At 43.3% G+C, this 144,179-nt stretch overlaps 1 protein-coding gene across 1 annotated transcript; it reads left to right on the top strand.

Moving 5' to 3' along the window:
- Positions 1-48,787: 48,787 nt before the first annotated feature.
- Positions 48,788-135,411, top strand: LOC130295251 (ETS translocation variant 3-like). Its single transcript, XM_056545816.1, has 5 exons — positions 48,788-49,587; positions 81,395-81,455; positions 103,898-104,135; positions 110,694-110,809; positions 134,048-135,411. The coding sequence occupies exons 2-5, from the start codon at positions 81,410-81,412 to the stop codon at positions 135,208-135,210; spliced, it is 1,563 nt and encodes a 520-aa protein (XP_056401791.1). The 5' UTR covers positions 48,788-49,587; positions 81,395-81,409; the 3' UTR covers positions 135,211-135,411.
- Positions 135,412-144,179: the final 8,768 nt, after the last annotated feature.

Below are 144,179 nucleotides of genomic sequence, written 5' to 3'. Positions count from 1 at the left end.
GGGAGGGACTGCTGCTGATTGGCTGTAATGTGTCTGCTGACTCTGACTCACAGGGTCAAAGTTTACTGCAATTTAAAAGTATAGGGGGCGGATCGTACTTAACATATGTTCGCCCGGCGATGCGAACGCGAACATGCTAAATTCACCGGGAACTGTTCAAATTTAAAAGTAGTCACTTGGGCACTGGAAAAGTTGTCAAAATGTGGGATACAACTCTTGGGTCATTGTCAAGTCAGTCCAGTAGTGTGGTGGAGTCGGATTGGTTTGTTGGGTTTGCACTCCACTTATACAGAAAAGGATATGTATCAGGAGCATGGTGTAGGAACCCTCTTGCAGTGTGTATCCATGTTGATTTTCCTTCCAGTTTTACTGAAACCAGAGTCGTCAGTAGAACCTGATAAGGACCTTCAAATCCAGGTTCCAGCGGCCCCCCTCATGAGTCTTTTCACGAGCACAAATTCTCTGGGCTGTAGATTGTGATTTTCTGGTTCAGTATCTGGATCTGGAAAGGAAGAATAAAACTACAACATGTGTTACTTTCAGCTCATTAGGGTAATAACACATTTTACCAAACTATCATTTCCGGCACGGAGGATACTGTGGGTAGTAACATCCTAGCTTAGGGACCCCCAAAAAGTGTCTCATATGGGGTTAGACTGTTGGCTGTTGAGGTGTGTTTCTAACAGAGTACAGGACTATGGGCAGCATTTCTGGCCATGGAAGGGACAGTTCTTTACTGGCTTTTAGGATTTTGCTCTTTAGGGTGCCATTTACTTGTTCAACTTTCCCACTGCTCTGGGGATGATATGGAGTATGGAGTCCGAGGTCTGTACCCACCATCTTCCAAAGTTCTCTTGTAATATCCGGAATGAAAGCCGGACTTGGTCGCTTTCAATTACTTCGGGGACTCCAAATCTGCATACCAGTCCTGTTAGTAGTTTCTTCACAGTAGTCTTTGCTGTAATATTAGTTACTGGGTAGGCTTCTGGCCATCCTGACTAAATGTCCACTGCTATTAGCATGTACTCAAACTTTTCAATTTTAGGCAATTGCATGTGGTCAATCTAGTTCCTCTGAAATGGGTAGCAAGGTTTGGCCAAGTGCTTCCTCAGAGTAACTTCTGTTCTTTCAGGGTTACAGGTGTTGGCGGTGTCCCATCCCTTAACATATTGTTCAACTGGTGTTGTTATTCCTGGTGCAAGGTAGATTTTGTTGATAGAAGTGGCCATTTGGTTTTTTCCTCTGTGGGTGACTCCATGAGCCCATTGAGTCACTCCGGGGTAAAGGACTTGGTGAGGACAAATCTTGTTTGCTTTTCTTCATAGTCCGTCTGATTCACTGAGTTCAGCTCCCATTTTCTCTTTCCCTTGTTCAAGGCTTGAGTCTGTAACTGTTTCAGTGTCTTGAGTTCAAGGTTTTCCTTTTCCTCTTCTGGTTCTTCTGATCCTTTCAAATAACAACAAAAAACGTGGTCTCAAAAGGCTGGAGGTGCTCAACCCCAAATGCGGTTGTGCATTTATACTGGGGGAGCAGATCCTGCCCTTGTAGTCCATTGCTAGGTGCGATCCCCAGCATAAAAATGCATACAATGGAGGATGCCTGCAACGGACTATAAGTGCCACAATAGAATCCTACACCAGATAAATGGTGTGGATGTGTAACAATTAGAATAATACAATACAGGAATATGGGTGCACTACTGTGGTAGATGTATACAATGACATTGGCTAATCCCTCAACACTGATGTTAAAATTGAGACATTCGCCAGTGTATCCTTATATTAAGGACATACCAGAGCCCGCACACCAACGTCAAGGTTTCTCAGATGGCACGGGACGTAACGCTAACCTACCTGTGCGTGAAAAGCAAAAACCAGGGGCCAGTGGGCAATTACAGCAGCACTAGGCCGACATGCAGCCTGCTCCCAGTTCCCTCCAGCATGACTGAGCACACATACAATGGGAGGAGGGAGAGAGGCTACAAGCCCCACCCAAGTTGGCTGATATAGGTGCATGGCCTCACAGGTGCCACCCTAATGCTGCCTGGAAAATGTTCAAGGTGCATTAACATATGGAGTTTACACACCTCCACGTATAAATTTTCAAACAACAACAAAAAACGTGGTCTCAAAAGGCTGGGGGTGCTCAACCCCAAATGTGGTTGTGCATTTATACTGGGGGAGCAGATCCTGCCCTTGTAGTCCGTTGCTAGGTGCGATCCCCAGCATAAAAATGCATACAATGGAGGATGCCTGCAACGGACTACAAGTGCCACAATAGAATCCTACACCAGATAAATGGTGTGGATGTGTAACAATTAGAATAATACAATACAGGAATATGGGTGCACTACTGTGGTAGATGTATACAATGACATTGGCTAATCCCTCAACACTGATGTTAAAATTGAGACATTCGCCAGTGTATCCTTATATTAAGGACATACCAGAGCCTGCACACCAACGTCAAGGTTTCTCAGATGGCACGGGACGTAACGCTAACCTACCTGTGCGTGAAAAGCAAAAACCAGGGGCCAGTGGGCAATTACAGCAGCACTAGGCCGACATGCAGCCTGCTCCCAGTTCCCTCCAGCATGACTGAGCACACATACAATGGGAGGAGGGAGAGAGGCTACAAGCCCCACCCAAGTTGGCTGATATAGGTGCATGGCCTCAGAGGTGCCACCCTAATGTTGCCTGGAAAATGTTCAAGGTGCATTAACATATGGAGTTTACACACCTCCACGTATAAATTTTCAAACAACAACAAAAAACTTGGTCTCAAAAGGCTGGAGGTGCTCAACCCCAAATGCGGTTGTCCATATATACTGGGGGAGCAGATCCTGCCTTTGTAGTCCGTTGCTAGGTGCGATCCCCAGCATAAAAATGCATACAATGGAGGATGCCTGCAACGGACTACAAGTGCCACAATAGAATCCTACACCAGATAAATGGTGTGGATCCTTTCTTCTGTTTTCTTGTCACTATGTATATCCCTGATTCCTCCCGAGCAATGGGTAGTATTGCAGAAAAATTTATACCAGCGCTCAAAGGATTATATCTGGGTAAATTGGTGATCCCCTCATAAATAAGCTGTTTAATTACTTACTCCACAGTGGGGGGATGTTGACTTAACCACATACCCCCCTCCACGTTGATGTATATGGATGCACCTGGTCCACGTGTCTGGATCTTTTGCCGCTGGTCAGCCACCGCTTCCATGGGTCCCTTAGTGGATCGGACCGGACAAAACCACCAAGGAAATACACGGGAGGTATTCCTATATTGATATTTTATTGCAACGCGTTTCCAAGGTATCGACTAATGCCACCTCCTTCTTCAGGCATATTATACATAATAATATATTATCTTTTTATATCTTACCTCCGGTCCCGCCTGTAGCGTCCTCCGGGCGGCATCGCGCAGCATGTGACGGACTTCAGGTCGGCGTCCGATCACATGATGATATTTTATTAATATCAGAATATGAATTATTATATCTTTTAAAATCGTTTTCTTCCTTAAGATTTTTACTTGGAAAGCAATCTGTTTGAGTATATCCTTTGATCCGTTCTCCCGCACCCTTAATTAAAGGTTGAGGATATCCCTTTTGTTGAAAACGAGATTGTAAAATCTGTAGCTGACTATTAAAATCAGCATCGGACGAACAATTCCGTCTGATTCTTTTCATCTGTCCATAGGGTATATTGTTTTTCCAGCTCCTCTTATGACAACTATTATAATCTAGATCGCTGTTTGCATCCACCTCCTTGAAATGGGTGGTGGTATGCACACAGCCCTCCCTGACAACAATTTCGAGGTCCAAAAAGTAATTTATGTGTTACCAGGGTTCCAGCTGCGGGGTTTCTCTGGTTCCGGAATCTGGTTCATCTTGTGTTCCATTGCCGGCAGGAAGTGACGACGTGTGGAACGCAAAGCTCATCATGTGATCGGACGCCGACTGGAAGTCCGTCACATGCTGTGCGATGCCGCCCGGAGGACGCTACAGGCGGGATCGGAGGTAAGATATAAAAAGATAATATATTATTATGTATAATATGCCTAAAGAAGGAGGTGGCATTAGCCGATACCTCGGAAACACGTCGCAATAAAATATCAATATAGGAATACCTCCCGTGTATTTCCTTGGTGGTTTCGTCTGGTTCGATCCACTAAGGGACCCGTGGTAGCGGTGGCTGACCAGCGGCAAAAGATCCAGACACGTGGACCAGGTGTATCCATATACATCAACGTGGAGGGGGTTATGTGGTTAAGTCAGCATCCCCCCACTGTGGGGTAAGTTATTAAACAGTTTATTTATGAATGGATCACCAATTTACCCAGATATAATCCTTTGAGCGCTGGTATATATTTTTCTTTTATCCCTTCATGCATCTTGACGGATTTACCTATGGTTCTTCTGGAATATACTAGCGATCTCTGACTCTATGAGCGGATACCCTTAGGGTGGAGGAAGAATATCCTTTGATATTAATTCGAGTAGAATACAGACATGGCGCACATCTACAATCTTGTATAATGATCTGATTGCTTCTCAGCACAATATCAAAAACTAACAGGTTGTTAGTATACATTTTTTATCAAAAAGTACACGCCCACTCGCCACGTCAAGGCCACCTATTCCGAGTGGGTCCCTAACGTCCCTAGCATAAAATGGCGTAGCACCGGGCGGCGACCACCACCGCCGCGACACAGGCGCCCACGGGGGGGGGAGCGACCCACTGGCAGAGCGGCCCCAATGCCTCTCAAACCAGTCTATGGGCCGCACCCGCCCGCAGACACAGCGCCACGGCAGCAACGGACGCCGCCCCGCACCACACCAGTGTGAACAAGGTGTAATGGCTCACTTACCTTGCTCTCCCAGTCAGACTGGGAGGCTGCTAGGAGTGAAATGGCCCTAGTGTGGCTTACTACCACCTATATAGGTTTGGGCTGAGGGGGTGGGGAAGAGTGCAGCACATGTTCAAAAAAAAAAAAAAGGAAGGAAGGATAGAAATCACAATATGAATTCGAGTAGAATACAGACATGGCGCACATCTACAATCTTGTATAATGATCTGATTGCTTCTCAGCACAATATCAAAAACTAACAGGTTGTTAGTATACATTTTTGATCAAAAAGTACAAGCCCACTCGCCACGTCAAGGCCACCTATTCAGAGTGGGTCCCTAACGTCCCTAGCATAAAATGGCGTAGCACCGGGCGGCGACCACCACCGCTGCGACACAGGCGCCCACGGGGGGGGGAGCGACCCACTGGCAGAGCGGCCCCAATGCCTCTCAAACCAGTCTATGGGCCGCACCCGCCCGCAGACACAGCACCACGGCAGCAACGGACGCCGCCCCGCACCACACCAGTGTGAACAAGGTGTAATGGCTCACTTACCTTGCTCTCCCAGTCAGACTGGGAGGCTGCTAGTAGTGAAATGGCCCTAGTGTGGCTAATTACCACCTATTAGTGTTGAGCTGCATAGGCCATATTCGAATTCGCGAATATTCGCGAATATATGAACGAATATTCGTCATATTCGCGAATATTCGCATATTCGCAATGTCCTCGTTTTATTTTCGCATATGCGAATATTCGCGTATGCGAAAATTAACTTATGCGAAAATTTGCATATGCAAAAATTAACATAAGCTAAAATGCGCATATGCGAAAATTATCATATGCAAATTTGCGCATATACGAAAATTCGCGCACCAGTCTCACACAGTAGTATTAGAGCCTTCTTACACCACATAAGCTGGAAGCAGAGAGGGATGATCACTGTGATGTGTACTGTGAAAAAAAAAGAAAAAAAAGAAAAAAAATGAATATTCGTAATTACGAATATATAGCGCTATATTCGCGAATATTCGCGAATTCGCGAATATGCGATATTCGCGAATAAAATTCGAATTGCGAATATTCGCGAGCAACACTACCACCTATATAGGTTTGGGCTGAGGGGGTGGGGAAGAGTGCAGCACATGTTCAAACCATAGACTGGTTTGAGAGGCATTGGGGACGCTCTGCCAGTGGGTCGCTCTCCCCCCGTGGGCATCTGTGTCGCGGCGGTGGTGGTCGCCGCCCGGTGCTACGCCATTTTATGCTAGGGACGTTAGGGACCCACTCTGAATAGGTGGCCTTGACGTGGTGATTGGGCTTGTACTTTTTGATCAAAAATGTATACTAACAACCTGTTAGTTTTTGATATTGTGCTGAGAAGCAACCAGATCATTATACAAGATTGTAGATGTGCGCTATGTCTGTATTCTACTCGAATTCATATTGTGATTTCTATCCTTTCTTTTATTTTTTTTATTTTTTTGAACATGTGCTGCACTCTTCCCCACCCCCTCAGCCCAAACCTATATAGGTGGTTATTAGCCACACTAGGGCCATTTCACTCCTAGCAGCCTCCCAGTCTGACTGGGAGAGCAAGGTAAGTGAGCCTTTACACCTTGTTCACACTGGTGTGGTGCAGGGCGGCGTCTGTTGCTGCCGTGGCGCTGTGTCTGCGGGCGGGTGCGGCCCATAGACTGGTTTGAGAGGCATTGGGGCCGCTCTGCCAGTGGGTCGCTCTCCCCCCCGTGGGCATCTGTGTCGCGGCGGTGGTGGTGCTACGCCATTTTATGCTAGGGACGTTAGGGACCCACTCTGAATAGGTGGCCTTGACGTGGCGAGTGGGCTTGTACTTTTTGATCAAAAATGTATACTAACAACCTGTTAGTTTTTGTGCTGAGAAGCAATCAGATCATTATACAAGATTGTAGATGTGCGCTATGTCTGTATTCTACTCGAATTCATCCTTTGATATTATTGAAGTTTACGTGGCTCCTGAGGTGTTAGTGGTGATCCCCATATTTGGTGGTCATCACGTACACCGGGTGAGTACACATCTGTTGATATTGTTTTTTGTTTTGGTTCTCTTTGGCTATTGGCAGCAGCGCTCCCTGATTTTTTCTATCTTCTATTCTTTGATTGCCTGGTCTGCCAAGAAATTCCCTTTGGCTTCTTCAGAGTCCAATCTTCCATGCGCTTTGACTTTGATGATTGCCACTTGTTCAGGCAATTTTTAAACTTCAATCAGGGTCCTGACAGTTTCAAAGTTCTTTGTAGGGGTTCCATTTGCAGTCATGTACCCCCTAAGGGCCCATTTTAATCCGAAGTCCAGCGCCACTCCATGCCCATAGGCAGAGTCCATGTAGATGTTGGCGGTTTGTCCTTCCGAGATGTGGCTGGCTTCAGTTAGGGCTACAAGTTCCACCTCTTGTGCTGAAACACTGGAAGGGAGTAGTCATGCTTGAATGGGCTAACCACTAAGTATCCTGTGTGGAAGTTGCCACTTTCATCAGCATATCTGGACCCGTTTGTGTAGAGAGTAAAGGTTTTATTCTCCATTGGTAGATGTGATGTCTCCATTTCCATAACCTCTAAACAATTGTGCTTAGGGTCACCGAGGTCTCCATCATTTTGTCCAATTTGTTTTTCTTCATCATCCCCCCTCGAGAGAGGAAGCAGGGGAAGGATTCAGGATTGGGCATCGTTGAAGAGTGATTTTATCCAGAAGAAGAAAGAAAGTGAGAGCACTGAAGCCTCATTTGTCTATGTAGAGATTGTGGATTTATTTGGCATTGAGTCAAAATAACTTTCAGATCATATGAAGCGAGAATAATGATAGAATATCTAAATATGATGTCCAAAGTCTTGTCCAAAAGGTCTTTAGCAGCTATCACAGTTCAAAGTTAGGTGGGTGCAGTTTGTGCAACAGGATCTAGTCTGCATGAGTAGTATCCTAAAGGTCTCAACTTGTCTCCATGTTTTTGTGCAAGGGCTCCAGAGGCATGGCCCTTTGTTTCAGAGACAAACAGATAAAACGGTAGTTCATAGTTCCGGATATCAAGTGCAGGATTGGACACAATAATGTCTTTTAGGCGGTTCAAACACTGTATGGCTTCCCATGAAAGTGGTTGCTTCTGAGTCCTAGCTGAAATGGCATCATACAGAGGTTGTGTCACGTGCTGCGCTCCGGCCGTGAACAGAGTGTCCCGGGGTCCCCGTCTGTTGGCGGGGCTGGGATTTGCATCGCGGGACGCGCCCGCATGCGAATCCCAGCCCATCACTTACCCCGCTCTGCTGCCACTGTAACGCAGCTCCGCCGCGCTCGTCCCTGTCTCAAAGGGCGCGCGCGGCGGCGGAGCTTTGAAATTTAAAGGGCCAGTGCGCCCATAATTAGTCTTGCACCTGAACACCACATTATAAGTTCCTGCACCTCCCACACCCCCCTGCCGGATCTTCAGTGCCTATTGCCTGAGAGAAAGCCTATTGCCTGTTTGCCATACCCATGTTCCCAGACCTTCCCGCTATGTTTTTTGGCTACGAACCTTTGCCGCCTGCCTTGACCATCTGCTATGTTGACTACGCCTCTGCCTCATCCTCCTGTACCTCACCTTGCCCAGTTACCTGTGTGGTCGAGCCATATTGGGGGTAGCGACCTGGGTGTCGCCTGATGCAGCAAGCCCATCCTGCCTTGCGGTGGGCTCTGGTGAAGACCAGCGGCACCTTAGACTCCGCTCCCCGATACGGTCCGAGTCATCAGTCACACAGGTAGAGGATCCACATCCTGTTCCAGACCGCCCCCATCCAGGTGCGTGACAGTAAGATCCGGCCATGGATCCAACTGGGGTTCCTCTGCCTGATTCGGATCTTGCATCTGTCGTGGCGCTCCAGTCCCAGCAGTTGGCCCAGCAGGCACAGCAGCTTAACCAGCTATCAGCATGATGCAGCAGCTGCTATCTGCCCAGCAGAACCCACCAGAGCCACAGCCTCCTCCTGCTCCAATACAGCCTCCCGCTGCTGCAGCTCCATTTGTCGCTTCCTGAGAAGTTTGAGGGGGATCCCAAGTCCTGTCGGGTTTCGTGACACAGTGCTCCATGCACATAGAACTCATGGCGGACCAGTTCTCCACAGAACGAGCAAAGGTGGCCTTCGTCATCAGTCTCCTGTCTTGTAGGGCCTTGGCGTGGGCTACTCCACTATGGGATCGCAGTGATGCCATCACTACTAACCTCCAGGCATTCCTGATGGAATTTCGCACAGTCTTTGAAGAACCTGCCCGAGATTCCTCCGTTGAGATGGTTTTACTGAGTCTCTCCCAGGGCAACTCCACTGTGGGTGAATATGCCATCCGGTTCCAGACCCTGGCCTCGGAGTTGTCTTGGAATAACAAAGCTCTCTGCGCTACTTTCAAGAGAGGATTATCTAGCCAAATAAAGGATGTCCTCGCTGCCCGGGAATTGCCATCTAATCTGAATGAACTGATAAAATTGGCATCCCCGATTGATACAAAATGAGGAACAATGTCAAGAAACAGAATCTGCATGACCTTGGCGCTTTCCTCGCTTAGCATCTGTCTTCCAGCAACCATCGCAACCTTCTACTTTGCCTCCCGCAGTGGAGGCTATGCAGGTGGATCGGTCTCACCTGACTCCGCAGGAAAGAACTCGCCGACGAGCTGAGAATCTGTGTGTCTACTGCGCCAGTGCCGATCATTTCCTCAAAGATTGTCCTGTATGTCCACAGCCACAGGGAAACGCTCGCACCTAGGGTTTGTGGGAGAGGCCTCTCTAGGTGTGAATTCCTCCTCTCCACGCCTAAATATGACGGTTCAGCTTCATCTTCCTTCTAAAGTGAACCTCTCAGTTTTGGCCTTCCTGGTCTCTGGCTCCGCTGGTAACTTCATTGATGCCTCTCTAGTGCACAAGTATCTCCTGCCAGTTTTACCCCTCCTGAAACCGCTGTTCATCTCCACAGTCAATGGAGAAAAACTGGACTGTACCGTGTTATACCGCACAGAACCCCTGTTGATGCAGGTCGGAGTCTAACACAGAGATAACTTGTCCTTCTACGTACTCTTACACTTTACTTCCCCTCTCTTGCTAGGTCTACTTTGGTTGCAGCTCCATGCCCCACACCTGGATTGAAATAAAAAGAATGGAAAAGTGCTCCACTGTGAAGGACAATAAGTAGAAGGAGGTGAGCCCCTATCAATGGAGAAACTCACCAGATGGTGTTGTGCTATAGAGGCACAACACTCTAGCAGGCACTTAATCCTTTCGGAAGGTTGTGATGGAGACTCCGCATGGACATCCACCTAGGAGTGCAGCTTTTCCCGCCCTCGGCTAGGCATAGGGAACGTGAAATGAAGATTGTGCACTTTTCTGGTACACAGGTGATAGGGATATTTCAGCGCTGTCCACAACCAGGGTAAATAGTTTAAAAGTATTTATTTTTTACATGTAACGTGTTTCAAGGATGCTCCATCCTCTTCCTCAGACATGTATAAGACTAAAAGTACGGCAATATATACAGCTGATCACATGATCAGTGATGACATCATAGTACATTTGCATAAAATTAACATAAAGTTTACATAAAAGAGACATAGAAAAAACACAGAAAAGAAACATTTGTGATAAGTAAATTAATTATTTCCAAGCCACCAGTACATGGCTAAAAATACAAATAAATAAAAGATAAAAAATATAAAACATCCCCCATAAGAGTATATATATTCTCTTATATTTAACATGTTTTTTCGATTGTTTCATTAAGCCCTCTCGGCCATAACGTGTTAAGTGTGAAAATCCAAAAGGATTCTCTATTCACTAATTTTCTAAAGCGGTCAGATTGGAGGAAATACTTTCTAAAATGGAAAGTTTTATACAAGTAGGATCACTATTATGCATAGTCATAATGTGCCTAGAGATGCTGTGTAGAACAAAATTCTTTTTAATATTGTGTCTATGTTTGTTCATACGGGAGCGAGCTGATTGAACAGTATGACCCACGTACTGTAGACCACATTTGCAAGTAAGGAGATATATAATGTACATGGATGAACAATCTAATTTTTCTTTCAAGTTGAAGGTTTCCCCCGTTGCGAAAGACACGACCGAACCGCACAGAGCAATTGCAATCCATCCGCAACACATACATCGCCCACGACCGCATCGAAAGGTACCGCCAGTTGTGAATTCAGTTATACATTGTTTTTTTTTATTTATATCCTTCATCTTGCTTGGGGCTAAATGAGTACGTAGAGTTTTTGCTCTTCTAAAGGTTAGAAGGGGATGTTTTGGAAGTAAAGGATTTAAAATTGGGTCTTTCATAATTATGGGCCAATATTTGTTCATGATAATTCTTATTTGTTTGGTACTATTATTATAAGTGGTGATAAAGTTAAATTTTGGTGTATTTTTATCTTTTTTATTTTTACCATTCTAATTAATTAATTCTGCTGATTGTAATTCACCAGCTTTTTGATATGCATTGTTTAGGATTTTTTTCGGGTATTTTTTCTCCCTAAAACGATTGTATAAGATTTTTGATTGCTCTCTGTAATCCTCTGAAGAGGTGCAATTTTTCTTTATTCTTCTGTATTGCCCATATGGGATGTTAGTCAGCCACTTTGGGAAATGGCAACTGTCAAATCCCAAAAAGCTGTTGACATCCACTAATTTAAAGTGCGTTTTAGTGCATATTTTCTGGTGCATATCTTAAAAAATTTCTAAATCTAAGAAAACACTGGAAGAGGACGAAAAATTCATAGTAAAAGTAAGACCCCAATCATTATTGTTTAAGAATTCTACAAACATTTGTGCTTCTGTATATGTACCCTTCCATAAGATGAATAAGTCATCAATGAATTTCTTAAAATATAAGATGTTACCATTTAGAAACCAAGGGGACTGTGCTATGGGCACACTTTCAAATACACCCATATATAAATTTGCATAACTGGGTGCAAATCGTGTGCCCATCGCACAGACCCTCGTTTGACGGTATACCACACCATTAAAGGAAAAAATATTGTGATTCAATATAAATATAATTGAATCTAATAAAAATTGAGCTTGCATGTCTCCCATTAATTTATCATTCTCCAGAAAATATTTTATTGCATCTAGGCCTTTCGCCTCTAAAATAATAGAGTATAAAGCACTCACATCAAGAGTCAGAAATGCATAGTCGCCCTCAATAGATAAAGATGATTATTCCTTGATTAATTGTGTGGAATCCTTCAAATAACTTGGCAAATTTAAAACATACGACTGTAAAAACAGGTCTACATAATGAGATAAGTGGCAAGTGATGGCATTCATACCCGATATTATGGGTGGACCAGGAGTTTTTTTTATATTTTTATGTACCTTTGGTAGATAATAGAATATAGGTATGGAATAATGTTGCACTTGCAGGAAGGTCTTTTCTTTTTTTATTTAATATACCATTTTGGTTTGCCTTTTGAATTGGAATATTATAATCATTAAAAATTTCCAAAGAGGGGTCTGATGGTAGAATTGTATAATAATCACTATCAGATAAAATACGTATAGCCTCCTCAATAAAATCCTCCCTGTTTATGATAACTGTTCCTCCCCCTTTATCAGCTGGTCTAATTATTATTTGGTCATTTTCTTTTAGATTTTTTAGAACAATTTTTTCTTTTTTGTAAGATTATTTTCTATATGGGAGGTTCGATTATTAACATTAATCTTTCGGAATTCATCGCTTACCATCGCATAAAATGTATCAATAAAATTACCATGTGAACTTAAAGGATAAAAAGAAGATTTAGGTTTTACTTCAACGTGTCTAAAGTTATCAACAAGAGGTGGTTCATTGACCTGTATTTCCCACATTTTTTGGGATTTACTGTCCTGAATATAAAAAGGTCTAGCCAGGGTAAGTTTCCTTGTGTATTCATTTAGATCAAGAAATAGTTGAAATGGATCAGGGTGGGACGTAGGGCAAAAGGAAAGACCCTTTGCTAAAAGAGATATTATATTTTCCTTGAGAATGTAATCCGACAGATTAAAAAGTTTAACTGAATGATTAGTAGTTATATGTGCAGTTTTTTTCTTTCTCCCCCCCCCCCCCCCCCCCCACCGCATCCTCGTTTGTGATTTTTCTTTTTCCTTTTTTGGGATGATATTATGTGTAAATTCTCTAAGGGGAAATATTGTGTAATTTTTGTGACCCTTGGACTGGGAATGGGAGTGACTAGTAACACAGTGTCCACATTCACAGGTCGGGAGACTAAAAAACTATCAGTATCAGTGATATCAGAAGAGTTGGTCACTGAATGTGCAGTGTTTAGAGGTTTATCACTATCAAATGTAGAGAGTGCAGAGGTGTCATGGATTGTGCAAATAGATAAATCTAGAGCTTGACATTTCTCCACTATTGGGGTCGGAGTGTCAAAATTTCTTACATTTTCATGAGAGGCTAAACCTCCTATTTCTTTATTCAAAGGGTGATTGTTTTTGTGATTACAACAGTAGGTGCCCATATACTGCCCATAGGGCACGTTTTTAGTCCACTTGGGATAATGAGAACTACTGTATTCCAAAAGACTATTAACGTCTACCTTTTTGAAAAAGGTGCCTTTGTTGTGCTATGATTGGCACTCCCTCTGTTTCATTTAACTCCACAGTATCTAAAAAAAGTTTCCAAATAAAAAATAATTATTCCTGTGATAGTTCGTTTGCTATCTATCTACTTACTTGCTCGTGTGGGCTGCAAGTGCAACATTATTCTCTACCTACATTCTATTATCTACCAAAGGTACATAAAAATATTTTTAAAAAAACTCCTGGTCGCCCCATAATATTGGGTATGAATGCCATCACTTGCCACTTATCTCATTATGTAGACCTGTTTTTACAGTCGTATGTTTTAAATTTGCCAAGTTACTTGAAGGATTCCACACAATTAATCAAGGAATTATCATCTTTATCTATTGAGGGCGACTATGCATTTCTGACTCTTGATGTGAGTGCTTTATACTCTATTATTTTAGAGGCGAAAGGCCTAGATGCAATAAAATATTTTCTGGAGAATGATAAATTAATGGGAGACATGCAAGCTCAATTTTTATTAGATTCAATTACATTTATATTGAATCACAATATTTTTTCCTTTAATGGTGTGGTATACCGTCAAACGAGGGTCTGTGCGATGGGCACACGATTTGCACCCAGTTATGCAAATTTATATATGGGTGTATTTGAAAGTGTGTCCATCGCACAGTCCCCTTGGTTTCTAAATGGTAATATTTTATATTTTAAGAAATTCATTGATGACTTATTCATCTTATGGAAGGGTACATATACAGAAGCACAAATGTTTGTAGAATTTTTAAACAATAATGATTGGGGTCTTACTTTTACTATGAATTTTTCGTCCTCTTCCAGTGTTTTCTTAGATTTAGAAATTTTTAAAGATATGTACCAGAAAATATGCACTAAAACGCACTTTAAATTAGTGGACGTCAACAGCTTTTTGGGATTTGACAGTTGCCATTTCCCAAAGTGGCTGACTAACATCCCATATGGGCAATACAAAGAATAAAGAAAAATTGCACCTCTTCAGAGGATTACAGAGAGCAATCAAAAATCTTATACAATCATCTTAGGGAGAAAAAATACCTGAAAAAAAATCCTAAACAATGCCTATCAAAAAGCTGGTGAATTACAACAAACAGAATTTATTAATTATAATGGTAAAAATAAAAAAGATAAAAATACACCAAAATTTAACTTTATCACCACTTATAATAATAGTACCAAACAAATAAGAATTATCATGAACAAATATTGGCCCATAATTATGAAAGACCCAATTTTAAATCCTTTACTTCCAAAACATCCCCTTCTAACCTTTAGAAGAGCAAAAACACTACGTAATCATTTAGCCCCAAGCAAGATGAAGGATATAAATAAAAAAAAAACAATGTATAACTGAATTCACAACTGGCGGTACCTTTCGTGGGCGATGTATGTGTTGCGGATGGATTGCGATTGCTCTGTGCGGTTCGGTAGTGTCTTTCGCAACGGGGGAAACCTTCAACTTGAAAGAAAAATTAGATTGTTCATCCATGTACATTATATATCTCCTTACTTGCAAATGTGGTCTACAGTACGTAGGTCGTACTGTTCAATCAGCTCGCTCCCGTATGAACAAACATAGACACAATATTAACCCCTTAAGGACCAGGCCATTGGACCAGAGCATTTTTTGCAAATCTGACCACTGTCACTTTAAACATTAATAACTCTGGAATGCTTTTAGTTATCATTCTGATTCCGAGATTGTTTTTTCGTGACATATTCTACTTTAACTTAGTGGTAAAATTTTATGGTAACTTGCATCCTTTCTTGGTGAAAAATCCCCAAATTTGATGAAAAAAATGAAAATTTAGCATTTTTCTAACTTTGAAGCTCTCTGCTTGTAAGGAAAATGGATATTCAAAATAAAATGTTTTTTTGGGTTCACATATACAATATGTCTACTTTATGTTTGCATCATAACATTTATGAGTTTTTACTTTTGGAAGACACCAGAGGGCTTCAAAGTTCAGCAGCAATTTTGAAATTTTTCACAAAATTTTCAAACTCACTATTTTTCAGGGAACAGTTCAGTTTTGAAGTGGATTTGAAGGGTCTTCATATTTGAAATACTCCATAAAAGACCCCATTATAAAAACTACACCTCCCAAAGTATTCAAAATGACATTCAGAAAGTGTATCAACCCTTTAGGTGTTTCACAGGAATAGCAGCAAAGTGAAGGAGAAAATTCAAAATCTTCATTTTTTACACTCGCATGTTCTTGTAGACCCAATTTTTGAATTTTTGCAAGGGGAAAAAAAGAGAAAATTTTTACTTGTATTTGTAACCCAATTTCTCTCGACTAAGCACATACTTCATATGTCTATGTTAATTGTTCAGTGGGCGCAGTAGAGGGCTCAGAAGGGAAGGAGCAACAAATGGTTTTTGGGGGGCATGTCACATTTAGGAAGCCCCTATGGTGCCAGGACAGCAAAAAAAAAACCACATGGCATATCATTTTGGAAACTAGACCCCTCAGGGAACGCAACAAGCGGTAAAGTGAACCTTAATACCCCACAGGTGATTCATGACTTTTGCATATGTAAAAAAAATAAATACATTTACATTTTTAAAAAGGGTAATAGCAGAAAATACCCCCCAAAATTTGAAGCCCAATTTCTCCCGATTCAGAAAACACCCCATATGGGGGGGTGAAAATTGCTCTGCTGGCGCACTACAGGTCTCAGAAGAGAAGGAGTCACATTTGGCTTTTTGAAAGCAAATTTTGCTCTGGGGGCATGCCGCATTTAGAAAGCCCCTATGGTGCCAGAACAGCAAAAAAAAAAAACACATGGCATACCATTTTGGAAACTAGACCCATCGGGGAACGTAACAAGGGGTAATGTGAACCTTAATACCCTACAGGTGTTTCACGACTTTTGCATATGTCAAAACATTTTTTTTTTTTACCTAAAATGCTTGGTTTCCCAAAATGTTACATTTTTAAAAAGGGTAATAGCAGAAAATACCCCCCAAAATTTGAAGCCCAATTTCTCCCGATTCAGAAAACACCCCATATGGGGTGAAAAGTGCTCTGCTGGCGCACTACAGGTCTCAGAAGAGAAGAAGTCACATTTGGCTTTTTGAAAGCAAATTTTGCTCTGGGGGGCATGCCGCCTTTAGGAAGCCCCTATGGTGCCAGAAATAAAAAAAAAGCACAAACGGATGCACTCCGTAGTGTAACACCAAAGGTGAGTTGGTAACGCTAAGTGTGAATTGCGCTTACCACATGAAGTTGTACTCCAACCAAGTACAACAATGGAACAGGGTGTATCATCAAAGGGTCTCTGCAGCTTTGTCCCGCTGAAATAGAATCACAATAAAAACAATCAATCTCCAGGTAGCAGAGCGGGATCAATGGAAGCGCTGAGACCAGATAAGAAGTTAAAAGGATTTATTTCCCATAATGCAACGCGTTTCACGGTCACCCGCTTCCTCAGGCATGTTGGGTTTAGCAGATTACAAGGTATATATAGGGAAAAGGGGTTAACCCCTTCAAGGAGGAAAATTAAATTAACCCCTTGAGGGGTCAAGCCCTTTAAGCCCTTCACAACAAGATAGAAGCACATAATAACATCACAACAAAGTACCCAATAAAACCAATACAATACAATTAAAAGAATATTAAAAATATTATAGTAATATATAAATAAAAAAAATAAAAAAATAAAAATTCTTCTCTTTCTTTTTTTTTTTTTTTTTTCTCTTTTCCTTTTCCTCCATTGTTCCCATTTTTTTCTCCTTTATTTATTTATTTATTTTTTCCTCTTTCCTCTTTTTTCTCTTCGATGTTTTAACGGGCATTTTCCAGTGTCTCATTAAGACCATCTGGAAATAAAGTAACCAAAGAAAAAATCCAGAAGGATTCCCTATTATTTAATCGCTGTATACGATTATGACTAAAAACTGGAATAGTTTCTAGTATAGTCAGCTTTAAAACATCAATGCATCTATCATGTTTAAGAAGTAAGTGGCGTGAGACACTATGTAGAACAAAAACATTTTTAATGTTAGATCTATGTTTGTTCATACGTGACCGCACCGTGTGTACGGTGCGGCCAACGTATTAAAGCCCACAAGAGCAAGTAAGTAGATAGATAGCAAACGAACTATCACAGGAATAATGATTTTTTATTTGGAAACTTTTTTTAGATACTGTGGAGTTAAATGAAACAGAGGGAGTGCCAATCATAGCACAACAAAGGCACCTTGGTCGCCCACAAGGAAAAGTGCCCGGGGCTTTGGAGCCAACAGAATGGTTTTGTTGAAGAGATTCAGATTTGAACCTACTAGGAGCCACCAAATTTCTCAGGTTCGGGGACCGACGAAACGTAATACCTGGTTGGGATGGCAAACATTTTTTTAAAATAGAGTCATCCAATAGGATAGACCAATTTTTTCTTAATATTCGGCGAATATCACCTGCTCCACAATTATAATCTGTAATAAAATTATGTTTATAGGACTCCTTAGGTGCTGTCTGAATAAATTCTTTTTTTCTTTTTCTCACAAGTGTTTCCTGTGATATATCCTTCACCCTATTGAATGCATTGGTTAGGATGGAGGGGGGGATAGCCTTTGGATAGAAAACGTTCACGAAGAATGCCTGACTGTTTAAAAAAATCTTGTTTATTGGTGCAGTTTTTGCGTATACGCAAATACTGCCCATAGGGCACATTTTTAATCCACTTGGGATAATGAGAACTACTGTATTCCAAAAGACTATTAACGTCTACCTTTTTGAAAAAGGTTTCTGTTATAATCTTATTATTGATATCTTTTTTAATCAACAAATCTAAGAATTCTATCTCATTATTAGAAAAATGTAGGGTAAATCATTGGGGTTTTTCTTTTACCCTACATTTTTCTAATAATGAGATAGAATTCTTAGATTTGTTGATTAAAAAAGATATCAATAATAAGATTATAACAGAAACCTTTTTCAAAAAGGTAGACGTTAATAGTCTTTTGGAATACAGTAGTTCTCATTATCCCAAGTGGACTAAAAACATGCCCTATGGGCAATATTTGCGTATACGCAAAAACTGCACCAATAAACAAGATTTTTTTAAACAGTCAGGCATTCTTCGTGAACGTTTTCTATCCAAAGGCTATCCCCCCTCCATCCTAACCGATGCATTCAATAGGGTGAAGGATATATCACAGGAAACACTTGTGAGAAAAAGAAAAAAAGAATTTATTCAGACAGCAACTAAGGAGTCCTATAAATATAATTTTATTACAGATTATAATTGTGGAGCAGGTGATATTCGCCGAATATTAAGAAAAAATTGGTCTATCCTATTGGATGACTCTATTTAAAAAAAATTTTGCCATCCCAACCAGGTATTACGTTTCGTCGGTCCCCGAACCTGAGAAATTTGGTGGCTCCTAGTAGGTTCAAATCTGAATCTCTTCAACAAAACCATTCTGTTGGCTCCAAAGCCCCGGGCACTTTTCCTTGTGGGCGACCAAGGTGCCTTTGTTGTGCTATGATTGGCACTCCCTCTGTTTCATTTAACTCCACAGTATCTAAAAAAAGTTTCCAAATAAAAAATCATTATTCCTGTGATAGTTCGTTTGCTATCTATCTACTTACTTGCTCGTGTGGGCTTCAATACGTTGGCCGCACCGTACAGACGGTGCGGTCACGTATGAACAAACATAGATCCAACATTAAAAATGGTTTTGTTCTACATAGTGTCTCACGCCACTTACTTCTTAAACATGATAGATGCATTGATGTTTTAAAGCTGACTATACTAGAAACTATTCCAGTTTTTAGTCATAATCGTATACAGCGATTAAATAATAGGGAATCCTTCTAGATTTTTTCTTTGGTTACTTTATTTCCAGATGGTCTTAATGAGACACTGGAAAATGCCCGTTAAAACATCGAAGAGAAAAAAGAGGAAAGAGGAAAAAATAAATAAATAAATAAAGAAGAAAAAAATGGGAACAATGGAGGAAGGGAAAAAGGAAAAGGAAAAGAGAAAAAAAAAAAAAAAAGAAAAAGAAGAGGAAAAATTTTTTTTTTATTTTATTTTTTTTTTTTTTTATTTATATAGTACTATAATATTTTTAATATTCTTTTAATTGTATTGTATTGGTTTTATTGGGTACTTTGTTGTGATGTTATTATGTGCTTCTATCTTGTTGTGAAGGGCTTAAAGGGCTTGACCCCTCAAGGGGTTAATTTAATTTTCCTCCTTGAAGGGGTTAACCCCTTTTCCCTATATATACCTTGTAATCTGCTAAACCCAGCATGCCTGAGGAAGCGGGTGACCGTGAAACGCGTTGCATTATGGGAAATAAATCCTTTTAACTTCTTATCTGGTCTCAGCGCTTCCATTGATCCCGCTCTGCTACCTGGAGATTGCCTATGGTGCCAGGACAGCAAAAAAAACACATGGCATACCATTTCGGAAACTAGACCCCTCGGGGAACGTAACAAGGGGTAAAGTGAACCTTAATACCCCACAGGTGTTTCATGACTTTTGTATATGTAAAAAAAAAAATTTTTTTTACCTAAAATGCTTGTTTTCCCAAAAATTTTTCATTTTTAAAAAGGGTAATAGCAGAAAATACCCCCCAAAATTTGTAACACAATTTCTCCCGAGTACGGCGATACCCCATATGTGACCCTAAACTGTTGCCTTGAAATACGACAGGGCTCCAAAGTGAAAGCGCCATGCGCCTTTGAGGCCTAAATTAGGGATTTGCATAGGGGTGGACATAGGGGTATTCTACGCCAGTGATTCCCAAACAGGGTGCCTCCAGCTGTTGTAAAACTCCCAGCATGCCTGGACAGTCAGTGGCTGTCTGGTAATACTGGGAGTAGTTGTTTTGCAACAGCTGGAGGCTCCGTTTTGGAAACAATGGCGTACCAGACGTTTTAAATTTTTATTGGAAGGGGAGGGGGGCTGTGTAGGGGTATGTGTATATGTAGTGTTTTTTACTTTTTATTTTTTGTTAGTGTAGTGTTTTTAGGGTACAGTCGCAGCTCAAACTTGCAGCCGGATACTTACTGTTTTCCTCCGCCCATGTGAGTGTACCCTGTACGTTCACATTGGGGGGGGGGGGGGACATCCAGCTGTTGCAAAACTACAACTCCCAGCATGTATGGTCTATCAGTGCATGCTGGGAGTTGTAGTTTTGCAACCGCTGGAGGCTCTGTTTTGCAAACAGTGGCGTACCAGACGTTTTTCATTTTTATTGGGGAGGAGGGCTGTGTAGGGGTATGTGCATATGTAGTGTTTTTTACTTTTTATTTTATTGTGTGTTAGTGTAGTGTTTTTAGGGTATAGTCGCATGGGCGGGGGTTCACAGTAGTTTCTCGCTGGCAGTTTGAGCTGCGGCAGAAAATTTGCCGCAGCTCAAACTTGCAGCCGGATACTTGCAGCCTGTACGTTCACATTGGGGGGGGAGAGGGACATCCAGCTGTTGCAAAACTACAACTCCCAGCATGTACGGTCTATCAGTGCATGCTGGGAGTTGTAGTTTTGCAACAGCTGGAGGCACACTGGTTGTGAAACACTGAGTTTGGTAACAAACTCAGTGTTTTTCAACCAGTGTGCCTTCAGCTGTTGCAAAAGCTACAACCCCCAGCATGTACGGACAGCGGAAGGGCATGCTGGGTCTTGTAGTTATGCAACAGCCGGAGGCATACTACTTTGGCTGGGGATGCTGGGGATTGTAGTTATGCAACAGCTGGAGACACACTGGTTTGCTACTTAACTCAGTGTGCCTTCAGCTGTTGCAAAACTACAACTCTCAGCAGTCACCGACAGCCAATGGGCATGCTGGGAGTTGTAGTTATGCAACCACCAGATGCACCACTACAACTCCCAGCATGCACTTTAGCTGATTGTGCAAGCTGGGAGTTGTAGTTATACAACAGCTGAAGGTACACTTTTCCATCGAAAAATGTGCCTCCAGCTGTTGCAAAACTACAAGTCCCAGCATGCCCATAAGGGAATGCTGGGAGTTGTGGTGGTCTGCCTCCTGCTGTTGCATAACTACAGCTCTCAGCATGCCCTTTTTGCATGCTGGGAGCTGCTGCTAAGCAACAGCAGGAGGCTGTCACTCACCTCCTGCTGCTGCTCCACGCCGTCGCCGCCGCGCAGGTCAGTCCCTCGCCGCCGCCGTCGCTCCTGGGGCCCCGATCCCAACAGGGATGCTGGGGATTGGGGTCCCCAGCACCCGGGGTCTTCTGCCCGCACCCGCTCACGTCCTCCGGAAGAGGGGCGGAGCTAGTTGCGGAAGTGACACCCGCAGCAGGCGCCCTGATTGGTCGGCCGGGAAACCGGCCGACGAATCAGGGCGATTGTGAGGTGGCACCAGTGCCACCTCACCCCTGCTGGCAATGGCTGTTCGGGGCCGTCTCTGACGGCCCCGATCAGCCAGTAATTCCGGGTCACCGGGTCACTGGAGACCCAATTGACCCGGAATCTGCCGCAGATCGCTGGACTGAATTGTCCAGTGATCTGCGGCCATCGCCGACATGGGGGGACATAATGACCCCCCTGGGCGATATGCTGAGATGCCTGCTGTACGATTTCAGCAGGCATCCGGCACTGGCTCGGCTCCAGCTAGTGGCTGGGGACGGAAATGCGCAGGGCGTATTCATACACCCTGTGTCCTTAAGGACTTGGAAACGGGGGCGTATGGATACGCCCTGTGTCATTAAGGGGTTAAAAAGAATTTTGTTCTACACAGCATCTCTAGGCACATTATGACTATGCATAATAGTGATCCTACTTGTATAAAACTTTCCATTTTAGAAAGTATTTCCTCTGACCAATCTGACCGCTTTAGAAAATTAGTGAATAGAGAATCCTTTTGGATTTTCACACTTAACACGTTATGGCCGAGAGGGCTTAATGAAACAATCGAAAAAACATGTTAAATATAAGAGAATATATATACTCTTATGGGGGATGTTTTATATTTTTTTATCTTTTATTTATTTGTATTTTTAGCCATGTACTGGTGGCTTGGAAATAATTAATTTACTTATCACAAATGTTTCTTGTCTCTTTTATGTAAACTTTATGTTAATTTTATGCAAATGTACTAAGATGTCATCACTGATCATGTGATCAGCTGTATATATTGCCGTACTTTTAGTCTTATACATGTCTGAGGAAGAGGATGGAGCGTCCTTGAAACACGTTACATGTAAAAAATAAATACTTTTAAACTATTTCCCCTGGTTGTGGACAGCGCTGAAATATCCCTATCACCTGTGCACCAGAAAAGTGCACAATCTTCATTCCACACCTGGATTGGAAAACTGGAGAAGCCCTACGCTGGGGTCCGCACTGCAACAATCATTGCATTCATGTACGGGTGACCAAGGTGGAACCATCATCTCGTCCACTGCCCGGTTTGCCTTCCTTTCTCCTGGATTATGCAGATGTCTTCAGTGAAAAACAAGCCGAAGTATTACCTCCACATCGCCCCTACGATTGTCTCATAGACCTGCTGCCCAGCACCACACCTCCCAGGGGCAGAATCTACCCGTTATCTGTTCCCGAAACTCAGGCCATGTCTAATTATATCCAGGAAAATTCACAGCAGGGATTCATCATTAAATCCTACTCCCCTGCCGGAGGTGGTTTCTTCTTCATAGAAAATTACGACCTTGCATCGACTACCGTGGCCTGAATAAAATCACTGTAAAGAACCGCTATCCACTTCCTTTGATCACAGAGTTGTTTGACCGTCTGCGAGGGGACAAAATCGTTTCTAAGTTGGATCTTCGTAGGGCCTATAATTTGATCCGTATACGAGAAGGGGATGAATGGAAGACTGCATTTAATACTCGTGATGGACATTTTGAGTATCTGCTGATGCCATTTGGACTCTGTAATGCTCCGGCTGTCTTCCAGGAGTTTGTCAATGACATTTTTCGTGATCTCCTATACTCCTGTATTGTTGTCTACTTAGATGACATTCTCATCTACTCGCCCGACCTCCATACTCATCGTTCTCACCTCCGCCAAGTCTTACAGCGCCTCCGAGACAATAATCTCTAAGCAAAACTAGAAAAGTGTACTTTTGAGAAGACCAGCCTTCCGTTTCTGGGGTATATTGTCACCTGTCAAGGTCTGCAAATGGATCCTAACAAATTATCTGCAGTACTGGATTGGCCTCGACCATCTGGCTTGAAAGCAATTCAGCGCTTCCTCGGCTTTGCCAATTACTATCGGCAATTTATTCTGCACTATTCCACCTTAGTCGCCCCCATCGTCTCTCTTACAAAAAAGACTGCTAATCCGAAGGTCTGGACTCCAGAGGCTGAAGAGGCCTTTAAACAGTTAAAATCTGCCTTCACCATTCCATTTATTTTGGAAGTGGACGCTTCTTCTGTCGGTGCAGGTGCTATTTTGACACAAAAATCATCCAAAGGAAAAACTGTAACCTGCGGCTTCTCTAAAACCTTCCCAACTGCGGAGAGAAACTATACAATAGGAGATCGTGAGCTCTTGGCTATTAAGATGGCTTTGGAAGAATGGCGCCATCTCTTGGAGGGCTCTGTACATCCCCTTACAATTTAGACTGACCACAAGAACTTGCTATATCTCATCGCCTCGACAGGCCCGTTGGTCACTGTTTTGTTCAGATTTGACTTTTTTAGCAGAGAAGAATCGTTGTGCTGACGGCTATCTAGATCCTCTGAAGTACTAGATCAAGAGTCACATCCTCAGCATATTATACCTCCCAATCGTCTCATTACTGCAGCTCTAGCAACTCTTCAGCACCTGCCTCCTGGGAAGACCTACGTTACACCCCGCTTAAGACTCCGAATCTTGAAATGGGGTCATTCCTCTCTTTTGGTCGGCCATGCCGGTATACGTAAGTCCTTGCAACTCATCTCCCGACACTATTGGTGGCCAACTCTGAGAAAAGATGTTGTTAACTTCGTCCGCTTTTGTTCGGTCTGTGCCCAGACAAGACCCCCCGTGCCAAGCCTGCTGGTCTACTACAACCTTTTCCAGTTCCTGAGTTGCCCTGGACCAACATAGCAATGGACTTCATCACCGACCTTCCATCTTCCAGCAGCAACATGGTCCTCTGGGTTGTGGTTGACCGGTTTTCTAAAATGGCCCATTTTGTGCCCTTGCCAGGTTTGCCATCTGCACCTCAGCTTGTCAAGCTATTCTTCACTCACATCTTCCGTCTCCATGGATTACCAACCCATATTGTCTCCGACCGGGGGGGTCCAATTCATCTCCAAGTTCTGGAGGGCCCTCTGTTCCCGTCTCCAAGTAAAATTGGACTTCTCCTCGGCTTACCACCCTCAATCCATTGGTCAAGTCGAAAGGGTGAATCAGGTCCTGGGGGACTATCTTCACCATTTTGCCTCCGCCCGTCAAGACGACTGGACCGATTTACTACCCTGGGCCGAATTTTCTTATAACCATAGGAATTCTGAATACACTGGAACTTCCCCCTTCTTTGAGGTCTTCGGACTTCATCCTCGTCCACCTCTTCCCTTGTCTTCCTCCGGAGTACCTATGGCTGACAAACTGGTTCGGAATTTCGCCTCCACCTGGCAGAAGACTCGTCACTCCCTTCTTCTTGCTACGAATCGTATGAAGTCGCAAGCGGACAGAAAAAGACGTCCTCCTCCCGAGTTCTCTCCTGGGGACAAGGTGTGGTTGTCCTCCAAGTACATCCGTTTTAAGGTACCCTCTTATAAGCTAGGTCCACGTTTTCTGGGTCCCTATAAAGTAAAAAAAACAACTTAAACCCGTGGCTTATTCCCTCCATCTGCCCGCCTCTCTCCAGATCCCGAATTTCTTCCACGTCTCCCTATTGAAACCTGTCATTCACAATCGTTTTTCTCAAAAAGACCTCACACCTTCATCCATCTCTGGTACCTCTGATGTCTTTGCTGTAAAGGAAATTCTTGGCTCCAAGCTGGTCAGAGGGAAGCACTACTTCCTTGTGGATTGGGAAGGATTCGGTCCTGAGGAGAGGTCTTGGGAGCCTCAAGACAATATTCTGGACCAAGATCTTCTTAAAAGTTTTCTGAGCCCTAAGAAGAGAGGGAGACCAAAAGGGGGGGTACTGTCACGCGCTGCACTCCGGCCGCAAGCCCTGGCCGTGAGCACAGTGTCCAGGGGTCCCTGTCTGTAAGCGGGGCTGGGATTCGCATCGCGGGACGCGCCCGCATGCGAATCCCAGACCATCACTTACCCCGCTCTGCTGCCACTGTAACGCAGCTCCGCCGCGATCGTCCCCGTCTCCTAGGGCATGCGCGCGGCAGAGCTCTGAAATTTAAAGGGCCAGTGCGCCCATAATTAGTCTTGCACCTGAACACCACATTATAAGTTCCTGCACCTCCCACACCCCCCTTTCTTCTTTCTCTTCAGTGCCCATTGCCTGAGAAAGCGTACCCTATTGCCTGTTTGCCATACCCGTGTACCCAGACCTTCCCGCTACGTTTTTTGACTACGAACCTCTGCCGCCTGCCTTGACCATCTGCTACGTTGAATATGCCTCTGCCTCATCCTCCTGTACCTCGCCTTGTCCAGTTACCTGTGTGGTCGAGCCGTATTGGGGGTAGTGACCTGGGTGTCACCTGCTGCAGCAAGCACATCCTGCCTTGCAGCGGGCTCTGGTGAAGACCAGCGGCACCTTAGACTCCGCTCCCCGATACGGTCCGAGTAATCAGCCACACAGGTAGAAGATCCACATCCTGTTCCAGACCGCCCCCATCCAGGTGCGTGACAGGTTGTATCAGTGCTGAGGCATCCGGAATCCATTGTCAGCAGTAATCATACCATGAAAGGCTTGTAGTTGCTTGTCAGTTGTAGGTACAGGAATCTCTTGTATGGCTTGCTTCCTGTCTTCTGTGAAGTGTTTAGCACCTTGATAGATACAATGTCCTAGGAAGACAACTTTTTGTTGTGCCCACTGGATTTTTCCAGGGGACACCTTGCAGTTGATTGAAGAAAGAAAGATAGCAAATCAACCGAAGTGGTGGCACACTCATCTTGCGATGTGGCACAGAGTAGAAGGTCATCCACATATTGAAGTAAAGTCACATTAAGGATGGGCACATAACCATGGATGCAGACATGTGGATAAGGCTTGAGAAAAGTGATTGAGGGAGTTTTGAGCTCCCTGTGGCAAGCGTGTCCAGGTGTATTGTCCTCCTTGGTGAGTAAAGGCAAAGAGGTATTGGTAGTCTGGATGCAAAGGAACGCTGAAGAAAGCATTGGCTAAGTCCAGATCAGTAAAAACTTGTCCACACTTGTCTCCTTGTCCACAATAGCAAAGATATCAAGGCTAGCAGAAAATATAGGTCAGAAGGTGTCTCCAGTTCTGATAGAGACTAGATTGTATAAACCCTTCCATATTGATAAATAGGTTTGCTGGATTTGCTTTATTCTTCTGTAGAAAGGCATTGGCTGTTCCTCTGGGTCAGGGAGTTAGGTTAGGAGATTATTTACTTGCACTGAGGTAAACGGAACATATTTATGAAGAGTTTCTGAAAGAGGTTTGTTACACTGAGCGCTCCGGGCACCCTGCTTGCCTCGGTGCGCTTACAGCGTGTGTCCCCAGGCAGCGCTCCGGTCACGCGGTCTCCGCGGGCGCGTCCCCACTCTATAGGGCGCGTCCCCGCTCTATATGGCGTGCGAGTGCCGGGACACCAGTGATTGGTGCCTGGTCCAAAGTGGTTTATTTAGGGTTAAAGGTTTCTGCTTTGATTTAATTAGGCTTGCACCTGTGCACTGCCTATAAGTACCATCTCCTTCCACAGCCTCCTGCCGGATCTTTGTTGCATTGTGCCTGAGTGAAAGCGTTCCTTGTTCCTGTGTTACCCTGCCTGTTGCCGAACCCGTTGCTACTGACTACCGCCTGTGAACCGTTGCTGCCTGCCCTGACCATTTTCTACGTCTGACTTCTCCTGTGCCTGATCCTCTTGTACTTTGCCTTATCTCACAGCCAAGAGAGGTTGAGTCGGTACTGGGTGGAATGACCTGGGGGTTACCTGCCACAGCAAGACCATCCCGCTTTTCGGCGGGCTCTGGTGAAAACCAGTAACCCCTTAGACTCCGTTCCCCTGGTACGGCCCACTTCATCACCTCTCTGGCACAGCGGATCCACCACCAGCTATTGCTACCTCCTGCCAGTCTGGATCCTGACAAGGTTTTTCAGACCCTTTAATACCACCATAGGTAAGTGGTATTGACATAGTTTGACAAAAGTTCAGTTGGCGTGGATCTGGGTAATCCATGTTGTAGGTTATCTGAAACATCACGTGGCATTGGGTGTTTACCTAAGAGGTTAGGTTTCTTGAACAAGTTGACAGCATCCACCAGAGCTTGGACTGTTTCGTATGTTTTAGAGATAAGCCTGATTTCTTGCAATGTTGGTATTGGCTTGTGATGTTTAATACTGGACACTATTGCATTGGCACAGATATTAGGAGGAAATCCAAAGAGTCCAGAACTGATGGGTGGAATGGCCAGGGAGGAAATTTTCTTCTCTCCAGCTAGATCAAGAATGTGGTCCATTGTGGACTGAAGCTGCCTTATGCAGGCATCATGTTGGGCAGAGGAATATCTGGGACCAACAACATGTATTATCATGTTGCAGGGCAATGTCCCAGAAACTGTAATGGCCAGTTGGAAGGTTGAAATGGGCCCTTGTTGTAGTACCAACAGATCAGAGTCATGCTGTATACTATTTCCCGCTGCCTGCACTAAGGCAGCAGCAGCAAGGCCATCATTATGCTGAAGATATGAATTTGCAGGGTTAACTATAGCTTGCACTCGCTGGGTTTCCATGGATCCCATTCCAATCCGGAGTAGGGTTTTATTCCAGATTCCGGTTGAAAAGATTCAGACACCGTATCTACTATGTTGGTTTGGTACATGTTACTGTTAGGAGGCTCAAGAAATTGCACCACAGTCGGTGTGAATGTATCAACAAGTGAAAGTAGTAGGTTTTCTAGGGACTGATGATGATCATCATCATCATTGGTAGGAGAGTTAAACTGTTCCTGGAGTTCATCTCGGTCTGGATGACTGTCTTCACGGGGTACAGAGGTCTGACTTCTTGGTGATGGACAGCAACTATCAGCAGAATGAAATACAGAGCTTTCCGGTGAGGGCTGATCCGGTGATGTGTAGGTTTGACTTGGGGATAGGCCAGTGATCTCGTCATTATGTACAAAGTAACCCCCATGCTGAGTCCTTCTTGGAAAGAGATCAAGATCTTCAGCACTAGAGGAAGTTCCATCTGGAAACCTTCCAGCAATGGCCAAGTTCTGTTTGGATATACTGGATGAGGGTTCATTACATGAAGTAAGTAGATTGGGTGAACCGAGATGGCTGACAGCACAGGAAATGGATTTTGCCACACTTCCTGGGCCTCCAAAATGGCTGCCAGTGGATGGAGCTGACATGTGAGATTGTGGGGCAGGGACATTTTGGGTAGGGACTATTTTGAGAGTACATGGAGGATCAGTTAAGGGCCGGGCTTGGCTACAAGAAACACAGTTCTCAGCTGAGGGCAGGTTTTGCTGGCCACAATGGGGACACACCCAACAGTTAGATTCACAGCCTTTATATGGAGGTGGCAGGTCTTTATCTTTGTAATACAAGTATATAGTTCTTATATTCTCTTTCTTATCTCTACATTCCATCTTAATATATTTTTCTTTTGTTATGGAACATGATGTACGATACCAAGCTTGGGCAGCAGCCAACAAATTATTATGCTCCAATATTCGCCAAACTGCTTAATGGCGTCAGCCCATAAGTCTGGGTGCAATCTGCCCCTCTTATGAATGCCACATAAGTTTCTTTATTTCTTCAAGATGCTTCTTCCCTTCCCTGTGCATGACTAATGCACGTGCCTCTAAATATCCAGGGAAAGAAGCAGTCTGACTTTTGAACAAAGATGGCAAAGTGTTCATCTTTATCTCCAAAAGTCTATCAAATGCAAAAACTTAACAATTTCAAAGCTCTTTTAAAGTCTCAGGTAGAGAGAGGGTTACAAATTACCCTATTAACAAAAACTCACAGTGGATTGGCCAAACAATTGATCCTAAACACCAAACAGAAAGGGGGTGTCGGAGTGACAACCACAGTGTGTATGATGCTACTATAATCTGCTACTCTTATGCATCATTCAATAGCTACGGGAGCAGCTAACCCTTGCTCCAATACTATATGAAGCTATTAGTAATGCCGTCCTCTAATCCAGAAAAAGTTACTGGCCAATACTATCTTCTGAAGCTATCAGCTTATCTGACATCCAGAAAAGTTATCGTGCCCATGTACCCCAAAAGATGTGATTAGAGAACCTAGAACTCAAAAATCTACGTCACTTTGCTTCCTTGACCCAAATCCACTAGATAAAAAAAAATCAAAAATTAAATTAAATCCGAAGGAAAAAAAAAACTGGATTTTTTAACCCCTTAAGGACTGAGGGTTTTTCGGTTTTTACACTTTAGTTTTTTCCTCCTCACCTTTTAAAAATCATAACCCTTTCAATTTTGCACCTAAAAATCCATATGATGGCTTATTTTTTGCACCACCAATTCTACTTTGAAGTGACATCAGTAATTTTACCCCAAAATCGACAGCGAAACGGTAAAAAAAAATCATTGTGCGACAAAATTGAAGAAAAAACCCATGCAGTACTATGCAGTAAATTTTTCAGTAAAAATGACACCTGATCTTTATTCTGTAGGTCCATAAGATTAAAATGATACCCTACTTATATCGTTTGATTTTGTCGTACTTCTGGAAAAAATCCTAACTACATGCACGGAAATTTATACGTTTAAAATTGTCATCTTCTGACCCCTATAACTTTTTTATTTTTCTGTGTATGGGGCAGTATGAGGGCTCATTTTTTGCGACGTGGTCTGACGTTTTAGCGGTACCATTTTTGTATTGATCGGACTTTTTGATCCTTTTTATTCATTTTTTCATGATTTAAAAAGCGACCAAAAATACGTTATTTTGGAATTTGGAATTTTTTTGCGCGTACACCATTGACCATGCGGTTTAATTAATGATATATTTTTATAGTTCGGACATTTACGCATGCGGCGATACCACATATGTTTATATTTATTTTTATTTACATGGTGTTTTTTTATGGGAAAAGGGGGGTGATTTGAACTTTTATTAAGGAAAGGGTTAAATCACATTTATTAACTATTTTTTTACACTTTTTTTTTTGCAGTGTTATAGCTCCCATAGGGACCTATAGCACTGCACACACTGATTGACAGCACTGTTCACTGCAAAGCCATAGCTTTGCAGTGATCAGTGTTATCGGCGGTCGATTGCTCAAGCCTGCATCTCAAGCTTGGAGCAATCAATCGCCGAAGGGACACGCCGGAGGCAGGTAAGAGGATCTCCACTCATGTCCCAGCTGATCGGGACACCGCATTTTCACTAAGGTGGTCCCGATCAGCCCCACTGAGCAGCCGGGCAGCTTTCACTTTCGTTTTAGACGTGACGTTCAACTTTGACCGCCGCGTCTAAAGGGTTAATAGTGCAAGGCACCGCGATCGCTGCCACGCGCTATTAGCCCCGGAGTCCCAGCTTCAGATACATGCCAGGACCGACCCGATATGACGCGGGGTCACCACGTGACCCCGCATTATATCGCGGGAGTTGGCCAAGGATGTATATATACGTCCTTGGTCGTTAAAGAGTTAAAGACTCAAAAATCCCAAAGAGTCTTTCTCACAGTTAAAGGGGTATTCCAGGCAAAAACTTTTTTTTTATATATCAACTGGCTCCGGAAAGTTAAACAGATTTGTAAATTACTTCTATTAAAAAATCTTAATCCTTCCAATAGTTATTAGCTTCTGAAGTTGAGTTGCTGTTTTCTGTCTAACTGCTTTCTGATGACTCACGTCCCGGGAGCTGTCCAGCTCCTATGGGGATATTCTCCCGTCATGCACAGCTACCGGGACGTGACATCATCATTGAGCAGTTAGACAGAAAACTTCAGAAGCTAATAACTATTGGAAGGATTAAGATTTTTTAATAGAAGTAATTTACAAATCTGTTTAACTTTCCAGAGCCAGTTGATATATATAAAAAAAAAGTTTTTGCCTGGAATACCCCTTTAAATCCTCCTGTTTACATTATGAAAAGGATCTGACCTTGTTACAGCACACCGTATCTGCTTCTCAGATAAGGAATTTACAGCTCAAGTAAGAGAGAGAGAAAAAAAAAAATTTATAAGCCTGCAAGTTTGTGGCAAAAGGAAAAATCTCTGCTTTTGCCTTCCGAACCTATTTTAAGTGTCAGTCAATCACAAGCGACTAAAAAAACAGAGAACAAGAGAACAACACAGCAGGAACATCTCTGGCGCTAAGAGTTAAATCTAGAGGGTCGACCTGGGCTATCTAGACTCTGACAAAACTACCCAAAAAACACAAGCAAGACTACAGATTCATAAATTCAGCAGACTTGCTGTGTTTTCCGTGGGTTTGATCACTCCCCTAGTTTGGGTAATAATGGGTTGCCTCGGGCGGCTAAAAGTGTCGCTCCACTGGACTCTGATCTTCCCTCGAGTGTGGTTCCGGCCGTCCCATGCTGCCACCAACTGTTAAGGATTGGTACTGTTTTTGCCGAGTGTCGACGTAAGTAAATTCATACCAGGCCAGGATGATATGAGTTCCCTTCTCAGTACTGACCCTAGGGAGTACTCTTTTAATTCAGGAAAAACTGTTGGTTTTTACATTGTGCAAAGAAGGAGGTTTAGGGATGGTTAGTTATGACATCACAATTAATATGTTACAGTTTGAGTGGTTGTTCAAATATTGTGTCCGTATATATTAGCATATCTAGTGTCCATTAATTTCTTGGCAAAAGTTCTCTGTTCGTCAGATGTTTAGTCTTTCTTTCTTCTACGACATACGGCAGCACAGAAGGGATATTCCCGGCCTCTTTTATTCCCAGTAGGACCGCCCACCTACAAAAAACTCAAAAGAAGATTAACCAACTGGCAACAGACATACCTCATAAGTAGCCAACACACCTGCACGCAATTGTGTTTTTTTCTGTCCTCTTTTCTTCCTGGTAAGTGGTGTTTCCACACCCTGTTTTTCTGCCCACCTGTAATACCTTTCTCTTCTTTTCTTTTTCCTTAGGTTCTGTAAAGAAAGGTTTTTTAATTAACACCAGTGTCCCAGCAGTTTGTCTGAGGGCCAATGTGGGAAACCCTGGCCTACCTGGTGTCCTGCCATCCTTACTGGCCCATGTGGGTGACCCGGGTGAGGGTAAGAGGCCTGGTGGCTAAGGCAGAGATGTTATGCCCCCTTCTTTGGATCCAAGATGTTGGGGAGAGCCTGGGGTGCTTTCCCCCGTATAGGCTTCATAACAGGAGGTGTTGGTGCGCTGCTGGGTGTGCGGTCCCCCCTTCGTGCAGCTGGTGCCGGGAGTTGCGAGTGTTCCCTCCCCCTTCGTCCCCCCTGCGGTCCGGTAAGTATACCTTTTTTTCTCCTGCAGCCCGCCTGGATGTCCTTCTGCGGCCGCGCCGTGGATCGTAATGACAGTGCGCGTGCGCAGGAGCTGGGTCGCGCCGGAAGTGACGAGTTTCCCGGCGCGACCGGAAGTCGGGCTGTACGGAGTCAGCGGGGAGGAAGGACATTTAAACAGGCAAGAAGCCGGCGTTCGGTCTCCTGGATCGGAGGCAGCCGGACTTCTTGCCTGTAAAGGTAAGTGTGCACACTGTCACCAATGACGATGTTCTGATGCACACTGTCACCAATGATTTATTTTATGGCACACTGTCACCAATGATGACTGATGCACACTGTCACCAATGATGACTGAGGCACACTGGCACCAATGATGATATTAAGCTCTCTGACACCTATGTTTTGTAGGTGCTCACACCTATGAGTTGTGCCCTCTGACACCAATGTTGATCAGGGGCACACTGACACCAATTATGGTTAGGTGCACACTGGCACCAATGCTTATCGTACCATTTAACTGCTGGACACTATTATTTTAGCCTGTACTTACATTGAAGTAACCTGACTGCACTAATCTTTGGTTAGGACATCAGTATGATCTGTGTACACTGGTTTGATGCCTGTTTTTGGGTCCTCTAGCACTGTCTATGTAAATTAACCCCTTAGAGGTCAGGCTGCAGAGTCTATGTTTTGCTGTACAGAAGGTTTTTAGCCCTAGTAGAGCGTACTTCTTGTGAGGGGGTCTGTCTTGGACTTTGACGTGGTGTTTTGCTTACTCCCTCTATCTGTATTCCTTCCAGATGTCGAGCCTTTCTACCCCTAGGTAAAGGAAGTCAAAGTCTAAACACAGATTCTGCGTCTCCTGCGAGCAACCATTGCCTGAGGATCAGAGGGGTGATCTGTGTAGTACCTGCAAGCATCATCTAAGGAAGAAGCCCGCTGGACACAAGTCTCTATGCGTGAGTTGCCTTCAACCTTTACCCCTTAATGCCAGTTCTACTGTGTGTAAGAAGTGTTCTGAGCCTCAGGAGACTGCCGACTTCCTTCAGGAGGCGAAAGGTTTTTTCTCTTGGTTTAAGGAGAGTTTCGGCTCCACCTCTGAGCAGGCCGCTAAGAAATGTAAGCTAAAAGAGAAGAGGCAGTTAGTTGTTAAATCCCCTTCACCGCCTATCACTACTGACACCTCCAGTGGTTCAGAGTCGGATTCAGAGGAAGTCGTTTCTGAAGACTACTATCTCTTCAGGAAAGAGTTTGCTGATAAACTAGTGATTGCAGTGAAGGACATTGTTGAATCATCTAAGGAGAAGGTGGCAGCTCAGGATAAGAATAGTCTTTATTATTTTCCAAAGAAGGTGTCCAATGTTTTTGCAGCTCATCCGGTGTTAAAGACAGTGATGGAAAAGGAGTGGAAGAAGCCGGAGCACAGGTTAGAATTGGGGTCCAGGTTTCGTTCAGTTTACAAGCTGGATCCAAATGATTCAGAGAAGTGGGAGAACCCAGCCAAGGTAGATACACCAGTGGCCAAGCTATCTAAGAGTACTCTTCTGCCTGCAGATGATACCTCTGTTCTGAAAGACCCTCTAGATAAGAAGATGGATACTCTCCTGAAGCGTACTTATTCTTATACAGCTGCAATGACTAAAGCGGCCTTATCCGCAGTACCAGTTGCTCGGGCCTTTTTGTTGTTGTTAGCTGCTAGCGAGCATCCCTTCTGTGCTGCCGTATGTCGTAGAAGAAAGTGAAAATTGTATACTTACCGTAATTTTGCTTTCTTCAAGACAGAAGGCAGCACATATAACCCTTCCAATAAATTTAATTTGTGCAACCAGAAAAGAGTCTAGTCATTTACACAATTGCGTGCAGGTGTGTTGGCTACTTATGAGGTATGTCTGTTGCCAGTTGGTTAATCTTCGTTTGAGTTTTTTGTAGGTGGGCGGTCCTACTGGGAATAAAAGAGGCCGGGAATATCCCTTCTGTGCTGCCTTCTGTCTTGAAGAAAGCAAAATTACGGTAAGTATACAATTTTCACTACTCCCGCATGGAGTAATCTCAAGGCCTTTATTCGGAGTCACGAGCAGATAGCATTCTGACATATATGGGTTGAAGGGTAAAACTATGCATCATTCTATATGCTGATTAGTCATTTGAGCGTGGCGTAGCATAAGTCTATATTTAGCTTGAGATTTCTGCATTTTTCCACAAAGCCCAATGTTTAGACTTCTTGCCTCAACAATCTTCATCCCAAGGTTCTCGATTAAGTGCAAAGAGCAGCTGAAATGTTTTGATGTTGTAATAGCATCTCTAGCATTTTAGCAAAGGCATATGAGTATAGATATAGCGATCAACATATCAATATATTATAAACCCAACAATATGACACACTTCTATGGAGGCTCTGTGAATAACACTCTCATGGGGGATTTGTGAGTGATATCATGTTATTGGGGAATCTCTGGACAACACATTGTTATTGGGGCTCTGTTGATGATACAATGTTGGGAGGGGTCTGTGAATGATATTTTTATGGGGGATCTATGAATGATACTGGTATGGAGGTTCTCTGAATGACACACTATTACAGGGAATCTGAGAATAACACACTTATGGGGGCATCTGTGGATGACACACTGTTATGGGGACATTTGAGGATGATACTGTTATGATGATCTGTGGATGACAGACTGTTATGGGGACATTTGAGGATGATACTGTTATGAGGATCTGTGGATGACACTGTTTTGGAGGGATCTGGCACTGACACACGATTACAGAGACATCTGTCGATGACATTATTATGGGGGGATCTGTTGACGGCTCACTGTTTTGGAGGGATCTGTGGATTAACTCCTTAACAACATAGGATGTAAATGTACATCCTAGTGCCCTGGAAATTAACGCACCAGGATGTACATTTACATCCTATATATGACGCGAGCACCGGAACAATGCTTGCATGATGGACAGGTCCTGGCTGCTATCAGCAGCCAGGGAACCGCCGGTAATCCCGGACATCAGCAATCACGCTGAAGTCCGCCATTAACCCCTCAGATTCCGTGATCAATACAGATCACGGCATCTGTGGCAATTTGAATTGATGATCGGATCGCCCGCGGAACTGCCTCTGGGATCCAATCATCCAAAATCACCTGCCTCCGTCTGCCCTCCCGGCGTCTTTTTCTCTGGTCTGCTTTCCAGCAGACCAGAGAAGTAGATTGCAGATAACATTGATCATTGCTATGCATATGCTATCTAAAGATTGCAAAAATAGTCCCCAGTGGGGACATAAGAAGTGTGAAATGAAAAAATAGTAAATATTTTTTTTAAATGTGAAAAATCTCCTCCCCCAATATTTAAATGGCTCTTCTTTCCCACTCTACTACAAAAAGTGTAAAAAAAAATTATTAAACATATTTGGTATCGCCGCATACCGATAAAAACTACAGATCATGGCACAAAAAATTAGCCCCCATACAGCCTGTATACAGAAAAATGAGAGAGTTAGAGGTGCGCAAAATAGGGTAATTTTAAATATTCTCATTTTGTGAAAAATAAAAAGTATGGGGCAACACCAGCATGTTAGTGTACAAATTTTAATTTTTTTACACTAACAGCCTGGTGCAGACCCCAACTTTTCCTTTTCATAAGGGGTAAAAGGAGAAAAAGTCCCCCAAAATTTGTAACACAATTTCTCCTAAGTACGCAAATACCCCATATGTGGATCAAAACTGTTTCCTTGAAATACGACAGGGCTCCGAAGTAAGAGCGCCATGCGCATTTGAGGACTAAATTAGGGATTGCATAGGGGTGGACATAGGGGTATTCTATGCCAGTGATTTCCAAACAGGGTGCCTCCAGCTGTTGCTAAACTCCCAGCATGCCTGGACAGTCAATGGCTGTCCGGAAATGCTGGCAGTTGTTGTTCTGCAAAAGCTGGAGGCTCCATTATGGAAACACTGCCGTACAATACATTTTTAATTTTTATTGGGGGGGGGGGGGGGGGAGGGGGACAGTGTAGGGGGGTGTATATGTAGTGTTTTACCCTTTATTATGTGTTAGTGTAGTGTAGTGTGGTGTTTTTAGAGTACATTCACATGGGTGGGCTTACGGTGAGTTTCCGGCTAGGAGTTTGCGCTGCGGCAGAAAATTTGCCGCAGGTCAAACTTGAAGCAGGAAACTCACTGTAAACTCGCCGGTGTGAATGTACCCTGTACATTCACATGGGGGGGGGGGGGGGGGGAACCTCCAGTTGTTGCAAAACTACAACTCCCAACATGCACTCACAGGCTGTGCATGCTGGAAGTTGTACTTTTGCAACAGCTGGAGGCACACTGGTTGGAAAACCTTAAGTTATGTTCTGTTATCTAACTCAGTATTTTCCAACCAGTGTGCCTCCAGCTGTTGCAAAACTACAACTCCCAGCATGTATTGATCGCCAAAGGGCATGCTGGGAGATGTAGTTATGCAACAGCTAGAGGTACGCAACTACAACTCCCAGCATGGCGAGAAAGCCGTTTGCTGTTCATGCATGCTGGGAGTTGTAGTTTTGCAAGATTTAGAGGGCCACGGTTTAGAAACCACCGCATAGCGATCTCCAAACTGTGGCCCTCCAGATGTTGCAAAACGACAAATCCCAGCATGCCCAGACAGCAAACTGCTGTGTGGGCATGCTGGGAGTTGTAGTTTTGCAATATCTAGAAGGCCACAGTTTAGAGATCACTGCACAATGATCTCCAAACTGTAGCCCTCCAGCTGTTGCAAAACTACAAATCTCAGCATGCCCAAACAGCAAACAGCTATCTGGGCATGCTGCGAGTTGTAGTTTGAGAAACCTTGGCGTTTGTATGCGGGCTCAGGTATGTCCTTCATATAAGGATATACTGGCTAATGTCTCAATTTTACATCAGTTTTGAGGGTTAGCCAATGTCATTGTTACATCCACCACACCAGTGCATTTATGTCATGTTGTGTTTCTGTACTTCTCTATGTTCACATCCATACACCCATTCTTCGGGTAAGGATGATAATTGTTGGTCCTTGTGGCCGGTTGCAGACATCCTCCATTGTATGCCTTTTTTTGCTGGGGATTGCCCATAGCAACGGACCACAAGTGCAGGACTTGCTATTCCCTATAAATGCACATCAGCATTTGGGTTCGAGCACTTCCTGACATTTTAGACCACATTCTTGTTGTGTTTGTTTTGTAATAATATACCAATGTGCCTTTATTATCATGTATAGGTAGCATTTAGATGCACCTGTGAGGCCAGCAACTCATTAGCCTACTTAGGTGGGGCTTCTTATAGCCTCCTTCCTCCCTCCCATTGTTTGTGTGACCACACACTGGAGTTGATACTGGGAACAGTCTGTGAGGCTGGGTCCACACTACGTTTTGTCCCATACGGGAGCGCATACGGCAGGAGGGAGCTAAAAGCTCGCGCTCCCGTATGTAACCGTATGCGCTCCCGTATGCCATTCACTTCAATGAGCCGACCGGAGTGAAACGTTCGGTTCGGTCGGCTCATTTTTGCGCCGTATGCGCTTTTACAACCGGACCTAAAACCGTGGTTGACCACGGTTTTAGGTCCGGTTGTAAAAGCGCATACGGCGCAAAAATGAGCCGACCGGACCGAACGTTTCACTCCGGTCGGCTCATTGAAGTGAATGGCATACGGGAGCGCATACGGTTACATACGGGAGCGCGAGGTTTTAGCTCCCTCCTGCCGTATGCGCTCCCGTATGGGACAAAACGTAGTGTGAACCCAGCCTAAGTCGGACCAAAAGCTTTTGTAATTGCGCATTTGCCCCTGTTTTCTTATGAGAAACCACTGATCAATGTAAAAGATTAGTGTGTGCAGTGTTATAGGTCCCTATGGGAGCTATAACACTGCAACAAAAAAAAAAAGTAAAAAATAAAAAATGAATAAAGATCATTTAACACCTCCCCTATTAAAAGTTTGAATCACCCCCCTTTTCCCATCAAAAAAAACCAGTGTAAATAAAAATAAACATATATGGTATCGCCGCGTGTGGAAATGTCCGAATTATATAAATATATATTGTTAATTAAACCGCACGGTCAACGTTGTATGCTCAACAAAATTCCAAAGTCCAAAATAGTGCATTTTGGTCACTTTTTATATCATGAAAAAATGAATAAAAAGCGATCAATAAGACCTATCAATGAAAAAATGGTACCGCTAAATATTTAGCGCAAAAAATGAGCCCTCATACCGCCCCATACGCGGAAAAATAAAAAAGTTATAGGGGTCAGAAGAGGCCAATTTTTTCCAGAAGTACGACAAAATCAAACCTATATAAGTAGGGTATCATTTTAATCGTATGGAACTACAGAATAAAGATAAGGTGTCATTTTTACCGAAAAATTTACTATGTAGAAACGGAAGCCCCCAAAAGTTACAAAACTGCAGGTTTTCATTTCAATTTTGTCTCACAATGATTTTTTTTTCCGTTTCACTGTAGATTTTTGGGTAAAATGACTGACGTCAATACAAAGTACAATTGGTGGCGCAAAAAATAAGCCATCATATGGATTTTTAGGTGCAAAATTGAAAGAGTTATGATTTTTTTAATGTAAGGAGGAAAAAACGAAAATGCAAAAACGGAAAAACCTCAGGTCCTTAAGGGGTTAAGGACGAAGGGCGTATGCATACGCCCGTGGGAATTTCAGTCCCCGCCGCGCGCCAGGCAGGGACCGGGGTGACTGCTGATATCGGTCAGCAGGCACCCCGCACAAATGCCAAGGGGGGGATTATCAGACCCCCCCATGTCGGCGATCGGCGCAAATCGCAAGGGAATTCACACTTGCAATTTGCGCCGATTCCGCGTCATACAGGATCTATGGTGACCCGGAATATAAGGGGGATCGTGGTTGTCTAAGACACCTACGATCCCCCTGAAGGGATAGGAGTGAGGTGGCAGGGGTGCCACCCCTCCTATCCCTACTATTGGTCGTCAGAAGTGACGACCAATAGCAGATCGGGGGCGGGGGGGGTTAACTTTAGTTTTCCCCGTCCTGCCCACCCACAATAGGCGGGGGAGAACGGGGAAACTGAAGGGGACCGGTGGCAGAAGATTCACTTATCCATCCGGAGGCAGCGGGCGACGGTGATCGGCGATGTCATGCGGAAGAAGAGGACGGCTCTCTGGATCCTGTGGAAGCCGGTTTGTTGCCTAGCAACATCTGGAGGGCTACAGTCTGAGACCACTATACAGTGGTCTCTAACCTGTAGCCGTCTGGATGTTGCAAAACTATAACGCCCAGCATGCCCAGACAGCTGTTTGGGCATGCTGGGATATGTAGTTTTGCAACAGCTGGAGGGCTACAGTTTGAGATCACTATACAGTGGTCTCTAAACTGTATCCCTCCAGATCTTGCAAAACTACCACTCCTAGCATGCCCAAACAGCTGTTTGCTGTCTGGGCACGCTGGGATTTGTAGTTTTGCAACATCTGGAGGGTCACAGTTTGGAGATCACTGTGCAGTGGTCTACAAACTGTAGCCCTCCAGATGTTGCAAAACTGCAAATCCCAGCATGCCCAAACAGCTGTCTCGGCATGCTGGGAGTTGTAGTTGCGTACCTCCAGCTGTTGCATAACTACATCTCCTAGCATGCCCTCCAGTGATCAGTACATGCTGGGAGTTGTAGTTTTGCAACAGCTGGAGGCACACTGGTTGGAAAATACTGAGTTAGGTAACATAACCTAACTGAAGGTTTTCCAACTAGTGTGCCTCCAGCTGCTGCAAAACTACAACTCCCAGCATGCACAGTCTGTCAGTACATGCTGGGAGTTGTAGTTTTGAAACAGCTGGAGGTTTGCCCCCCATGTGAATGTACAGGGTACATTCACACGGGCGAGTTTACAGTAAGTTTCCTGCTTCAAGTTTGGGCTGCGGCAAATTTTTGCCGCAGCACAAACTCCTAGCGGGAAACTCACCGTAACATGCCAGTGCGAATGTACCCTAAAAACACTACACTACACTAACACATAATAAAGGGAAAAACACTATATATACACCCCCTTACACTGTCCCCCCCCCCCCAATAAAAATGAAAAACATATTGTATGGCAGTGTTTCCAAAACGGAGCCTCCAGCTGTTGCAAAACAACAACTCCCTGCAATTTCTGGTCAGCCACTGACTGTCCAGGCATGGTGGGACTTTAGCAACAGCTGGAGGCACCCTGTTTGGGAATCACTGGCGTAGAATACTCCTATGTCCACCCTTATGCAATCCCTAATTTAGTCCTCAAATGCGCATGGCGCTCTCTCATTTCGGAGACCTGTCGTATTTCAGGGAAACAGTTTAGAGCCACATATGGGGTATTTCCATACTTGTGAGAAATTGCAGTACCAATTTTGGGGGGCTTTTTCTCCTTTTACCCTTATGAAAAAGAAAAGTTGGGGGCTACACCAGCCTGTTAGTATAAAAAAATATAAATGTTTACACTAACATGCTGGTGTTGCCCCATACTTTTTGTTTTCACAAGCAGTAAAAGGAAAAAAAGACCCCCAAAATTTGTAACGCAATTTCTCCTGAGTACGGAAATACCCCATATGTGGGCGTAAAATTCTCTGCGGGCGCACAACGAGAGCACACTATGTACATTTGAGGCCTAAATTGGTGATTTGCACAGGGGTGGCTGATTTTACAGCGGTTCTGAAATAAACGCAAAAACATAAATACCCACATGTGATCTAATTTTGGAAACTACACCCCTCAAGGAACATGACAAGGGGTATAGGGAGCCTTAACACCCCACAGGTGTTTGACAAATTTTCATTAAATTTGGATGGGAAAATGAAGAAAAAAAATGTTTTCACTAAAATGCTGGTGTTACCCTAAATTTTTATTTTTCACAAGGGAAAATAGGAAAAAAAGCCCCCCAAAATTTGTAACCCCATTTCTTCTGAGTAAGAAAATACCCCATATGTGGTTGTAAAGTGCTCTGCGGGCGAACTACAATGCTCAGAAGAGAAGGAGCGCCACTGGGATTTTGAAGAGAAAATTTGTCCGGAATTGAAGGCCACGTGTGTTTACAAAGCCCCCATAGTGCCAGAACAATGGAGCCCCCCACATGTGACCCCATTTTGGAAACTGCACCCCTCATGGAATGTACTAAGGGGTGTAGTGATCATTTATGCCCCACAGGTGTCTGACAGATTTTTGGAACAGTGGTCCGTGAAAATGAAAAAAGGAGATTTTTTAACACTTACCGTAAAATCTCTTTCTCGAAGGATCCATTGGGGGACACAGACCACGGGTGTATGCTGCTGTCTCTAGGAGGTATGACACTATGGCAACAAAAAAGTCGGCTCCTCCCAGCAGGATATACCCGCCTCCAGGTAGAAGTAGAAGGCGCAGCGGAGCGTCGTCCAGGAGCCACACCACGTTGGCGTACCACGTCCTTTTGGGGCCAATCTGGAGCTACCAGTATGGCGAGAATGCCCTCTGCTTTGAGCTTCCTCAGAACCCTGGGAAGAAGCGGAAGGCGGGGAGGGGGGGGGGACAGATAGGGCAGGGCGAACCCCGCCCAAGGAATCACTAGGGCATCCACAGCTAGAGCCAGGGGGTCCCGGAACTCTGACACAAATGGAAGAAACATCCGATTGTGCCGGGACGTGAAGAGGTCCACGTCTGGAATGCCCCAGAGGTCACAGATCTGCGCGAAGACCTCTGGATGTAGAGACCACTCGCCTAGGTCGGCTGAGGACCGGCTGAGGAAGTCCGCTTCCAAGTTGAGCACAACCAGAATGTGAATCGCTGAAATGGCCAGAACCATGTTTTCCGCCCAGAGGAAAATCTTTGTCACCTCGGCCATGGCTGCCGAGCTGCGAGAGCCGCCTTGCCGATTTATGAAAGCTACGGCCGTGGCGTTGTCCGACTGGACACGGACAGGGCGGTTCTGAAGCAGGGACTCCCAATGAAGGAGACAAAGACGAATCACCCTCAGTTTCAAGATGTTTATCGGCATAAGGGCTTCCCGGGGAGACCAGAGGCCTTGGACTGTCCAGTCCCTGAACACACCTCCCCAGCCCGACAGACTGGCATCCGTTGTAACTACCTGCCAGTGGAGGGGAAGAAATGATCGCCCCAGAAGAAGAAAGGGGGAGCGGAGTCACCAGAGCAGAGACTGACGGATCCGACGAGGGAGAGTAATCTTGCGATCGAGAGACAGAGGAGATCTGTCCCATCGAGAGAGAATCGGCAGTTGAAGGGGGCGGTAATGAAACTGGGCGAAGGGTACGGCTTCCATGGCCGCTACCATCCGACCCAAGACTTCCATGCAATTGCGGATGGAAACTGGGGCCTGGGCCTGAAGAGAGCGGACTCCTGAAAGGAGCATCAGACGTTTGTCCGGCGGAAGGCAAATCCGGGCAGAGGCCGTGTTGAATTAAAGTCCCAAGAAGATCAGAGACTGGGCAGGAGAGAGGACAGACTTGTCCCGGTTGACCATCTATCCAAAACGATTCAGGGTCTGGAGAGTGAGATCCACATTCTCTAGAGTCTGGACTCTGGTGGGAACCTTGATGAGAAGGTCGTCCAGGTAAGGGATCACTGAGACTCCTCTCGATCGCAACAGGGCTATCACTGGCGCAAGGATTTTGGTAAAGACCCGAGGAGGCGGGGCCAGACCAAAGGGGAGGGCTATGAATTGAAAATGCCCCTCCGGAACCGCAAAGCGGAGGTACCGCTCATGGCCGCCAAATATTGGAACATGGAGGTAGGAATCCTTGATGACCACCGAAGAAAGGAACTCTCCTTGTTCCATGGATGCCACTACCGAACAGAGAGATTCCATTCAGAAGTGGTGGAGAAGAAGACGGTTGAGACACTTGAGGTCCAGAATTGGTCGCACAGAACCGCCTTTCTTGGGGACCACAAAAACATTGGAATAGAAACCCCGAAAGCATTCCCCTGGAGGAACGGGGACAATTGGAGGAGAAGGGACTAAAGAAGACCGGGGGCTCGGGACTTCCTGAATGTGTGTGGTCCAGATGTCTCGAAAAAAATAAGAGACAACATCCCACCCGAGAAAAATCTGAGGGTGGGGGCTTCACTTCATGCGGAAGTGGGTTTGCGGTTGCCCGATTTGGCCGCAAAACGGCCGGAACGGTTGGTGTCCAACTTCCAAGACGGACGCGCCCGGAACGGGGGAGCCTTCTTGTCCCGCGAAGGCGCCTGCCCAGACCCCTTATTGGGGACAAAGGTCCGAAAGGACCGGAAGGAAGAGGACTTCCTCTGGGAAGTAGAGCGAGCCTTTTTTTGAGGCAACAAGGAACTCTTACCCCCCGTCGCCTCAGAGATAATCTCGTCAAGGCACTTGCCAAAAAAGACAGGTGCCAGTAAAAGGAAGCTCGGTGAGAGACCTTTTGGAGGCGGCATCCGCATCCCACGCCTTAAGCCACATGGAGCGGCAGAGGGCCGCTAGGAGACCCACAGCAAAGGCAGCACAACGGGCTGACTGCATGGAAGCTGTGCACAGAAAGTCCCCAACTTTAGAGCATTGGAGAACCAAAGCAGATTGATCCTCTGGGGGGGGGGATCCCACCAGGATACCCTGACGGAGTTTTGAGCACCACACCGAAAGGGCCTTGGACACCCATGAAGAGGCGAAGGTGGGAAGCAGAGAAGAGCCTGCTGCTTCAGAGGCAAACTTCGCTAAGGACTCCACCTTCTTGTCCGTCGAGTCCTTGAAGGCAGCCGCATCTGCTAGCAGCAGTGTAGTAGCCTTAGAGAGGCGGGAAATTGGTGGATCCCACCAAGGGAGGGGAAACCACCTTAGAGACAAGGTCCTTGGCGAATGGGTAATGCACGTGAACCTTCTTCATTCCCGGAAACCTCTTGTCCGGATGTTTCCATGCAGATTCCAGAAGGGTGTCAAATTCAGCATGAGAGCTGAACCTTTGAGGTGCTGGTTTAGCAAGATGAAAGGATACTTCAGGAGTCACGTCCGAAGATCCTGGGTCCTCTAAGTGAAAGGTGTCTCTTATGGCCGCAACCAATGAGTTCACCGTTTCAACTGTATCCGAGCAGTGCTCTGAGTCAGATCCCGATTCAGAAGCCTCATCTGCCAGTTCACCAGGAGAATGTGAACGAGTGGAGGCAGCCCTGGAAGGGGGCGATCTTGACTGGGTACGCGGCTCTGGCGAGGCAGAGCGGCGACTCCGGGAATGTCCTCTGGAGGAGCGACGTTTGTGACCAGATGACACGGGGGGAGCACCCACGTCTACCTGAAGACTCAATGGAAGAGTCAGAAGAAGCACCCCTAGTACGCTTGTGAGAGAGTGAGGCGTCTGGAAAAGAGGAGCGGGACCCTCTAGAGGGCTGGCGCAGGGCAGACTTCTTCATGGCAGACACCACGTCACGGGAGGCCTCAGCCACCGAACGGGAGACTTGAGTCAAGTCAGCCATATACTAGGATAGGGAAGAAACCCAGGCTGGAGGGGCGGCCGATTTCACCGGAACTGAAAGAGCATCCGGGGGAGCCAGGGGGTCTGGGGAGCAGTGGAGCAGGCAGAGCAAGTGGGTTCAGCAGAACCAGGCATTTGGAAATACATTTCATACAGACAAAATAGGAGACTAACAGTCCAGTTGTCTGTTTAGAGGGAGGAACAGTTCTGTGTCCCCTGTGGCAGCTGCTGTGAGGAAACTCTGCTCTATGTAGACAGAGAGGAGAAACAGACTAGCCAATAGCCAGAGAGGGGCGTGCCTGGAGCAGGGGCACTGTCTGATTGGCCCCTGCCACCTACACCGCGCGCATAGCGCTGATTGGAGGACAATTCGTGCCTCCAGTAAGCTCCGGCGGCCCTGTGGCCTAAATGCCGATGAAGAAGAATAATGGCGCCCAATCCTTGCCCCGAGCGCACATGTCGTCCGCATATGCGCTCGCGGGGAAGTGAGCGGGCGAGACTGATATGCGCCGGCAGCAGTCTGCTGCCGAAAGTGAAAGTAAGTCGACGCTTCATGCGCCCGTACAGTACAAGCGCCGCGGCTGTCAGCCGCATAGTAACACACACACACACGAGTGCATAGAATAAAACTAAGCCATTCATCCCAATATGCCACTGCTCTCCCCAGAATGATAAAGATTAAGCCCCTAGCACAGGCCAGCGCCATTAGACCCTGAAAGGTGGGCCAAAAACTGAGGGTCTCCCGAGGGTTGCGAGTCAGCACCTAAGGGAGAAAGGAATATATATACTCACCTCAGTCAGAAGAACTTACCTAATGGAGTCTTCTATGAGGTCTTCAGTCAGCTTTCTGTCACCTGCATCATGCCGAGCTACCATGGATGAGCGAAGCGAGCAGAGAAATAGGATGACCCGGACCCATGAGGTACAACCCCAGGCGCTGATCGTTGGCGAGAGGGGGTGAACAGCGCATATACGCAATGTCTCTGCCCCCTCAATCGCAATGGGGAAACAGTGAGCTGCAGTTCCTGAGTCCCCACCTGAAAAAAAAACTAACACATTCCCTAACTAGGAAAATAGTAAAACATAAGACCTGGTCTGGAGAAATCCAGACCATGTCCACCTCCTTAAGACACTAAGCTAAAACTGATTAGCTCAGGGCCTGGAGGCTCAGGGCCTGGAGGCTGGGAGGAGCCGACTTTTTTGTTGCCATAGTGTCATACCTCCTAAAGACAGCAGCATACACCCATGGTCTGTGTCCCCCAATGGAGCCGATAGAGAAATGTAATTTTTCATTTGCACAGCTCACTGTTTCAAAGATCTGTCAAACGCCAGTGGGGTGTAAATACTCACTGCACCCCTTAATAAATTCTGTGAGAGGTGTAGTTTCCAAAATGGGGTCACATGTGGGGGGGCCACATGTGACCCCATTTTGGAAACTACACCCCTCACAGAATTTATTAAGGGGTGCAGTAAGTATTTACACCCCACTGGCGTTTGACAGATCTTTGAAACAGTGAGCTGTGCAAATGAAAATGTTCTGGTACCACGGGGGGCTTTGTAAACGCACATGGCACCTGACTACCATTCCAAAGAATTCTCTTTCCAAAAGCTCAATGGCGCTTCTTCTTTTCTGAGTATTGTAGTTTGCCCGCAGAGCATTTTACGTCCTAACATGGGGTATTTCCATACTCAGAAGAGATGGGGTTACAAATTTTGGGGGGTATTTTCTCCCATTACCCTTTGTAAAAATGGTAAATTAGAGGAAAAAACTGCACTTTAGTGAAAACATTTTTTTTAACCCCTTAAGGACCGGGCGTTTTTCGGTTTTTGCTCTTTTGTTTTTTCCTCCTTACCTTTAAAAAATCTTAACTCTTAAAATTTTGCACCTAAAAATCTGTATTAGGGCTTATTTTTTGCGCCACTAATTCTACTTTGTAATGATATCAGTCATTTTACCTAAAAATCTACGGCGAAGCGGGAAAAAAAATCATTGCTCGACAAAATTGAAAAAATACAGCCATTTTGTAACTTTTGGGGGCTTCCGTTTCTACGTAGTACATTTTTCGGTAAAAATTACACCTTTTATTCTCTAGGTCCATACGGTTAAAATGATACCCTACTTGTATAGGTTTGATTTTGTATTGCTTCAGAAAAAAATCATAACTACATGCAGGAAAATGTATACGTTTAAGATTGTCATCTTCTGACCCTTATAACTTTTTTATTTTTCCATGTTCAGGGCGCTATGAGGGTTCATTTTTTGCGCAGCAATCTGAAGTTTTTGTCGGTACCATTTTTGCATTGATCTGACTTTTTGATCGCTTTTTATTCATCTTTTCATGATATAAAAAGTGATCAAAAATACGCTATTTTGGACTTTGGAATTTTTTTGCGCGTACGTCATTGACCGTGCGGTTTAATTAGCAGTATTTTTTTTAAAATCGGACATTTACGCCAGCGGCGATACCACATAGCCTTCTCATAAATGGCTATCCGGCAGCGCAGACTGCTTCAGCTGCCGCCGGATAGCCGTTTACGGTTCCCTGTGTGCTGCGGTGATGGTCTCCTACCTGTCCTCGGGGCTCCGGACCGTCCTCTTCGGGATTCCCTGCATAGCCGGCGCTCTCTATCGTTGTCATCACGTCACCACACATGCCGTCCCGTCATCCAATAGGAGCGGCGTGCGTAGTGACGTGATGGCGGTCACGTGAGAGTGACGTTCCTGACCAGCAGAGACGGTCCGGAGCGTCGGGGACACCACGGGGACGCGGCGACAGCGATGGAGGGCGACATGCAGGGCAGTGGTGACGAGCGGTGACGGGTCCGGAGCGGCGGGGACAGGTGAGTACAACTTTCCTAAACGTTACATTGCACGGATCCCTCAACATACGATGGTTTCAACAAATGATGGTTCATTTGGAACGGATTACCATCGTATGTTGAGGGACCACTGTGTAGATATCTATCTATCTATCTATATACAGTAACCCCCCGACCTACGATGGCCCCGACATATGATAAAATCGACATATGACGGCCTCTCAGAGTAATAACGTCACCAGAAAGCGAGGCCCGGACCCTGCAGAAGATGCGCAAGACACTGGAGGATCGCGAAGAAGACACCGGAGCAACGGGACAGCATCGGGAGCCCCTGGGACAGCATCGGGAGCGGTGAGGACCTGGTCCGGAGCAGCGGGGACAGGCGAGTACAGCTTCCTATACTTTACATTGCACGGATCCCTCAACATACGATGGATTCGACAAACGATGGGTCGTTTGGAACGAATTACCATCGTATGTTGAGGGACCACTGTATATATATATAAATGTTAATACATTTTTTATGTAATTTTTTTTTTAAAGTCAGTGATAAAGAGACCAAAGTGACACTTCACAGGTTTTGAACGTCTATTCATTTAGCTTTTTATTGACCGTGTCTGCACGCTGATTGGTTTCTTAAAAAAATAAAAATTAGATTCATGCCAACAGGAGAACCACCTATACCACTTTCATTTATATATATCTCCACTCCTTGGTAAAACTTTACGGACATTTATGTATCTTTTTTTGACCGTCTACGTTACTACGTAACTACGGCTCCCGCCTCCCAGTCACATGTTGGTTTTGTCCCCCTCCTTGTTTGTACCGGTACGTCCTCAGTGCGGTCAGCCCTGTTGTGTGGAGTGCTTTGTTGACGTACATAAGCCACCTGAGCAGTGGTGGGCTGTCACAATCCTAAAGAGAGGAGGAAATACAAACGTGACACAAAATGGGCGGAGCGCCACGATACGTGTTGGTCGCAGAGCTAAAAAAAAAAAGAAACAACAATTGGACGGGACAGACGCATAAAGGACCGGAATAAAAGCTTAAGTGGGCGTGCCGAACACTCGCTAAGTGGGTGGGGTTTCGTCTATCTATTGGAGCGGCTCAGTATGCAACAGGATAGCCCGTGTGAGGTGAAAAAAAATGAAACCCGTGAAAACATCGGACCGCTCCTCCCCTTCGCTCTCCGAAGTTTGCCGAAGCTAGAGCTTGGCGGCTACGTCGCGGACCCACGCTTCGACGTCTCACGTAGCCGTCTGTGTAGGGAGGGGGAAAAAACGTAAACCGGAAGTGGGATTAATAAGGCTGCTGGCACTTCCTACTCGCTGTATGAGGAGACTGGAAACGGAGGAGAAAGGAGTAGAAGCGGCGGAGCTGTGACTGAGTGGCTGCCACTGGTGAGTATCTAAATTTTCACCTTCATCCTGGCGAATGTGTTCGTTTCCACCGAAAGTTTTCATTTGCCGGCCTTTTATGTGAACCTCCGTCTGCCGCACGGCCCTGACTTCTTAGCTCATCGATCCTAATGTGGTTTGGGTGTTCTTCTCTCGCGGGCAGTTTTTGTAGTTTGGACGAGGGCAGTGGTTTCAAACTGTGGCCCCTCAGATGTTGCAAAACTACAATTCCCAGCATGCCCGGACAGCCGTTGGCTGTCCGGGCATGCTGGGAGTTGTAGTTTTGCAACATCTGGAGGGCCACAGTTTGAGACCTCTGATTAGGGAGTCACAAATGCTTTAACTCTTAGGGCAACACCACAACTCCCAGCAGTGTAATATCTAGACAGACCTGTTGTCATCGCTCATATCGCCTTCATCCCTGCGTGTGGAAATAAAGTCGCTATATTCATCTACAATTGTATGTAGTCTAGACTATACCTTGACACATTGTATCAGAACGATAGGATATTTTTGTGCTGGTGTGTTTAAGAGTTTTAACAAACCCTCAGATTTGCAAAAAAAAAAAAAAGTCTCTCCGTTTGCGGACAGCAAATAAAGATTTAGAAAATGGTGCTGACTACATGCCAAGTATACTAGAAAGTAGCAGTGCTTCCCTTCAAAGCAGTGTTTCTCAATCAGGTTGCCTTCTCTTGCTGCTGTCTGGGCATGCTTGGAGTTGTTTTGCTTTTCCACACTTCTGAAAGGCCAGCAGTTTGTAGCAATCGTGGAAAGGGTTACAATGGATTCATATCAATAATCCAGGGAGTCTGTGCTGCTAAGCTGGTCCTGTTCTGAAATACAGGAGTTTTCTTTATATACAACTCGAGTTAGTTCATTGTAGGAGTGTGTGTGTGTGTGTGTTCCATTATTGTCATCACCATTGTAGCTTTCTAGAATGTTTGACATTTGTGCTGCTTAATCCAAGTAGTCCATATTAGTAGGTTCTGTCTTCCACCTGGACCCCCTCTTGGACCTCCAGAGATTTTAAGGACCACATGAATGGGGCAGTGTTTTAGTTCTCTTCATAGCCAGGTAGCTGGGGTTTTATGTACACTAAATAATAGGAGACTCCTTCATTTTCAGGATTTGTGTGGGTTGGAGTACGAAAGGCCTGTCCCCCACTAATTAGTCATGACTGTCTCTGATAATATACCATTTATTTATGGAAATATCCCTACATATCTGTTGAAGTCAGATAATCTGAATATGGGCTGCATTCCTTTACCAGTGAAGGGAAATCCTACTAGTCCATCTGGCTGCTTCCTCCTGTTATGCCCTTTAAAGGGGTTGTTCGCTGCCCTGCCTTTCGGAGCTCCGCTCACAGTGTCCAGAGGTTCATTACTCCGAACGCTGTGCGCGGGCTTCCGTGTTCGTGGCCGCCGGGTGTGACGACACACCCGCCCCCTCTACCAAAGTCTATGGGAAGGGGGCGTGACAGCGGTCCCGCCCCCTTCCCATAGACTTTCGTTGAGGGGGCGGGCGAGACGTCACGAGGGACACGGCAGCCCGCACACAGCGTTCGGAGTAATGAACTTCTGGAGCGGAGCTCTGAAAGGCCGGGCAGCGCACAACCCCCTTAACGGTTGTTATGCTTTGTGCTGTCTGATAAGTGTGTTAACACTGCAAACTTCATCCTGCTGTCATAGAGGGCAGTGGTTGTGTTTAGAGATGAGCAAACTTTTGAAAAATTTGATTTGGACGAATTTTCCGAAAAAGTTTCGATCCCAATTTTTTTGCGGCAAATCTATATTAAAAAAGGCTATTTCTAGCCTACAGACAGGTATAGAACACTTTGCTGTGTTCTAAAATGCATATGGAGTGTGCTGGGGTAGTGAAATAATACTGTTGTTCAGAGTAACATGCAGATTATCGGCATCACTTTTAGAATCACTGCCGCACAGCAGCACAATGACAGAGCCTGGTGGTGGCATCAGTGTGAGGAGACCATATAGTGGGTGAATGACATAGCGTGAAGGTGTTGGCAGCATCACTAGGCCTTCACAATCCCTAAGATTAAAAGATTAATTTAGAAATTTAAACCAAAGATTTTGGATAGCGGGTGCTACCTATGAGAAAATTAGAAATACTCAGGCCCAGCAGTGCCATCAGTAAACCATATATTGCCTGAATGACACAGCCTGGAGTTGGCGGCTACATGAGGAGACCATTGTATTCTCAGATTTTTTTTTATTAGAAATTTTAAATCAAACTTTGAGTGTCCCGGACCCCAGCGTGTGGGTACAAAGGACCAAATACAACAAGCCCCCACAGGGCTCATGTGGCTGTGAGATGTAGGCGCAACGTCTCCATTCCCCTGACCGGCCATTGTTTCCAAGACTTTTCACCAAGGCAAACCATGTGAAGAACAGCGTGACACCACCATGCCCTGCACACATGGTATGCTGAAGGGCCACTGAGACTTGTCCGGGCAGTGGAGGCTTAGGACACAGTGGAGGATGTGGAGGCGGAGTAGCACACTGTCACAGGACCAACGAACTGACAGAGTGTAACAGGGAGCAGCATGAGTACACACCAGGGCTTCACAATCCCAAAGAAAAAACAACCATTTTTAAATTTTTTGAAGAATATTTAGAACAGTGGGTACTACCTATATATTGCCTGAATGACACAGCCTGGAGTTGGCTGAGGAATGAGTACACACCAGGGCTACACAATCCCTAGGAAAAAACACAACAATTTCTGAAGAAGATTTAGGACAGCGGGTGCTACCTATATATTACCTGAATGACGCAGCCTAGAGTTGACTGCAGCATGAGGAGACCATTGAAATGTGTTTTTTTTTTATTTATTTATTTTTTATTTGAAATTTAAATCAAACTTTTAGTGTCCAGGACCCCGGCGTGTGGGTACAAAGGACTTAATCTAACATGCCCCCACAGGGCTCATGTGGCCGTTTGATGTAGGTCTCCATTGCCCTGACTGGCCATTGTGTTTTTTTTTTCTTTGTTAAATTTTTTTTTTTTTGTTTAAGAAAAAGCGCATATCCAAGAGTCCAGAAGACTCTATAATGCAGGACTGTGGACCACAAAAAGACATTCTTCTCTAAAGTAATGTTTTCTGAAATAAAGAAGCAGAGTTCATCCCCCTCCGTAGTATTTTTGAACATTTTTATTAAAAAATCACACACAACAAGTGTTCAATGGTGTAATGGTTATTAATTATTCTGGAAATTTCGAGAAAATTATCAGAAAATGTGAAAAAAAACAGTACCCAATAGGGTTTAATAACCCCATACACTGCACCATAAATGTTGAAATTTAAATTAAGCATGTATCTATTTCAAAAATCCTAAAATTAATGGCCCAAGCCCAGAAGCATCATGAAGGAAAGTAGTTTCTGAAAGACACAAGAGCATTCAGGAGTAGGAATCACCAGTACCAAAGAGGCTTTCATAACACCTTACATTGCATGATCAATCGAGAGATCAAGCAATAACAGGTGTGTGATGCCCTCAGATGTCCGGGGCTGCATGTGCGCTACACTGAACAGACCAGCGTATGTCTATCCTTCACTGACAGGTGCGGGTAACCCGCTGAGCCCCGTTTGTAATAGGGATCGGGGATTGCAATTATTTGCCATGAAAGAAGAATTCCAACTAAGTGCGGGTCATAAGCTCGGGTTCATTAAGTCCCTGCCCTTTGTACACAACGCCTGTCTCCACTACCGATTGGATGGTTTAGTGAGGTCCTCGGATCGGCCACGGCGGGGTAGGCGACGGCCCTGACAGAGCGCCGAGAATTTAAAGAGCATTGTTGAAATTTGCATTAAGCATGTATTAGCTACTGCTACACTTCCAAAAATTTAAGGCCCAAGGCCAGAAGCATCAGTGAGGCAAGTAGTTCCGGAAAGCTACAGGATGAGTCAGGAGCAGGTTTCATAACCCTAATTGATAACCCAAGAGTGTTTCGTAACCATAATTGGGAAGTGTTGGTGTAGCAGTATGGTCAATCTACTCTGAGGCATCTGGCATTGGTGGCTGGAAATCCTGGCTGATCCATCCCTGATTCATCTTGACAAAGGTCAGTCTCTCCACATTTTTCGTGGTCAGACGAGTTTGCTATGTATTTTTTTTTCCCCTTCCTGGGGCCCTGATGTCTTTACCTATGTTGGGACGTGTGGGACTTTTTTAACTGCTATTGGTTTTTCTTTGAGCAGCATTACTTGTGCCTTGCAGTGTCTGGATTACATGGTGTTTCCTCAATTATAATGCAAAACATCTATCTAGTCCCTGATTTGTACATGACTACCTTAGTTGCTTTCTTAACCCCTTAACGACGCAGGACGTATATTTACATCCTGCGCCAGCTCCCGCGATATGAAGCGGGATCGCGCTGCGATCCCGCATCATATCGCGTGGGTCCCGGCGCTAATCAATGGCCGGGACCCGCGGCTAATACCACACATCGCCGATCGCGGCGATGTGCGGTATTAACCCTTTAGAAGCGGCGGTCAAAGCTGACCGCCGCTTCAAAAGTGAAACTGAAAGTATCCCGGCTGCTCAGTCGGGCTGTTCGGGACCGCCGCGGTGAAATCGCGGCGTCCCGAACAGCTGATCGGACACCGTGAGGGCTCTTACCTGCCTCCTCGGTGTCCGATCGACGAATGACTGCTCCGTGCCTGAGATCCAGGCAGGAGCAGTCAAGCGTCGATAATGCTGATCACAGGCGTGTTAATACACGCCTGTGATCAGTATAAGAGATCAGTGTGTGCAGTGTTATAGGTCCCTATGGGACCTATAACACTGCAAAAAAAAAAAGTTAAAAAAAGTGTTAATAAAGGTAATTTAACCCCTTCCCTAATAAAAGTTTGAATCACCCCCCTTTTCCCATAAGAAAAATAAAACAGTGTAAAAAAAAAAAAAAAAATAAACATATGTGGTATCGCCGCGTGCGTAAATGTCCGAACTATAAAAATATATCATTAATTAAGCCGTACGGTCAATGGCGTATGCGCAAAAAAATTCCAAAGTCCAAAAAAGCGTATTTTGGTAACTTTTTATAACATTAAAAAATGAATAAAAAGTGATCAAAAAGTCAGATCAAAACAAAAATCATACCAATAAAAACTTCAGATCACGGCGCAAAAAATGAGTCCTCATACCGCCCCGTACGTGGAAAAATAAAAGTTATAGGGGTCAGAAGATGACATTTTTAAACGTATACATTTTCCTGCATGTAGTTATGATTTTTTCCAGAAGTGCGACAAAATCAAACCTATATAAGTAGGGTATCATTTTAACCGTATGGACCTACAGAATAATGATAAGGTGTAATTTTTACCGAAATATGCACTGCGTAGAAACGGAAGCCCCCAAAAGTTACAAAATGGCGTTTTTTTTCGATTTTATCGCACAATGATTTTTTTTTCCGTTTCGCCGTGCATTTTTGGGTAAAATGACTAATGTCACTGCAAAGTAGAATTGGCGACGCAAAAAATAAGCAATAATATGGATTTTTAGGTGGAAAATTGAAAGGGTTATGATTTTTTAAAGGTAAGGAGGAAAAAATGAAAGTGGAAAAACCCTGAGTCCTTAAGGGGTTAAAGGGGTTGTCCAGTGGTGAAAAACTTGTCCCCTATCCTAAGGATATGGGATAAGTTTCAGATCAAGAGGGGGGGTCCGACCGCTGGGGCCCCCCCGCGATCTCCTGTATGGGGCCCCGGCTCACTGGCCAGATAGCGCTTGTTGTCCACCGCAGGAAGCGGCGGCCCACGCGCCCCTTCAATACAACTCTATGGCAGATATGGCAGAACCGGAGATTGCCGAAGGCAGCGCTCCGGCTCTGCCATAGAGTTGTATTGAGGAGACATGTCAGCCACCGCTTCGTGCGGTGGTCAACACGCCCCGTTCCCGCAGGCTGTCTGGGCCCCGTACAGGAGATCGCGGGGGGGCCAAGCAGTCGGACCCCTCCGATCTGAAACTTATCCCCTATCCTTAGGATAGGGGATACGTTTTTCACCACTGGATATCTCCTTTAAAGGGGAACTCCGGTGGAAAACTTTTTTTTTTTCCTCTGTAGTATTCAGAAGCTAATAAGTACTGGAAGGATTAAGATTTTTTAATAGAAGTAATTTACTGTTTAGCTTTCTGGCACCAGTTGATGAAAAAAAAAAAAGAGAATTTCACCTGAGTATCCCTTTAAGTTGTTCTGTTCTTCCTCCTGTAAGTAACATGTCTAGACCACAGGTTATTACCATACGGCTCATCCTTAAGAAAAATAAGATTTGGTGTTCTTATTTAACCCCTTAAGGACTGAGCCCTTTTTCACCTTAAGGACTCGGCCATTTTTTGCAATTCTGACCACCGTCACTTTAAACATTAATAACTCTTAAATGCTTATAGTTATCATTCTGATTCCGAGATTGTTTTTTCGTGACCTATTCTACTTTAACATAGTGGTAAAATTTTGTGGTAACTTACATCCTTTCTTGGTGAAAAATCCCAAAATTTGATGAAAAATTTGAAAATTTTGCATTTTTCTAACTTTGAAGCTCTCTGCTTGTAAGGAAAATGGATTTTCCAAATAATTTTTTTTTTATTCACATATAAAATATGTCTACTTTATATTTGCATCATAAAATTGACGAGTTTTTACTATTGGAAGACACCAGAGGGCTTCAAAGTTCACCAGCAATTTTTCTAATTTTTCACAAAATTTTGAAACTTGCTTTTTTTCAGGGACCAGTTCAGGTTTGAAGTGGATTTGAAGGGTCTTCATATTAGAAATACCCCATTATAAAAACAGCACCCCCAAAGTATTCAAAATGACATTCAGTCAGCGTTTTAACCCTTTAGGTGTTTCACAGGAATAGCAGCAAAGTGAAGGAGAAAATTCACAATCTTCATTTATTTACACTCGCATGTTCTTGTAGACCCAATTTTAGAATTTTTGCAAGGGGTGAAAAGGAGAGAATTTTTACTTGTATTTGAAACCCAATTTTTCTCGAGTAAGCACATACCTCATATGTCTATGTAAAGTGTTCGGCGGGTGCAGTAGAGGGCTCAGAAGGGAAGGAGTGACAAATGGTTTTTGGGGGGCATGTCACCTTTAGGAAGCCCCTATGGTGCCAGAACAGCAAAAAAAACACATGGCATACCATTTTGGAAACTAGACCCCTCGGGGAACATAACAAGCGGTAAAGGGAACCTTAATACCCCACAGGTGATTCACGACTTTTGCATATGTAAAAAAAATTAAAAAAATGTTTCCCCTAAAATGCTCGGTTTCCCAAAAGTTTTTTACATTTTTAAAAAGGGTAATAGCAGAAAACCCCCCCCCCCCCCCCCCCCCACAAAATTTGAAGCCCAATTTCTCCCGATTCAGAAAACACCCCATATGGGGGTGAAAATTGCTCTGCTGGCACACTACAGGTCTCAGAAGAGAAGGAGTCACATTTGGGTTTTTTGAAGGAAATTCTGCTCTAGGGGCATGCCGCATTAAGGAAGCCCCTATGGTGCCAGGACAGCAAAAGAAGAAAAAAAAAAACCCACATGGCATACCATTTTGGAAACTAGACCCCTTGGGGAACGTAACAAGGGGTAAAGTAAACCTTATTACCCTACAGGGGTTTCACAACTTTTGCATATGTAAAAAAAAAATAAAAAGTAAAAAAAAATTTTTTACCAAAAATGCTTGCTTTCCCAAAAATGTTACATTTTTAAAAAAGGGTAAAAGAAGAAAATACCCCCCAAAATTTGTAACACAATTTCTCCCGAGTATGGCGATACCCCATATGTGACCCTAAACTGTTGCCTTGAAATACGACAGGGCTCCAAAGTGAGAGCGCCATGCGCATTTGAGGCCTAAATTAGGGGCTTGCATAGGGGTATTCTACGCCAGTGATTCCCAAACGGGGCCTCCAGCTGTTGTAAAACTCCCAGCATGCCTGGACAGTCAGTGGCTGTCTGGTAATACTGGGAGTAGTTGTTTTGCAACAGCTGGAGGCTCCGTTTTGTAAACCGTGGGGTACCAGATGTTTTTCATTTTTATTGGGGAGGGGAGGGGGGCTGTGTAGGGGTATATGTAGTGTTTTTTATTTTATTTTTTGGTAGTGTAGTGTTTTTAGGGTACAGTCGCACGGGCGGGGGTTCACAGTAGTTTCTCACTGGCAGTTTGAGCTGCGGCAGAAAATTTGCCGCAGCTCAAACTTGCAGCCGGATACTTACTGTAAACCTCTGCCCATGTGAGTGTACCCTGTACATTCACATTGGGGGGGACGGACATCCAGCTGTTGCAAAACTACAACTCCTAGCATGTATGGTCTATCAGTGCATGCTGGGAGTTGTAGTTTTGCAACAGCTGGAGGCACACTGGTTGTTAAACACAGAGTTTGGTAACAAACTCGGTGTTTTGCAACCAGTGTGCCTTCAGCTGTTGCAAAAGCTACAACCCCCAGCATGTACGGACAGCGGAAGGGCATGCTGGGTGTTGTAGTTATGCAACAGCCGGAGGCATGCTACTTTGGCTGGGGATGCTGGGGATTGTAGTTATGCAACAGCTGGAGACACACTGGTTTGCTACTTAACTCAGTGTGCCTTCAGCTGTTGCAAAACTACAACTCTCAGCAGTCACCGACAGCCAACGGGCATGCTGGGAGTTGTAGTTATGCAACCAGCAGATGCACCACTACAACTCCCAGCATGCACTTTAGCTGTTTGCGCAAGCTGGGAGTTGTAGTTATACAACAGCTGAAGGTACACTTTTCCATAGAAAATGTGCCTCCAGCTGTTGCAAAACTAGAAGTCCCAGCATGCCCATAAGGGCATGCTGGGAGTTGTGGTGGTCTGCCTCCTGCTGTTGCATAACTACAGCTCCCAACATGCCCTTTTTGCATGCTGGGAGCTGTTGCTAAGCAACAGCGGGAGGCTGTCACTCACCTCCAATGATCTCAGTCCCTCGTCGCCGCCGCTCCTGGGGCCCCGATCCCAACATTGACGCTGGGGATCGGGGTCCCCAGCTCCTGGGGTGCACGTCCCGCACCCGCTCACGTCCTCCGGAAGAGGGGCGGAGCGGGTTGCGGGAGTGCCACCCGCAGCAGGCGCCCTGATTGGTCAGCTGGGAAACCGGCCGACGAATCAGGGCGATCGTGAGGTGGCACCAGTGCCACCTCACCCCTGCTGGCTATGGCTGTTCGGGGCCGTCAGACGGCCCCGAACAGCCTGTAATTCCGGGTCACTGGAGACCCGATTGACCCGGAATCTGCCGCAGATCGCTGGACTGAATTGTCCAGCGATCTGCCGACATGGGGGGACATAATGACTCCCCTGAGCGATGTGCCGCGATGCCTGCTGAACGATTTCAGCAGGCATCCGGCACCGGCTCCCCTCCAGCTAGCGGCGGGGGTCGGGATTTGACAGGACGTCCTGCGTCCTTAAGGGGTTAAAAGCTTAGGGGAGCCTCTATAGCTCATAGCTAAAGTTTATAGATGCTAACAATTGCTTTTACTGTTGGTGCTCATTTGGATCTTAGATGACTGGAGCGCTAGAAGGGTAAATTGACTAGATGAATTTGCTGCATATTCTCTGCAAGGAAATCTCATCTAGACATAGCAGAACATTTCCTGACTTGCAGTGCAGATTTTAAAACACATTTTTAATTTTACTGTCAAGTTATGAGCAAACCAAGGTAAAGCCACACTAGACTATCAGTCCAAATGTATCTACGATTTAAGGGTCTCTGGAGATTTTACTCGCCTACCCTGTCAGCAAGGGCATGTCCCATGTTGGGATCCCATTCTTTATTGTATTCCCATTTGAAGAAGTTATCCCCTATACAAAGAGGGACAGTAAGCCTGCACTCATTTATTCACTTTGGGATAAAACATTGCTGAGTTCAGTGGCCCAATAGAGATTGAACAGTTCTTGCCATGCATACACTTTTACTTTGGTGGCCATTTTGTCCATTGGGAACACCCTTAGTTTAACCTCTTAAGGACCAGAGTTTTTTCCGTTCTTGCACTTAATTTTTTTCCTCTTTATTTAAAAAATCATACCTCCTTCATTTTTGCACCAAAAAATCCATATGATGGCTTATTCTACTTTTTAATGACATCAGTCATTTTACCCAAAAATCAACGACAAAACGGAAAATAAATCATTGTGCGACAAAATTGAAGAAAAAAAAACACCATTTTGTAAATTTTGGGGGCTTCAGTTTCTACGCAGTACATTTTTATCGGTAAAAATGACACCTTATCTTCTATAGGTCCACAAGATTAAAATGATACCCTACTTATATAGGTTTGATTTTGTCCTACTTCTGGAAAAAAGTCATAACTATATGCAGAAAAAGTTATACGTTTAAAATTGTAATCTTCTGACCCCTATAACTTCTTTTTATTTTTCCGCGTACATGGTGGTATTAGGGCTCATTTTTAGCGTTTTTTTTTTTTCGTGATCTGAAGTTTTTAGCGTTACCATTTTTGTATTGGACTTTTTGATCGCTTTTTATAAAAAAAATTTCATGATATAAAAAGTGACCAAAATAAGATACTTTGGAATTTTTTTGCATGTACGCCATTGACAGTGCGGTTTAATTAATGAGAGATTTTTATAATTCGGACGTTTCCGCATGTGACGATACCACATATGTTTTGTTTTGTTATTTTTTTATGGGAAGAGGGGGGTGATTCAAACTTTTGTTTAGGGAAGGGGTTAACCCCTTAACGACGCAGGACGTATATTTACGTCCTGCGCCGGCTCCCGCGATATGAAGCGGGATCGCGCCGCGATCCCGCATCATATCGCGTCGGTCCCGGCGCTCATCAACGGCCGGGACCCGCGGCTAATACCACACATCGCGGATCGCGGCGATGTGCGGTATTAACCCTTTAGAAGCGGCGGTCAAAGCTAACCGCCGATTCTAAAGTGAAAGTGAAAGTATCCCGGCTGCTCAGTCGGGCTGTTCGGGACCGCCGCGGTGAAATCGCGGCGTCCCGAACAGCTGATCGGACACCGTGAGGGCTCTTACCTGCCTCCTCGGTGTCCGATCGACGAATGACTGCTCCGTGCCTGAGATCCAGGCAGGAGCAGTCAAGTGTCGATAACACTGATCACAGGTGTGTTAATACACACCTGTGATCTGTGTAAAAGATCAGTGTGTGCAGTGTTATAGGTCCCTATGGGACCTATAACACTACAAAAAAAATAAAAAAAAGTGTTAATAAAGGTCATTTAACACCTTCCCTAATAAAAGTTTGAATCACCCCCCTTTTCCCATAAAAAAATAAAACTGTGTAAAAAAAAAAAAAATATATATGTGGTATCGCCGCGTGCGTAAATGTCCGAACTATAAAAATATATCATTAATTAAACCGTACGGTCAATGGCGTATGCGCAAAAAAATTCCAAAGTCCAAAAAAGCGTATTTTGGTCACTTTTTATACCATTAAAAAATGAATAAAAAGTGATCAAAAAGTCCGATCAAAACAAAAATCATACCGATAAAAACTTCAGATCACGGCGCAAAAAATGAGTCCTCATACCGCCCTGTACGTGGAAAAATAAGTTATAGGGGTCAGAAGATGACATTTTTAAACGTATAAATTTTCCTGCATGTACAGTATTTATCGGCGTATAACACGCACTTTTTAGGCTAAAATTTTTATCCTAAAGTCTATGTGCGTGTTATACACCGATACACCCCCAGGAAAGGCAGGGGGGGAGAGAGGCAGTCGCTGCCCGCTTCTCTCACCCTGCCTTCCCTGGGGTCTAGAGCCCTGCTGCCGGCCCTTCTCTCCCCCTAGCTATCGGCGCCGCTGCCCGTTCTGTCCCCCTGACTATCGGTGTCGGCGCCCCACTGCCGGCGCCGATAGCCAGGGGGAGAGAAGCGGCGCCGACAGCCAGGGGGAGAGAAGGGGCAGCGGCACCCATTGCCGCTGCCACGTTGCCTCCCCCCCCATCCCCGGTGGCATAATTACCTGGGTCGGGTCCGCGCTGCTGCAGGCCTCCGGCGTGCGTCCCCTGCGTCGTTGCTATGCACGGCGCAGCGCATGACGTCAGTGCGCCGCGCCGTGCATAGCAACGACGCAGGGGACGCACGCTGGAGGCCTGCAGCAGCGCGGACCCGACCCAGGTAATTATGCCACCGGGGATGGGGGGAGGTAACGGGGCAGCGGCGCCGGCAATGGGTGCCGCTGCCCCTTCTCTTCCCCCTGGCTGTCGGCGCCGCTTCTCTCCCCCTGGCTATCGGCGCCGGCAATGGGGTGCCGGCACCGATAGTCAGGGGGACAGAACGGGCAGCGGCGCCGATAGCCAGGGGGAAAGAAGGGCCGGCAGCAGGGCTCTAGACCCCAGGGAATGCAGGGGGAGAGAAGCGGGCAGCGACGGCCTCTCTCCCCCTGCCTTTCCTGAGGGTATATCGGGGTATACACGCGCACACACGCACCCTCATTTTACCATGGATATTTGGGTAAAAAACTTTTTTTTACCCAAATATCCTTGGTAAAATGAGGGTGCGTGTTATAGGCCGGTGTGGTATACCCCGATAAATACAGTAGTTATGATTTTTTCAGAAGTGCGACAAAATCAAACCTATATAAGTAGGGTATCATTTTAACCGTATGGACCTACAGAATAATAAGGTGTAATTTTTACCGTAATATGCACTGCGTAGAAACGGAAGCCCCCAAAAGTTACAATTTCGTTTTTTATTTCGATTTTGTCGCACAATGATTTTTTTTTCCGTTTCGCCATGCATTTTTGGGTAAAATAACTAATGTTACTGCAAAGTAGAATTGGCGACGCAAAAAATAAGCCATAATATGGATTTTTAGGTGGAAAATTGAAAGGGTTATGATTTTTAAAAGGTAAGGAGGAAAAAACGAAAGTGCAAAAAACGGAAAAACCCTGCGTCCTTAAGGGGTTAAAGGGGTAGTCCGGTGGAAAACTAATTTTTTTTTTTTTTTTTAAATCAATTGGTGCCAGAAAGTTAAACAGATTTGTAAATTGCTTCTATTAAAAATTCTTAATTCTTCTAGTACTTATTAGCTGTTACATTCTACAGAGGTAATTATTTTCTTTATGGAACACAGTGTTCTCTGATGACATCATGACTACAGTGCTCTCTGCTTAGATCTGTCCATTTTAGGAACTGTTCAGAGCAGCATATGTTTGCTATGGGGATTTTCTTCTACTCTGCACAGTTCTTAAAATGGACAGAGAGGTCAGCAGAGAGCTTTGTGTTCCAAAAAATGTTTTTCCTCCGTAGTATTCAGCAGCTAATAAGTACTAGAAGATTAAGATTTTTTTAATAAGTAGTTTACAAATCTGTTTAACTTTGTAGCACCAGTTCATTTAAAAAATTAAAAAAATAAAAAAAAATCCCACCCTTTTAAATGATATTTATTCACTTTATTTATTTATTTTTTTGCAATATTATAGCTCCCGTAGGGGGCTATAACACTGCACACACTGATCTTTTACATTGATCAATGGTTTATCATAGGAAAACATTGATCAATGATTCTGCCACTTGACTGCTCATGCCTGGATCTCGGGCACTGAGCAGTCATTTGGCGATTGGACAACAGGAAGCGGGTCCCTCCCTCGTGTCCTACAGCTGTTCGGGATGCCGCGATTTCACTGCGGCGATCCAGAACAGCTCCCTGAGCTAACCAGCATTAGTTTATTTTCACTTTAGACGCAGCGTTCAACTTTAAAGGCCGCGTCTAAAGGGTTAATAGCGTGCGGCACAGCGATCAGTGTTTGATGGCCTGAATTGACATCTGTGTTCAGGTCATCAGAACAGTGGTCAGGCTTGGACTTGCTTGTGCTAGGGTGCATGTACACCAAGTTTTAACGTAGTTATGTTTTGAGGTCCGGTCAGAAAACCGGATACGGGTCAAAAAATTAGCTGACCGGAGTAAAACGGTGCCTCCAGTCGGCCCATTAAAGTCAATGGATTAGGGCGTCAGTCAGGCTGGGGTACGGGAGTGCGTGGTTTTCCCCCAGCCGAATCAGCACCCATAAAGTTAAAACGTGGTGTGCATGCACCCTTAAACTGTCTTTAGACCAGGGCTACATGGTAACTTGTCAGGTGACTCTAATATCTCGGTGTCGCATGCCATGTTGGTCAATGGTGTTGAGACAGTTGCAAAAAATCACCATGCACCAAGCATCACAAAGCCTCAGGCTTTATTTTGGTCAGTATTTTAAAGAGGCACTGTCATTGTTAAAACATTTTCATATATTGCAGGACTCGTTATAATGACATTTCACAATATACACCTGTTAAAAAAAATTTACGTTTTCAACTGAAATTCAAGCTCAAAATAGCCACCACTAGGGGGTCGCCTGTCTTTTAGCCAGACAGACTAGTCTAGATTTTACAGCATACTGGATACCGGCCGTAAAGCATACCGGTATCCAGTATAGGAGATTTCTATTGTGTATGCAAAACTACAGATAAAGGATGTGTGGACATGCTGAGAGCTGTAGTTTTAAAACAGCTGGAGGCGACACTGCTCTAAGGCTGGGTCCACACTACGTTTTGTCCCATACGGGAGCGCATACGGCAGGAGGGAGCTAAAAGCTCGCGCTCCCGTATGTGACCGTATGCGCTCCCATATGCCATTCACTTCAATGAGCCGACCGGAGTGAAACGTTCGGTCCGGTCGGCTCATTTTTGCGCCGTATGTGCTTTTACAACCGGACCTAAAACCGTGGTTGACCACAGTTTTAGGTCCGGTTGTAAAAGCGCATACGGCGCAAAAATGAGCCGACCGGACCGAACGTTTCACTCCGGTCGGCTCATTGAAGTGAATGGCATACGGGAGCGCATACGGTCACATACGGGAGCGCGAGGTTTTAGCTCCCTCCTGCCGTATGCGCTCCCGTATGGGACAAAACGTAGTGTGGACCCAGCCTAACACAGTTCTTTAGTAACAACTGAAGCTGCAGTGTTTGTAAACTATAACTCCCAGCATGCTGAAATAGTCAAAGCTTTCTCGGACTCCTGAACGACAAAGAAGTTGATCAGACATTCAGGAGTCTGTGAAAGATGAACGACACACATAGCGACAGCTATGCTGATTAGCATCCAGCTTTACTAGGAGAAGATAAAACAGATAGAACATGTATTCATAAAAATGCTGTACTTTTATCTAAAAAAAAAATCCTTGCACTAATTTTATAAAGATCTATTGTTATATTTATACATTTTATCCTGTTATGAATTCACCATAATGTCTTCTGATTACTGCAGGCAAACTCCAAGTATCTTCCTCAGACACATGACACAGCATAAAACCAGAGAGGAAAGGGGTACAGAGTACTGATTGGCTGACTGCCCAGGCTTGCTCCTGTGAGGGAGACAGACTGACACGCCCCCTCCAGCCTGCACAATGAAAAAGTAACTCGCCAGCAGATAAATGCTTATATCTCTGGATATATAGGTCCGAGACACATAAACATGATATGCACATGATCAGGATTGGGTCCTGAGTAAAATTTCACTTTTTTTCTTTTGCACTAGGACAGGTACGCTTTAAGCCAAAACCAGGAGTTGAACCAACACAGTGAAACTTGAAAAATGGCTTAAAAACAGACCGTTAGGCGCCCTTTACATATATCATGTAGAGTTTTCCTCACTATAGAAATGTGCTAGAAGGAAAGGGATTATAAAACTGATCCCATTTATTTGTATGGGACAGTTTACATTCGTTTGGCGCTTACATTTGGACACATGATGGACGGACAAGCTGCGTGGGTGCCAGACAGAGGCTACATTTCTTCACCTGAAATGCACAATTTATGGCTTCCTGATAAACAACTGATGTACTGTGGCATCAGTTGCGGTCAGTTTACTGAGCTGGACTCTGGATATATGTGAACCCAGCCTTAGTTGCAGTCACATTTATTTATCTAATTTGCGCCAAGTTTCAGGCTAAATTTGTATAAGGAGTGGTTTGGCAATGGTGGCATGGGGCATTGTCATTCTCACATATAATTCGATTGCTGAGAGGACATTGTGAAGTACAGACATGTGCTTTAATATATCGGAGTCTTTGTAGTTGTGCAGTTGGGATCATTTTAGCCTGAATTTACTAATGTCAACCCGACTTTTTTTTGTCGGGTTGTGCGACCAAATTTGTGTCGCATAGCCCATGCGACACAAATTTGGTCGCAAAACTCGAAAAAATATATCACTCGGAGTGTTTTTTAAACCCGTCAAAATGGGCATGGTTATCACAAAATGGGCGTGTTCCCGACAAAACAGAAAAAACACTCAGAGTATGAGGAAAAACTCACAGGAAAACCTGTGAATTTTTCTTCACTAAAACCAGACAGCTCTGAGCTGTTGGGAAATTACTGAAATACTGAATCCTGAAAATTACTGAATCCTACCCCCATCATGTAACAGGGTCCGTACCATGTTGGGGGTAGTAGTACAGGGGCTAAGGGGTTGATCACATTGGGTCTCACTTCTGAGACCCGATCCGATCAAAAGTTATTAAGCAGGGGAGTGGGCGGTATGCTCCGCTCCCAGCGATGTACGATGTATTTCACTTTCATTTTCAAATTCCCCGCCGGGATCCTTGAATGGTCCGTACTGAAGAGCCATTCAGGGATCCCTGCGAGCTGCGGTGGGGAAAGATATATAGAATCGCTGGAGGTTTTGTATATGTCCCCACAGCTTCTATATATTTCACCCCCTGCTTCGCCATATGTCTTGTCCCCCGCCGCAGCGCGTGTGTACATATATACCCCCCCGCAGCGTGTGTGTGTGTGTGTGTATGTATGTGTGTGTAAAATATATATATATATATATATATATATATATATATATATATATATATTCCCCTGCACAGCGCTATTATATACCCCCCGCAACGCATGTGTACACACACACATATATATATATATATATATATATATATATATACCCCCCCGCAGCGCATGTGATATATCCCCGCACAGCGCTATCATATACCCCCGCAGCGCATGCAGATATATATTATATATGCCCCCCGCACAACGCATCTATATACGTATGCCTCTGAAGTGCTATCAATGACTAATGCAGTGGTCTCCAGCTTCCGGACCTCCAGATGTTGCAAAACTACAACTCCCAGCATGCACGGACAGGTCTGCAAGCTGGAGACCACTGCATTAGTCATTGATAGCACTTCAGAGGCATACGCATATAGATGCGCTGTGCGGGGGGCATATATAACTTATATCTGCGTGCTGTGCGGGGGGTATATATATATATACACATGCGCTGCAGGGGGTATATGATAGCGCTGTCCGGGGGGCATATATACAATTTACCCTGTGACACAATTTCCAACCCGTACGGCACATTAGTAAATCAGGGAGAAAAATACACTGAGTAAATGAAGAAACATTCAGAGATAAACCCGACACTCTTAGTAAATGAGGGCCATTGTGCGTAATTTATTGTATGATAAGCCACTGAACGGCAGTGGGCTGACCAGAGGATATGTGTCAGATTCACTGGGTAATCCAATGAAGTGATAGAAAAAAAATCCTGAGCTACTGTGACACAGGAGGATGAGTGCTGCTAACATACACCCATTTTCTCCATGCCGAGTATATAGTTTAAAAGGACATGCCTTAGCGTTTATCACATGTAACCTAATCCTTACACTTGTTCTTAATCACTTCCTTCTGCATTTTTCTAAATGTCAGCAAGGTCTTTGGGGGTGGGGCGTGCGCTGAATACTAACCTGAATGTACAGCTACCTTTATCTTAATTTAGCCTTGTGCTGTGTGTATTGAAGTCAGGTCAGCAATTGGCAGCAGGGGTTGTTCTACCTACCTTGAGTTAAATTTGTGTGTTGGGTGTCTGTACTGCTTTCATCAGCCCTCCGTGTTTGCTGTGGTTGCACTGCTGAGCATCCTGGCATTTGGCACCTTTCTATGTGCACTAATCTTTAGTCTCTCCGTATCTAGAGTCACAGTCGACAAGATTAATCTATAAAGATTCCTATATTATTCTTTTATTAGTCATCTTTCTAATATTTGGCATCTTGTATTTAAAGGGAACCTGCCGCAAGCAATTTTGACTTCATACTGTTGGCACCATAGTGTAGGTCATTTAAGGCTGCCTTCACACCACGATCTGACCTTCCGATGACCAGATAAGATTTCAGGCGATTTGATCTTCTGAAATCGTATCTGTTCATTTTCTCAGGGGATGAGATTTTTGACTCTGACTGAAAATCGTGGCAGACCACGAATTTCAGTCCGAGTCAAAAATCGGCTCCCCTGAGAAAATGACCAGATCGTAGGCACTAGCTGACTACGATCAGGTCTGCAGCCCCATAATAGTTAATGGCTCCGTACCTGTCTGTATCTATCCATTCAGATACGATTTCAGGCGATTTGAGCTTCCGAAATCATATCTGTGCATTGGAAGGTCAGATCATGGTGTGAATGCAGCCTTATATGTACTACAACCATACTGGTGCTATGACTGTGTGAATTACACTTCTCCTGCAATGGTTCTGGTGCTTGCTGCATGTAAAGTAGCTGCCTGCATGTGACCATAAAGTCACTGCTGTAACTCTTCCCAGTACAGACACACCTACCTCCTGCTCAGTGAATGAGAACATTCCATTAGTTTAAAAAAAAAATATTTAAATGGATAGATAACATCTTTTTTGTAAGTAGTTAATTATAAGGCAGTGTTTCCCAAACAATGGGACCCCTGCTGCTGCTGCAAAACACTGGGATAGTGAATGGGTCTGTTTGACTGCAGGGGGTCCAACTTCTGGGACCCCCTGCAATTACACTTTGGCTGAGCGGTTCGTCAGTGCTGTTCAGCACGAGTGCATCTTAGGCTGTGGGGTCGGAGCGCTCGAGAGAAGAAAGCCACTGGTGAGTTGTGGAGAGAGATGGCCCTTGAGGGCAAGGATATCGAGGGCAGTTGCAACGGTCAGACACCCCATGATCAGACACTTATCCCAAAGTCCAGTAAGCAAAAGATTTAGAGAGTATATGATGCAAATTAAACATTTAGAAATTGAATCTCTTTAGCAGTTTCACATACAAACACTTGACACTTACTGTCCCAAAATGATGTGTGTGTAAATATATGGGAGGGACAGCCAGAGAAATTCATATGGAGAGCATCATGGTGTAGAAAGGGGTGGTGGCAAGATGGGGACTGTACTTTGCTACCCTCATGGGCTGCTGAAGCACCTTTCACTCTTGCTGTGCTCAGAAGGAGCACATAAGAAGCAACATGTGAAAAAGTAAAGAGTACCACTTTCAGTATATACTCTGCTTATGGTGTATGTTATTTAAGAATATTTCTGATGTCTGCACTGTTAAATTTAACCATGCTTTAATTTTTGAAAAGTAGGAGGATATTATAGGGTCCATTCACGCCATTTGTTTTTTGTTTTGGAGTTCCGATGTGAAAAAGAGTGCAGCAGCCTCCCGTTGTTTTCATTAGCATTCTGCTGCACCATTAACACTAAGGAATTTCAATTGAGGATGTTCTACCAAGCAAATTCCTGATCCCAGACTCCCTGGAAAGAATGAACATGTTCATTCTTTCAGTGGAGTCTGGAATCATGTTCATTCTTTTGGCAGAGACTGTTAGGAATTGCAGTGCTATCTATGATTACAGCACAATTTGATCGGTCCTGGTAATGACTTGTTCTGGCAGCCCGTGCTACAGATGGAATTTCTGGAATATCTCTAGGCAGTAGTACTATTGTGTTAATGAACATTTACGCCATGTTCACACGTCTAGAATTTCCGTGTGGAATTCCGCAGCACCTGAGTTCCATTGTATTGAGTGGCGCACTAGGTAAATTCAATGTCTGCAGAAAGAATGAACCTGTCCATTATTTCTGCGGAATCCACACGAAATACGGTCCTAGCTGTTTGCGGAATGTTCGTACAGAGATTTTCCATGCGGACATTACGGATGTGTGAACAAAGTCTTAATTTTAAATGGAATCAGTCAGCGCATCACCCCGCTAACCCGTTTTTACAGGTGATGCTGAATCTAATGCCGTTTACCTTTTTGAATTTTGTTGCCCTATTCTAGAAAAACCAAAATATTTATCTAAATATGCAAATGCTGGTCTTCAATGTGGTATCCTCTGTAAAGTAAGAAGGAAAATACTGCTTGGATAGGCGCTTCTTCCACGGAGGTATCCTTAGTATGGTAATGCCACAAAACGAGGTGGGCTCAGATAATTGAAAATAAAAAACAGGGAAAAAAAAGTCACAAACACGTTTCGAGCGGAGGGAACCCTCTTCATCAGGTCCCGCTCCTCAAAACACCTTGATTGTGACACATCGTTTCATTTTTGTTCCCGTTTTTTTTCTTCCTTCGATATTCAAAGAAAAGGCTTTAATGCCTGAGTCCACCTCGTTTTTGTGGCATTACCATACTAAGGATACCTCTGTGGAAGAAGAGCCTATTGAGGCAGTATTTTCCTTCTCACCTTACAGAGGATACCACATGGATGACCTGTACCCACCCAGAAGAATACGGTCAACTGCAAGGCAGCATCCCACACCATCTTGTCACAAAAAGTGACAATCAAGTGGATTACGGTGTTGTGCTCGCAGTAAAACACCAAAAGGGAGCATGCTCCCATACTCTTTCCTGTGTTTATTTCATACACCAGGGATGGTGCACAAAGGGGCACATAGTTGCACTTCATGTTTTCTTTTTTTTTTTCTTTTTTTTTTCTCTTTGCGTTAATGCTGGTCTTGGAACACTGGGGGTGTTCCTAGCCCCTTTGTGCACCATTCTGCCTGCCCGACTGATCCCTGTTATCTGGCCAGGTTACAGGACCATCCGGATGGACAGAGTTGTGCACAAAGACCAGCAATTGCACATTTTTATCTATTTACTTAAAAAGGTAACCTACGCTAGATTCAGCATCACCCACACTATTACAATGTATAAGCAGGTATTCCCTTTAGTACGAGAAAGGAAAAAAGGTGACTGGTTCTCTAGGTCTATGGGAATTACTATAGTGATGTCCTGGTGAGATTGGGTAGTGGTGTGGTAGGGTGTTGTCAGTGTGTCTGTATATATGGGATGATGGCTATGGTGGAGTGTTATATAATATGAATGTGATGTATGGTAATGAATGTACTAGAGTGTATGGCTGTGTATGAGATGCGCTGAAATAATGTATGACAGTGTGTGCGAGTGTGTGTGTGTATGATGTGTGTATGGCTGAGGCGTGTATGTTAGTGTAGCTGTGATAGAGGTTAGGTGTGATGGGGGGGGTTTGGGGAGAGGACAAAGAGAAAAAAGGAGAGAGAAAGGAAAAGTAGAATGGTTTGTACTTGGATGCTTAAACAATTTATTTGTTATAAAATGACATACAATATATGGAAAAAGTGCTGGGCCCTAGCACTTATGCTTTCCCATACACAATAAAAAATAATAATGAATAAAAAACAAATTAATATGTATATAGTACTACACTAATAATACCAAGTCAAATAATTATACCATAGAGTCAGTATTCAATAGCCATAAAGTCAGTAGTTCAAAGCACTGGACAGAAGCTCTGCTTCTCAAGTAACCGATAATAATATTAACGTATATTGTCCAGTATGTCCCACTGGACCATGTACCCAATTGGCCAATGCACAGTATCGGTGCTGTGACCGAAAAGAAGTTAGTAAGTTATCCACGGTACTGCGACCGTACTTATACAGGGTTTCCAATGCAAAGGTGAAAGAAACAATCAATTTTAAAGTGAAACAAAGTTATGGAGATAGCGGTACTGCGACCGTGGGGGCAATCTCATCCCGTAGAAACAATGTATCCGATATAGCAATATTGCGGCTGTGATATGAGAAGGATACAAGCCTGTAGTAGTATAGCTGTTGGCGGTGCTGCGACCGCTCTGGATACAGCAGAGCGGGAAAGCCGCAGGATGTACTACGGTCCCGTGGTGGGACAGACAGAGGAGGCCCCAGCAGTTGCAAATGTAGGTAAGCAGATAAGGGGGGGAAGATGTCAGGTACTATTTACCGCTTACCCGGTGCTTCCTGTAGCTTCTGCGGTGTCCGTCCTCTCTGCAGATGAAAAAATTATGCTGTACCGGTCAGCGGTGACCGGAGTTGGTGGTGATGGGCGCGTGTTTGGTCCCAGGTGCGCTAGGATGATTTCCTTGGTCTGTGCTTAGCCTCAGGGTTAGATTAGTTGTTGCAGTGCTTGAGAGTAGTAGTGCTTGACTTGGTATGCTAGGACTAGACGCGTTTCGGACCTGCTAGGTCCATCCTCCGTAGTCTAATGATCTGCTGCCACAATGGGCCTTAAATACAGTCCAAGTATGATTTTGGAGGGGAAACAGAAAAAACAGGGAGGCGGATCCAATTTTGGAACAACCAGCATGGATCCAGGCTCAGGATAGAGAAATGGTGGGAATAGTAGGCAAAGAGAATAGGAAGTAAAGATACACAAAAAGTAAAAAAAAGTGAGAGATGAATAATGTATGTTACATCAGGGGGTATAGTAAAAGTGTGTATGTGGATGTTCTGTTGGTTTTTGGGAATATTGATAATATATAATGAATTGTATTCAATCGTGTATTATGATCTGAGCAGACATAATCAAATAAATATCATAAATGTAATAAATGTTGAAGCATAAATATATGTAGATGGGTATTTTTGATAGTCTTGTGTGGGTGTAACTTTTGTTTGATAATTCCGGTATAGTAGGATATTATTTTCTCTGTGGGGGATGTGTAGACGATAAGTATGAAAATAGATGAGTTATGTGGGGGAGCATAGCTGTAGTATAGAGAAGCTGAAGCTCACTTGAGATAGAGTAAAAATATATTATACATAGTGTGTGTGTGTGTGTGTGTATGTATGTGTGTGTATTTATATATATATATATATATATATATATATATATATATATATATATATATATATATATATATATTAGGGGTGTGAATCGCCAATAATTTGGCGATTCGATTCGAATCGCGATACCAGGGTGGCGATTCGATATATCGCAATATTCCCTATTAAAAGCTTGGGAAAATTTATTCTAGCTGAGAAAGAACAAGATCCCGCGAGAGTTGTCCTGTGAGTGCGTACGTTCTCCTTCCTGTTTGTTCTGAGTCTGTAGTCTCGCGGTAGCAGCCTACGAGTGGGACAGAGCTGATAACAGGTACACTGCCAACTAGTGGTCAGGAGTTTAAGTGTTATAAAAAAAAAATAAGACAGACAAATAGGACTGTGACTCAGTGAGTGAAATACAGTAAATGTTAATTATAATTTTATAAAAAAAAAATCGATTCTCAGAATTTTAAAAATCGATTTCAGTATCGCGGAACAAAAAATCGTGATAATCGCGCGAATCGATTTTTTTTTCTTACATCATATATATATATATATATATATATATATATATATATATATATATATATATATATATATACACACGCACACATATATACATATATACATATATACACGCACATACACGCACACATATATACATATATACATATATACACGCACATACACGCACACATATATACATATATACATATATACACGCACACATATATATACACACACACACGCACACATATATATACACACACACATATATATACTCTCTCTCACTCATATATGTGTATGGAAACATGAATATAAATATATAAAATGAATAAAAGTAGGTATATAAACATATTTAAGATGTAATATATGTACAGGAGAATATAAAATATGGATTTTCAAATAAAACATAAAAAATGTGTAATAATAAATATTATTGGTGAATTGGTGTGGAACACATGGATATTGCACTATTGTATAAATCCAAAAATTTCTAGGTCTGCATTTAGACCAAAAGGTGTCAGTGTTTGTAGTAAAAAAAATCCATACCGGTATACCGGCCAGCACTACGGTGGGGTGCGGGGGGCGGGGCATTATCGGCTTATCGGCAAGGTAATTGCCGATACCGGTAATGCCCAAAATCGTGATTATCGGCCGATAATATCGGCCATACTGATAATCGGTCGATCCCTAGTTTGTAGATCATAAATCAGTTTGCTTTCTTGTCTGGACATTTTTTTCTTTTTTGATGTTGTCTCCTCCTCTCTAATCATGTTTCACTTTTTTTTATGGCCGCGAAGGTGAGTCCTGATGGATTCCTATTGTGTTTGTCTCGAAAGTGTGCTGATAATGAATGTTTGTCGAAGCCTATTTTAATATTGTGGACATGTTCTTGTATTCTCTTCTTGAGGCTTCTTTTCGTGCGTCCCCATATTGTAATCCACATGGGCATGTAATTGTGTGAATTACAGACATACTGTTACAGGTAAGGAACTTGGTTATTCTGTGTTCTGAACCATTTGATTTGGACACTGTTTTCTCTGTTTTTCTGGGAAAATCGGTGAGCCTAAAATTTGTACATTTTCCACAGCGGAAAAAACCTTTGAGTTTCAGCCATGTTTCTTTTGTTTTTTGGGTTTCATCCACCTCTGGTTGTTTTGTGGTTGGAGCTATTTGTAATCCCAAGTTTGGTGCTTTTGTGTAGATAATTTTAGGTTTGTCTGTTAAAAATGGATTTAAGGCTTTGTCTTGTAGCACTTCCCAATGTCTTTTTATAATATTTTGAATCTGTTTATGCTAGTTGTTGAAAGGTAGGATAATTTTTAGGTTCTGTTCCATAGTTTTTTTTTTTTTTTTGTATAATACAGTCCTTTCTTTCTTTCCTGATTTTGTCTAATACATCTGTCAATAGTATTTTTGGGTATTCTTTTTTCATAAATTCTTCTGTTAATAATTTTGCTTCCTTTTCAAAGTGTTCTTCTTTGGTGCAGTTTCTCTTTAGGCGCCTGAACTGTCCCTGAGGTACACCCTGGAGCCATCGAGGTAGGTGACAGCTGTTGAAGAGGATGTATGAATTTCTGGCGGTCGGTTTTGTGTATGTTTGACATTTTAAATCACCATTGTTAATAGTGATAAAAAGATCTAAAAATTCAACCTGTTCTGTACTAATTTGTGGGGTAAAAAGATAAAAATTGTTGATGTTGAGAGAATCAAAAAATTCGTCCAGCTGGGGTCTTGAGCCTCTCCAGATTAGTAAAATGTCGTCTATATAGCGGCGCCCTGGGACCAGATCTGCGCCAAGCCTCGGACTAATGGCATGATGTTCCCAAAAGCCCATGAAGAGGTTTGCATAACTTGGCGCAAATCTGGTCCCCATGGCCGTGCTAACTTTTTGACGATAAAACTGTTTATTAAAAAAGAAATGGTTGTGTGTTAAAATATACTTAATACTCTGTTAAAAAGCCTATTTGGGTGGGAAACAGTTCTTCAGCGTGGGTTAAAAAAAATAGTGTGAGGCTTCTTATTCCGTGCTCATGATTTATGCAGGTATAAAGTGAGCTGACATCTAAGGTTCCAATAATCCAATGTTCTTGCCATTCCAGTTTGTCCAAAATTTTAATGGTGACTGTGGTATCCCGTAGGTAAGATGGTATGGCTGTAAAAAAATGGTCCACATATTTTGATAGGTTGGACGTGATGGATTGTATGCCTGAGACAATTGGATGTCCGGGAGGGTCTGTTGGATGCTTATGGACTTTGGGGAGGCAATAAAAAACCAGAGTCCTTTTCTCTGTCCCTAGTATAAAATCAAATTCGGTCTTGTTTAAAAAAATTTCTTGTAGGACCAGAGACACAGAAATCAGGAAATACAAGAAGAGATAACCTTATCAATACAGGAACCAAAACAAACCGACAACATCACAAAAAAGAAGGAAACAATCACTGTAGCACAAGTACACCATCAACCAGTAAAAACAAGCATGATGGCATACATGCAACCAAAGAAAATACAAGAGAAACTCAACCAACATTCCGAAAAAAAAAAAAAACAGCAGAAAAAGAGAGTTAGACATAGAAACAGAAACTTGGGAACAAGAAGAAACCCCGAACCAAAAGAAGATGGGAAAACCGAACTGGATTCAGCAATCATCAACCTAAGTAAAATCACATTGACATAACACCAACAAAAATTATTAGAAAAAAGGTTTAAAATATGCCCCAACCAAGGTAATGAGCAAATTCGACATATATGTAGGCATTGAAAAATTAATCAGAAATCTGAGCCTCAAAAAATACTTCCTGAAAAAACCATTGGAGAGACCCCCCCCCCCCCCCCCCCCCCAGCAGAGCATTATGTACACACGAATTTAAAGAGGTCAACAATTTACCCAACACAAGAGGTTGGAGGTGAGATCCACGCCTTCAGACATTGTGTGGAGAAGGAGATACGCCATATAAAACCTTTGAAGCAAAGAAACAACAACCTAACAAAAAAGGAGATTCTGGCAATAAAAGAATTGCAAGAGTACAATAACATCACCATCAGACCAGCGGACAAGGAGGGGCCATTGTCATTTTAGACACAGAAAAGTACGTAGAAGAATGCAATAGACAACTGAAAGATTCAGACCCATACAAACCTCTGTTGGAAGATCCCACCACACAATACATGAAAGAATTACAATCCTTATGTGAAGCAGCACTACAAGAAATTTTTTTAAACCAGACTGAATTTGATTTTATACTAGGGACAGAGAAAAGGACTCCAGTTTTTTATTGCCTCCCCAAAGTCCATAAGCATCCAACAGACCCTCCTGGACGTCCAATTGTCTCAAGCATACAATTAATCACGTCCAACCTATCAAAACATGTGGACCATTTTTTACAGCCATACGTAAAAAGAATACCATCATACCTACGGGATACCACAAACACCTTTAACATTTTGGAAGAACTGGAATGGCAAGAACATTGGATAATTGGAACCTTAGATGTCAGCTCACTTTATACCTGCATAAATCATGAGCAAGGAATAGAAGCCTCACACTTTTTTAACTCAAGCTGAAGAACTGTTTCCCACTCAAATAGGCTTTTTAACAGAGAGTATTAAGTATATTTTAACAGACAACTATTTCTTTCATTAAACAATTTTATCGTCAAAAAGTTGGCAAGGCCATGGGGGCCAGATTTGCGCCAAGTTATGCAAACCTCTTCATGGGCTTTTGGGAACATCATGCCATTAGTCCGAGGCTTGGCGCAGATCTGGTCATTTGGTGCCCCTATATAGACAACATTTTACTAATCTGGAAAGGCTCAAGACCCCAGCTGGACGAATTTTTTGATTCTCTCAACATCAATTTTAATCTTCTTTTTACCCCACAAATTAGTACAGAACAGGTTGAATTTTTAGATCTCTTTATCACTATTAACAATGGTGATTTAAAATGTCAAACCTACACAAAACCGACCGCCAGAAATTCATACATCCTCTTCACCTACCAGCTGTCACCTACCTCAATGGCTCCAGGGTGTACCTCAGGGACAGTTCAGGTGCCTAAAGAGAAACTGCACCAAAGAAGAAGACTTTGGAAAGGAAGCAAAATTATTAACAGAAGAATTTATGAAAAAGAATACCCCAAAAAACTATTGACAGAGGCATTAGACAAAATCAGGAAACAAGAAAAGACTATTTTATACAAAAAAACAAGTCTACAACTATGGAACAGAACCTAAAAATTATCCTACCTTTCAACAACTAGCATAAACAGATTGAAAATATTATAAAAAGTTATTGGGAATTGCTACAACAAGACAAAGCCTTAAATCCATTTTTAACAGACAAACCTAAAATTATCTACACAAAAGCACCAAACTTGGGATTACAAATAGCTCCAACCACAAAACAACCAGAGGTGGATGAAACCCAAAAAACTAAAGAAACATGGCTGAAACTCAAAGGTTTTTTCCGCTGTGGAAAATGTACAAATTGTAGGCTGACTGATTTTCCCAGAAAAACAGAGAATATAGTGTCCAAATCAAATGGTTCAGAACACAGAATAACTGAGTTCCTTACCTGTAACAATATCCACAATTACATGCCCATGTGGATTACAATACGTGGGACGCACGAAAAGAAGCCTCAAGAAGAGAATACAAGAACATGTCCACAATATTAAAATAGGCTTCAACAAACATTCATTATCAGCACACTTTCGAGACAAACACAATAGGAATCCATCAGGACTCTCCTTCGCGGCCATAAAAAAAAGTGAAACCTGATTGGAGAGGAGGCGACCACATCAAAAAAATGTCCAGACAAGAAAGTAAACTGATTTATGATCTACAAACACTGACACCTTTTGGTCTAAATGCAGGCCTAGAAATTTTTGGATTTCTACAATAGTGCAATATCCATGTGTATCCACACCAATTCACCAATAATATTTATTACACATTTTTAATGTTTTATTTTAAAATCAATATTTTTTTATTCTCATGTACATATATTACATCTTAAATATGTTTATATACCTACTTTTATTTATTTTATATTTATATTTTTTATATTCATGTTTCCATACACACACGTGTGTGTGTGTGTGTGTGTGTGTGTGCATATATATATATATATATCTCTATCTATCTCTCAAGTGAGCTTCAGCTTCTCTATACTACAGCTATACTCCCCCACATAACTCATCTATTTTCATACTTATCGTCTACACATCCCCCACAGAGAAAATTATATCCTACTATACTGGAATTATCAAACAAAAGTTACACCCACACAAGACTATCAAAAATACCCATCTACATATTTATGCTACTACATTTATTACATTTATTATATTTATTTGATTGTCTGCTCAGATCATAATACAAGATTGAATACAATTCATTATATATTATCAATATTCCCAAAAACCAACAGAACATCCATATATACACTTTTACTATACCCCCTGATGTAACATACATTATTCATATCTCACTTTTTTACTTTTTGTGTATCTTTACTTCCCATTCTCTTTGCCTACTATTCCCACCATTTCTCTATCCTGAGCCTGGATCCATGCTGGTTTTTCCAAAATTGGATCCGCCTCCCTGTTTTTTCTGTTTCCCTCCAAAATCGTACTTGGACTGTATTTAAGGTCCATCATGGCAGCAGATCATTAGACTACTGAGGATGGACCTAGCAGGTCCGAAACGCGTCTAGTCCTAGCATACCAAGTCAAGCACTACTACTCTCAAGCACTGCAACAACTAATCTAACCCTGAGGCTAAGCACAGACCAAGGAAATCATCCTAGCGCGCCCGGGACCACACACACGCCCATCACCACTAGCTCCAGTCACCACTGACCGGTACAGCATAATTTCTTCACCTGCAGAGAGGACGGATACCGCAGAAGCTACAGGAAGCACCGGGTGAGCGGTACATAGTACCTGACATCTTCTCCCCCTTATCTGCTTACCTACATTTGCAACTGCTGGAGCCTCCTCTGTCTGTCCCACCACGGGACCGTAGTACATCCTGCGGCTTTCCCACTCTGATGTATCTAGCGCGATCGCAGCACCGCCAACAGCTATACTACTACAGGCTTGTATCCTTCTCATATCACAGCTGCAATATTGCTATATCGAATACATTGTTTCTACGGGACGACATTGTCCCCACGGTCGCAGTACCGCTATCTCCATAACTTTGTTTCACTTTACAATTGATTGTTTCTTTCGCCTTTGCATTGGAGACACTGCATTAGTACGGTCGCAGTACCGTGGATAACTTACTAACTTCTTTTCGGTCGCAGCACCGATACTGTGCATTGGCCAATTGGGTACATGGTCCAGTGGGACATACTAATCAATATATGTGAATATTATCGGTTACTTGAGAAGCAGAGCTTCTGTCCAGTGCTTTGAACTATTGACTTTATGGCTATTGAATACTGACTCTATGGTATAATTATTTGACTTGGTATTATTAGTGTAGTACTATATACCGGTATATTATTTTTATTATTATTTTTTATTGTGTATGGGAAAGCATAAGTGTTAGGGCCCAGCACTTTTTCCATATATTGTATGTCATTTTATAACAAATAAATTGTTTAAGCATCCAAGTACAAACTATTCTACTTTTCCTTCTTTCTCTCTCCTTTTTATTTTATTTTTTTTCTTTGTCCTCTTCACATCCCCCCCCCCAATCACACCTAACCTCTATCACAGCTACACTAACGTACACGCCTCAGCCATACACACACACACACACACACACACACACACACACACACACACACACACTCTGTCATACATTATTTCAATGCATCTCATACACCGCCATACACTCTAGTACGTTCATTACCATACATCACATTCATATTATATAACACTCTACCATAGCCATCATCCCATGTATACAGACAAACTGACAACACCCTACCACACCACTACCCAATCTCACCAGGACATCACTATAGTAATTCCCATAGACCTAGAGAACCAGTCACCTTTTTTCCTTTCTCTTACGAATTGCCATTTGGGTATATAGGAGATTATACCTTGACTGACGTTCTCGGTCACCACAGAGTACATCTCACAAACCTATTTTTTCTTTAGGTATTCCCTTTAACCTACCGGCAGCCTTTACTAGTCTGAATAGACACTGAGGTTACATTACATATGCCCTGCCTCCATTCACTGTGGACAAAACAGCCACTTGCTAAGGTTGCTCTTGATTAGTACTTCAGCTGTGAGATCACCCTATGTTTGTCACCACAAGTGAATTGCAAGGGTAGACGATACAATGCTTTTGGCAACTTTGACCACGAGGAAGGAAATGCGTAAGCTGTTAGTTTCCTTTTTTGTTTGTGAGACAAAAGGGTCACACTCGGAGCATTGTAGCATGTTGCTAGCTTGTGAGGAGGTTGTGCACTGACTTGTGCCTCACTACAGCCAGTAGATGTAGCTTCTGCTGTGGAGCAAATAAAGGGACTCTGCATACACAGACATCTCATTGTCAGGGTTATAAATATCCAATTTATTATAGCATTATGTGTAACTTTATTGGTGGCCTTATCATGGTTGGATATTCCATGTAGAGATCAATAGTGTGAAAATTATCTGTATTCTATGTGTTAGAAAGAAATGTTACCATATGGCATAAAGCTTGAGGGCTCGGACTCTGAATATAATAAGACAGTTTTGTTCCTGGATGGTAATGACAGGGCTCATACATTCTCCAAATTTATTGAGAGATGGGGGGGGGGGGGGGGGTTACAGTGTCAAGTGACTAGCTGTAAGGGGATAAGATGTCTGATCGTGGGGGTCCTGCTGCTGGGAACCCCTGCAATCTCTCCTGCAGCACCCTGGGTCATCTGCTGGACAAAGCGAACGTCGCTCTGTGCCTGATGATGAGCGCTACAGGGACCGGAGTATCGTGATGTCACGGTCCCACCCCTCGTGACGTCATAGCCTGCCTCCTCAATACAAGTCTATTGGAGGGGGCGTGGTGACGTCACGCCCACTCCCATAGACATGTATTGAGGGGGCGATACGTCACGATAATCCGGCCCCTGTATCGCCTGTAATCAGGCACAAAGCAAAGTTTGCTCTGTGCATCGGATGACATGGTGCCACAGGAGAGATTGCGGGGAATCCCAGAGGCAGACCCCCTGTTGAGACATCTTATCCCCTATCCTTTGGATAAGGGGATAAGATGTCTGTGGCCGGAGTACTCATTTAAGCCGTTCTCAGTGTTGCAGGAGTTGCTATGGCTTTCATAACTGTCATAGTGAGTTTTAGCCCCTCAGCTTCTGTACAGCTTTGTTATCAATACTGAATAATTGCAGTAGCTCATTTTTATAAATGAGTGATTTTGCTAAGAAACCTCTTTTTGCTAGGGTAGTATTTTATCTTGTATTAATCTTATGTCTTACAGTCAGCAGGAAGAAAGATGAAAACCGGTTGCAGTATTGTAGAAAAGTCAAAAGGAGGGGGAGGTAAGACTTCTGCTATCATCATAATGCGAAGCATACAACCTGAAATGACTATTTAAAACACAATGCTGGTCTTGTCTCTTAATATTTGTGTTTACATTTGTGAATACTCCTGTGTGACTTTATGCCTAAATGATGGTTCCGCATGTTCTAGAAATGGCTACTGCTTCTTCCTAGCATATATTGCTTTACCATAAAAAAACATTTTGCATATAGTGCAGTCCCTGTCCATTTATCTTGGGCTAAAAAAGGTGTCATAGAGGCCATGTCACCCACTCATGACTCCTGCAATAAGCCAGAGAGGTGTATCAGGTGGACATAGTAGTTTTTTTTTTTTTTTCCCTTTGAGCCCATAATGCCAAGTGAAATTATATATTTATTGTCCAGGGACGTATGTAGCAATTGCCACGACAGGGACATGTATTTAGCAATTGACAAGATCATGCTTAGTGCAGCCATCGCTGAATACACACCCCAGACATTAAAGGGGTACTTCGCTGGACAGCCTTCCGGCTGCGTTCGCAACACTTAGTTCCGAACACTGTGCCTGCACTGTGGGGATCTGCCACACCCCCTTGTGACACCAGGCCACGCTCCCTCAATGCAAGTCTATGCGAAGGGTGTGACAGCTGCCAAGACCCTGTCTATAGACTGGCATTGAGGGGGCGAGGCCTGACATGAGGGGGTGTGGTCGACCCCCCGCAGCGCACACACAGCGCTCGGAACTAAATGTTCAGAAGGCAGCTGGAAGGCTGGCCAGTGGAGTACCCCTTTATGCGCACCCCCTGTTAGTCACTGCACTGAACAATGCTTATGTTATAATTATGGTTCCTACCCCTCTGATAAATTGCCCGAGCCGTCATAGGGGCTATAAAGCCTTGTAACTTGCAAACTTGGGGGATTAATCGACATGCTGCAGAAAAGTATGTGATCATATTAAAGAGTAGCTATCACTTCATGAAGCTCTTGACATGAAATGGTGACATGTCAGAAGCTTTAACCCCTAAAGGACTGAGCCCTTTTTTGCAATTCTGACCACTGTCACTTTATGCATTAATAACTCTGGAATGCTTTTACCGTTTATTCTGATTCCGAGATTTTGTTTGTTTTTTCGTGACATATTCTACTTTGTTAGTGGTAAATTTTCGTCGATACTTGCATCGTTTCTTGGTGAAAAATTCCAAAATTTGATGGAAAAATTGAAAATTTAACTAACTTTGAAACTCTCTTCTTGTAAGGAAAATACATTTTATATTAATTCACATATACAATAGGTCTACTTTATGTTGGCATCATAAAGTTGACATGTTTTTACTTTTTGAAGATATTAGAGGGCTTCAAAGTATAGCAGCAATTTTTTTTTAAATTTTCACAAATTTCTAAATCTGAATTTAAGGGACCAATAAAGTTTGAAGTGGATTTCAGGGGCCTTCCTGTGAGAAATACCCCATTATAGAAACTACACCCCTCAAAGTATTCAAAATGACATTAAGAAAGTTTAACCCTTTAGGTGTTTCACAAAAATAGCAGCAAAGTGGTGGAGAAAAATCTAAATCTGCATTTTTTTTTACACTAACATGTTCTTGTAGCCCCATTTTTTTTTTTTTTTTTTTAATGTTTAAAAGTGGTATTAGGTGAAAAAGCCCCCCCCCCCCTAAATTTGTAGCCCAATTTCTCCCGATTATGGCAATACCTCATATGTTGACATAAAGTGCTCTTTGGGCTCACAACATGACTCAAGAGGGAAACTAGGGATCGACCGATTATCGGTATGGCCGATATTATCGGCCGATAATCACGATTTTTGGCATTATCGGTATCGGCAATTACCTTGCCGATAATTCCCCTGCACAGTGCGTATCAGCGCTTAGGCATAGACCTCTATACCCCGCCGGCACGGGGACACTGTATAAGAGGGGGATGTGACGGCACAATATGCCTCTTACCGGATCAGTTGGTAAGTTTTGAGGAGTCAATCAAAAGAGCTTGGCGGCATTGCAGATCATCCGGCCCTGTGTCTCTCTTCCCCGACTGCACGGGGAAGGATGTGAGAGAGCAATGGAGGTCCGGTGCTGTTTATCACTTGCCGGCAATAGGTTTAAGCAGCTTGTCAATGGCTCTGCTGGGGCAGTGGTGGATTCCAAGTTGTCCCAATACTTGGGCAGGTAAAGTCTTTAACCCAGATGCGTTTTGAGAAGCTTTGTCCCCTTTTTCAACGGTGCAAATAAAAGACATTTATCTTCACTTCCTTGTGTCTCTCTTAGCCTAGTAGGACTGCTCCATTGTCTGTATATATTTTTTTTTTTTTTTTAGTTTCACAAGTAGTAAGAGGAAAAAAAGCTCCACAAAATTTGTAGCCCAATTTCTCCAGAATAAGGATATACCCCATATATATGGCAGTAAAGCACTATGCGGGTGCAAAACAGGGCCGATGAGATTGGAGGCCTAAAGTGGTGCTTTGCACTGCAATGGTTGAGGTTCTGACATAAAATCATTAAAAAAAAATAAAAATAAAAACTGGCAAGTGACCACAATTTTGAAACTACACCCCTCATGGAAGGTAACAAGGGGTACAGTGAGTACTTATACCTCACAGGTTTTTTGAACAGTGGGCTGTAAAAAAAAAAAAAAAAAAAAACATTTTTCATACTCTAAAATGCTGGGGTTACCCAATTTTTTACATTTTCGCAAAGGGTAATTGGATAAATTGGGTTACATATATTGGAGGGCTTTTTCTCCTGACTATGGACACACATTCACATATGGGGTAACTTGCTGGGTGGGCACACAAAAAGGCTCAGAAGTCATAGAGGTCTGTTTGCATTTGAGGCCTATGGCAGATCAGTAGCTGACGGTTACATACATTCAGAGGAAACTACAAGAATGGAACACCCACATGTGACACCTTTACAGACAGTACCCACCCTGAGGAATGGGTATACGGCTAAAGAGGACAGGAATGGATGAAGGAAGCAATTTTCAACCTATACTACATCTTTCTGGGAACAACTAACTTGTGACTCTGAATTGACGCCTGGAAATACGACAGAGATCATGAGCGAGAACTCTTAGCATTTGAGGCCTATGTTTGTTTCTTCTGGATCTAACAGTTACATATATTCATAGGAAAATACAAGGGGGGGGGGGGGGGAACATACCGCATAATGCAAACATTTCCGAATGGCCTCGAACCGGGGATGTCATTTTGGCTGCATTGACTGGGAACCACTAATTGGGTCTAGCTAAAAATGAGCCCGGGTTTGCGGCGACTAACGGTTGAGCTTACAGGTTCGTCTGGTCAACCATCAGATTGACAAAGTAGTCACTGCAAAAAACCCTGAAATAGTCCATTTCAGTGAACCGGACTGAGGTTTGGAGAGGAGTGTATATTCTTCGCTGGTGAGGATCTAGATCCGGCGCTGCAGGGTTGCGTTCTGTTACAGATTCAGAGCAGGCAGCCGAGGTAAAAACCAAGTAGGTTTATTGTTTAAAATAGCACAAAGACAATGCGTTTCGCAACGCACCCCTTGCTTCGTCAGCAAGGGGTGCCTTGCGAAACGCGTCGTCTTTGAGCTTGGTTTTCCTACTTGGTTTTTACCTCGGCTGCCTGCTGTGAATCTGTAACAGACCGCCACCCTGCAGTGCCGGATCGCGATCCTCACCAGAGAGGGGTATACACACTAGGGATCGACCGATATCGTTTTTTTTAGGGCCAATACCGATAATCGGTGGAGGTTAGGGCCGATAGCCGATAACTTATACCGATATTTCGGTATAAGTTATCGGCTATTTATCCCCCCTCGACACCGCTGCAGATCATTGATTTAAAGCGGGTGCTTTAAATCAATGCACTGCAGTGGCTTTTGCAGGGCCATAGGCCGCTGCCGCCGCCACCATCCACTTCTCTCCCCCTACCGGTCAGGGTGGTCCGGGCCATCCATCCTTCCTGTAGTGTCCGGCGGCATTCCGGGTGGAGGGTGAACCGGTCCGGGCTGTCCTTCTTCTCCGGGGGTGCTCTTCTCCACTCCGGGCAGGCTCTGGCCTACTACGCTGCATAGACGCCGCTGCGCAGTGATGCCCGTGCACAGCGACGCACCTGACGTCACGGCGCAGCGGCGTCTATGCAGCGTACTAGGCCGGAGCCTGCCCGGAGTGGAGAAGATGACCCCCGGAGAAGGACAGCCCGGACCGGTTCACCCTCCACCCGGAAAGCCGCTGGACACTACAGGAAGGATGGATGGCCCTGACCACCCCCATTACGGGTAAGTAAATATTTTTTTTTTTAATTGACTCGGAGGGTGGGGGAGGGGCCCGACCGGTATAGCGGTATGGGAAAAAATCCATACCGGTATACCGGCCAGCACTACGGTGGGGGGTGCGGTGGGTCGGGGCATTATCGGCTTATCGGCAAGGTAATTGCCAATACCAATAATGCCCAAAATCGTGATTATCGGCCGATAATATCGGCCATACCGATAATCGGTCGTTCCCTAATATACACCTCTCCAAACCTCAGACAGCCATCTTTGATGACCGGGGCCAGGACGTCAGGCTGCTACAGGGGTTCCTACTGAGCATTCATATTCTTATATGCGCATGGCAGTGGTGTGCCTGCAGCACAACACTGGAAGGTGAGTGTAATACCTCATCATTTGCCAGATACTACAAATTATTGGGGGGGTGTGTGTATATATAGCATCTGACTTTTTTCTTGGGAAACATCTACACTTAGCGAGCGCCTTTTTTCGGTTCCCTCCTTTTTATACATGTACTCCTAATCTTGATTCCTGAGTCTCCAACAAACTCCGGAATCACGGGCTCGTAGTCCGCTGGCTGAGTCCAGACAAGTTCGCTGGTACGGGGCACCAGTAAACTTGGCTGGGGGGCTTGACTAGTATGAGTGCCAGGGGGACTCATTCTAGCATGGGGCACAGGGTGAGGAGCAGAGGAGGTTTGAGTCCTCGCATGGCGGTGTCTCCACCTTGGTGGCTCATCAGAAGATGATGATGATGAGGAGGAGGATGAGGAAATAAGGAAGGTGGGGTCTTCCTCGTCCTCTGAGGTGCTGTCGGAGGCAAGTAAGGCATATGTATAGGTGGGGGTGAAGTGTATATATGTGTGTGGGGGGGGGGGGACTTTATTGGTGTGTGTGGTGCGATACTACCTCCCGAAGAACAAAAATAACTAAAAAAAAACTGTTTTAATTAAAGACTACGATCGCAAAAAACCCTGCACCAAAAAAAACGCGTTTACCTAATCAGTGGTGTGCACACTGATTAGCGCTTGGTGGCGGCAGGGGGTGCAGAAGTCAGTGGGGCGGGTCTGGTCACTCAGCCCAGCACAGTGACTGATGGCACGTACAGACCCTGACACAAAAAACCTGAAAAATAAAACTAAGATTAAACTCCCCCCAAAAAAGCTAATCAGTGATAAATCACTGACAGCAGTGGGGCAGGCCGCACACACAGGTATGGTCCATCCACACAGCACAGGCCTGCTACTGGTGGCACGGACCATCTATAGGTGCAAAAAAAATAACTCTTTAATCCCCCAAAAAGCGCCTTCACCACAAAAAACACTGATCAGTACTACAGCACTGATCAGCGGCAGGTGGGCTTTAGCTAAGAGGGCCCGCCACACGTTCAGCAAAAAATACAAAGGTCTGCGTCCCCCCCAATAAACGCTGGGTGCAGACTACAGCGACCCTCTAGGGCCGGGGACAAGCAGCTAAAGGTGCTGCAGACCTGCTGACGCCTACAGATAGTACGCTGAAAAAAACTGTCCCTACCTAATCTAATGCTTTCCCTGACTGCTTTCTGTGCCAAGGGGCCACAGAAAGGGGGCACTTTTTAACACTTTTTTTTTCTTTGTGTGAGGGGGTGATGGCAACACGGGACTCCGTCCTGCACACCAGATCACTGAAAAATGGTGGGCAGAACGGAACAGTGTGCTCCTATACCCCCCTCCCCATATTGCAGTGATTGGTGCGGTAACTACGGCCGCCCAATCGCTGCTGTACTGGGGGTGGCAACAGTGCTGCCCCCCCCAGTACTGTACCGATGATTGGTGTATATTACACCACCAATCATAATCATTATCCGAGTCATCGGGTCACACGTGACCCAGATGACTCTGGACTGCTGGTTAGCATTTCCTCAGGATCCCCCTCGGCACACTGCCGGGATGCCTGCTGAATGATTTCAGCAGGCATCCCGGTCTGGTCCTTGCCCGGCGAGCGGCTGGGAACGGAATTCCAACTGGCGTACCCATATGCCCTCAGACCTTAAGGACTTTGAAACGGGGGCGTATGGAGATGCTCCGCATTTTTAACCTGTTCAGGACCCCGGGCGTACGGGTACTTCCTGACACCCAGGTACTTAAAGACACAGGATGTGCCTGTACGCCCGGGGGATATCTATCAGCAGGCACCCCGTGCAAATGCCTAGGGGGGGGGGGTCATCAGAACGAACCCCCCCCCAAGTCGGTGATCGCCGCAAATTGCAAGTGAATTCACACTTGCAATTTGCGTCTATTCCGGTGATGAGGGTCACAGGTGACCCGCTGACCCGGAGATGCATGGTGGTCAAGGATACACCCCCCAATCACCTCCTGTATCTATGGGGAGGTGGCGATTTCGTCACACACCGTTATATTAATCGCACACCGTTATATAATTTAAAGTCACAACAAGCACACTACATACTCCCCTCTCTTTACCCCCCCCCCCCCCCACTGGGGGACTCGCCAGGCATTTTTGGCAGCGGAGGCATACGCTTTTCTTGCCTCCGAATCTGTCAGTGAGGACGAGGAAAATCCTACATTCCTGTGTTCTTCCTAGTCGTCCTCATCATGTAGTACTGATGAGTCCCCTTTACGGCGGCGGCGATGCGGCCACGCACCCCCCCCCCCCCATGATAGTGGCCGGCACTTGTAAAAGCGACAATGCCGCTTGTACTAGGAGTCTCCCTCACACCCCCTCCGGCTACACACTTACAAGTTTAGAGTGTATGAGGGACGAGATTCCCGTATTGAACCCCCCAGATTGTTCCCCCACTCTGGGTGTTAGCGGGAAAATCGTTTGGGAGCTTGTGCACCCATTGCTGGATAAGGGTTACCATGTGTACATGGACAACTTTTACACCAGCATCCCTCTGTTCACATCCGTTGCCGCCAGATCGACGTCCGCTTGTTGGACCGTGCGGAAGAACCGGAGAGGCCGCCCCCTCTAAATTTGATCCAGACACCTATTCCCAAGGGTGAGTCCCGTGCCCTTGCCCATGAAAACCTGTTGCTGGTCAGGTATAAGATAAGAGGGATGTCCTTATGCTGACCACTATTCATGGTAACGGCAGCTCGCCTGTCCCTGTGCGAGGTACCACAACACTGGTCCTCAAGCGCGATTTGTATTCTGGACTACAATCTGTATATGGGGGGAGTTGATCTTTCTGATCAAGTCCTCAAGCCATACATGACCATGTGGAAAACACCGGTATGGTACAAGGAAGTTGCGGTCTACATGGTACAGGTTGCCATGTACAACTCTTGTACTGTCCCAGTACACTGGCAGCACAGGGACATACCCTCAGTTCCAAGAAGTCCTAAAGGTCCTGATCTTTGGCGACCGGGAACTGAAGTTATAGGTGCCAGGCCAACACTTTCCAGGTGAAGTTCCCCACACTGGAAAGAAGGGACGATCCCAGAAAAATGCAGTGTTACAAGATGGGGATTCGGAAGGATACCACCACTCAATGTGACACTTGCCCCGATCATTCGGGCCTCTGCATTAAGGATTGCTTCAGGGAGTATCACACTTCCATGGAGTACTAAAATTTTCCCTATTCATTTAAATTTTCCATAATTTGACTCCAATGTACAAAGTCCAGAGTACATTGCAAATTTCAACCCCATAAAACCATTAAATTGCCCCAAAAACTTTTTTATAAAAAAACAAAAAAAAAAAAAAACTGATAAGACCTCTGGGGGTATTTTTCCAAAAATGAGCCAGTCACTATCATCGGGGACTTTTAATGTTGCCTCAAAGGCCCAGCGCGCTCTATCCACCTGAGCTGGGTGCACATTTGAGGCAACAGGTTAGGGACGGCCACACACATCACATTCCCACAATGATGATTCAGAGCATAGGGTTTGGGGTGGGCATATTTAGTTTTGGCTATGCTCTTGGTCATCATTCTGGGAAAATGTTTGATTTTATGTCCCACTGTACCCCACTTTATTTACTTAGTGTACCCCCCTTATTTACCCCATGTAATGCCCCTTGAAGGGGGTCCCAATGTTCTGGCTCTATAGGCAGCAATGCAAAGCTCAAGGCCCTGACTGCGCTCCTGCACCTCTGAGACCGGTGTGCACGCTGTTTACGCCCAGACATGAGGTATGTCCTTACTCCAAAGAAATGTATTTACAAATTTACACTAACATTTTCTCCTGTTAACACTTGTGAAAATGAAAAATTTGGGGTAACCCCAGCATTTTAGTGTAAAAAAGAAAATCAAATTTTTCCTTTTCACATACCACTTAATGAACATTTATCAAACACATGTGGGGTGTTAAGGCTCACTGTACCCCTTTTTACATTCCTTGAGGGGTGTAGTTTCCAAAAATAGTATGCCATGTAGGTTTTTTTTGCTGTCCTGGCTCCATAGGGGCTTCCTAAATGGGACATGCCCCCCAAAAACAATTTCAGCAGAATTTGCTTTTCAAAAGCCAAATGTGACTCCTTCTCTTGAGCACTGTAGTGCGCCAGCAGAGCACTTGACGTCCACACGTGGGGTATTTCCAGAAAAGATGGGGCTACACATTTTGGGGGCATTTCTCCTATCACCCCTTGTAAACATTTGGGGAAAAAACAGCATTTTAGTGAAAAATAAAATAAAAAACAATTTACTCATCCAACTTTAACGAAAAGTCGTCAAACACCTGTGGGGTGTTAAGGCTCACTGAACCCCTTGTTAAGTGCCTTGAGGGGTGTAGTTTCCAAAATAGTATGCCATGTGGTGTGTTTTTTTTTTTTTATTTATTTTTTTTTTCTGTTCAGGCATCATAGGGCTTCCTAAATGTGACATGCCCCCCAAAAACCATTTCAGAAAAAACACTCTCCAAAATCGCACTGCCGCTCCTTCCCTTCTGAGCCCTCTACTGCGCCCGCCGAACACATGACATACACATATGAGGTACTTCCTTACTCGAGAAAAATTGGGTTACACATTTTTGGAAGATTTCTCTCCTTTTACCCCTTGTAAAAATTCAAAAACTGGGTCTACAAGAACATGCCAGTGTAAAAAAATGAAGATTTTGAATTTTCTCCAATTTGCTGCTATTCCTGTGAAACACCTAACGGGTTAACAAACCTTTTGAATGTCATTTTGAATACGTTGAGGGGTGCAGTTTTTATAATGGGGTAATTTATGGGGTATTTCTAATATGAAGGCTCTTCAAATCCACTTCAAAACTGAACTGGTCCCTGTAAAATTTAGATTTTTAAAAATTTGTGGAAAATTGCTTCTATACTTTGAAGCCCTCTGTCTTCCAAAAGTAAAAACTTGTCAACTTTATGATGCAAACATAAAGTAGACATATTTTATATGTGAATAAATATATCATTTATTTGGAATATTCATTTTGCTTATTAGCAGAGAGCTTAAAAGTAAAAAAAAAAAAATGCAAAATTTTCTATTTTCAATTCATAAAATTTGGGAATTTTTCGCCAAGAAATTATGCAAGTATCGACAAAATTTCACCACTAACAATCTCTGAATCAGAATGAAAGGTAAAAGCATCCGAGAGTTATTAATGCTTAAAGTGACAGTGGTCACAGAGGTGCGCTGCTAGTGCAAAAATGGCTGGGTCCTACACTGAAAATTGTCTGAGTCCTTAAGAGGTTATGGGCTTAAAGGGGTACTCCCCTGGAAAGCTTTGTTTTTTTGTTTTTTTTAATCAACTGGTGCCAGAAACTTTAACAAATTTTGTAAATTACTTCTATTTAAAAATCTTTACACTTCCAGTACTTATCAGCTGCTGTATGTTCCAGAGGAAGTTCTTTCTTTTTTTAATTCCCTTTCTGTCTGACCAGTGCTCTCTGCTGACACCTCTGTTTGTCAGGAACTGTCCAGAGAAGAAGCAAATCCCTATAGTAAACCTCCTTCTCCTCTGTTGACACCTCTGTCCATGTCAGGGACTGTCCAGAGAGCACACTGGTCAGACAAAAAAGGAAATTCAAAAAGAACATACAGCAGCTAAGTACTGGACGGGTTAAGATTTTTAAACAAAAGTAATTTAAAAATCTGGTTTAAATTTCTGGCACCAGTTGATTAAAGGATTACTCCCCTGGAAACTTTTTTTTTTTTTTTGGATTATGTTGGATTATGGTCGCTGACAGAATGAGCCGGCACTTGGACCGCTCATAAATGCGCAGTCTCCTTAAAGCAATGCATTTTCAAGCTGACTTACTGCGAAGTCTGGAATTTGAATTTGTGGCAGATGTTTCCCAGTGAATGGACCCTTAGATGGAAGGACATAAGCACTCTGGCTGATCAGTGTCCTTTTACTTTCTGCTGGGTCTTCCTTGTAGATGAAGATAGCTGTTTAGAAATGAAGGAGCACAGTGCTTAACTGAAAACTTCTGCCCTCCCTTTTTAGTTAGTATTGGCCTTGTCATCTGAGAGCCCCCCCCCCCCAATGATCAAAACTTCTGATCTCCTGCTATGACACTTTGTAATTTTTCTGGAAAAAAGAGAGGTGCGCTGCTAGTGGAATACTGTGATTTATTACGGTGCAGTGTGCTGTGTATTTCACCTTACCATATGGTGTTGTACTGAGAGCAAAACACCTTAGTAGACATGTAGACTCGCTCGGAGTTCGTGGATCCAAAGGGTTGGCTGCCTGTGTCCTTGACTGTGACCTCCAGGTAACCCTGTGATAAGGAAAAAATGGATGTTCTGGATGGCGCCTTCCTAAATGTCGATAAACTTTCCAGAGTTTAATGAACAAAATGGCAATTTATTGGTTAAAATGCAACTTAAGAAGCTTCTAACCCTGACCGGTTTCGTAGTCAGGCAGTAGGTGTTACATACATAAAGCGCGCCAACTTAAATTTAGACATTCAAATGCTACCGAGTCACAGGTATAACTTAAATAAAACATGGCTCACTACTGGTAAAAATGTAAACAATTATAATATAAATAAATATATAGTAAATTTAAGTAGCCATATTAGTCCAGTGATGCAGAAGATGCAAATCAAAAAATGTTGCAGTATCTTGTAATACCTTTTTTATTGGACGAACAGCATTTTGTAGAGACAAGCTTTCAGGATTCCTCCCTTTTATCAAGTCCAAAGCAGATCTAAGCTCACAAGTAGAAGACACAGGTTACATCTCACAAATATGCAGGGGTTAAGACAATAGATGTGGAGAATTCACACGAAGGCTGGGTTCACACCACGTTTTGTTAAATACGGCTCCCGTATACAGTTGGGAGGAGGGGGGCGGGGCTTAATTGCGGCGCCCGCACTCAGCCGTATTCAGGAACCGTATTTCATGTATGTCTATGAGCCGACCGGAGTGAACCGCAGCCTCCGGTCGGCTTCGTTTTTGGCCGTATGCGGTTTCCCGACCGCAGGCAAAAACGTGGTCGACCACGTTTTTGCCTGCGGTCGGGAAACCGCATACGGCCAAAAACGAAGCCGACCGGAGGCTGCGGTTCACTCCGGTCGGCTCATAGACATACATGAAATACGGTTCCTGAATACGGCTGAGTGCGGGCGCCGCAATTAAGCCCCGCCCCCCTCCTCCCAACCGTATACGGGAGCCGTATTTAACAAAACGTGGTGTGAACCCAGCCTAAGATAGGCCATAAATTGTCCTGCTATAGGAACATATATACTAGTGGGACAATTTATGGCAATTTATGGCAATTGACAATTAGCTATATCTTGGCTATATCTTAGCTATATCTTAGCATCTATTCATCGCAAAGCAGCTCATTACACCACCTTTTCAGGTAGTGTTCCCTGGTATGAGTTTGGCTCCTGTTAAGGAATATAAAAAGCTTTTTATATTCCTTAACAGGAGCCAAGCTGATACCAGGGAACACTACCGGAAAAGGTGGTGTAATGAGCTGCTTTGCATATTCTCTTATTCTCCTACCCAGAATGCCTGTGGAGTGCTAATTGGCCTAACCTGAATCTCCGTTACACCTGAAGAGGTGTCCTCTCCCTGAGTAAAGTACTGTCCCCGTGTGTGTGTGTGTGTGTTGTGGCAGTGTGGCAAGGAAAGGGTGTATTTCCCTTGCTATCTCTGCAGAATGCTCCACCTGTGGCCTGATTAATGAGGTATCAGGAAGGGAAAGTGTGTTTTAAAAGGAAAAGAAACAGAATAGTTGGGGCTCTCCCTGGGTAACAGCATGTTGCTGTAGGGGGAGACACACGGACCATGTTGAGGAAACACACAGCGAACTGTGAACGGTCCAAGAAGTGAAGTGGTGTGAACTGTAACAGGTTGTAGGGGCACATGTTTTATGCTGGCTGAGGGTAGCTCACCAGATAGTAGTCAGGGCATGCTGATGTGTAGTCGGTGACCAGACGGTCTAGGACTTTGGTTTGTTCCTGAGTTATGTTTTGTTTTACCTGCAACCTGTCTAAATAAAGCTGGCAAGGTGCCAGGCTTGAATGAATAGCCGTTGTCTGCGGGTTTATTGAGTGGAAACGTGTCCCGTGGCAGTGTCCAGGACGATCCGGGAGCTAATCCCCAAGGAGGAATCCTTACAATTGATGTCGGATGCGGGCAAACACGTTGCTAGGAGCAACCAGTGGTTGAGTTGCAGTGAAGTTGTTGCTAGGGGCAACAGATCGCATCAAGCGAGTGGGCGCTCTTTCTCAAGTAAGGAGACAGGTGGACGGGCCACCTGCAGAGTGCAAATTAAGTTTTGAGACTGTGTATAAAGGCATTGCTAGGGGCAACGGAAAATTTTGTTGGCAAAAGGCTGACATTTTGGCAGAGGACTGTGCTGTGTTGCAAGATGGATGTCCTGATAAGTGTTGTGTTGCAGACGGCTGCAGCGCAAGAGGAAGCAAGCTTTGCAGAGTTTGAAAGGATTGCTATGTATGAGGCATGGCCCAAGACACACTGGGGAAACTTGGTGTTTGGATTCATTGGTGTGGAGGCCCAAAACGTTCATTGTGAACTGGATCCAAAGATCTTACGGGACTATGAGAAAGTCAAGACAGAGATCCTGACTCAAGTGGGAGTAAGCCAAACTGCAAGACTACAGTGTGCACTGCAGCCTAACAGTGATGCTGGGTTTAAAGTTGCAGAGCTACTTAAAGAGCAAGTGGAGCGATGTTCTGCAGCAGAGAAGCTGGTGAGAGGTGTCCAGCACCAGCCCTTAATTGACTGGACGGCAAGAGATTCTGGTAAGACTGTTCCAGGGGTTTATGGGGGCCATGAATAGAGACTATGAGACTGGGCATAAAAATGATGGGACTGTGCATAAAAAAGCTGAGTCGGAGGGTGGTGTTTCCCTAGTTGACTGTGTGAACAGTGTTCAAGGTGGTACCAACCTATGTCCAGTTGCAAAATCATGTGAGGGTGGAGAACCCCTCATGAAGACTGATGAGACTGTTCACACTGTGCAGATCGGATTGAAAAAATCTAAACAGAAAATGTTGAATGCAGGACTGGGAGAAAATGTAACAAAACACACTTTGCCTGAGTTAGGTCCTAGTGCCATGAACTGTCCTGTAAATTTTGAACATGTGCAATCTGATAATGTTTTGTTGAAAAACTTATGTTGATTTGTTCAGATGTAAAGATAACTGCTGCCACCTGACAGGACAAAAAAAAAAACCTGTGTGAGCTGGCAATAGAAGGTAAAAAGATGATGGTTTTGTTAGACCCTAGATGTGTAATAAGTCTGGTAAAGTCCAGCAGCAGAAAGCCAGACCCTGCTATAATGTCTATGCAGGCTGGTATTTGGGGTTATAAAACGGTTAATGTCTGTATTTCTACTCCCTATGGTACTATAGGTCACAAGGTTGCAATAGAGCCCTCCTTGGAGTATGATGTAGTACTGGGGACGGATTTTCCATTTTTTTCAGCAATTATGGGAATACTGTCAGGTGACTAGAGCAGGTACACCTGATAGGCCCACAACACTTGACTTGCACCACACACTAGTGGAGAGTTACTCAGCAGAGGCTGAGGACGGGGAGTGTCAGCAGTCACTAGATGTAGGTCAGATAGGGGTCTGCCAGACTGCTGGGGGAGCTGAAGACCAGACCGTGAGTCAAGTCCAAGAGGATCCAGCGACTCAAGTGACAAGTGTGCCTCTGGGTGAAACAGAATCTTCAGTGAAACCAGAAACGGATCAGGTACAGGAACATGGGTTCCATCCGCCAGCTGAAGATGAGCCCAACGTGGGGCTAGAGTTGCGCTGTCACCTGGAAGAAGTGAATGAGACTGGAAAAGAGGAAGCTATGCTGAACCTTGTGAATAAAGATGAGCCAAAAGGGGGGTTGAAATTGTGCGGTCATCTGGAAGAGGGGACTGGAAAAGAAGCTACAGAGATGTCTGTGGATAATGCAGAAGTACTGAAGAGAGTACATGTGGAGCTGGGTGCTGCGCTTACTGTCACAGACAGAGTCCATAGTGAAGGAGATGTGACGTCTGGACCAGAGATGGATCGTGACCAGGAAGGTCGAACCACTGGACCAGATGTTGTTGCAGACCCAGGAGCCCTAGACCTTTCTGCTGGGCAGCAGAGAGACAGTGTTGAAGTGAAGGAGAAGTCTGCCAGTGAGCAGAGACAGTCCAGAGAGACTGTCCAGGAACTACCCTGAAGCCCAAGTGGCCAAGACCCTTGAAAAGGGGGAGACTACTCCTAAAGGTGGAGAAGAGTCTGAACGAGTTGGCTTGAAGGAAGAGACAGGCCAAGGACAGCTGACTGTCAGAGGACAAGAGAATGTCTCAAGGTCCAGCAGCGTAAGGAGAGTAAGGAGACCGCTGTAAGTAAGAGATCTCGGAAAAAACGCGCTGGTCTTGGTAAAAAAAAAAAAAAAAAGGGAGCAGATCCAGAACCTTGAAGAAACCTTACAGAGGGTTTCTGCTAAATTGTCTCAAAAGGAAGAAGTAGTTCATCACCTGACAGAGGAGAAAGAAAGAAAAAGCGCTTGGAGACTTCAATAAAGAGCAGGAAGCGACAAGATATGGAGCGCAACAAAAGTGAGTTTGCGGCTCTGCAGGAGGAACTGTCCCACTCAAAGGGTCTTATGACCAGCAAGGAGAGAGAATTGGAGATTCTGGCCAAGCAGATCTCATTCAAGGATGAAGAAGTGAATGTCCTGTGTGGGGCATATCTGGCTCTACAAAGTGATTACAAGGCTAGGTTGGTAGCCATGGAAGAGCTGGAGAAGGAGAAAGTGGTAATGGCTCATAAGGTGCAGAGCCTGGAGGCGCAGAACGAAATGCACATTAAGTCTCACGCAGCTGCCTTGGATTCACTGGGTACAAGAGGCTCAGCTAAAAGTCTATGAGCAGAAAGTATCCAAGATGGCGCAACTGAATAAAGACAATGAGCAGATGAGAGAACTGCTGTCCCTGGAGGATACTGTCAAAAACTTGACAGAATTGCTGGAAAGTGAGAAGAACTCTGCTAAGCTCAAGAGTGAGCAGCAGAAATGTTTAAAGCTGGAAGGGGACATGCAGGTCCTAAAAGAAAGCAGTGACCAAGCTATAGTAGAACTGGCTAATGAGAGGTTAAAAGTGTCTCAGATGGAAACTGAGGCCAAAGCCACAGCCGTCCGTGTACAAGAAGAAAAACTGCTTGTGGGGCAAAAGCTACTGGAGACAGGGATGCTTTCTCTAAAAAAGGCAGAGTCTGAACAATGGACGCAAGAAACAGTAGAGTCTGACCATGAGAAGAAGCCATATGAAAGGCACTCTGAAGCTGAGACTGAGGTGAAACCATATGGGAAGTCCTCTGAAGCTGCAGAGATATTGACATTGGATGGTGAACATGCTGAGGCAGAGAAGTTCTCTGAGGTAGAAGTTAAACCAGAGATAACTGCAGAAGCTGCAAGTAAAGTCAGTGACACATCTGAAGGTGCAGGTGAAAAACTGCCTAAAGGAGCCAAGAGTTCTCAGCCTAAAAATGAGCCTGTGAAGGTCGGTGTCCCTAAAGAAAGGGCTAATAAGAAAGCAAAGTCCTTAAAAAGAGGTCACTATGATAGACTGGGTCGTGGTAGAATCCCTGAGAGGCGCTGGATTAGTTCCAGAAAACATCGGAAGAAAGTCCGTAGAAGTAGAATTTGGAGAAGAGTCCGTCTCAAGGAGAAGATGGACAGGTGCATTAAAGGGAAGCCTCCTGAAATTGTGGAGGATGTCTTAGAAGACCTGCAAATGGGTGATACAGGCTCGGTTGGCCACCAGCAAAGTTCGGGCAATGGCCATACCAGTGACAGAAGAAGACAAAGGCCTGGAGCATCTGCCTTGTCCGCACCTAGTGTCCAGAGCACTGCACAGACCAAGATGAAGAACCTGGTGTTGGAAAGGTGTGACATGAATGGAGCTTTTTACAAGGAATTTGTCAAAGGTGACCAAAAGTCTTGTGCTCGGTGGCTGAGGAAAGTGCGAATGAAAGAAGGGTGCTCCATTGAAGTGGTGCAGATAAAATCTACTGATGAAGGAAGCCAAGTGCCTCAAAACCTGTTGGATGTAGTTGTTCAAGGAAAAGGAAAGGCAGTTGGACTCTGCCTTTTGAATACAAGTGCTCCTTCCCGGTGGTCTGAGCAGAGGGGGGGGGGGGGGGAGGGAGATATGTGGCAGTGTGGCAAGGAAAGGGTGTATTTCCCTTGCTAGCTCTGCAGAATGCTCCACCTGTGGCCTGATTAATGAGGTATCAGGAAGGGAAAGTGTGTTTTTAAAAGGAAAAGAAACAGAATAGTTGGGGTTCTCCCTGGGTAACAGCATGTTGCTGTAGTGGGAGACACACGGACCCTGTTGAGGAAACACACAGCGAACTGTGAGCGGTCCAAGAAGTGAAGAAGTGGTGTGAACTGTAACAGGTTGCAGGGGCACATGTTTTATGCTGGCTGAGGGTAGCTCACCAGATAGTAGTCAGGGCATGCTGATATGTGTAGTCAGTGACCAGACGGTCTAGGACTTTGGTTTGTTACGGAGTTATGTTTTGTTTTACCTGCAACCTGTCTAAATAAAGCTGGCAGGGTGCCAGGCTTGAATGAATAGCCGTTGTCTGCAGGTTTGAGTGGAAACGTGTCCCGTGGCAGTGTCCAGGACGATCCCGGAGCTAATCCCCAAGGAGGAATCCTTACAGTGTGTATATATATATATATATATATATATATATATATATATATATATATATATATATATATATATATATGTGTGTGTGTGTGTATATGTATGTGTATGTATGTATGTATATATTCTAATCTATAAAAAAATATAGATTAGCATAAAGTTGCATAATCAACCTTTTTTTTTTTTTTTGCAGTGCTGGAGATCCCTAATCAGGAGCCCACTTTGTTGCCCATATTTGTATTATAGTTCTCCGAAGTAGGTTCACTTCCATAGAGATCCGCATCTGCAAATCGAAGATTTATTTATATATATATTTTTTTTTTTTTTTTTTTTTTTTTTAAGGATTTTTTTTTTTTAGCACTGCAAACCTCCATCGGGGAGCCCGCTAATGTTGCATAAAATCTCTGTGTGGTTTCTGAAGTTGAGTTCACTCTGGAGATCGGTGTCAGGTTTACATATTCCGAGGTGAGTTATCTATAAGAGATCGGCATAAAATATTCCATGTATCGCATATTTTATCTTGAGAATGAGCATAATCCCGAATTTAGCAGCGCGTCTGCAGTTTCCCAGTTTTGATTGATATAAATCCGAAGTGAGTTAGTTATGAGGGAGATCAGCGCCGGAGTATATCATGTCTCACTATCCTATAGGTACCTTTTTATATATTTTGCAGCGCTGGAGACCCCCATAATTGAGCCCACTTAACAGTGCATATTTCTGCAGCTGGTTTAGTTCTCTGTAGAGAAGGGCAGATATGAGACCATTTCTTATACTGATAGAACATTGCAATTGTCTCGTATATATATTATTCGGCGTTGACGTGAATAGTTAGGGTGAGTCACTTATATTATGAGGAAACAATTTACAGGACGATCATTTGGGTACAGTAAATGGTATATACAGATGTGTGGTTCTTCCATAGTATTATATCTTGGGGTTGATTCACTTATATAATGAAGTTATGTATTGTGCGATTATTGTGTTACGGTCATTAAGGGAGAGGGACTCCACTAGTTTGGTGTCATTAGTATTTTATATGCTCATGATAAAAGGCATGTATGCACTTTTTGAAACGTAGAGTGCTAATAAAAGACCTATGTTTTTAGGCTGGCATATTTATCCATTATTCTGAGGGACATAGTATGGTACTAATGAGAACCATATGTATTTGTAGACCATATCAAAAGGATAGGGTTGGCATATTTTGCTATGAAATGACATAGGTAGTGATATGGCCATCCTGGTTCCAGCATTGAGGTGAATAGCTGGCATGATAAAACGAATAGCAGAAGATGACGTCATAGAGATATTTAACTGTTTAAATGATCGTCTTTACAATTTCATTCAAGCCTCGGGAGGTTACTGCTGAAATTTAACATCCAGTAAACCTCATGGGGGAGATTTATCAAAACCTGTGCAGAGGAAAACTTGCCCAGTTGCCCATAGCAACCAATCAGCTCACTACTTTCATTTTCAGGAAGGCCTGTGAAAAATGAAACAAGCATTCTGATTGGTTGCTATGGGCAACTGGACAACTTTTCCTCTGCACAGGTTTTGATAAATCTCCCCCATGTATTTTTTTTTTTTTTTTTTTTATTAAGTAGTTCAAAGCAGTTGGAATTGCTTTCTCTCCTATGGTCAATTGGGGTGACTAATAGGATCTATATCAGTAGGATGGGTTGTGGAACAGTGTCTACATAGTCCATGATTTGTGAGACATGATATACTCTGGCGCTGATCTCCCTCATAGCTAACTCACTTCAGATTCATATCAATCAAAACTGGGAAACTGCAGCAGTGTTAATAAATATTTATACTTAGTATTACACAGTTATATACCCCATGTCCACTATACGTACGGTTCTGCCAAGTCTGAGAAACGTGCGCCGATAAGTGGGCTGCAAAATAAGGGTCTCCATCGCTGCTAAATTATGCTCATTCTCAAGATAAAACAATATGGGATACATGGAATATTTTACGCCGATCTCTCATAGGTAACTCTCCTCCGAATATGTAAGCCTGATGCAGATCTCAGAGTGAACTCTCCTCCAGAAACCAGTGTTTTTATGCAACTCTAGTGTACTCCCCGACGGAGGTTTGCAGTGCTAAAAAATGCTGAAAATTTACCAATCTGCAGAAGCAAATCTCTATGGAAGTGAACCTACTTTGGAGAACTATAATACAGCTATTAGCAACACAGTGGGCTCCTGATTAGGTATCTCTAGCGCTGCAAAAATGGTTGATTATGCATCTTTATTCTAATCTTTTTCTGTATATAATGGTTTTCATTCTTTATAATTTTTACCACGAGTGAATCATGTTTATTTATGTTCTAATGTTCTACCTGTGACCCTGCAGTATATGAATGTCTGTAAATTTAAGTTGGAGCGCTTTATGTATGTAACACCTACTGCCTGATGAAAAACCCGGTATGGGTTCGAAACTTCTAAAGTTGCATTTTAACCAATAAATTGCCATTTTGTTCATTAAACTTTGGAAAGTTTAACATATAGGAAGGTGCCATCCAGAACCTCCATTTCTATCCTTTTTGCTTTTATACTTTGTAATTGTCCTTTGAAACGGGGTTGCCAGACTAGGTTATATTAATTGAAAAGAAGAAAAAAAATACTTTTAATAATTCCCACTATGATCTCTAATGGTCAGAATCCAGCTAAAACCGCTTTTTGGTCTCCATCCCAACAATTGCACTCTCCCCCCCCCCCCCCCCCCCCTTTCCCTGCCAGGCAACCCAGTTTTGTAAGAGTTTCCCATTTTTTTGCAATGTCGACACAGATATGTATTACGCCGTTGCTCGTTCACTGCTACATTAACCCCTTAAGGACTTTTTTACATTTTTGCACTTTTTGTTTTTTCCTCCTTACCTTGTAAAAATCATAACCCTTCCTGACCCATATGATGACATCAGTCATTTTACCCAAAAATCTATGGCGGAACCAAAAAAAAAAATTTGTGGGACAAAATTGGAGCAAAAATACGATTTTGTAAATTTTGGGGGCTTCCATTTCTACACAGTGCATTTTTCAGTAAAAATGACACATTCTCTTTATTCTGTAGGTCCATACGATTAAAATGATACCCTACTTATATAGGTTTGATTTTGTTTTAATTTTGGAAAAAATCATAACCACATGCATGCAAAATTAATAAGTTTAAAAATGTCCTCTTCTAACCCCTATAACTTTTTATTTTTCCGCATACTTGGCGGTATGAGGGCTCATTTTTTGCGCTGTGATCTAAAGTTTTTATCTGTACCATTTTTGTTTTTTTATTCACTTTTTTTTTTCAACGTGTACGCTATTGGCCGTGACTGTTTAATTAACGATATATTTCTTAGTTCAGACATTTACGCACACGGCGATACCACATGATGTTTATATTTTTTATTTATAGTTTTGTTTTTTTTCTTAAATGGGAAAAGGGGGGTGGATTCAAACTTTTATTAGGGAATCACATTTACTAACTTTAAAAAAAAAAAATTTTTTTATACCGTTAGACGCGGCACTCAACTTTATTAGCCACGGGTCCCAGCTATCGTTAGCCTCTGGGAAAGACGCAATATGATGCGGGGTCACCGTGTGACCCCCATTATATCGCAGGAGCCGGCGTAGAACGTAATTATACGTCCTGTGTCGTTAAGGGGTTAATGGGTTAAACTGTACCACCCCTTCCGATTGTGATAATGGAGCAGTTAGCTGGCTACTACAGTACCTTTTTTTTTTAAAGAGCATGGATAATAAAGGACTAATTCTGCACTCTGCTGCATGGATAGACTTATTTTATACACCATACATGGGCGTGTGCTTCACTTCCACATGGAGAATACAGAAGTCATGCTAGCAGGTGGCTTCCATTAAAGGGAGCATTTCATCAATGTCACCCGCACCAATCTGTTGATTCAGGCATGTAGTGCTGTTGACAGGGATACCTGCCTATCCCTTGGTCCCTTTTGTCCATGATCTTATTCAGACTTTAGGGCTTTAGGAGCATGCTGACCTTGCTGCTGCTTCTTCACTTGGCCTGGCTCCGAGCAGGGTAAGCAGTAACTTTGATGTCAGCATGCTCTTGGATCAACGCCCATGCACCAAGGTTGCTATCCAGATAAGGAAGATAATGGATGAACGGGACTAGGACTTGGGAATAGCAAAGTATCCTTATTAGTGTGACCCGTACTACACCCCTGTACCAACATTTTTGAGTGGGTGACACTGATGACAGATTCCTTTTTAAGGGTCTACTCACACGTACAGTATTCTGCGCAGATTTGATGCACGCAGATTTGATGTGCAGGATTTCAAGCGGTGTTCAGTCATTCAGTTTACATTGTAATCTGCAGCAGAAAAATCTGCGCATCAAATCTGCGCAGAATACTGTACGGGTGAATAGACCATAAATGAATATCCACTAAAGTCCTGTCATTCCACTAAAGTCCTGTCATACTTTCTCAGTGGCTTCAGTTCTAGAGACTGAAATTCCTCTATATCCAACTTCCAAACCCTTTCCTGCTGCTCCATAAAAAAATCTCTTTTCAGCTGTTGATTGAAATCCACATTTCCAGCCTTTCATCTTAAAGTTAACAACATCCACACAAGAGCATAGTGATCCCATTTTGTCACCCGTGGGCTAGGTTTTCTGCTGCTAAGCAACAATGCAAATGTTGAGTGTGGATATGAAGTCTTAAATATTTTAACTCCTAACAGAATCTTAAGACCTTTCCTGAGTTAACTTGTCTGTTCATCCCGATTGTTGCATTTTTATTTGCCACATGTCCTATAACCCAAACAGTGCGTGTGTGTGTGTATATATGACAGTATGATTGTTCTTGCTTTTTGTTTTTTGTGTGCTCTCTTAAACATGCAGTGTCTTAAATCGTTTTTCTTTTATGTGTAGGTTGGTGTTTGTGCTTCTGTCTAATGCTGGCAAATCTAATATATCTTTGCTCTTCTCTATTTTTGTGTACGTCTTCTGCTTAAATGTCTTTTTAGTTTTTTCCATGGTTTTTGTGTGATCTTTTTTTTCTTTTGCGATCACTTGTCGTGTTTTTTTTTTTTTTTTTTTTTTTTTTATCATTTATTTGATTTCTTTAACAATCTGCAGGTTATCACTTTCCGGATTGGGCATTCAAGGCAGAGTCTAGCCCTGGCTCACGGCAGATCCAGCTATGGCACTTCATCTTGGAGCTTCTGCAGAAGGAGGAGTTCCGTCACGTCATTGCCTGGCAACAAGGAGAATACGGAGAGTTTGTCATCAAGGATCCAGATGAAGTGGCCAGGCTGTGGGGCCGGAGGAAATGTAAACCCCAGATGAACTATGACAAACTGAGTCGGGCACTCAGGTAAGAGAGCTTACGGCAAAATACTTAAGTCGGGTACTTCTGCCGACCCGGAAAAAAACACACCCACATGCATTGGCTGATGTTTCCGATAAAACTTTGATGATATTGGCAAAATTGTCCAGTCACTGCTTGTGGATGTAGTTGTCTCTGCAAGTTGCTGTGAAGCCAGCTTTACAGTGACTTCATAAAGCATCACTTCTAGGCCATGTTTTTCTTAAAGGTATATTTCAGCCAGTCTCCTATATGCCTGGACTGCCAGAAGGAACATAAACTTTTAACGTGCCTTATGCAGTTGGAATCAGTCTCCCGTCCTCCAGCCATAGTTTTCCAGCTTTTGGTGCCAGACACATCAGACTGCAGCAGTGGCATGCCCAGCCAGTGATGGGCTGTAGGTAGGGTGATGTAATGGGCCCAGGCACCAGGGAGAAGCATGGGGCAGTTACATCACACTGCCACTGACTTTTACCAGCCACCAGACTTAAGTTGTGGCAGAAGGCGATTTAGTTGAGTGTGGTATTGTCGTTCAACAAAAGTCAGAAGACCGCCGGACTAGAGACCAATTACAGCAGCATCTGGGGAGTGGCAGTAGGTAAATCAGTTTCTTTATTCTGGCAGCCCAGGCATATAGGAAACATAACAATTTTCACTGAAATTCGCCTTTTTAGCCTGGGTTCACGTGTAGTATTTTGATCTGTATTTGGTTCCCGTTTTTGGTCAGAATTTCTTGATTGAAAAATAAATTAAATAAATAAAAAAAATGGAAGAGACACAAATTTTATTTGTATGCATTTGAGTCTTGGTTTTGGCTAAAGAGACTGACCAAAATTAGCTGTATGTACTGTGTGAACCCATTCTAACCCTATTGGCCAGCCAATTACTGGCTGCAGCAGTGTCTTACCCCAGCAGACAGTTCCTCTTACTTCACACCAGGATGTACTGCCCAGTCTAGTAAGCCTCTGTGAGCAGTAGCCAGAGGGCCTAGGAAGGGGAGTTTTAATAGTTGAGCCAAAAGAGTCCCCAATAAAAAAATATCCCCCAGATTACCCTTTCAAAGATCATGTGAGGTTTGGCGACTGACTAAGTAAAGAAGTTGGTTTGACTGGTTCGGTTGAGTTTTATGTATATATAGATAATGCCCTGCTCATTAGTTGTGTGACAGAAACATGCAGCATTAATCAATGCTTAAAGGGGTACTGCACCCCTAGACATCTTATCCTTTGGATAGGGGATAAGATGTCAGATCGCCGGGATCCCGCTGCTGGGGGGCCCCCGGGATCGTCGCTGCGGCACCACACGCTGTTCGCTCTGCGCATAATGACGGGCGATACAGGGGACTGAGCAGCGTGACATCATGGCTCCACTCCTCGTGACATCACTGCCCGCCTCCTTAATGCAAGTCTATGGCGGGGGCTTGATGGCCGCCATGCCCTTTTCCATAGACTTGTATTCAGGGGGCGGGCCGTGACGTCATGAGGGGCGGAGCCATGACATAACTATGCTCCGGCCCCTGTATTGCCAGTCATTACGCGCAGCGCGAACTCGCTCTGTGCAGTAATGATAGCGCGGTGCCGCAGCGGCGATCCCGGGGGTCCCCAGCAGCGGCACCCCGGCAATCTGACATCTTATCCCCTATCCAAAGGATAGGGGATAAGATGTCTAGGGGCGGAGTACCGCTTTAACCCCTTAAGGACCCAGCCCAAATATACCTTAAGGACCTGGCCATTTTTTGAACATCTGGCCACTGTCACTTTAAGCATTATTAACTCTGGGATGCTTTTACCTTTCATTCTGATTCTGAGATTGTTTTTTTTCGTGACATATTCTAGTTTGTTAGTGGTAAAATGTTGTCGATACTTGAATCATTTCTTGGTGAAAAATTCCAAAATTTGATGAAAAAATTGAAAATGTTTGCATTTTTTTTTACTTTGAAGCTGCTTAAAAGGAAAATGGATATTCCAAATAAATTTTATATTTATTCACATATACAATATGTCTATTTTGTTTGCATCATATAGTTGACATGTTTTTACTTTTGGAAGACACCAGAGGGCTTCAAAGTTCAGCAGCAATTTTCCAATTTTTCACAAAATTTTCAAAATCTGAATTTTTCAGGGACTACTTCAGTTTTGAAGTGGACTTGAAGGGCTTTCTTATTAAAAATACCCCACAAATGACCCCATTATAAAAACTGCACCCCTCAAAGTATTCAAAATTACATTCAGAAAGTTTGTTAACCCTTTAGGTGTTTCACAGGAATAGCAGCAAAGTGAAGGAGTAAATTCAAAATCTTCATTTTTTACACTCACATGTTCTTGTAGACCCAGTTTTTGAATTTTTACAAGGGGTAATAGATGAAAAATACCCCCAAAATTTGTAACCCAATTTCTCTCGAGTAAGGAAATACCTCATGTGGATGTCAAGTGTTCGGTGGGCACAGTAGAGGGCTCAGAAGGGAAGGAGCGACCATGGGATTTTGGAGAGTGAATTTTGCTGAAATGGTTTTTGGGGGGCATGTCACATTTAGGAAGCCCCTATGGTGCCAGAACAGCAGAAAACCCCCACATGGCATACCATTTTGGAAACTACACCCCTCAAGGCACGTAACAAGGGGTCCAGTGAGCCTTAATGCCCCACAGGTGTTTGACGACTTTTCGTTAAAGTCGGATGTGTAAATGAAGAAAATAAATTTTTCACTAAAGTGCAGTTTTTTCCCCCAAATGTATCCTTTTTACAAAGGGTAATGGGAGGAAATGCCCCCCAAAATTTGTAACCCCATCTCTTCTTAGTATATAAATACCCCATGTTAGGACATAAAATGCTCTGCGAGCGAACTACAATGCTCAAAAGAGGAGTCACATTTAGCTTTTGGAAAGCAAATTTTGCTGAAATGGTGTTTGGGGGCATGTCGCATTTAGGAAGCACCTAGGGTGCCAGAACAGCAAAAAAAAAAAAAAAACACATGGCATACTATTTTGGAAACTACACCCCTCAAGGAACGTAACAAGGGGTACAGTGAGCCTTAACACATCACAGGTATTTCACGACTTTTTGTGAAAGTTGGATGTGTAAATGAAAAAAAAAAAAATTTTCACTAAAATGCTGTGTTTTCCCCAAATTTTACATTTTTACAAGGGGTAATAGGAGAAAATGACCACCAGAATTTGTAACCCCATTTCTTCTGAGTATGGAAATACCCCATGTGTGGACGTCAAGGGCTCTGCTGGCGCACTACAATGCTCAGAAGAGGAGGAGTGCCATTGAGCTTTTTGAAAGAGAATTTGTTTGGAATGGAAGTTGGGGGCCATGTGCGTTTACAAAGCCCCCCGTGGTGCCAGAACAGTTGACCTCTCCCTCCCCCAACATGTGACCCCATTTTGGAAACTACACCCCTCACAGAATTTAATAAGGGGTGCAGTGAGTATTTACACCCCACTGGCGTTTGACAGATCTTTGGAACAGTGGGCTGTGCAAATGAAAAATAAAATTTTTCATTTTCACGGATCACTGTTGCAAAAATCTGTCAGACACCTGTGGGGCGTAAATGCTCACTGTACCCCTTATTACATTACGTGAGGGGTGTAGCTTCCAAAATGGGGTCACATGTGGGGGGGTCCATTGTTCTGGCGCTATGGGGGATTTGTAAACACACATGGCCTTCAATTCCGGACAAATTTTCTCTTCAAAATCCCAATGGCGCTCCTTCTCTTCTGAGCATTGTAGTGCACACGCAGAGCACTTTACATCCACATATGGGTTATGTTCTTACTCAGAAGAAATGGGGTTACACATTTTGGGGGGGCTTTTTTCCTATTTTCCCTTGTGAAAATGAAAAATTTAGCGTAACACCAGCATTTTAGCGAAAAATTTTTTTTTTCTCATTTTCCCATCCAACTATTTTGTCAAACACCTGTGGGGCGTAAATGCTCACTATACCCCTTGTTTCGTTCCGTGAGGGGTGTAGTTTCCAAAATGGGGTCACATGTGGGTATTTATTTTTTTGTGTTTATGGCAGAACCGCTGTAAAATCGGCCACCCCTGTGCAAATCACCAATTTAGGCCTCAAATGTACATAGTGTGCTCTCACTCCTGAGCCTTATTGTGCATCTGCAGAAAATTTTACGCCCACATTTGGGGTATTTCTGTACTCAGGATAAATTGCGTTACAAATTTTGGGGGTCTTTCTTTTTTTTGCTTTTACCGCTTGTCAAAATAAAAAGTATGGGGCAAAACCAGCATGTTAGTGTAAAAATGTTTTTATTTTTTAAACTAACAGGCTGGTGTAGACCCCAAATTTTACTTTTCATAAGCAGTAAAAGGAAAAAAACAAAAACAAATTTGTAGTGCAATTTCTCCCGAGTTCGGAAATACCCCATATGTGACCCTAAACTGTTTCCTTGAAATACGACAGGGCTCCGAAGTGAGAGAGCGCCATGCGCATTTGAGGACTTCATGGGGATTGCATAGGAGTGGACATAGGGGTATTCTACGCCAGTGATTCCCAAACAGGATGCCTCCAGCTGTTGCTAAACTCCCATCATGCCTGGACAGTCAGTGGCTGTCCGGAAATGCTGGGAGTTGATTTGCAACAGCTGGAAGCTCCGTTTTGGAAACACTGCCGTACGATACGTTTTTCATTTTTATTGGGGGGGGACAGTGTAAGGGGGTGTATATGTAGTGTTTTACTCTTTATTTTGTGGTAGTGTAGTGTTTTTAGGGTACATTTGCACTGGCGTGTTACGGTGAGTTTCCCGCTAGGGGTTTGTGCTGCGGCGAAAAATTTGCCGCAGCCCAAACTTGAAGCAGAAAACTAACTGTAAACCTGCCTGTGTGAATGTACCCTGTACTAGGTCCTTAAGGGGTTAAAGGGATACTCCCCTGGTCAGCGTCGCTGGCAAGTGGAGTACACCTTTTAACATTTCCGGTGTTTAACTTACTAGGGCATCCGACCTGGAAACTGCGTAGCCTGATATCCGTTGTTACACACTCAACCTAATATCACTGGGTGTGACTTCTTTAAGATAATGATTCTCGCTTAAGAGAGGACTGTTTTCCTATAGTTTCTGAATAGGAATGTTTATTTAATATATTATCAAACTGCAGTTTTTGCTTCAATTTTGCAAAAATGATGGCAAAATGCACCGAAGTCTACAAAATATTTATTTTTCCCATTCTGTAGTCTTTAGCAAGCTAGGTGAAAGTCCTTGTGGGAGAATCTGTATTGGTTGTCTAATTTGTTTGACACTGCTGCTTATAATGTAGACTTAGTGGCACTAGTTCCTATGGTCTTCATATTGCATTGTTATACCTCTTGTCTGCTCCATATCTCCCCCGCTACTGGGCATGTGCACAAAACAGTGTTGTTTTTGATGCCTTGTAGTCACGACTAACGTGGAACATCCAAATACATATTCTTATTATAACTTCTGATGCATCACCTCCTACCATTTTTGATGGATCCTGCCTGTGCTGCTGGGGATGTAAGAAGGTATTGGCTGTTTTCTACATCCACAGTATTAAATTAGTCAGTGCTGGCAGATACAGGAATTGGATCTGCTGTGGGTGTTAGTGTTCAGTATCATGTAAACTTCTAATACTATTAAGAAACAGGCGTTTTTGTGTCCTGTAACTTCCTGGTATTTTAAAGGCCTTAGAACTACAGGTATTGTTTAATCTGTGATTGTCTGTAGTTTGTTTTTCCTTCACATGTGGTCAGGTTCCCATGTATTGCTAGAGACTTGTTTTATACTTTTTTATCTTAAAAAAAAAAAAAAAAAAAAAAAAAATCCTGTTTTTTTTTTCTTTTCCTGGATAATCCTTCACTTTCACTGAACATATACTAATGCAGATATTTTATTTATTTTTTTTCTTATTTATTTCTTTTCTTACTTTTTGGTGCTCAAAGCAGCCCCTCCTTTACCAGAAAGATGCTGATCTGTTTGGGTTTTCAGCAGCCTCTGGCCCTTCTAATCCTGCATGTTTTCTGCAGATATCATTTTGCTTCTTCTGTCCCTTCTTTGCAGTGAACAGTTTCCCCTCGCTCTTCCTTGTACTGCAGACCAGCTTCTCTTGATATCTGCTTTACGCACACAGGGCATGTGGACCCTGTCTTCACAAATTAGCTGTGCGAGGTTTCTAGTTTATCGGGAGCTTTGTTTAAAAGTGATAAATACAGTTGTGTGATCTAACTAGACTGCAACTCTGACTACAGAGTAGAAGTGGCTTCATATAGAATAAAAAATACTGTACCAGGAAGCCTTGTAGCTGATAATTAAAATGGTAAAAGCTCTAAATATAGTGTTAAAAGGGTTATCTAGGACTTTGAAACTGGTTTTTCCTCATGATAGGCCACTAATATTAGAACTGTGAGGGTCCAATTCTTGGCACCCCTGCTGTGGAAAATGCCTGTTAAAAGGATCTCCACTATTAGAGCTGTGCCTGGCAAACAAAGAAGCAATCACTGTAGTGTGGACAGTTGCACCCATACAGTGGAATACTGGTGACCTATTCTGAGGATATGTCTTCTTGTTAGATTAATAACCTGCTAATTTTTAATTACAGATATTACTACAACAAAAGGATCCTACATAAAACAAAGGGAAAGAGGTTTACCTACAAATTTAACTTTAACAAGCTGGCCATGCCAAACTATCCGTTCATCAGTATAAGGCCCAATGGTAAGAGTTTTTTGTTTTTTCTTATTTTTTTTTTTTTTATTGTATACCACAAGTTAAGTGTGTGGATGTCTCCTACCATAACTGCTGTGGAGGGAGCAAGCTTTTTGCCTTGTACTTCCAAGGTGACAGAACATCTTACAAAGATGTGAGGCTTATGTTGTGGTGCAGGTAATTGACAGCCAGTTTTAATGGGCTAGAAAATAACCTAAAACTTTTAAACTTTAGATGTGTCCTAGACATATTTTGGTCTTCGTGTTGAGACCCTCATCGATCGCTTGTCTAACCGCTTCTCTCATTGCTGCAGGAGAAGGGCTTCATAGGCATACTATAGAATCCTGCAGCAATTAACTCCTTAAAGACCCAGCCCATTTTCACCTTAAAGGGGTACTCCGGCGCTTAGACATCTTATCTCCTATCCAAAAGATAGGGAATAAGATGCCTGATCGCGGGGGTCTCGCCGCTGGGAACCCCCGTGATCTTGCAAGCCGCACCTCGTTAAAATCAGTCCCCGGTGCATGTTCGCTCCGGGTCTGATTACTGTCGATCACAGGGCCGGAGCATTATGATGTCACGGCTCAGCCCCTGTGTGACGTCATGCTCTGCCCCCTCAATGCAAGCCTATGGGAGGGGGCGTGACAGCTTTCATGCCCCCTCCCATAGACTTGCATTGAGGGGGCGGGCGTGACATCACACGGGGGCGGAGTCGTGACGTCACAATCTTCCGTTCCCGTGGTCAGGAGCTAGAATCTCCAGCACTACCGGAAGCAAATACAGGTGGGTGCTGCATGCTATATTGCAGGGGACCCCAGCGGCGGGACCCCCGCGGTCAGATATCTTATCCCCTATCCTTTGGATAGGGGATAAGATGTCTAGGGGTGGAGTACCCCTTTAAGGACCCGGCCATTTTTTTGCACATCTGACCACTGTCACTTTAATCCCTTAAGGACCCAGCCATTTTACACCTTATGAACCGGCCATTTTTTGAACATCTGACCACTGTCACTTTAAACATTAATAACTCTAGGATGCTTTTAGTTATCATTCTGATTCAGAGATTGTTTTTTTCGTGACATATTCTACTTTAGCATAATGGTAACATTTTATGGTAACTTGCATCCTTTCTTGGTGAAAAATCACAAAATTTGATCAAAAATTTGTAAATTTTGCATTTCTCTAACTTTGAAGCTCTCTGCTTGTAAGGAAAATGGATATTCCCCCCAAAAAAAATTTCATTCACATTTCCAATATGTCTACTTTATGTTTGCATCATAAAATTGACGTGTTTTTACTTTTGGAAGACACCAGAGGGCTTCAAAGTTCAGCAGCAATTTTTCACAAAATTTTCAAACTCACTATTTTTCAGGGACCAGTTCAGGTTTGAAGTGGATTTGAAGGGTCTTTATATCAGAAATACCCCACAAATGACCCCATTATAAAAACTACACCCACCAAAGTGACATCAAAATGACATTCAGTCAGCATTTTAACCCTTTAGGGGTTTCATAGGAAAAGCAGCAAAGTGAAGGAGAAGATTCACAATCTTCATTTTTTACACTCTCATGTTCTTGTAGACCCAATTTTTGAATTTTTACAAGGGGTAAAAGAAGAAAATGTATACTTATTTTTGTAGCCCAATTTCTCTCGAGTAAGCACATACCTCATATGTCTATGTAAAGTGTTCGGTGGGCGCAGTAGAGGGCTCAGAAGCGAAGGAGCGACAAGGGGATTTTGGAGAGTACGTTTTTCTGAAATGGTTTTTGGGGGGCATGTTGCATTTAGGAAGCCCCTATGGTGCCAGAACAGCAAAAAAAAAAAAAAACACATGGCATACCATTTTCCTTGGGGAACGTAACAAGGAATAAAGTGAGCCTTAATACCCCACAGGGGTTTCACGACTTTTGCGTATGTAAAAAAAAATAAAACGTTTTCACAAAAATGTGTTTCCCCCCAAATTTCACATTTTTGCAAGGGTTAATAGCAGAAAATACCCCCACAATTTGTAACCCCATCTCTTCTGAGTATGGAGGTACCCCATAAGTTGACCTGAAGTGTACTGCAGGGTTGTACAATGCTCAGAAGAGGAGTCACATTTGCAAACTTTGCTGAAATGGGGGGGACATGTCGCATTTAGGAAGCCCCATATGGTGCCAGGACCGCAAAAAAAAAAAAAAAACACATGGCATACCATTTTGGAAACTAGACCCCTTGAGGAACGTAACAAGGGGAAAAGCAAGCCTTAATACCCCACAGGGGTTCCACGACTTTTGCATATGTAAAAAAAAAAATGTTTTTTTTCATTAAAATGTGAGTTTTCCCCAAAATTTAACATTTTTACAAGGGTTAATAGCAGAAAAGACCCCACACAATTTGTAAATTTTCTTTGGAGTAAGGACATACCTTTATTTTTGGATGATAATGGCTCGGCGGATGCACAGCAGGTCTTGCTGGAGTGGGAGCGCAGTCAGGGGCCTTGAGCTTCATATGGAGCCAGGATGTGGGGGAGCACTGAGCCCTAAAATAGGGGAACACTATGGGGGACAACGGGCTGTAAGTGGGGTATACAGGTGGGGTACAGAGGCCCGTAATATGGGGTACAGTGGGCCAGAAAATTATAATAAAAAAGTATATATTCCCAGAATGATGACCCAGAGCATAGCCAAAACTTAAAAAAAATATGCCCGCCCCTAACCCCTGAATCATCATTCTGGGAATGTGATGTGTGTGGCTGTCCCTAACCTGTTGCCTCAAATGCGCACCCGCTCAGGTGGAGAGAGAGCGCTGCGCATTTGAGGCAACATAAAAAAGTCCCCGATGATAGTGACTCTGGTCTTATCAGGTTTTTTGTTTTTTAGGTTTTTGGGGCAATTTAGAGATTTATGGGGTTAAAAATTTGGAATGTACTCTGGACTTGGTACATTGGTCAAATTATGGAAAATTTACCTAAAAAGGGAAAATTTAGGGCTCCATGAAATTGTGATACTCCCTGAAGCAGCCTATGCAGAGGCCCGGATTATCTGGGCAAGTGTCACATTGATATGTGGTGTCCTTCCGAATCCCCCTCCTGAAACACACTGCATTTTTTTGGTACTGGAGTAATGTCCCTGTGTTGCCAGCATACTGGGATAGTACAAAAGCGTTGTACATGGCAACCTGTACCATGTAGACCGCAACTTTTTTGTACCATGCCAGTGTTTTCCGCATGGCGTTACATGGCTTGAGGACTTGATCTGAGAGATCAACTCCCCCCCCATATACCGATTGTAGTCCAAAATACAATCAAGCTTGAGGACCGGTCCAATGGTACCTTGCACAGGGGGGGGGGGGGTGATGCCGTTCCCATGAATAGTGGTGAGTATAAGGACATCCCTCTTATCCTTATACTTCACCAACAACAGGTTATCATGGGTGAGGGCACGGGACTCACCCTTGGGAATAGGCGTCTGGACCAAATTTAGAGGGAGGCTTCTCTGGTTCCTCCGCACGGTCCCACAAGCGGACGTGGATCTGGCGGCAAGGGATGTGAAGAGAGGGATGCCGGTATAAAAGTTGTCCACGTACACGTGGTAATCCTTATCCAGCAATGGGTGCACAAGGTCCCAAACGATTTTCCCGCTAACACAGAGAGTGGGGGAACAATCTGGGGGTTCAATACGGGAATCTCGTCCCTCATACACTCTAAACTTGAGAGTGTACCCGGAGGTACTCTCACAAAGTTTATAGAGCTTCACGCCATACCGCGCCTGCTTCGAGGGAATATACTGGCAGAAGATGAGTCTCCCCTTAAAACTGAGAGACTCATCTACAGAGAGGTCCCTGAGCGGTACGTAGGCCTCCAAAAATTTGGCCCCAAAGTGATCGATGACCGGCCTCACTTTGTAAAGCCGGTCATGGGCGGGATCACCTCGGGGCGGACATGCCGCATTATCTGCATAATGCAGGCATTTCCGAATCGCCTCGAACCGCTTCCGTGTCATCGCCATCCTGTAAAGCGGGGCCTGATAGAGGACGTCCTCGCTCCAGTACTGACGAGCACTTGGTTTTTTTGACCAGGCCCATATGCAGCGTGAGGCCCCAAAATGTCCTAATTTCCGCTGCATCAATGGCGCGCCATTCATTGGACCTGGCCAAAAAGGAATGGGGGCGGTGGGCAATGAACTGCTGGGCGTACAAGTTCGTTTGCACCACCATGTGATTGACCAGGCGGTCACTGAAAAAAAGCTTTAAAAAAAAGTCCAGATCAGTGAAGCCAGTATGGTCAATCCAGATTCCGGAGTCGCCAACAAACTCCGGAACCCGTGGCTGATAACCCTCTGGGGGGCTCCAGACAGGGTCATCGGAAGGGGGCTCCGGTGCACTTGTCTGGGGGGCCGGACTCCTATTACGAGCGGCATTGCCACTCGTACTAGTGTCAGCCACTGGGTCACTCTCATGGGGGGTCACTGCTAGATGATGAGGAGGACGAGGAAGAACACAAAAAAGTAGGATCTTCTTCGTCCTCACTGGCAGATTCGGAGTCGGAGGATAAAAAAGCGTAAGCCCCCACTGCCGAAAATGCCCGGCGGGCCATCCCACTGCCGAAAAGGGAGGGGGGGGGGAAGATGGGGGGGAGGGAATGGGGGGGAGGGAGGGACACGCAGACAGACACACACAGACACAGTTCTTAATAAGCATTAATGTTATTTTGTTCCAGGAATGTATCTACCCCTGTTTTAAAGCTATTAATTGTTCCTGCTGTGGCAAGTTCCTGAGGTAGACTGTTCCATAAGTTCACAGTTCTCATGGTAAAGAAGGCGTGTCGCCCCTTGAGACTAAACTTTTTCTTCTCCAGACGGAGGGAGTGCCCCCTCGTCCTTTGGGGGGGTTTAACCTGGAACAGTTTTTCTCTGAAGCCGTATTAGTCCAGTGATGCAAAAAGCAAAATCATCGGTAGTTGCAGTATCTTGTAATACCTCTTTTATTGGACTAACAAGATTTTGTAGAGACAAGCTTTCGGGATTCCTCCCTTTATCAAGTTATAAGCATTTCTGAGCTCACAAGGAGAAAACACATGTTCTATCTCTCAAAATATGCAGGGGTTAAAACAACATATGTGGAGAATGGACATTAAAGGGTAGCTCCCACCATCCTATATATTTTTTTTCTGTCCCTGTCTCCCTGCTTTAAATTTTTTTTTTTATTTTTTTTTTTTTTTTACTATGTTAAAAATAACTTTGTCTGCCTGGTAGTGTGCTCGCTACCAGGCAGACTTCACCAGCAGGCACCACGTCACTGATGCCTGCTGGGAGGGACTTCCGCCCTTAGTTCATCTACACAGGGTGCCTCCAGCTGTTTCACCAATACAACTCCCAGCTTGCCCTGACATCTATTGGCTGTCAGGGCATGCTGGGAGTTGTAGTAGTGAAACAGCTGGAGGCACCCTGTGTAGATGAACTATAACTTAGTGCCATGCGACGCTACACCCGCCGCTGCATACCCCATTCACTCCGTCACAAACACATACCCAGTTCCCCCTGTCCCCCTCCTTCTGATGCTTTCTGATACGCCAGAGTCCGGCAGCGGGAGTGCAGGGTCAGCGGCGACGACACGTGCGGGAGGAGTGGCCTCCCAGCCAGTGGCCGGGGAGCCAATGCGCTCGCTCCCGCCTGTCTGACAGGCAGGGAGCGAGAGAAGCCTAAATGAAAAAGGACTGATTGCCAGGCCAAAATTCAGTCCTTTTTCAGGCGTGACGTCACTCCAGGCTGCAGCCAGCCACTAGGAGGGTGACCCCTAGTGGCCGGTTTTCAAACGTAAAATTCACCCTCAAAATGAAAAAATAATGAAAATATATTACTGATATGTTGTAGTGCATAAGTAACACAACATATCAAAAAATAAAGTTGGTGACAGTGCCCATTTAAGTTGGGCCATAAATTGTATTGCAATAGGACTATAGACTACAGATGGGGGGGGGGGGGGAGTGGCTGGAGAGCAGCGTAATCACCGTTCTCACCTCTGCTCTCACTCATCCTTATCTGTAGTCTATCGTCCTATAGCTATACAATTTATGGCCCAACTTAATGTCCATTCTCCACATATGATGTTTTAACCCCTGCATATTTTGTGAGCTAGAACGTGTTTTCTCCTTGTGAGCTCAGAAATGCTTATGACTTGATAAAGGGAGGAATCCCGAAAGCTTGTCTCTAAAAAATCTTGTTAGTCCAATAAAAAAGGTATTACAAGATACTGCAACTACCGATGATTTTGCTTTTCATATATATAAATATAATATCTCTATCTCTATCCAAAGAAATGGTGCAGCACTCCATAAGATAATCCAATGTGCAAAAAGGTTTATTCACTTCATATCAAAGGCATAGCAACGTTTCAGATCACACAGGATCCTTTTCCAAGCTCATACAAACACACATTAGGGGGTAATGTATACCCAAGTGAACATTTCCATCATGATACAATAATCAGTGTCAATTAGCAAAAAAGTTTACAAAAAGTGCATATTTAGTGAATCAGATTATAAATATAGGCATTAAAAACATTAAAACAGCTTGAAAAATACAGTTGATATTATACAAACATAATTAATTGCACATACATGTATGTCATATTGCATAATCATACCCATGTGCGGCAGACATAAATCATAAGCACTGACACGGAGAAGGAGGAACGCTCACCTGTTGTAATGCATAATGGCGCCGGCAAGCGTGGGGCAATCTCTACCGCGCAGATGCAGAGAGCTGTGACTGGTTCCGTGTGGGGATGTCTGCTGACTCACCCGATCACGTGTTCCGGGTCACTGTATTGTTCTTGTATCACGTGACCGTCATCATGGAGATGAGCGACGCCAACCTGCACTCTCTCCATGATACTCGGTCAAAGCATAATCTATCATGTATTAGTATACCAGGAGATCTGCCATATCATTTATATTTAATGTTGGACCTATGTGGGCAAAGCTCGATACATCGGAGTCATACAGGAAATACCAATAAATAAAACATAGATAAAAAATGAATAAAAATTAAATTACAAAAAAATGAATAAAATATAAAAAATAAAGAAAAAAAATGAAAAGAAAAAAATAATGAAATGGTAAAAAAAAATATGAATTATAATAAACAAGTGAAAAATAGTGTACAAAATAAAAAATAAGTCATAATATAGAGTCACTTGGTCATGGATAATCACATGGTCACCCACTGGTCTCTGGATCTCTCAGAATATGGGGGACCCATGTATAAATTCCCTAATAATTACTCCTAGTGCCATGGGACCAGTGCCCGGGGGCACACTATCAATGTATCCCCTGACACCAGTTAAAGAGAGTCTCCAGAGTTGGGTCGCTAGACCCTCGTCCAGAGACTCTAATCACCATTGCCCAATGATGGAGTGCGTCCAATATTTCAGCAGCGACATATCAAACTGGGCGGGTCCCCCTATTTTTGCTCTTTATAGTTTTTAAGACAGAGTTGTCAAGAAATGGCTCAAAAAAAAAAAGAAAACAAAATTCTATAATAAAAAAATACAAAATAAAAAAAATTATAAAACGTATCCCTCGAAGAGATGCATATCCTATTTACACACAATGGTCCATCAACTGCATCATAACTAAAATCAAGTGTTTTATTTATCTATAATCAAATAGAATGGCAGTTCTCCATTCGATACAGAAAGTCATATAGTGATAGTATCAGATTACATTAGTTTTATGACAATATTCAAACTGATGAGATGTTCCTCCTCCTCCATCCAAATTCAACTCCATAGTTTACCTAAAATAAGCAAAAGAAAAAAATTGGCTATAATATAATAAAAAGTAAATGTGTGTCTATTTATCATATACTGTTGGGTGGACTCTGGAATTTATCATGGTTATACAATATTAAAGTCTACATTAAGTCCCTTCGGACGTAGTGAGTCCATTTGATGGATCCACCATAATTCTTTTTTACGAAGCAAGGCAAGTCTATCACCACCTCTAGCAGGTACCGGTATACAATCAATCGCAATAAATCTTATATCGTTCTCCGTGTGTCCAGCCTCTGTACAGTGCTTGGACACAGGGAGATCTAGCCTCTTCTTTCTAATACTGTGTCTATGGTTGTTCAATCTAACTTTTAGGCTCCAAGTTGACCTACGTATATCAATTTACATGGGCACATTAATATATATATTACCCATGTCGAGTCACATGTGAGAAAGTGTTTAAGATTGTATATTTTACCAGTAACTGGATGTGTGAATGTTGAGCCTTTGGACATGAGTTTACAATTGACATGGGAAAGATCCCAGTCTTTTAGATGTTAGGAACCAGGGCTGTGGAGTCGATGAGTCGGACGAAATTTTGGGTACCTGGAGTTGGAGTCTGCAAACAATGCACAGACTCCGACTCCTACTAAATTTTGATTGGAATAAAAAAAATAGTTTAAATGTCCCAATTCACAAAATTTTATAATTTATGAATTCTCTACTATAAGAATAAAGATCAATGCATGCAGTGCCTCATGTAACCGCAAAACAAACACGTTAAGTGACTGATGAAGCATGCTTTTCATGTGCTTTACTATTTGCACACAATGCACAATTAGGAGCGGCAATACTTATACTTTCCATAGTGTTGTGTCCTGCTGTTACAGGGAACCCATAGGTAACCTAGCCTCTCACTGATAAGGGATTAAGGAAATATGTTTTTTGCAGGACTAGAGACTCTTTCATAAGTGAAGGGAATGGAGGGTCAATAGTTCAAGACTGAAGCTGTAAACCATTGGAAAAACTGCTGCCATTCAGCTAAGGCTATAAAAACTTGTAAACTCGATTGTTAGCTTAAAGGGGTACTCCGCCCCTAGACATCATGAAGGGTGGAGCCGTGATGTAGTGGTGATCCGGCCCCTGTATCGCCCATTATTACGCACAGAGCGAACTAGCTCTGTGCAGTAATGATAGCGCAGTGCCGCATCGGCGATCCCGGGGGTCCCCAGCAGCGGGACCCCGGTGATCTGACATCTTATCCCCTATCCTTTGGAAAGGGGATAAGATGTCAGATTGCCTGGGTCCCGCTGCTGGGGACCTCCGGGATCGCCGCTGCTGCACCGCACACTCATTACTGCACAGAGCGAGCGAGTAATGACTGGCCGGAGCATCGTTACATCACGGCTCCGCCCCTCATGTCACGGCCAGCCCCTCAATACAAATCTATGAGAAGGGGCGTGGGGGTCGTCAAGCCCCCTGCCATAGACTTGCATTAAGGGGACAGGGCGTGATGTCACAAGGGGCGGAGCCTTGATGTCACGCTACTCCATCCTATATAGCCAATCATTACTCACAGAGCGAACACTCTCTGTGTAGTAATGAAAGCGCGGTGCCGCAGTGGAGATCCCGGGGGTCCCCAGCAGCAGGACCCCGGCGATCTGACATCTTATCCCCTATCCTTTGGATAGGGGATAAGATGTCTAGGGGCGGAGTACCCCTTTAAACTTGACTATGGGATTCTACTAGGGAAATCATGTTTTATAATAAATGCCCCTTCCTGGATCCTCCCACTGCCCTATCTTCAGCAGCAGATCAGCACACAAACTGTTCAATACAGTAGACTGTTGGCTTCCCAGCCAGTAGTCCTGTGGTAATGTTATGTATGTTGCCTTTCTTTCCTTCAAGGAATGTATAAAATACATTCACATATTAATACAGAGGAGTCGGAGTTGGAAGCACAGAAAACTCCGGAGTCGGAACATTTATCTACCGACTCCACAGCCCTGTTAGGAATGTTTGGCCTGATCTCTTTTGACTCTTGACTTCTGAATGCACTAGTCTATCCCTTAAATTACGTGACCTACGGTATGACATAAGTGGTCTTGATGTGAATTCTTCTATATTAGGATAACTCCTACCTAGAATGTACCAATGTTGGTTTAAGATTTTCGAGATAGAGCCACTTTTAGTATTGTATGTAGAAGTAAAGGGAATTATTTTCACTGGGTGTCTTAAGTTTGTAGAGTGGATTCTCTATCTAGAGTCTCCACTCTATTTCTATGTTTCTCAATAAGGTGTTTGGGATATTTGCGTTCCATGAATCTGGATGTCAAGGGACTTTTTCATAGCTTCTTCATTAACTATCTGTTTCACCCTCAACGTTTGGCCAAACGGCAACAAATTGACAATCTGTCAAGGGTGACAACTCCGGAAATGCAATAATGTATTTTTGTCTGTTCGTGACCACTAGGACATCCAAAACATTTACGCTGTCTGAAGATTGGGTCATTGTGAATTTAATTTTGTCATCAATTTCATTGAGGAAGGTATGAAATAACTGGAGTTCTTCCAGAGAACCCTCCCACAGGAGGAAGATGTCGTCGATATATCGCCACCATCCCAGACAATGTCTAAAATGGTGGGACAGAGAGACAATATCTTCCTCCATGGCAGCCATATATAGATTAGCGTACATTGGCGCCACGTTTGTCCCCATGGCGGTTCCAATTAACTGCAAATAATATTGCTCATCAAAAAATAGTTATTGGTCAAAATGAATTCCAACAACTGTAAAAGAAAATTCTGAACCGCCATGGGGAACACAGAAGCAGCCAATGTTTTACGAATAGCTCTCAAGCATTTCCCATGATTAATTGAGGTATACAAACTTACACTATCGAAAGACAAAAGTAAGGGGGCGTTCCGATATTGGCATATTTCGTATTTTGGTCAGGAAATCATTGGTGTCTTTGATATAAGATTTAGAAGCAAATACATAGGGTCTCAAAATTTTATCTAGTAATTTGGAAGCGTTACTCAAGATGCTCCCTCGACCTGACACGATAGGCCTACCAGGTGGGGAAGACAGGGACTTGTGAATCTTTGGTAAAATATACAGTACCAGAGTAACTGGATGTTTTATTACCAAAAATTCACGTAAGTAATCATCTATAAGATTATCATTAAACGCTTGTTCCACAACCACAGTTTGTGATCCTAGAATGGATATTCTAAGAAAACTGTCTAACTTGCAATATGTAGAGGAGTTTGCCAACTGTCTGTATACTTCCTTTTTGTAGTCCATGGTGTCCATAACCACGACCCCACCCCCTTTATCTGCGGGTTTTATGGTGAGGTCGTGGTTATGTACCAATTCTTCAATGGCTGTTTTTTCTTCCTTGGTAAGGTTCTGTCTGACTCTGACCTCCCCAGGGTTTTGATCTCTAAGCTGCTCTATGTCCTGTTTGACTAAATTCATATAGGTCTCCAGGGGGTGTGATACCACTGGCGGGTTAAATGAGCTCTTGTTAAAGAGGTCAAAATCTGCCAGGCGTATATCTTTTTTTTCTTTATTTTTTATATTTTATGAAAATTGTGTATATAAAATGTATATACTGTGTACGTGTTTCCTCAAATCTGGGCTTATGTATTGTATTAAATACTAGAATTGGGTTTGTGTGGACCATATAAATATGTGGTGATGTCTATATGGTGTGTGTGTGTGTGTATATATATATATATATGTGTATATGTATATATATATATATATATGTGTATATATATATATATATATATATATATATATATATATATATATATATATATATATATATGTGTATATGTATTATTGTATGTGTGTAAATGTGATGTTAAAAAGATTGTAGGAGATTCAGCGTGATCATAAAACATTTATTAAATAGTTATAATCCCCTACCCCCGCAGGGCCCTTGCAGGGGGCAGGAATTAATACAGATATACAAGTAAAATATAGGTGAAAGTAAAATAAAAATAGTAATAAAAGTAAACCAGCTTGTTGTTAAATGTCCAGGATATAAAATAAATAAGCAGCAGTTGGTATTAAGTCGTTGGTGGTATATTGCAGTTATGCTCATTGGTGGTACAGTAAGTTAGTATTTTACCACCGTGATATAATTATAAACATCAAAGAAAAAACAAGGTATTCTGGGACACAATTCAATCTTTATTGTTTAGCATAAAAGACATACATTTAAAATCATTTTAAAAGAGATCACAAATTACCAAGATGGTCCTACAAGTACACAACCGGAGGTCCATAGAACAAGGGGTTAATCCCCCAAAATACCCATGTATACAAATTGCTAAAGAGCCTACTTTACAATGACAGAGTGTCCCAAATAGTGGCTGCACCCAGTAAGGTAACAGCCCTATACATTTATACACATAGCAAGATGTTGTTAACTTCACCTTCTAAGGACACACCAGGGCCTCCGTCACCCAATGTTTCGCAATTAAATGCTTCTTCCGGGGTGTATGGTATGGAAATATACATATAGATGTTGGCATTTTGTATGCACCGTGATATAATGCAGTTGTACTCCTATGTTCATTGGTAGTACAGTGGGTTAGCAATATGCAATGGTGCACAGCACCACTTACCTGACCTCCCAGGCGGTGTCCCTATGCACACTGACGAGCTGGCTCGGCTAGCGTCCGGCACAGTTGTATGTGCCCTTCTGGAGGGAAAGCTGCACTTCTCCGCGTGGTCCTGTAGTGCCGGAGTGGCACGACTGGAGTCCGGCCGATGTGAAATGTCCGGGCTTCAACAGTTGACTCTGGGAGTGATGATGTAAGAGAGGTCGGCAGTGGATGCTGGCGTCCTGTGTAGAAGCGCACGTAACAGTGCTGATGTCCTGTGTTGCTGCGCATGTAACAGTGGGCCGCTGACTCGGGGCCTCCAGCAGTTGCAAGTTGATTTGTGAAGATCCTGGTTTCTATAGTGGTGAGTATGGTATAATAGATATAGGCATATGTAGAGGCTAGACGCGTTTCAAGACATTCATCTGTCTTTTTCAATAGCTGACTACAATCTTTTTAATATCACATTTATTTATATATATATATATATATATATATATATATATATATATATATATATATATATATATATATAACATTACGTTTACACCCTTCTATACACACATTAAAATCCATATAGACATCATCACATATTTATATGGTCCATACACATTTATCCATATCACACAAACCCAATTCTAGTATTTAATACAATACATAAGCCCAGATTTGAGGAAACACGAACATGTGTACATTGTACACATTGTATATACACAATTTTCATATATTTATCCAGGTTGTACGGGCTACACAACCTTTATGCTAGTACTTGTCTGGCAAATATCCCATATAATCACTGTCTTGGTTGTAGCTACCTACTTTTTTTATTTTTTATATTTTCATTTTTTTATCAACGTTTTATTTATTTATGTATTGGCATTTCCTGTATCACTTTGAGATGTATCGAGCTTTGCCCACATAGGTCCAACATTACTGCATCTCGACACTTTTTTATATATTTTTTTATATACTTCTCTATATAGTTATATAATATTACACATAATTGTATTCACTATCGGGGACATTTATCATCGTTGCTTTGGTAAGCAAGTTCTGAAGTAATTTTTTTCTTGCTATTTTTTTGCTTATGTATGACATATTTATCATACTATGACGGCGGGGGGGGGTTGATAAATTTGACTTACATTAGCAAAAACCAAGAAATCACTTTTTAAATACCATTTTTTAGCACACATAAGCAAAAACCAAATAATGACTACAGACCACTTTGCAGCTTTGAAAGAAAAGTGTGTGTGTGTGTGTATGTGTATATGTATATGTATGTATGTATGTATGTATGTATGTATATATATATATATATAATATTAGTGTGTGTTTTACATTTTTTTTAACAGTTTTTTCTCCCTAAATGTACTTACTCATTTATTTTTATTTTTTTTGCTTCTACAGATCCGTGTATCCTGTGGACTCCTTCAGATTCGGTGGACTACTTCGACGACCAGTGTTTTTCTTTGCTTGATGTTAATAAAATGGTTAACGAGGGCTTGTGGGGGAGTTTTTTGTAATCATTTTTTTTTTAACCTGTTTTTTTTAACTTACTGGACAGGTTTAGTGGAAGCTGTCTTATAGACGGAGTCCATTACTAAGCCGGGCTTAGCGTTAGCCACAAAAACAGCTAGCGCTAACCCCCAATTATTACCCCGGTACCCAACACCACAGGGGTGCTGGCAAGAGCCGGTACCAACAGGCCCAGAGCGTCAAAAATGGCGCTCCTAGGCGGTAACAGGCTGGCGTTATTTAGGCTGGGGAGGGCCAGTAACAATGGTCCTCGCCCATCCTGGAAACGTCAGGCTGTTACTGTTTGGTATTTGGCTGAGAATAAAAATAGGGGGGACCCTATGTGTTTTTTATTTTTTATATTTAATTTATTTAAAAAAAAAAAACGCATAGGGTCCCCCCTATTTTTATTCTCAGCCAAATACCAACCAAACAGTTAAAACCATGATGTTACCAGGGTGGGCGAGGACTATTGTTTCTGGCCCTTCCCAGCCTAAATAACACCAGCCTGTTACCTTCTAGGTCCAGGAGCGCCATTTTTGACACTTCGGACCTGTTGGTACCGGCTCTTCCCGGCACCCCTGTGGCGTTGGGTACCGGGGTAATAATTGGGGGTTAGCGCTAGCTGTTTTTGTGGCTAACGCTAAGCCCAGATTAGCAATGGACTATGAATTTATAAGACAGCTTCCACAACTAAGGCTGGGTTCACACTACGTTTTCTCCCATATGGGAGCGCATACGGCAGGGGGGAGCTAAAACCTCGCGCTCCCGTATGTCATTCATTTCAATGAGCCGGCCGGAGTGAAACGTTCGGTCCGGCCGGCTCATTTTTGCGCCGTATGCGCTTTTACAACCGGACCTGAAACCGTGGTTGACCACAGTTTTAGGTCCGGTTGTAAAAGCGCATACGGCGCAAAAATGAGCCGACCGGACCGAACGTTTCACTCCGGCCGGCTCATTGAAATGAATGACATATGGGAGCGCGAGGTTTTAGCTCCCCCCTGCCGTATGCGCTCCCGTATGGGAGAAAACGTAGTGTGAACCCAGCCTAAGCCTGTCAAGTAAAGTAAGGCAAAAACACAACAGGTTTAAAAAAAAAAATGTATTACAAAAAACACTCCCCCACAAGCCCTCGTTAACCATTTTATTAAAATCAAACAAAGAAAAACGCTTGTCATTGAAGTAGTCCACCGAATCCGAAGGAGTCCACAGGATACACGGATCTGAAATGAGAAGGGAAAAAAATGGGTTAGTACATTTATTATCACCTGCTCGCACATCTCCCGCCCCGCACGACTACAACTCCCAGCATGCCCTTACAGTAAGGATATGCTGGGAGTTGTAGTTGTGTGGTGCAGGAGATGTGTGGGCAAATGACAAGCTTGTCCCCTGCCACCAGCTGCAGGACTACAACTCCCAGCATGCCCTTACAGTAAGGACATGCTGGGAGTTGAAGTCCTACAGCTGGGGGCAGGGGACAAGCTTGTCATTTGCCTGCACTGCACAACTACAACTCTTACTGTAAGGACATGCTGGGAGTTGTAGTCCTGCAAAGGGAGCCCGGGCACACAGTCACACACAGACAGAGACAGAGATAGACAGACAGACAGACAGACAGACACACACTCCCTCACACCCCGCTACCCTCACACACACACACACTCGCCCATCCAGCGATGCTTCTCTCCGGGCGCCCCGTGAGTGACGTCAGGCCGGCGCAACCGAAGACGTGGGAGTGGAGGCCGGGCACAGTGTAGATGAAGGCCGGGGGGGGGGGGAGTAGAGGGGTGCTGGTGGGGGCAGAGGCCGGGCACAGCGCAGGTGAAGGCATGTGGGGGGATGCTGACGGATACCCCATCTCCATGCCTATGGTCACGTGATACAAGAACAATACAGTGACCCGGAACACGTGATCGGGTGAGTCAGCTGACATCCCCACACGGACCCCGTCACAGCTCTCTGCATCTGCGCAGTAGAGATTGCCCCATGCTTGCCGGCGCCATTATGCGTTACAACAGGTGAGCATTCCTCCTTCTCCGTGTCAGCGCTTATGATTTATGTCTGCCGCACATGGGTATGATTATGCAATATGACATATGTGTGTGCAATTAATTATGTTTGTATAATATCTACTGTATTTTTCAAGCTGTTGTAATGTTTTTAATGCACATGTAAGCACTTTATTTATATCTTGCACTAATGTCCTATATTTACAATATGATTCACGAAATATGCACTTTTTGTAAACTTTTTTGCTAATTGTCACTATGATTATTGTATCATGAGTGAAATGTTCACTTGGGTATATATTACCCCCAATGTGTGTTTGTATGAGCTAGAAAAAGGATCCTGTGTGATCTGAAACGTTGCTATGCCTTTGATATGAAGTGAATAAACCTCTTTGCACCTTGGATGATCTTATGGAGTGCTGCACCATTTCTTTGGATGGATTAATTTTTGGACTTTTAGAAAGTTCATTGGGAGCTGGCACCCGATAATTTTTTCGATAAACTAAACTAAGTAGTGCTGCAAAACAACCCTTTTTTTGCTTTTGTGTGTGTGTATGTATGTATGTATGTATGTATATGTATGTGTGTATATATAATATGTGTGTGTGTATGTATGTATGTATATATATATATATAATATAATATATTATAATATAATTTTTAATATAATTTTTAATATAATATATTAAACATTATATTAAATATTATATTATATATTATATTATATTTATATAATGTTCCATGGCTGGCGTTAAAGGGGTTGGGGTTTTGTACACAAATGGCAAGACCATCCGACGCCAAATCTACTGCAAATCTACGCTTTCTAACTGGCACAGGCAGCCTCAGAAGGGCATGGATTTATCAAGAGGGGTGCAGCTTTTGATAAATTTGGAACAATCCTTGTCAGGGTTGGTGTCAGACTGGAGTGTAAAACACCATTCCTGGTAAGTTCCCACCTATGTCAGAAAACTGAATCTTTAATCTGAATCTTTAAGATTAAGCTTACACTTGAGTATTTCAGCTTTATAGGATTGTTCTGTGAACAACACTTATCTTCTATCCACAGGATGGGTAATATGTATGCTAGGACCCCACTGATTACCAGTAGGGGGATACTTGGTCCCCAGCTGAGAATTTAGTGGCAGTTAACCACTTAGGGACCCAGGGTGTACCTGTACGCTCGCAGGAATTTTGGTCCCTGCTGGGCGGGGAACAGACCGGGATGACTGCTGATATCATTAGCAGTCATCCTTTCCCAGCGGGGGTCCCCTGAGGACTGGCGGTCCAGGCGGCCGGATACAGCAGAAGGTGAGGCCTGTTGACCACCTGCTGTTGCTTAGCAACAACTCTCAGCATGCACAGCCAAAGGGCATGCTGGTAGTTGTAGCTTTGCAACAGCTGGAGGCACACTGGTTGCGAAACACTGAGTTAAGTAACAAACTCTGTTGCGCAACCAATGTGCCTCCAGCTGTTGCATAACTACAACTTCCAGCATATATGGTCTGTCAGTGCATTCTGGGAGTTGTAGCATTACAACACCAGGAGTACGTTCACACAGGAGGGGGTTTACAGCAAGTTTTCTGCTGCAAGTTTGAGATGCGGCAAACTTTCCGCCACAGCTGAAACTCACTGTAAACCCCCGCCCGTGTGAATGTACCCTAAAAAGTAAAACAATACATATACCCTTACACAGTCCGTCCCGTTCCCACTATCTTCCTATGAGTTGCGGGCCGCCGGCACTAGAAATCTGTGCTGTACTACAAATAACGTTGCCCGGGCTGCAAAAATAAACAAAATTAACTTTTATCATATTCCGACGTTCCCCTTTACCGGTCTCACGGTCAGGTCTAGTCTACACCAGCATGTTAGTGTAAATTTTTTTTTACACTAACATGCTGGTGTTGCCCCATACTTTTTTCCCCCTTTTACTGCTTGTGAAAATTAAAACACCCCAAAATTTGTAACACACAATTTCGGAGTGCGGAAATACCCCATATGTGGGTGTAAAGTGATCTGCGGCCGTACAACATGACTCAGAAGTGACAGCACACCATGAACATTTGAGGTCTAAATTGGGGATGTGCACAGGGGTGGCTGATTTTACAGTGTTTCTGACAAAACAATAAATACCCACATGTGACCCCATTTTGGAAACTACACCCCTTACGGAATGTAACAAGGGGTAGAGTGAGCCTTAACACCCCACAGGTGTTTGACGAATTTTTGTTAAATTTGGATGTGAAAATGAAGTTTTTTTTTTTTTTCACTTTAATGCTTTTAATTATGACAAGGGAGAATAGGGAAAAAGCACCACAAAACTTGTAGCCCCATTTTTTCTGAGTAAGAACATACCCCATATGTGGATGTAAAGTGCTCTGCAGGCAAACTACGATGCTCTGAAGAGGAGTGCCATTGGGCTTTTGGAGAGAGAATGTGTCTGAAATTGAAGTCCATGTGTGTTTACAAAGCCCCCACAGTGCCAAACAGTGGCTCCCCCCACTTGTGTCCCCATTTTGGAAACTACACCCCTCACAGAATTTAATAAGGTGTACAGTGAGCATATACACCCCACAGGTATGACAGATTTTTTGGAACAGTGGTCCGTGAAAATTTAAAAATTAAATCTTTCATTTGCACAGCCCACTGTTCCAAAGAACAGTCAAACGCTAGCGGGGTGTAAATGTTCACTGCACCGCTTATTAAATTCTGTGAGGGGTGTACTTTCCAAAATGGGGTCGTGTGTGTGTGGGGGGGGTCCACTGTTCTGGCACCACGGGGGGGGGGCTATGTAATCGCACATGGCCCCCATCTTCCATTCAAACCAAATTCTCTCTCCAAAAGTTCAGTGGCGCTGCTTTTCTACTGAGCATTGTAGTCGCCACAGAGCACTTTACATCCACATATGGGGTATTTCCATACTAAGAAGAAATGGGGTTACAAATTTTGGGGTGCTTTTTCTCCTATTACTCCTCCTTGTGAAAGAGAAAGCTGGGGTAACACCAGTATTTTAGTGAAAAAATCTAATTTTTCATGTCCAACTTTAGCGGAAATTTGTCAAACACCTGTGGAGGTGTTAAGGCTCACAGTACCCCTTGTTACGTTCCTTGAGGGGTGTCGTTTCCAAAATAGTATGCCATGTAAGTATTATTTTTTTCTTTCTGTTCTGGCACCATAGGGGCTTCCTAAATGTGACATGCCCCCCAAAAACCTTTTCAGAAAAACTCACTCTCCAAAATCCCATTGTCACTCCTTCCCATTGTCCACTGCGCCTGCCAAACACTTTACATACACATATGAGGTATTTCCTTACTCGAGAGAAATTGGGTTGCATATTTTGGGGGGCTTTTTCTATTTTTACCACTTGTAAAATTTAAAAAACTTAGTCTACAAGAACATAAGTGTAAAAAATGAAGATTTTGAATTTTCTCTTTCACTTTGCTGCTATTGCTGTGAAACACCTAAAGGGTTAACACGCTTTCTGAATGTCATTTTGAATACTTTGAGGGGTGCTGTTTTTATAATGGGGTCATATAAGGGGTATTTCTAATATAAAGGCCCTTCAAATCCACTTCAAAACTGAACTGGTCCCTGAAAGATTCTGATTTTGAAAAGTTTGTGGAAAATTGCTGCTGAACTTTGAATCCCTATATTCCTTAATAAGCAGAGTTTAAAAAATGCAAAACTTTTTAATTTTTCATAACTTTTTTTGAATTTTTCACCAAGAAATTATGCAAGTATCGACAAAAAATGTACCACTAACATAAAGTAGAATGTCACGGAAAAACAATCTCTGAATCAGAATGAAAAGTTAAAGCATCCCAGAGTTATTAATGCTTAACCCCTTAAGGACCAACCCAAATAAACCTGTATGCCCCTGAAAGACCAGGCCTGTTTTTTTCAAACCGGGGATGGCTGTCTTTATTAGAGAATAACTCTGTCAGAATTATCGTGATTGGTAAAACATTACCATTGTTTGTTTTTTTTTGTCACAAGTTGTCCTTCATGTACATAGTAAAAACCGATAGAAATCATTTGCAGTTGTTTTTTTTTTTTGTTTTTTTTCTCAATGCAAAAAATCATGAAATTAAAAAAATTATTTTTTTTGCTATTAACACTAAAAGGTTGCATATATTTATACATACTGACCAAATAGTTTATGAAATTTACACTTTCAGATGTCTAATTTATTTTGACAGCATTTTTTTTCTCAATTAACATTTTAAATGAATTAGAAGCCTAACAATTTAACTTGAAATGTTGAAAATTTTGAAAATTTGAAAAGTAAATCTTTTTTGTGCTATGCAAGGTTTGCAGAAATTTGAAGGTGGTAGAACATAGGAACACCCCCCAAATGCCCCAATTTTTTAAAAACTAGACCCCTCAAGGTATTCGCTAGGGGGTACAGTGAGTATTTTAACATCATAGTTTTTTGGCAGGAATTGTTACAAAGTCAGTGTTAAAAATTTGAAATTTGCATTTTTTCAGAAATGCATCATTTGTGGGGCATATTTTTTTGTACATCACTTCTGATATTGCAAGAAATGCTCCTATATTTTATTAAGCTGCTCGGCCCGTGTTTTGAAATACCCCCGCTTAGGCCATATTTGGTTCCTTGGCGTGGTATGGACCCAGGAGGAGAAGAGCGCCATTTGGCTTTCAGGTCATCATTTTAGGCCGAATGAATTATAGGCCGCACTTCATGCCTGCAAAGGATTTTAGCTGCCAGAACCATACAGAACCCCCCACAAGTGACCCCATTTTGGAAACTACACCCCCTAAAGTATTCATCTAGACCAAAAGTGAGAACTTTGAGTCTTTTATGAGTGGATGGAATGGATACAAAGTCAGCGAAAAAATTTAAATTTTCTTTTTTTTTTTTCTTCACAAATGCATTATGTGGGACATATTTTTTGTACATTGCATCTGAAAAGTGTGGGTGTGTGGGTGTGTGTGTGGCCTTAGCCAATCATAGCCCATCTCACAATGAACTGCTCTGGGCTGTGTGTAGCAGAGTGAGGGAGGAAGTTCTCCCCTATATGGCTTCAGATGATGTTACGCCTGCTGGGTAGCACCCCTTCCCAGTCTGTGAATCTGACAGAGACTGAGCAGAAAATACAGAGGTAGAAAACTAAATAATAATCATAGACTGAGACGACGGGGTGGTTTATCATGATAGGGGCAGTGAACTAGGAGGATTATAAAATTTAATACCATCATAACAGGTACTCTTTAACCCCTTAAGGACTCAGCCCATTTTGGCCTTAAGGACTCAGACAATTTAATTTTTACGTTTTCATTTTTTCCTCCTCGCCTTCTAAAAATCATAACTCTTTTATATTTTCATCCACAGACTAGTATGAGGGCTTGTTTTTTGCGCGACCAGTTGTCCTTTGTAATGACATCACTCATTATATCATAAAATGTATGGCGCAACCAAAAAACACTATTTTTGTGGGGAAATTAAAACGAAAAACGCAATTTTGCTAATTTTGGAAGGTTTTGTTTTCACGCCGTACAATTTACGGTAAAAATGACGTGTGTTCTTTATTCTGAGGGTCAATACGATTAAAATGATACCCATTATTATATACTTTTATATTATTGTTGCGCTTAAAAAAAATCACAAACTTTTTAACCAAATTAGTACGTTTATAATCCCTTTATTTTGATGACCTATAACTTTTTTATTTTTCCGTATAAGCGGCGGTATGGGGGCTCATTTTTTGCGCCATGTTCTGTACTTTTTTTTGATACCACATTTGTATATAAAAAACTTTTAATACATTTTTTATAATTTTTTTTTAATAAAATGTATTAAAAAAGTAGGAATTTTGGACTTTTTAAATTTTTTTTCGTTCACGCCGTTCACCGTACGGGATCATTAACATTTTATTTTAATAGTTCGGACATTTACGCACGCGGCGATACCAAATATGTCTATAAAAAATGTTTTTTACGCTTTTTGGGGGTAAAATAGGAAAAAACGGACGTTTTACTTTTTTATTGGGGGAGGGGATTTTTCACTTTTTTTTTACTTTTACATTTTTTTACATTTTTTTTTACACTTGAATAGTCCCCATAGGGGACTATTCATAGCAATACCATGATTGCTAATACTGATCTGTTCTATGTATAGGACATAGAACAGATCAGTATTATCGGTCATCTCCTGCTCTGGTCTGCTCGATCACAGACCAGAGCAGGAGACGCCGGGAGCCGCACGGAGGAAGGTGAGGGGACCTCCGTGCGGCGTTATGAACGATCGGATCCCCGCAGCAGCGCTGCGGGCGATCCGATCGTTCATTTTAATCGCGAACTGCCGCAGATGCCGGGATCTGTATTGATCCCGGCACCTGAGGGGTTAATGGCGGACGCGCGCGAGATCGCGGGCGTCGGCCATTGCCGGCGGGTCCCTGGCTGCGATCAGCAGCCGGGATCAGCTGCGCATGACACGGGCATCGCTCCGATGCCCGCGGTTATGCTTAGGACGTAAATGTACGTCCTGGTGCGTTAAGTACCACCTCACCAGGACGTACATTTACGTCCTGCGTCCTTAAGGGGTTAAGGGCAAACTGACAGGCTGTTCACCCGCACTAAACCCAATACACTGGGTTATAGTGTGGGTGAACAGAAGTAAAACTGTCTTACTTACAAAAATTGGTGAATTCATTAATGCCGGGTAGCCTGCTTCCTATTCCTTCTCTATATGCCATGGAGTGCCTGTCGCTGATATATCAATGTTCAATTTTTCTTCACTGTCATCACTTGAGCTCTCTACACTTGGAAGGGTGGCTACAATAGCAAAGGGCTCACCTGACGACTGAGGAAATATTGAATATTTGTATCAGTCGCGGGCATTGCACAGCATATAGCAAAGACGGGGAAGCTTGGCAAGCTGGCTTCCCACCTACATTGTGCATAGAAGAGCTTTAGCAATACAGCAACGGGGGGGCCATATCTTGTGAATGCCTTCACAAATTTCTGTTTATAAAATGTCGTTATTACTTCTGTTCACTCGCACTATAACCTAGTGTATTTGGTTAATGCGGGTGAACAGCCTGTCAGTTTCCCTTTTTAAAGTCTAAATTGGCATTAAACCGGTATAAAATGGTCAAGAGTGTATGTCCTTTTTAAGACTGCTTTTTTGCCATATTAATTTAATTTTTAAACATTGGGTTACAGAACCCTTAGAAAAATAAATGCGCCAAAGGATTTAGGTTCTAAGCACTCTGCCATTGATCCTAAATAGGTTAGTCAATGAAAATTAGATGTAATAGGAGGAATCTGTCTTCTGTTCTCCTTGCCTTTTTTGAAGTTTTAGGTTCACATCTCCCTCTGTTCCTTACAGGTGCTGTTCCTCAGAGTGCACCACCGGTCCCCACAGCCTCGTCCCATTTCCACTTCTCACCTTTAGATTCACCTAATGAAGATGGACATGTGAATCATTTTACTGGAAGCTCCTCTGCACAGTCCAGCAGGGAATCCCTAAATGATAATGAGCGAAAACAAATTCCATCAGAGCATGACGATTTCCACTCAGAATGGCGTCGTGGTGGTGACCATATGTCTTCTCGGAGTACTGTTGGCACAGGACCCCATGGCCTACAGAAGCATAAATCTGACCTCATGCTTCCAGTTTTTTCAATGCCTGGCATGTACCCAGATACCCACAGTCCATTTGCAGTCTCTCCTCTGCCTGGGCGTGGAGGGCTGATGAGCGTACCTATCTCACCTGCTCTGTCCCTTACTCCAACAGTCTTTTCTTACAGTCCTTCACCTGTACTGAGCCCTGCTTTCCAAAGTGGCAGCTGCTTTAACTTTAACCCAGAAGAGATGAAACACTACCTGCAGGCCCAAGCTTGCTCTGTATTTAACTACCACTTAAGTCCACGAACTTTACCAAGATTTCCCAGTTTCATGATGCCACCACCACATCGTCCTTTCCCACCTGAAGAGCAAACATCTTTCCCCATTAAACTGCAGCCTCCCCCAATGGGGCGCAAGAATAAAGAACGTCCACAAAGTTCTGAAGAAAAATGCTCCGCTCCTCCGCAACCAGCTCTTCCACCAGTGAAAGTTGAACCAATATCTGATGATGATCTACTTTCTAATGATGATCTAGAATGCAGAGACTTTGTGCAGGGAGAAGAATCTGAACCAGAAATACCTTCTCCAAAACTGGAGACTGGACATTTTTTTGTCAAACCTGCAACCCCCTCCTGGTCACAGTTTTCTACAGTTTCAGCTAGGTACCCTAAGGAGGGTACAGAAGATCATCCTGATGCCAGTGAGAAGAGGGCAAAAGACTCTTCCAGTGAAACTACTGTGGTGGAAAAGAAGGAGGACTCTCTACCACCAAAACTGCGCCTTAAACGTCTCTGGAATGGAGATCGTCAGGGAGATGTCATTGATGATAGAGAGTGCAGAAAAGTTAGCTGCATCATCAATAGCTGCCGATCCTCTGATCTGTCAGTAGAAACAAATGATGTAACTGCAGCAGCTGACTCCTAGTACTAAAATGAAATAGAATGATTTTTGTTTTTCTATTTATGTGGCATTGCTGCAGAAAAGGGTGTGGTTAAAGGTTTTCTTAATTCTCAGACTTTTTCATTGCAGGTGATTAACACAAAAATATATATATTTTTTTGCTTGTGAGGTTTCAGGGAAAACATTACCTCTTGAATATGGAAAAAGGGGTGCTTTTATTAGCCTGTTTTTTTTTTTTTTTTATTATTTTTTTTTTTTGGGGCGAGGGGTTGGGTGGGATTTGAACCAAAATGTTGAACGGAGTCCTGTGTTTTTTTTTGTTTTTTTTTTTTAAGCTTGACACTCAGCTCCATTAATTTTGTGGAGAAAAGTTGCATTCTATGAAATTGCCCCAGAGGTTTAGCATACCGGCTGCTTTTGTTTTCAGGGTTTTGCACTTGCAACAGATTTTGTTTAAAACCGTTTAGGAAATGAGTGCATGTGGCTCTGTTGGAAAATTTGACACTACAACATGGGTTGTAGGGACTAGAGATCTGCATGAGGCGTAAGTTTGCGAGTGGGAGTGAATGAAGTTGTCTTAATAATATATTCCTCTAACCAGCTTGTGATGGGGGAGAAGTCCTATTTTTGTACACTGAAAGTCACTATTTTACAGGACAAAACTTAAAGCAGCAGTACTGTTTCTGTAAAACAAGCAGATTTGTAGAAAGTTAATACTGATACAAAATTGGTGTCTGTTTTTTGTGCCCGCATTCCTGATTTCTTTAACATATGTATAGACACCTACTTGGGAGTAAAAAAAAACTCTATGTAGGAACTCCTTCAGGATGTGAAACTTGTGGTTTCATGACCTACAGGATGCAGACTTGAGAGAATGCAGGTAGTTTAGGGAAATAAAAACTGAAAGCTACACATGTTCAGCCACTACTCTTCTACCCTTTTTTTTTCTCAAATTTGTATTTTTCTTTTTAACAGAGGCCTGCCTAGATTTCATCTGTGACATTCATGCATTCCTTGTAATTAGAAGATTCACGATTGTTCTACCATACCCTTTTAAGATTTATTATTGTGATTACAAGTAGCTGATCACATGTGAAATGTGAATGCAAGTGTTGTGCAGGCAAGGTTTTTTTTATGGTCATTCCATTAAAGGACACTGCAATTAGGAAATGCTCTGTGACATTTAAATGTGGACAATATTTAGGTTAAGATCCGCTCTAAATATTGTATAGGGTAGCTTTACAAGTTCGAATTTTTCAGAATTTTTTCGTTCAAGGTTGACTGTCCTTTCACAGATGCTGACAGGTATACCAGGGCTGAATACTGCAGAGCAAGGATGAAATGGACGAGTCTTAGACGGACAAGATTGCCTTTGCGACCAGACTTGTATTAAAGTCTTGTACAGCTGAAGCCTCTTTCACACTGCCATTGATCCCAGTTGAGAACAGCAGTCAGTTCTTCTTCTTTTTTTTTTTTTCCCTTTCCTTTCTGACTTTAACGGCCGTTCTTGTGAAGGGGAGCAATTGGTCCAGGTGTCTCCCATTTAGTATTATGTGGGCTGCAGGCGCCGTTATGAATAGTGGGAGAAAGACTGTACATGCAGTACTGTATATTGGCGTATAACACACATTTTTTTTTTAAGCTAACATTTTTAGCTTAGAGTCCGCGTGTTATAAGCCGATTAAACTCTTTCTGGCTCTGCAGAAGCCGTTGCGGTTCAATTATTTAAAGTGGCCACTTTAAATCATGTAACTGCAGCGGCTTCTGCGGGGCCAGAGTCCTGCTGCACGATTACCTGTTCTGGGGCGCATTCCTGCAGGCTCCGGTACCGCCGGTGTCCTGCGTTGTCGCTATGTGCTGATGAGTGACGTCCTCATCAGGATATCACTCGTCATTGCACAGCACACAGCTACAGTGCAGGACGCTGCTAGAGCCTGCAGGTGCGTGCCCCAGGACAGGTAAAAATGAAAGATGGGGAGGGAATCGGGCGGTGGAACTCTGGCCCCTCAGAAGCTGCCGCAGTTACCGCAACGGCTTTTGTGGGGCCAGAGTTTATCAGGGTATACACGCACCCTCATATTAACAAGGATATTTGGGTGTAAAACTTTTTTTCCCCAAATTTCTTTGGAAAAATTGGGATGCATGGCATACCCCCAATAAATGCAGTAATTTTCTCCCGTTATAATGCCCGGCTCTCCCGACTGCCGTCATAGTGTACTAACGGCAGGGTGAAAGAAGCCTCACACGGCATGGCAATTATAGCATTTAATTTTGCCCAATCGGTCTTTTTAGATGTGGCTGGTCATTTAACCAATCAATTTTAAATGTTTGCAGAAACTGTGACAAGATAATTTATTAGAAATACTAGAAAAACGCTTTCCCTTAATTTAGAGTCTTATTTACAGATCTACCTCCACCATAATCGGGCCATTATGTGTTATGTATACAAATCAGATACCTGGTGTAGTGCTTCGCTGCCCCATCCTCCAGTTCGCATCATTGCCGCTGCTCCGTTCTGCTGTCCGCATTATGGCATATTATGGAGGAGCATGTGACCTACACGTCACTCCACTGCACCCAGCGTAACGCTACGGAGGAAGCAGAGTGACGTGTATATCACATGCTCCTCCATAAGACTCCATAATGCGGACAGCAGTACAGGGCAGCTGCAGTGATGAGAACGTGGCTGTGGAGCAGGGACACTGGACAGTGAGCAACTACAAAGGGGGCTGCTATCTACAGGGGTTCCTGCTGGCTACAAAGGAGGGCTACTGTCTACAGGGGGGTTCTGCTGGCTGCAAAAGGGGGGGCAGCTGTCTACAAAGGGGGACTGCTGTCTACAGGGTGTGTCCTGCTGGCTACAAGGGAGGCTTCTGTCTACAGGTGGGGGTCCTGTTGGCTACAAGGGGGGGGGGGGCTGCTGGCTACAAGGGGGTCCTGCTGCCTAATGTCTGCAAATATCTATACTACCTGCAAGGGGATACTACCTACTATTAAAGGCAATCTTACAACAGTCACCTGCACTAACTTGAATTTATAGGTAAATGCAGGTGACCCGGTTTCTCCCGCTGCTCACCATGTGAACATCAGCGTAATCTCTCCGGAGAAATCTGTCTCACCGCCAATGCAAATTCCTTGTTCTGCCCAATGGAGAAGAGATAAATCTTTGCTCATACTACAGCAGCCGCCTCCAGTGCACACAACAAGGAACCCACATATCGACACAGTAAGCAGCGCCAGGAACCGGGTCACTCTGGTGTCAGATTCCCTTTAAAATAAAAGTACTCGTACTTGGTATCGGCGAGTACTAGAATTGAAGTATTGATACTCGTACTCAGTCTTAAAAAGAATGGTATGGGGACATCCCTAGTGAATAGAATAGGCTCTTATGGCAATACATTGTAGCTGGTCATGCCTATTATGTTAACTTTCATCAATGCGCTGTTTGGGTCCCAAGTGATCAGCTATAATCTGTGGATAAACCAAAGCAGCAAGTGCCAACATGCAAGAAATAATGGATTTCGTAGTTTGTTTTAAATTGGTGGATGTTGGTTCCTCCAGAGTGAGATGCAATTTTTTTAATGTTTGTTTCTGATAGAGGAGGATCCTCATTTAGGGATCCACTTAATTAACTATGAAGAGGTGAGTTGTACTGTATGGCTTAGAAAACCTTACAATTTTTTTATTTTTTTTGTCTATTGTTTGACAGTCAGTATTGATCTGCTTTTAACTACTGCTTCTAACAACTGCTGCATTAAGCTTTGAAGGTTTCTCTGTTCTTAAAATAATATAAAGCATTTTAAACAAGGAGACTGGTTATGCTCAGGAAAAGGGAAAACTTTAACATACTCCTTCATGCCATCTGCATGGAAGGAACTTCCACTTCCTTTTTAAAAAGGTGAAGGTAACCACAAGATCAGCTGTAAAAAGTGTTATTACGCATACAATACTTGCCCCAACCCTTCCCTAAGTGCCAAGTAATCTAGATGCTGCTGTTTGTATATAACCGATGTTGGCTTGCAATTGTAATATAGTGTGTGTGTGTGTGTGTCTGTGTGTGTGTGTGCACACATGCTAGTGTAACTTGCTATTAACATTAAGTTATCTCCCCTCAATATCTTCTACATTTGTTCCTGGCACCCTATGGCCAGTTTGTGGCTGCTGAAGATGGTCAAGAAGCTGAAAAAGCCAAGATACACAAGCTGTGCTGTTCAAGTAACTCCAATTTAAGACAGAGGGAGATGTGCAAACTGCATTATTTCCTTGCTTCGGCTTCTCAACCACATCCTGTAGCCGCAACCAGGCCTGGAGTGGAATGGGAATACCCCTTCAAAAGCAGGTGGGGATTGAGAAGAAGTAGCCTTTTCCACAGTGGGATTTGCACATTATATAGATGGAATTTTCTCATGTTTCAGGGATTTCTCAGGGCCTCTGACACTGGACCAGCCAGTAGCAATTTTTTTTTTTTTATTTTTTTTTTTTCATGCACACAAAGGCTTGGAGCTCAAAATGAAATTAATGTTGAATGAAGAGCCACCTCGTGTTAAGAATTTGCTATTGCAACAGGTTGACATGTGTACAGGGTCCCTAAACTCCTTTATGGAAAATCAAAGATTGGGGGAGGGGAGAAACAGTTTTCCTAAATTTATGATGTTCTAAAGTGCCAAATATTTAAGTCTGTCAGCTGTATTTGTTGCTTAGAGCTACAAACACGGTTGGATAGCTCTTAGGGTATAAAAGCAAACTACCTTTCTTGGAGTTAATCTGTAGCAAATGGAGCTGACAGATTCCCTTTAAGAATAATAGTAATACACATTGGTGTGTAGTATCTGAACACTAAATGGACAATCAACCAAGTGGTCTGGAGTAGTGTATGAAGCATTAACCAGTGTTGTGTCCTAAATCTGCTAGCTAGACCATATTGATGGAGATCATGAGCTTGTGCCACCACTGATTTTTCTGAAAAAGGTGATTTGTTGCACTGTTGAATACCTGTTCCCGTTAAAATCCCTAAGCAACACAAAAAAAAGCTTTTACTGACCTCTAGCCTTCAAGCTCTGATTCCACCAAGGTGGCCATGACATGTGGGATGGATAGACTTTCCAAAATTCTCACTCCACATACTGATAGCTCGCTCTTTTACCTCTATAGTTGTGGACAAAAATTGAGACTGAACAGGTAATCAAAGCTGAATCAAAGTCTGTTTTTAGAACTTCTATTCAGATGTTTCTATGGTACGAAATGCTAATTGTACTTGAGTGTGTTTTTTTTTTTTTAAGATTTGTACTGACAATTCATACAAATACTCAGTAGTTAGTGATGCCTTTTTTATTTTTTATTTTTTTACAGCTGAAATTTGCCCTGGCATGCTGGATATCACCTTCTAGTCCTAATCTTGACTAACTACAACCTGTTCTTACCTAATAAGTGTGTTTGTCTGCCTGTGTTTTGAGGATTGACCTCAGGTTCTCAATAGGATCGAGATCTAGGGTGTGACCTGGCCTCAGAGCCATAATTTTAATGTTCTGAAAAGACAATCCCTTTTTTGCCTTGTGAAGAGGTACACTCATTCTGTAAAAATAAAATTAATATAAATAAATAAAATTTATTAATTTAAGAACTGTCAATCGACAAATTGCTTTTTGATCATAATAATTTAGCCCAGAAGCTGATATCCTGTCTCCCAAGGTGAAATTCAGAAGTATTTTTGAAAAGAAGGCTCAACATTAAAAATATTTAGTTGGTTTTGTAGAAAGTTGGAAAACTTACTAAATTCTTACAATTGTACTTCAATGTTCCATAGAGACATCGGTTTATATTTTTTTTTTTTTTTTTTTTTTTTTTTTTTTTGTTAGAGTGGGGTTTCAGGGCTGAAAAAAAGAGGTTGTTATACAGCCAAGACTGGCAGCAAAAGGCCAACATCTATCTAATCAGCTTTAATACGCCTCTGGATTTTATTTTTAAATCCTGCTAGATATCTATTCCAGGCATGTTAAACACTTTCCCAACACTTCAAGTACATAATGTCAGGCGTGGAGTATTAAGCATGATTGAAAGCTGATCCTGCTCGATACCGTATGCGAGCTGGCTGTGTATTAAAGCAAAGGCCCACCTGCATCTGCATGGATCTGATTTCTGACAGTTTTAACCTGTTACATGCTACCATTACATGGTATGTACACTATTAGGTGTAGGGCATCTTGTTACACAATTAGCTGCCCCTGGAAATGATTCTGGAGTGAGCAGTTGCAAAGCAGCCAGGGGCCTGCCAGAGGCAGGTTGTAATAGTAGTAATGCACTGTAGTACAGAAGTATTGGTGTAGTATACTTGCGATCGCAACAACTAGTGGTCAGTTTGTCATACCTCCAATTTCTAAGTCAATGGAGGCTGACCTATGTATTTGATTTAAGATGTTTATAAGAAATGAATGTCATACCATTGTAGTAAATAGCAGTTAAAAACTTATTGAGATAGTCTTCTAACACTTGGTTGATTGTCTGAAATTTTTATTCCAAATTTTTTTTAAAGATGTTGGATTCTTTTTTTCTTTCAGACGCTTTGTACGGATTGTTTTTAATGTTCTCTCCCCCCCCCCCCCCCCCCCCCCCACATTTTATGTTTAGCTTTCATGCGCTGGCTCCAGAAAGTAAAGCAGACTTGTAAATTTAAACAGTAACCAACCCCTCAATACTAGTACCAGTTGCCTGATACATAGATGAACAATATGATAATAGATACCTTGATCGTGCTTCAATTATAAGATACAAATTTTGAAAAAATAAATTTTATTTAAAATATAAAATATCAGATCGTGTATTTTGACCTCATAGCACAGGGCCCTTGTGCAGAGGAAAACAGATAGATAGATAGATAGATAGATAGATAGATAGATAGATATCTGTTTTCCTCTGCACAAGGGCCCTGTGCTATGAGGTCAAAATACACGATCTGATATTTTATATTTTAAATAAAATTTATTTTTTCAAAATTTGTATCTTATAATTGAAGCACGATCAAGGTATCTATTATCATATTGTTCATCTATGTATCAGGCAACTGGTACTAGTATTGAGGGGTTGGTTACTGTTTAAATTTATTTTTCAAACCCCGAACACCAGGTGGAGGTGTACAACCTCCTTACCTCTGCTAGTTAATTGTGAGCTGCACATCCCCTTAGATTTGTAAATTACTTATATTAAAAAATCTTAAGTTGAGTTGTTTTCTGTCTAAGTGCTCTCTGATGACACGTGTCTCAGGAACCGCCCAGTTTAGAAGAAAGTCCCCATAGCAAACCTCTTCTCTGCAGTTCCCGAGACAAGCAGAGATGTCAGCAGAGAGCACTGTTGCCAGACAGCAAACAACTCAACTTAAGCAGCTGATGGTTATTGAAAGGATTAAGATTTTTTAATAGAAGTAATTTACAAATCTGTTTAACTTTCTGGAGCTAGTTGAGATATATACATATTTATTTATATATATATATGTATATATATATTTTTTTTCCCTGGAATACCCCTTTTAATGTGTGTGCCTCCTTTTAGAATGAATTGGGGGAGTTTCTGTACATAAATGTATACTAGCTTATCTGTGCAGTGCCTTTTTAGACGTTCCAATTTCTATAAAGTCTTCAAACATATTTTTCCCAGGGATATGTAATAGCTCTGTATTTTGTAAAAATAAAAAATTTAAAGTAAATGTATTTTACCTAATAAAAATTTCCCTTTTCATTAAAAGTTGGATCTGTGTTTTTTGTTTTTATGGTCTACTTTTCCTCCATATCCTATATTGACCCTAATTTGGGCGATTTAGGAGTGTGTTGTTTTACCCTTTCTTGTTGCTTCTTCACTTCCTTTACACTCCTTTGGAAGAGCACAACAAAAATACATATAGTTACATAGTACGGTCGAAAAAAGACATATGTCCATCAAGTTCAACCAGGGAATTGAAGGGTAGGGGTGTGGTGCGATATTGGGGAAGGGATGGGATTTTATATTTCTTCATAAGCATTAATGTTATTTTGTTCCAGGAATGTATCTAATCCTGTTTTAAAGCTGTTAGTTTTTCCTGCTATGACCAGTTCCTGAGGTAGACTGTTCCATAAGTTCACAGTTCTCATGGTAAAGAAGGCGTGTCGCCCCTTGAGACTAAACTTTTTCTTCTCCAGACGGAGGGAGTACCCCCTCGTCCTTTGGGGGGGTTTAACCTGGAACAGTTTTTCTCCATATTTTTTGTATGGGCCATTAATATACTGATATACGTTTATCATATCCCCCCTAAAACGTCTCTTCTCAAGACTAAACAATTGTAACTTCTTTAATCGCTCCTCATAGCTAAGATGTTCCATGCCCCATATTAGTTTAGTTGCGCATCTCTGCACCCTTTCCAGCTCCACAGTGTCCCTTTTATGGACAGGTGAGGAAAACTGAACAGCATATTCCAGGTGAGGCTGTACCAATGCTTTATAAAGGGGAGTATTATGTCCCTGTCCCTTGAGTGCATGCCTCTTTTGATACATGACAATATCCTGCTGGCTTTGGAAGCAGCAGCCTGACATTGCATGCTATTCTGTAGTCTGTGATCTACAAGTACACCCAGATCCTTCTCTACCAGTGACTCTGCCAGTTTAATCCCCCCCTAAGACATACGACACATGCAGGCTATTAGTACCCAGATGCATAATTTTACATTTATCCACATTGAACCTCATTTGCCAAGTGGATGCCCAGACACTTAGTCTATCCAAGTCATCTTGTAACTTATGCACATCCTCTATAGACTGTACTGTGCTACAAAGCTTGGTGTCATCTGCAAAGATAGAAACAGAGCTGTTAATGCCATCCTCTATATTATTGATAAATAAATTAAACAGCGGGCCAAGTACTGAACCTTGGGGTACACCACTAATTACCGGGGACCAATCAGAGTACGAATCATTGACCACCACTCTCTGGGTACGATCCATGAGCCAGTGTTCAATCCAGTTGCAAACTTA

This window comes from Hyla sarda, chromosome 11 (assembly GCF_029499605.1).
Source record: "Hyla sarda isolate aHylSar1 chromosome 11, aHylSar1.hap1, whole genome shotgun sequence".
Taxonomy (NCBI): Eukaryota; Metazoa; Chordata; class Amphibia; order Anura; family Hylidae; genus Hyla; species Hyla sarda.
Note: the sequence above shows the minus strand (reverse complement) of the source record. Positions and strands in the feature narration are given on the sequence as shown.

What these genes read in the sequence shown, in the direction of transcription:
- LOC130295251 (XM_056545816.1), top strand. Translation starts at nt 81,410, where the DNA reads ATGAAAACCGGTTGCAGTATTGTAGAAAAGTCAAAAGGAGGGGGAG. An exon ending in AAAGTCAAAAGGAGGGGGAG is followed by an intron (nt 81,456 to 103,897) that starts GTAAGACTTCTG and finishes AACAATCTGCAG; the next exon opens with GTTATCACTTTCCGGATTGG. An exon ending in CATCAGTATAAGGCCCAATG is followed by an intron (nt 110,810 to 134,047) that starts GTAAGAGTTTTT and finishes TGTTCCTTACAG; the next exon opens with GTGCTGTTCCTCAGAGTGCA.